At 37.1% G+C, this 142,454-nt stretch overlaps 11 protein-coding genes and 2 long non-coding RNA genes across 28 annotated transcripts in view; 6 read left to right on the top strand and 7 right to left on the bottom strand.

The window, feature by feature from the left end:
- Positions 1-21,654, bottom strand: part of LOC131774850 (gamma-aminobutyric acid receptor subunit beta-4-like) — a 28,707-nt gene extending 7,053 nt beyond the window's left edge. The window contains exons 1-5 of one of the 10 annotated variants that reach the window (XM_066173098.1): positions 21,549-21,654; positions 5,178-5,311; positions 3,579-3,685; positions 2,405-2,484; positions 710-777 (exon numbers count right to left, since the gene is read on the bottom strand). In XM_066173098.1, the coding sequence (XP_066029195.1) occupies positions 710-777; positions 2,405-2,484; positions 3,579-3,664 (234 nt within the window). In that variant the 5' untranslated portion in view covers positions 3,665-3,685; positions 5,178-5,311; positions 21,549-21,654. Of the gene's footprint in view, positions 1-709; positions 778-2,404; positions 2,485-3,578; positions 3,686-5,177; positions 5,614-10,201; positions 10,311-13,527; positions 13,652-14,228; positions 14,261-15,571; positions 15,629-20,095; positions 20,191-21,548 lie in introns of those variants that run through there. The other 9 variants (XM_066173095.1, XM_066173097.1, XM_066173099.1 and 6 more) reach the window with 9 other exon arrangements.
- A 3,343-nt stretch (positions 21,655-24,997) lies between these two features.
- On the bottom strand, positions 24,998-32,360 carry LOC131774788 (T-complex protein 1 subunit epsilon). The gene is made up of 10 exons (XM_059090871.2): positions 32,130-32,360; positions 31,976-32,036; positions 30,912-31,076; positions 30,276-30,474; positions 29,730-29,922; positions 28,742-29,011; positions 27,557-27,742; positions 27,071-27,208; positions 26,089-26,269; positions 24,998-25,393 (listed from the first exon to the last, which is right to left on the bottom strand). The coding sequence occupies exons 1-10, from the start codon at positions 32,250-32,252 to the stop codon at positions 25,272-25,274; spliced, it is 1,638 nt and encodes a 545-aa protein (XP_058946854.1). The 5' UTR covers positions 32,253-32,360; the 3' UTR covers positions 24,998-25,271.
- Positions 32,361-33,178: 818 nt separating this feature from the next.
- Positions 33,179-41,702, bottom strand: LOC131774790 (spartin). Its single transcript, XM_059090873.2, has 15 exons — positions 41,529-41,702; positions 40,798-40,868; positions 40,073-40,166; positions 38,933-39,126; positions 38,651-38,746; positions 37,334-37,752; positions 37,004-37,033; positions 36,793-36,870; positions 36,402-36,501; positions 36,128-36,231; positions 35,763-35,853; positions 35,135-35,225; positions 34,558-34,621; positions 34,166-34,197; positions 33,179-33,613 (listed from the first exon to the last, which is right to left on the bottom strand). Exons 1-15 carry the CDS (start codon positions 41,579-41,581, stop codon positions 33,520-33,522), a joined length of 1,611 nt encoding a protein of 536 aa, XP_058946856.2. The 5' UTR covers positions 41,582-41,702; the 3' UTR covers positions 33,179-33,519.
- A 111-nt stretch (positions 41,703-41,813) lies between these two features.
- Positions 41,814-46,494, top strand: LOC131774842 (uncharacterized). Its single transcript, XR_009339426.2, has 2 exons — positions 41,814-41,992; positions 45,965-46,494. It is a non-coding gene; the product is annotated as an uncharacterized lncRNA (long non-coding RNA).
- Positions 42,626-50,581, bottom strand: LOC131774841 (transmembrane protein 198-like). Its single transcript, XM_059090922.2, has 5 exons — positions 50,408-50,581; positions 47,006-47,312; positions 45,930-46,493; positions 44,920-45,005; positions 42,626-43,858 (listed from the first exon to the last, which is right to left on the bottom strand). The coding sequence occupies exons 2-5, from the start codon at positions 47,310-47,312 to the stop codon at positions 43,811-43,813; spliced, it is 1,005 nt and encodes a 334-aa protein (XP_058946905.2). The 5' UTR covers positions 50,408-50,581; the 3' UTR covers positions 42,626-43,810.
- A 781-nt stretch (positions 50,582-51,362) lies between these two features.
- Positions 51,363-56,424, bottom strand: LOC131774843 (pyridoxal phosphate phosphatase PHOSPHO2). 2 transcript variants are annotated; one of them, XM_059090924.2, is made up of 2 exons: positions 56,192-56,305; positions 51,363-53,914 (listed from the first exon to the last, which is right to left on the bottom strand). In XM_059090924.2, exons 1-2 carry the CDS (start codon positions 56,222-56,224, stop codon positions 53,201-53,203), a joined length of 747 nt encoding a protein of 248 aa, XP_058946907.1. In that variant the 5' UTR covers positions 56,225-56,305; the 3' UTR covers positions 51,363-53,200. The 2 variants fall into 2 exon arrangements, with proteins under 2 accessions (XP_058946907.1, XP_058946906.2); XM_059090923.2 differs by lacking the exon at positions 56,192-56,305 and adding an exon at positions 56,360-56,424 and having other exon boundaries at positions 51,366-53,914.
- Positions 56,425-62,769: 6,345 nt separating this feature from the next.
- Positions 62,770-64,839, bottom strand: LOC131774800 (uncharacterized). Its single transcript, XM_059090881.2, has one exon. The coding sequence runs from the start codon at positions 64,755-64,757 to the stop codon at positions 63,789-63,791; it is 969 nt and encodes a 322-aa protein (XP_058946864.1). The 5' UTR covers positions 64,758-64,839; the 3' UTR covers positions 62,770-63,788.
- Positions 64,840-65,648: 809 nt separating this feature from the next.
- On the top strand, positions 65,649-70,132 carry LOC131774796 (uncharacterized). Of its 2 annotated transcripts, none has more exons than XR_009339424.2 (3): positions 65,649-66,121; positions 67,448-67,768; positions 68,336-70,132. It is a non-coding gene; the product is annotated as an uncharacterized lncRNA (long non-coding RNA). The 2 variants fall into 2 exon arrangements; XR_009339423.2 differs by having other exon boundaries at positions 65,656-66,121; positions 67,448-67,641; positions 68,336-70,131.
- Positions 70,133-73,687: 3,555 nt separating this feature from the next.
- LOC131774836 (uncharacterized) lies at positions 73,688-76,474 on the top strand. Its single transcript, XM_059090915.2, has 4 exons — positions 73,688-73,890; positions 73,979-74,202; positions 74,580-74,670; positions 75,734-76,474. Exons 1-4 carry the CDS (start codon positions 73,770-73,772, stop codon positions 76,135-76,137), a joined length of 840 nt encoding a protein of 279 aa, XP_058946898.2. The 5' UTR covers positions 73,688-73,769; the 3' UTR covers positions 76,138-76,474.
- A 1,931-nt stretch (positions 76,475-78,405) lies between these two features.
- LOC131774808 (leucine-rich repeat flightless-interacting protein 2-like) lies at positions 78,406-92,174 on the bottom strand. Of its 2 annotated transcripts, none has more exons than XM_066173365.1 (14): positions 91,814-92,174; positions 86,647-86,742; positions 86,370-86,429; positions 85,641-85,757; positions 85,067-85,176; positions 84,882-84,942; positions 84,243-84,335; positions 83,673-83,790; positions 83,219-83,310; positions 82,482-82,572; positions 81,028-81,107; positions 79,587-79,640; positions 79,413-79,463; positions 78,406-79,075 (listed from the first exon to the last, which is right to left on the bottom strand). In XM_066173365.1, exons 1-14 carry the CDS (start codon positions 91,901-91,903, stop codon positions 78,974-78,976), a joined length of 1,215 nt encoding a protein of 404 aa, XP_066029462.1. In that variant the 5' UTR covers positions 91,904-92,174; the 3' UTR covers positions 78,406-78,973. The 2 variants fall into 2 exon arrangements, with proteins under 2 accessions (XP_066029462.1, XP_058946875.1); XM_059090892.2 differs by having other exon boundaries at positions 83,219-83,307.
- A 2,920-nt stretch (positions 92,175-95,094) lies between these two features.
- Positions 95,095-103,605, top strand: LOC131774805 (E3 ubiquitin-protein ligase MARCHF8). Of its 3 annotated transcripts, none has more exons than XM_059090887.2 (4): positions 95,095-95,234; positions 95,680-95,830; positions 98,803-99,567; positions 100,217-103,605. In XM_059090887.2, exons 2-4 carry the CDS (start codon positions 95,798-95,800, stop codon positions 100,664-100,666), a joined length of 1,248 nt encoding a protein of 415 aa, XP_058946870.2. In that variant the 5' UTR covers positions 95,095-95,234; positions 95,680-95,797; the 3' UTR covers positions 100,667-103,605. The 3 variants fall into 3 exon arrangements, with proteins under 3 accessions (XP_058946870.2, XP_058946872.2, XP_058946869.2); XM_059090889.2 differs by having other exon boundaries at positions 95,154-95,239; XM_059090886.2 differs by lacking the exon at positions 95,095-95,234 and adding an exon at positions 95,266-95,447.
- Positions 103,606-104,305: 700 nt separating this feature from the next.
- Positions 104,306-135,477, top strand: LOC131774802 (telomere-associated protein RIF1-like). 2 transcript variants are annotated; one of them, XM_059090883.2, is made up of 40 exons: positions 104,306-104,424; positions 104,598-104,754; positions 105,138-105,213; positions 105,537-105,622; positions 106,607-106,644; positions 107,030-107,133; positions 107,251-107,342; positions 107,848-107,941; positions 108,480-108,578; positions 108,926-109,018; positions 109,459-109,512; positions 109,647-109,731; positions 115,412-115,461; positions 116,368-116,475; positions 117,386-117,716; positions 118,310-118,423; positions 119,190-119,252; positions 119,569-119,663; positions 120,125-120,282; positions 120,678-120,782; positions 121,193-121,268; positions 121,865-121,969; positions 122,075-122,224; positions 122,452-122,682; positions 123,650-123,810; positions 124,305-124,365; positions 124,565-124,660; positions 125,134-125,240; positions 125,776-125,839; positions 126,017-126,049; positions 126,615-126,791; positions 127,571-127,669; positions 127,840-127,919; positions 128,906-128,995; positions 129,081-129,109; positions 129,705-130,753; positions 131,176-131,310; positions 131,480-131,683; positions 132,416-132,569; positions 133,144-135,477. In XM_059090883.2, exons 2-40 carry the CDS (start codon positions 104,645-104,647, stop codon positions 133,971-133,973), a joined length of 5,886 nt encoding a protein of 1,961 aa, XP_058946866.2. In that variant the 5' UTR covers positions 104,306-104,424; positions 104,598-104,644; the 3' UTR covers positions 133,974-135,477. The 2 variants fall into 2 exon arrangements, with proteins under 2 accessions (XP_058946866.2, XP_066029482.1); XM_066173385.1 differs by having other exon boundaries at positions 104,331-104,450.
- A 5,641-nt stretch (positions 135,478-141,118) lies between these two features.
- Positions 141,119-142,454, top strand: part of LOC131774815 (ATP-dependent translocase ABCB1-like) — an 8,203-nt gene continuing 6,867 nt past the window's right edge. The window contains exon 1 of the mRNA XM_066172958.1: positions 141,119-141,132. Coding sequence (XP_066029055.1) covers positions 141,119-141,132 — 14 coding nt within the window. The remainder of the gene's footprint in view (positions 141,133-142,454) is intronic.

The following is a 142,454-nucleotide window of genomic DNA, read 5'->3' as shown; positions in this document are numbered from 1 at the left end:
GTTATTTCTTAATAATCACATAAGGAATAAAATTATTTCTGTTACTATTTTTGTATTCTTCGATGTTCATAGTCATATTCTATTTAAATCTTTCTCTCGTTACTTTTTCAATAATCATCTTATTTCGACTTTCAATTATTTTAAGGGACATGAGTTCATCAGTTTTATTACTGTAAAATGTAACCCTCAATAAATTAAGTCTACGACTACTATTGCTTCTATTACGGTAGCTCTCTCCACACAGGTGTATAAATGAGTACCTGGAAACAATTATCATTCATAAATATGCCGAGGAAGTCTGAAGTGCATGGAATACGTAACCCTGTTCGTTGGAAGGTAATTACGAAACATTATGCTAAGTTTTCACGTGCAATATCTCTGGATGACCCTGCTGCTTCGATTTTGGGCATTTCAAAAAAAAAATACCAAGTCAGTAACTTTCCAGGAATTTTCGACCCTCCCGCCTACCCTTTGCATTTGCAGCTAACGCTTTCCCACCAAGCTGCTCGTTACCTCAGCCACAATCTTTTCCCATAACTTGACCACGCCAGACAATGAGCGGCATAAGTAATTAATGAAGATGGTTTAAAACCCGATAAATTTGAAGGTCGTAGCGTATATCCTATAAGGGGTAACAAAGATTGCAAAATAACTTTGAAACCGAGATATTGCTCTTACAATAAAATTTATACAATGAGATCCATCCTACCATGTCAACAACGTTGATGGAGTCGATGGATAATACCCACAATCCAACGGTGATTACAACTGGTTCACCTGACAATGATATGATACATAAAATAATGTTTGACAAAAAGCATATAGCTCTCACTAAAAATCTTTTGTGACTGAATAGTTTAATGGAAAGTCTCTTTTGGTTGGTGAGTTTAAAATTAACGGTGCCATTAGCTAAAGCAATTTTCAGTTGAAAGTTAAAAGTAAGCAGGGATTGCTTTGTTTTGCTCTACTTCGCACTGTGATTGGTGCAGAAAATTCGCACCACTCTCTCAACCAATTAGATGGAAAACTGAAACCAATTAGGACTTTTTCCCGCGTATTAGGCAGTTCTCATTGGCTTTAACCTCCTGATTGGCCGTTGTGATTAATTTGTTGATATTTTTCCAACACTCAATCAAAAAGCACCCTAAACTCTCAGAATTACTAGCATCTAATTACTGTTCACAGCAATACCACTAAATAAAACATTAAGGTCAGGAGAATAACGGAAATGATTTGCAACTTAAAGAGTCACCACGACTCTACCTAATACATTTCACTTTAAAGCTTTTTTAAAGTAGAAAAGAAATTATTTAGACTCATGGCTAATATTTAACCATAGAGGAGTTTTCTGTGTTAACATAACCTCATCTCAACACGAGGGCGTTGAGAGAACTCGAAAACGTTCTGCAAACCCTCCGTAACGAAGTTGAGGGTTTCTATGAAAACTTTGAGATTTTGCCAAAGCCTCTGGTTGTCTAGACGTGGCTATGTAAACACGGAAAAAGTTCCACCATGCTATTGTAACATATTTCTCAAAAGTAACGAGGCTTGACGCCACAGCCTTGTTTATATACTCTAATGTAAACACGCCTATGAGAGCGCGCATACTATCTTAAATATTTTATTAAGTGTCATGGTTATGAAGCTAAATCATTTTTTACTAACTAGACAGTGAAAAAGTTTCAACAAAATTTCAGTCACGTGGAACGAAATAACAAAAATAGAAATATCCCGTTTATTTATACAGTCACTATGCAAATGAGAAATTTAGATGAAAAATAAGATTAAAAAAACCGCGTTCGGTTAGGGAGCTACTAATCTAATCTGCAGCGTGGCTGCTTCCAGCTTTTATTTCGTCCGGCTTTCATAACTGCCACAACAAATTTGAATACACCTTCTTACCTTCTTGTAATTGATGAAGAAGGTCAGGGCAGAAAGTAAAAATAAAAGAAAGTCCATTTAATAAAAATGAATTAACTATCGGCGAATTATGCATTTAAGTTCCATTCTTTAATTGCAAATAATTGTCTGGTTTTGTATTTCTTTTTTCAATCCACAAGATGACCGAGTGTGCTCTTATCAGAAAAGAAGGCTTAAAAAAATCAACTTATTTAATGTGAGCATTCAAGCAAACCTGTGTTTCAGTAATTAATGACTCGAAGTAATATCTAGCGAGCTCGTTAGACCTCTCTTGTTTCCTTGAAACGTTAATGCAAGTGGTTAAAATAAGAACTTCTCAGAACTTTAAAATGAATATCTAAAACAATTGAAAGTTACAGTAAGATCACAATTGAGCCATGAAATAAAAATGAGGTCGTGTTAACGGCATAGTCAGATATATAGCCGATGAATTAAGAGCTGTCTGCTAATTCATCAGAACATAATTCAAAGCTGCCTTGCTTACCTCCAAAGTTTGGCCGAAGTCTTTTGTCATAGCCTTTTATGAGTTTGTTTAGAAGGGCTGTCATATCATCTGCCGTGCGTCTAAAAATATTTACATTTTAAAATAATGAGTTCAGGTGTTTTTCACTTAAATTTTCAATCTGTTTAGAATTATTGTGTCAACAACCTGGGGTTGATTTATTCTAAGAGACACCAACTTTAATAGAAACTGAAAACCTAATGATAATTTGTACATCTTTGAAAAACGGTAGCACGAGAGTTGAGAAGGCTACCGCTAAGCTGGGCTATTACAACTTCATCGCTCCGAGATTGAGAATTCTAGAACGACATAACGACAAAGTAAAAGAAGAGCTTATAAAACATTAATCATAACTTATAAACTAAATCTTAATCTACTGAGGAACGATACAACTAACGTGGCCAGAAAACTTGATAAAACATAAAATTTTCTAGAAGCTGACCGTAATACCAACACTTATCAACACACTCCATACGATTTTGAAGTAAAATTACGTCTAAAGATAAACTTACATGGCGGGAAAAATGGTAAAATGCAAATTTTGACGGGGCAAATGTACTCGACATGTTTTTAGTATGTGCATCATTAAAACTTATTTGAAACGCTGCCATTGTTCCCCGCTTAACTAACTAAAAAATCGAAACAAAATGGTAGAAACCGAAAATTAATGGTAACATCTGAATAAAGAGGTAATAAGTCAAACTCTGTGGAAAAAGCCACAAACAATTTAAAGTAGACTGATAGTGCAGTATTATAGTATTACATTGTAAAAATCGTTTCAATTTACGCGATATATTAGATATATATGCGTTCAAATGTTACTTTCTGTTTAAAATGACTTCTTTATTTCAGTAGCACCAACTTTATTTTGCTGTAGCATGTCAAAAACGTGGAATTCGTTTTCAAGACAGATAAGTAGATAAAGGAAAAAACAAATAAGTTTGCTTCTAATAAGTTTGTGGTTGTTTTTACCTATTTATTTACTATTGAAATACGTTTTCTGGCGACAGAAAGGGTTATAGCGCACTAGATCATATCCACATGTATTTTGCGCTATATAAGTACTAAATTATTATTATTATTATTATTATTATTTCATGAGGCTGAATGCTTGGAAACATAGACATATGAAAAAATATATTGAGTCTTTTCTCACCTTGCATTCGAGTGGGCGACACTTAAACACAATCCCGCGACCAAGCATGAAATGAACCTCTTCCAGCTTGATTTTAAAACAGCCATGTTTGATATTACACTAAGATTCTTCAAGATAATGGGAAAGGTGAAGAAAAAGTTAGATGATATTTATCCACAGTTGGGAGGGATGTGTATGACTTGTTTAGAAGTAACATGTAGATCTTATCTAATCGGCAAAAAAAAACCTTTGGACCGAATGCTGATGATTGTGATCACGTGGTGCGTGGGTGTTATTGTCTGGGTCGTCACGGCAACATAGTCTGGCGTACGTTAACGAGGGATAATGCAATTATTTTCTCACGAGTGTTCAATAGGCCTAAGGGGATGAACTTTTAGGTTTAGTTAGATAAAGTGCATTTGTAAAAATCATTTTTAAAATGGAAAATCTGAGGGAGGTTTTTCATAAGCTGTACCATTGAGATAAGTTAAGTTGTTGGATCCTTCATAACCAGGCTAAATTCATTCCAGAAATTTTCTCATAACAACAGTTTCAAAAACGTTTTAGTTTGAATTTATTTAAGATTCTTAAATAAAATAAATTTTTAGGAGAATCGTATATAGTTATGAACACGAAGGTAACCTGTGTCTCACTTCTTAACTTTATATCTCCTTTCTCCCTAACATGGCCTGTCATATTATCTCGGTGTAAAAATAATTTTTTAGGAGAATCGTATATATTGATTTAAACGAAAGGTAAACTGTGTCTCAGTTCTTATTTGTTCATCTCCTCTCTCTTTAATTTGGCTCGTCAGTTTACTTCGGTGTAAACTATAGCAAACCATCGAGAACGTTCCTCAGTAACTAGATGTAGACTAAACAATGTCACAGTCAGACAAATTAATGACTCGCCTTAAAGGGGCTTAAAATGATGTTTGTGAATTTTTATTTGCAAACTCATTTGCAAGGTTTCTAAAACAACTAGGATATTAGAATACAACGCCTTCCAAAAAATATATTTTTTGGTGAAATAATTTCAACAGGTTGTTGCACAATATTTCAAATCTGTTCAAGCTCACCTATTACCATCGGAAATTACAATCTTTCGCGTGATCCTTAGTCATCTATTGCTAAGCAACAAATACTTTTAAGTGAACGGCAGATCTTGAATTTTGAAAGTCTTCTAAAATGAATAGTACGACCGAGATGAAAGACGTCAAGCGAAGAACAGCTGATTGTATAAACTTTATGGCACTGTGCAAGTTGACTCTATTCGAAAACGAGGTAGAAGTTTCGTTTCGTTTATCGAATCTGTATACGACGGGGCAGATACAGCAGGATACGACAAAACTGATTTTGTCTTAAAGATTAACATCAATGAGATGTCTCTGAGAATACTACGCGAGGGCCCAAAAATCCCACAGTATTTGAATTGACTTGTTTTTCATATTGATACTAGTAGTTGGCCACAGTCAAATTAAATGATATTGCCACAGTGGAGTGATGGAGGGTGCATGGTGCCTCTAGTGGCAGCAAGGAGTTGCTGAAAATTATTGAGTAGAGCATGCCGCTCTGTTAGTATCACATAAAAACTATAATTCGCGCAGACTGGCGAACTCACCTTCAAAGAAACTAATCTTCCCAGTCACTTATGCCTCGGTCGAGGGGGACTTTTCACAAATGCTTACAGTCAGTGAAATATTGTAGCAGTCGATCTCTTTGCCTTTTAGCCGGTTTCCGTTTTCTCTTCAGAACCTCAATAAAAACAGATTTCTTGAAATCATTCGTCTCCTAACGCGTCTAGTTGTTATCAACACGATTAAGCCTTTTCATCACACTGTTATCCAGTGCATAATCTACAAATACAAAATTAATGAACAAACGTCTATTATTCAACGATTCTTTGGTTGGTGGAGGACATATTAGCGCAAAGCATTTGCTAATGAGTAATTTAAATTGCGTTCTCTTGTTAACAAGCACTTAAGAGAAGTCTTTAACGCCTACTTTGGCGACATAATGAAGGAAACAGCTGAAGACGTTTGCTACTTTTCTCTATTTACGATGTTCATACGTTCTAGAAGGAGGCTTTTGATACAGATTTTAATAATGAACGAGTTTCTATGCCTGTTTTTCAAGGCCTAATCGGCTATTCTAATGAACTGACTAAGGCTATTTTTAAAAATCGAAGGCGATGTCGTGATGCATATTTCATCATATTCATAACATCCTTATTTTTTGCAATGTACAAAGAAAACAACACAGGTAATGGTGTCATTTACACTCGCAAAATATGCAGCTTACACCAGTCCTCTACATGCATAAAACAAATTATTTTATGTATCCAGAAAATTCCGCGAAACACCAAACATGCACTTAAAGCTCTTGACGATGCCCTGAAACAACAGTAAACCCTCACTTACAGAAAATACTTCGGTCAGTCTTTGATACTCTAGAGGCGTTTAAAATCTTATGTCTTTCCTATCATGTTTGTTAGACCTCTTCGCATTGAAATCTTAAAAAAAAAGGATGATGTTTGAGACTTAAAAATATCAGAGGGTATGAATTAAAACCTAGACAAACAAATTAAAATTCTCCTATAAATAATATTGGCCTCTTTTAAAATGTTGTCATTGGCAAAGTTCTTCTTACACTTTAGGGGCTCATTCATTAAACGTCCCACAACTTACCAGTGCCGTAAAGTTTTTTTTTTGTTTGATTTGTTTGCAATAAAGATCGAAACAACATGCGTTTTGGTATTCAAAAAGTATATATCAGGACATAAAGCCTGATAAAAAATTTTTTGAGGCATAGTTCGATATACTGTTCCTTAGATAGAGATCTCAAAATATGGTTTCAGGCCCGTATAATATCCGGGACTTTCAGAAGAAAATGATCCCGGAGCATAGGCGCTCAAATCCTAGACACAACCAGCAATTAGCTGTCTGTGGCCACATGGGGATGTATTATGAGGGAAAAAAAAAGACAAAGAAATCGTAGAATCTCGGCATTTCCATTCGAATTCTTTTATCTCCAACTTGAAAAAAATATTATGTTGTTTTTTGAATTTGTAATACATGCTTCGATCTGATAAACATTTACGTCTAGAAAAAAAGGAATGTATGGAAAAACCGCTTAAACTTACAACAACGAATTCGAAAGGAGTATGCATAATTAACTATGATTACCTTCAAAAATTAATAATGAAGAAGGAGCAGTAAACAATAACAAATGAATAAAGGGGGTAAGTTTCTAAAGAAACTGTGTTGCTGCGTCGGTGGGAGAGTATAACAGGTAATTAAGTGTTAACAATTGAGTTGAAAACGTAAATTGACCACCGTAAAGAGTTTAAAGGCTGACGTTTCAAAAGTTAGCCCTTCTTCAGAGCGAATGACGAAGGGCTAACGCTTGTAACGTCAGCCTATTAGCATACTCTTTACGGTGGTCAATTTACGTTTTCAACTTAGCTATTAACACTAAATTACCGTAAACAATAACAACGACCAAAGCATACAAGACCTCTTAATTAGGATGAAGATATTTTTTGTTGATGTATCCAGTCTTAGTGGTGGTTCTAGAAGGAGTTTTGTGGAGGCGAAATCGAGGATTTCAAAACAATTTGTGAAGCAAGATTTTTCAAAGTTTCCCGAGCTTTGTAGAATTTCGAAGATGTGAGGGTTCTTTAATCTGAAAAATTTATAGTCTTCGTGGTGGCTCTAGAAGGAGTTTTGTGGAGGCGAAATCGAGGATTTCAAAACAATTTGTAAAGCAAGACTTTTTAAATTTTCCCGAGCTTTGTAGAATTTCGAAGATGTGAGAGTTCTATAATCTGAAAAATTCATAGATGCTTTTGGACAAATCTTGATGAATTCCATGTATGAAAAAAACCGTTTGAAATGAAACAAGGAAAGAAGCATGCATAATTAACTATTATTACCTTCAAATATTAAAAAGAAAGAAGAAAGATGCAAATATCAACGATGACTAAGGCATACGTTTAGGTGCGAACAAAGACCTCTTTTAAAAAAAATATATCACTTCACAATTTTTCTCTATATGTAAACAGCAAACACTAGTGTGGTGGTAAGACCTTTATGAAGTGATTGACAGGACATGAGCTTTCCTTGGTTTTTTTTTCATAACCTTAGCTTGGTTAGGCGTCAGCTGATCTGTCTCCATTTTTCAGCTGTGTTGGTTCTAATGCTTTTGTATTTCACGTGATTACGTTGATAGGAGTTTTAACAATGGAGTATCATTTTTTTTCCAATTGAAAAATAATTGTGCCCAGATATTATCATAAGATCTTTCACTGGCAGCCTAAACCGGCATTTGGTTTTCATCTAGGTATCTAAGTCATTTGGATCACCAAACGGATAAACAATGAACTCTGAGACGAATAATAACTCAGGAATAAACTTTTATCCCTTAGAATACTGCAGGCAAATAAAAAAGGGTCTCTAAATGTTATTGATTAACTCTGTATTGCTGTGACCTGGAAATTAAGATCGTACATTGATAATAAAAAAAAAACAAAAAAACATTTTAAAATACCATAAACAGCTTTTGACAGCCTAGCATTCTTTTGAAGTATTTCAAATTTATAGCAAAATGATTCACTAAAGAAAAAAGATAGAATCAAACGACCAAAATAAATGAATCTCATTTCACAATACAAGCAAATGACGTCACCCTTCATTTCTTTTTTTAAACTTGTTATTTCGCTGATAAATAATTGTCTACTGACTGAGATATTATTTCTCTCGGAAAAACCGGAAGAGAAATTCCCCCGGACATATTTTAGTAGATAGTGCTTGCTTCATGAGGGCAGCCCTGGTAAATAATTTGCCTCTTTTGCAGTAACGCACAACATTACGATCCTCTAAGAATCGCTATCATTTTGGGATAAATATATCTCACTCAAAATTATCTAATCATTAATAAGTTATGCAACTTTCAGAAGGCGTGCATTCAAAGATCCAGGATTAAAGAAGTAAGCTTTGTTATCAAAAATTATTGTTAACCTGTGACCATGTTTTGGGAACAGACCAAACAAAAAGAATAAAATGTAACGTTGCTTTTTCGTAGAACAAAAATTAACAAAATTATAGAATATCTTCAAGTCAGTTAAAAATGCATTTAACAGCCCGGCGAGAGTAAACAACTTTTTTTAGAGTCATTTTATGGGTTATAATTTCCACTACTGTCATCTGTCGTCTTCGGATTTTAATTTTTATTTACTATGATTATTATTCAAAAGTTCCAATGGGATTGCAAGTCGGGTCCTTGATCTTTATTGTTGATATTTTCATTCATGATTAAATTCATTTATTCCTCATGACTAGACTCTAATAGTCGGATTGAATGGATCCATGGTAGTGTCGATCAAAAGAAAGTTAAAATCTCTCTGCAGTCGCTCAATTAAGTTAAAAATAATTTTTTATGTCTCTTTTTTGAATACAATTTATGCAAATGTGGGCTCATTCATATGTGACCCCTTATCTTCGTTTTCGTGAGATATGTCAAAAATGCAAGGATTCCAATTTTATTCACTCTTTTTTTTTTGCTCGAAAAAGTTAATAGACCAATGTAAAGAGAGTGATGTGCAGAGACCTCGCCACTACCAATAGAAATAATTTATGTTTTGATAACATCTTAGTTTAATCAAACGTTGCCTACTCCCAGTATGGGGTATTGAATCCTCACAAAGGTATACAAAGCCTTAAGAAGAGCTTATTTGGAACTCTCCTTGCATTTTCTTCATCTCATATTTATCAATTTTTTTTATTTTTCTAACCTTGAAAAAACCTACAGATGAAAAAAAATAAAAACCAAACATTTGGTTTTCGCCAAATGGTGACTGAGTTGGCAAACATCTTATCGCCTTACTGTTTTCACTATTAACATGCTGTCATATTCACCACCAAATGCGAGCATTTTCAAAACACCATGCGAGTCCCACTTACCTTCAAAAATTATTATTGGTGTTTCTATTTATTTTAAACTCATAGCAATCCGAATGAAAAAGACCCCGTGCAGTAAACTTTTAAAATCACAGTTTGAGAGAAAGTGATTATGTTTTTCTAGGATCATGTTTTGCTTGATTATATAGCAAATAATATTAAAAAAATTGAAGTTGACTCCTTATTTATAGCTTTGGAAAAAGGCAAACGCGGAAGCAAGTTGTTGGCGCTAATGCTTTTGAATTTATACGATGTACGCAAAAACATGCAGAGGCAGAATCCCGATGACTCCAATCCTTTAAGAGAAAAAATTTCCCATCGAAACGAATTTATAGTTATACGACTGTTTTCATAAACATAACCTTTGAAATATAGCTATGAAAGTAGTAGTAGTAGTAGTAGTAGTAGTAAAGAATATCTCTCAACCCAAGTGAATTATATTAAGTTAAGAAAACTCAGCTTACGCTTGCCTTTTGGGGGAGATCTGTAGCTTTGAAAAATGTGGTAAACATGGTTTTGCCTTCATAGTTTTAGTTTCTTATTTTGGTTTTGGCTATAGTCGACATGACTTATATTTATTGAAATTGGAAACTTCCATTTAGTCAATTTCAAACTTATTCTCTAAGAAGGAAATATCAAATTGTACTCCAATCATTAACCACCTTGAATTTAAGTGTTACTGACTTACCTGCTATTCACGTTTTATTTTTTACTCTTCTCCTCCAAATGCCGAATGAAAAGAAAATGGATTTTACTGAACGCATCAGGATGCCATTGTTATTTCTGTACTTTTTTTTAATTTCTTTCCCCGATCAAATGAAACAAATTAGTTTTACCTATAAACATAAACGATCCTCAGCTGTTGTTAAAAATATTGATTTGCATTTTAAATCAACCCCGCCAGCCACAATGTAATATCTTTTAAAACTGTATCTGACATCGGCTGTCTACGGTGATATCTTAAAAATAGCTGTAAAATAAAATGGTCAGCTATGTTAATCTAGCTCAATCATTTGAATATTTTGATATGAGAGAAAGGGAAAAAGGGAAACAATTTGCGATGTCGCCTTTATTGGCAAAAAAAAATTATACTATACTTAATACTTTCTAGGAAATATTTCACTGATATTGGACACAGTCATTTTCTTAAAATCTAGACGAACTATTCCTGAGGATATCTTTGTTTATCTACCTAAATTAATCAGGGAAAATTTTTCCTTTGAAAATAAATAGTTATTAATTTTCTCTTGTTTGCACAGAAACGTAAAATGGTGAACATATGTACGCAAGCTCTATGAAAATCTCACTGGAAATTTCATGTTATGTTCTCGGAGTGTCTTATATGAGAATTTATTAAGAGTTTATTGCATTTCATTTTTAATAATGCCTTGAACGCCCAAAAATTTTATTCACAATATGTTCCCAGGGTTCTAATAAACCCAAAAATCTTACATTTTCCATCGCTATTCAAAATTTAAAGGGCAAAGTATTTCATAAGCTGTTAAAACCGGAACACAGCGGATCACCATTGTAAAATTTGAAGTGCGATAAAGGAAATCTAAAAAACTAAAACACAAAAAAATTTCTCCCATCTCCCATCTTGCAAAAGCTCTTTTTTCTTTTCACATCAGCCTCACACGATAAAACAGTTTAGAATATTGATTACACCAATAGCCGGGTATCTCGTTGCCTGTGTTCATATTTATCTACATAATGAAAGTTTTGCGACCTTATCACGTGAAAAAACCCCTCTTTTCTTTCATTAAGAAAAGTAACAAAAGCTTCTTCCTAAATTATAAACCTTTATTAATGATGATACATCTATCCATATCAGAGCCTCTGTTGTAGTGCTTAGAACGATCTCAACATTTTAATAGTCCATGACGCAGCTATTAGCAAATTATGTACCTAAATTAATCTTTCTTTGAAAATGGAAGTTTGTTCCTTTCAAATTCAAGTTTTCTTTTCCAAAAATAAAAACATTATGTCAAACAATTTATATGATGATCAGTCAAAGCAAAAATATTAGCAATTCAAACAACCAGCTTAACGCGCTAAATATTCAGCCAGTCGCACAAATGTCAGAATGTACCGCTGTTCAGTATTGCATAGTGCGTGCGCTAACTCTCTCACAGTACTACTGTAGGTAGCGTTGGATTCACAACTTCTGTTGCGGTGAATTTTGAAATAATAGTAAAAGCAAATCCAAATCCCTATTTATTAGAGCGTTTAGCTAAACACTTCGACCATTTTAGTTCTTTTGGAGACTACAAATTTCAGACGAACTTTAATCAAGTCCATTACTAAGAAGACCGCACAGGTAATACTTGCAACTCGAGAAAATTCTGAACATCAGAACCACCCTATAGAAACCGTAATTAAGTTTAAAACCAGTAGGTTTTGACCGAGCAAACCCAAACAATGATAATCATATCGTGACTTGTTTTCATGTTATTCACGACGAAAAATAAAATTAGTTTAAAACACATCTCCGACCACAAAAATTCAAACTTCTTAATTTGCATAGCACCAGGTTGAATGAACCCAATTGCGAAAAACGCCATTTCCCTTTTGCATTGTTGTTTTCATTTTTTCCGTAATTTTAGGACGACCTCTTGGTACTTCGAAAATGATAGCAGAAATTCGGCCTAATGCGCTTGGCGGGCAAGGCAAAATAAGAAAAAAAAATTAAAACATATCTATATATTTGCATATGTTTTGGTATACTTTTGTCGGTTGTAAATTATTGATCACCAAGACAAGTTGCTTCGCTACCGTAGGCGATCTAGAAAAAGCTGCCAATTGAAAACAATGCTGATTGAACGCTGAATTATTCCGGTTCATAGTTTTTGAACGATGTTTACAGAAGTAAATTACTGAGGTTCAACAAAACTATACAATTATTTTTGAGGAAGCAAACTTATATAAGAAAATATTTATATTTTAATTGACAAAAAGAAATCTTATTTTAGTTCAGAATTATTCTTATTCAGCTAGGCATCCTGCCAAAAGATGTTTGAAAATGATTCCCGTTAGTAATTGAGCTAGGTCACTCTCGTTGTTTACTAATGCCCAAGCTGATTTTAATATTATACAGGCACGCTTTAGAAATGACAGAATTATTTATGGATAACACTTCGTCCAAACTGTTAACTTATCTTTTAACGGTTCCTGTCGGAATATTTTAAATTAGCAGACTTAAAAGCTAAGATATGCGTTACCCTAAACGTGCTACAATTCATCGAGAAAGTATTACTAGGTCGTACTAGCTGCGCCCAAAATCATTAATGTAAAGGATTGACACTGCATTTCTATTCTTTTGCCCTTTATTTTGTTTGCACACGCTGAACTATTGGGCCTCAAACAGAATTACCACACTCTCGAGCATCACTGAGGTTCGTCAATGATTTGAAATTGTTTTGCACCGATTATGTAATTAAACTTTGTTTGGTCGTTTATTTAAAAGTGGGAACACTGAAGTTACTCGAAATTTTCCAAACCTAGAGATGTAAAGATCTTTCAGCTTCAAAGCGAAGTTATTAAAAAGGAAAACAAAAGATATTATACATGTTACGTTTTTGCTGCACCCATTGTAATGTACTTACAAAAGATGTCTGCCGTTATGACAAATTACATGGAGTTCATACAGATTAACTTTTTCTTTAATAAAAATAACTTCAAAAAAAAAGGAAAAAAAAGGCAAAAACCTTAATGTGGTAATGTGTGTTAAATGCCTCGAAAAAACTATTAGCCGAGACTAAAACTAGTATTTTAAAATGATTGAGTCAACGTTTTTGACTGACTAGCGAATTATCGTGAACTGTTACAGTTCAGAAATGAATAAGAAACGATTTTTGAACTTCAATTAACCCAACCAAAGTACTGCGTGAAAACAAAAACGGACAATGCTGGCAAAAAAAGAGGAAAATCGAAGTTGCGTAGGAATTTTGAAAAATTGTTGCGACTTTTTCTTGTTCGGATTCTGAGACCACTTCTAGGAATGATAAATCTTACCTCTAGCAATTTTCACTGACACGATTTGTTTTCCTTCAGCGATGCCAACGCAGAGAGTCAACATGGGTAACACGTAGAAACGAAGCTTAGTAAAGCGAATGGATGCGAATCAATTATGTTTTTTTTTTCTTCCGTTACCTTCAGAACATTCTATGTGTTTACACGGGTCTCTACTCCTGTCATCTCATCATTTATTCATTCATCCATTCATATATACCAAAATTGTGGCTTAACTTAACCCATATTTCACTTTCTAATTTGCCACAGCTTCTGTCATATCCTTGTTATTAAATCCTACCACTGTATTGTATTTCAAATTTCAGCTCGTCTGACATTTAGGCAAACTACCAAAGTTTTAATAAATCCCTGCTTCCAAGAGAGATTATTGAACCGCGTAAAGCACCGTCATCTCAGAAGCTTCAAACTATTGAGAAAGCTATCTTTTCACATATCACAGTGGGATACGAAATGATAAACGCCTCTTATGTCGGAAAAAATGCAGAGTTTTTCTTTTTGCGTTGAAAAATTGGTAATGATTCAATGATTTTATAACTCCCGGAAAGAATAATGCGTGAATTTTCTTTTCATCCACGTAAGGGAGCTGTGTAAAGGCGGAAATGATATGACGTCTAATCGAGTGTTTTACCTTAATTCTAGCTTACAAAAAAAATTTTAAAAAGTATATACAAACAATACCCTACCGCTATTCTCTTCAGAGTACAGCAGATAATCCTCGCTTCAGGCTTTCGTTTCGCAATATATTCAATTGTCTTAATTTCAGCGAGCTATGTAAACAGGTCTACGTGTTGTTTTTTTTTTATTATTTTTCGGTGGGAGGTACATACCGTGAGAACTATTCTTAACATATGCAAATTAGAGTCAAGGCAGTGAGAGGGGAGGGGCGGGAGGGGGTGAGTATTAAAGAAAAAAGAAGATAAAAGAAAGAAAGGAAGATAAATTTATATTTCGGCTGATGAGCGACAAAGACAAATCAAAATAAATAAAATCATTATTGATACCATTTCAAATCATCATTATTAAGAACTGATGATAATCCAACTTTCAACCTTTCCACCCTCACACTAGCATGCATCAATTCTCTTTTCAATTCCTGTGCTACTATCAAGAAGAATTTGCTTAACAATAAAATATTCCATAGTTGGTAATAATTTTATTCGTTCTCGTGACCATAATGTTTGATTCAGCGGTGAAACTGTAAGGAGATATTAGGTGTTAGTTACTCTTAGGGGTTAACGAGTCGACTGAATATAGCACAACAACAACGTTTCTGAAAACTGATTCTGGTATCGACTGACAATCCCACAATTCTTTTAGCTCTATGCCAAATCTCATCACAACTAGTTTCGTGCAGTATTATTTGGTTATTTGTTTCAAACACACTCCCGGAAGGCACAATGCCTTTGGGTATAAACCTTTGGCAAGTTTGCGGCATGATTGGGTTTTTCGAATTGGTTCTAGAATGCTCACTATGATTATATTTGACCTGCATATTTTAAACAATTCTTTAACGAAAAGCTTATAACCATCTGCTGCTTTGCGAATACAAATGAATTTACAGTCTTTGAACGCAGTAACATGAGAAGACATATTTACAGGGCACTTTACAAAGTATCTAATTTCCGAATGAACGGTAAATATGCATTTAAATACGCGAGCCTCTTTTAAAATCCCGAAAATTGAAACAGTGTTGAGCGTCACAGAATACGTTCAACTACCAAGAAAAAAACACAGCTTGCTTCGATTTGTATCCACTAAAAGAAAAAAGAAATTTGAGCCTCTATTCACACTTGAGTTGATTCAGAACCCAAGAACCGGCAATCCACTTGAAGAATTTGCGACATATCTTCCCTACTAATATACTGCCATCCAAAGTATTTTACACATACAATAAGCGGTTCTAAAAGTTAGCAGTTCCTTTTTAGCCTCATCTATTTTAGGGGCTAAGTGGCACACGAATAGTTCATGAATACAAAAATTTAAAAAAAAAAAAAAATCATCGCGGGTTATGCACCTTTAAACTTACCAGAATATTTCGTGCGAAAATCACCCGAACCGCTTCGTTTTTTATGCCCGAGATAGCATGCTGTAAAACGATGTTTATCATTGGGGGGAAACACCATGAACCAGGTTATAAATCTTTACAATTCCATTAAATTATTAAAAATTAAAGCTTTTAAGATCACTAATTCATAAGGCTGGTTTTGACAAAATTAAACCTGGCGCCTCTAGCATAAGAGATAATAAAAGAACGAACATTGGCTGCCAACAAGTCAACAGAAAATAAGGCACTTGAATCGATTCTGAATCTACTCCAGCTATCAACTGAAGACTGAAAGATTTAAAGTTAGTTAGTGCATGTTTCCCTCTAAAACTCCTCCCAAACGTGGTGGTGTCTTCGCGGTCATAATTAATAAACAATTACCCACATGTGGCGAGTCATTTGCAAAAATTGAAAGCGTTTTATTTCCTCGTCAAAAGTGAGAGTAGATCGTTGATTTTTTCCTAATGATTTAAAGGAGAGGCTGAAGATTCTCGCTACTAAACACAAATCGTAGGATCTTCGTGATATCACCTGCTCAAATTATTTAATATATTATTGAATGTTTTCCTGAGAGTCATTACAAAGCGCCAGTCTGACTGTAAGTAAGGAGTTTTTTTTTAAATATAAAAGGCGAAAAGTGGGTTTGCTTGAAAGGTAAGAATTACCCTTATTTTTCTGGAGTTTTTTCATTAATAGCCTTCAGTTGCTGAAACAGTTGCTGCTAGATTATTCTTCAGAAACTTCAGAAATTTTCTTCTACCTTTGCCGCATAATTTGCCTTTTTGGTTTTGTGGTAGATAACATTTCATCAAGGTTATCTAAAATGCACTAAAGCCTATGAAGCTGATCTGCACCACAGCGTACAGATAGCACATTAACTGCATATTTCCAGCATTTTCCGCGGTCTTCCCTTTCGCAAATTATCAGGTCTATTTATTGAAGCTAGAATAGGTGCAAATTAGATGCTAAAACAAAGCAGTTGTAGACGTGAATTTCATTTAAATAAATTTCATAAAATCTTTTTCGTGAATACATGGAGGGAAAAATTAGATAGCAACCACAAAGCAGATGGCTGTTTCAAACACAAACAAGATCTATCCTGAGGAAAGTAACTTGTGTTAAGAGCAGGTATATAAATTAATCTTGCTATTTACCCTTTTCTGTGTTCATCTAAGTAGGAAACAGCTTCATATAAACATGCTTTCAAATAAGGGTGCAGAATATTTATTAGCTTTTCAGCTAAGTGAAATTTGACTCGAGGCATTTGACCTGTTCCACCTGTTCTGTTTCTAGACCGTTACAAGTCGTTTCCACGTGATTGCCGACGTAATTTAGTAATCAATCTAAGATTTAAAACCCGCACCAAGTTGCAACGCGTTGTGGAAATTCAAGTCTTAAAAATTAAAGAAAATAGCGACCTATATTTTTATCATTACAATATTGGAATCCTTTAATAATTATTTAACAATTGGTTCATACGTCAGCGTGCGTTCATCGAGATATGAAGCACGCGGGAAGTTTGGAGAGCACGAAAGATGCGTAAGAGTTGCTCGGGGCGTAGCCGAGAGCAACTCTAGCTTCTTGAGTGCTCTCCAAACTTGCCAAGTGCTTCATATCTCGATGAACACACAGCTGACGTATGAACCAATTGTTTTATAACATTTTCAACCCAATGGAAAATTTTTTTCTGGAGGGATTTGTTTGCTGACGTCGAAGCACGCTCGCGCAATTGAATTTGATTAGACAAATTTACGAGCTATGTTACAAATAAAATTGAAAACCAAATTGATTATGTGTTTCAGTATTTTGTTTGCGAGGCTATGACCCTAAAAACCGTGTACACTTTTGTGATTAGTTTGCTTCAGGATGTGAATTCAGCCCGTAATTTCTTAAAGGTTATTTATTTTCATAACAAAAGGATTTCCCTCAATTATATATGTACAGCCATCGATTACATACCTTATTTCGCTACGTTACTATTTCTTAAGTCTCCAATTGCCAGTTAAATGTTCAATACACGCAGGCACCAATTCAACAGCCGGATTTGATATCATTTGGCATGTGAAACGTGGTTACATATGAAACAAATGTAGACATTATTTGGAATCATACTAGGTAATAAGCAATTTTTTTCCTTTTGATCCAAATTTATCTTTAAACAAGCGGCAAACTTAAAAGGTTCATGCCATAATGTTTTCATCTATCTTCTTTAAACTTTGGAATAATTCAACTGGTTTCCCACTGGTTGCGGACCAATCAAAGAAAGGCAAATGTGGCACGTTTAAGTCACCGCGGGCCGGGACGAAGCGCTCGCCGACTTATAACAATTGGGGCTTCTTGACTGGTTGATACATTAAGAGATGTTTATAATCACTTTCCAAATAAAGGAGGCAAGGAGGTTATTTTCGGCTGCAGATCACAGAGCTTCACCTAATGTAACATTTTAAACCCTAATATCACCATAAAGAAAAGACAAAAATGACTAAATCTTTCATACGTAAATGGTTTTCTTTTTTTTCGTTTAAAGCTATTACGTGGGCATTTATCTTGTCTCCTGTTAACTTATTAACTTTGATATTTATCGCCAACAGAGAAAGAAACGACCCGAAATGAAAATAAACACTAGTGATATTTAATAATGAAGCACTGACATCCAATTACTAAACCCGCAGTACTGCGTAGAGGTCGCTGGTTAATTCGTTTAGCTCGATTGACCAAACAGAAAAAAATCATAAATAATTGTCATCAATAAGATGTATTTGTCTTGTCGTACCCATGATCATAGTCTATACCATACAAGAAACCCCTGTATTTGATATAACTCTCTTGTCTCTCTAGCGAATACGTTATCAATACAATAAAAAATTCTTAAGTTTAAATTTCAGTCATACACGAGCAAAGACGCTCACAGAATTTGCCAGCAATACTGAATATTCCCTTCCGTTCGTCCATAATATTTCTCTAATTCTTGGACAGTTCTCAGTTATCAGCAACATGAAACGCTGTATTGCTACCTTATTTCATAACCAAAACTCAGAAATACCATCGTTTGTCGTCGAGGTTTAGTAAATAAATATAACTGACTTAGGATTGCAGAATGTCGAAGGAATCGTCAGCAATTTTACTGGATCATTGCTATTTGATAAACTAGACGATCGATGCGTGATGTCGCTCTCAAATTAAAAAATAATGCGACGTATAAATTTTGACTAAATTGAATCGTTTAATTTATGGATTTTGACAACCTTCGTATTTCATGGTAAGATTTTACATGGTTGTTTAATAGTGATTGTGGGACGAACACGAGTGCTTTCCGTGATTCATGGGCACGGAGGATTCTTTTCTGTAAAACCCTTACTTGAACTGCTTAAGCTGTGGGCCAGAGCAGGTTCAGAACTTTTTAAGACAAATTTCAAGAATCCATGCGTAATCTTATAATTCACAATCACTTCATACATTCTTAAAAAATATATTTTTGAGAAGAGTTTCTTGAGACTAAACTTGGTGTAATATCTGCACAGGATAAAACACTTTAAAAGGTTTAAAAAAAACCCACCCACTTTTACAGAAATTCTTAACTGAGTGTCGATAGCAACTTGGGATTCAATTCAGTTAGTTCTTTCTTACCTGTTTTGTGATTGGCCACTTTCTCAGCCAATCGGATGGGAAACCATTAACAATCGCGACTTGGTCTGTGTTATATTTCTTGCTTCATATAAGTTCTTTGTTTTGAGTCTTTAGTTGCTCATTTTTGTCCGTATTTTCGGTTCGGATGAGATCTTGGTTTTACAACATTCAATCAGATTGCCGTCTAGTTGTATGAGTTAAATAAAATCATGGAGTAAAGCCGGGCGGTGTTCAAAGTACTCCAGCGAGCTATACTTTTCGATAAAGCTTTCTAACTCATGGGATTTTCTTTTTCACACAACTTCAGCTAAGGCTCGGTGCCTTAATCTTACAAGTTGACACCAACTTCAATTAACATTTAAGAGTGGGATTTTACCCTCTAATCATTAATTCATATCCCAAAGCGTATCAAATGAAGTCTTAGAGAAGTCTTCGAAATAACTTAAAATAGATTGAGGAGATGGCCTCTTAAATTCCTCGCAGATTCAAAGCCTATTGAGGCAAAAGGAATGTGTGGATCAAAATTGTGTTTGTATAATATTCCCAGCCTAGAACCACACGATACGACACGATACCATGTTCACCAAGAAAAGCTTTCAGTACCAGTCTAACTTAGCTTTGCGGAAAAACTCGAAAAACTAGCTCTGTACTCAAAAAAAATCTTTATCAAAAATAAAAACCTAGAATACCATGAGCTAGGACTAGCATGAATCGAGCCTTGTACCTTCAGTGCATCTTTAAGCCTTCGTGCTCCCTAGGACCCTACGCGCTTGAAGTCGCAATTAACAAAAAGTAGGTAAACACATATATTCTGAAAAAGAGAAATTTAAAACGTGAACAATTACAAATGAACCTACATTTAGCAATGATCTAACCCACCATTACTAGAGTCTCTGTGGCTTAGTAGTAGAGCAGAACGCGAAATTTGCCGTAGGTCTAATGCTCGACTCCTCAAGAAGATTCAGAATTTTTTTTCTCAGTCGTACGCTCTTGATAAAACGAAAAACATCTTGCTTTATGATGACAGTTTCGTTAATTTATTGCTGACGGCGATGTTGCACGCCAGAAAAACAAAATAAGAGCATAAAATTCGCCCACGGAAACTCATTTTCTTTAAAGACATTTTTTGTTAGACAAATTGATCTGTTTTTCTTATAAAAGTTTCATCACGAAGAACCTTAAATTCAAATTATCAACTGATTTTAGTTTACTTTTCTTCAAAAGCCCTTTGAGAACTTACCGTCGCAGCTGCAAAATGATTTGTGCTGGCTAAACCAAATTATTCACAAAGTTACGTAGCAATTTTTGCAAAATTTGAGGCAAAAAAAGTTACAGTATCATAAGGTTAATCTCTAAAAAACAATCTGGCAGAGGAAGGTTTATTCCACGATATGCAGTATAATGGTTTACTGAAATTGTGCCCACCGTCGGCGCCAGTGGAGGTTTCACATAATAACAAACCAAATAACAACACAATGAATCTCGCCTGAAAACCTGACAAGTGATACTTAACTGATCTTAGAAGACATTAAAGAGACACGAAAAAGCAAATTTATTTTGCAGGGAATGACATGTGTCACCTCCAATGAAAACTTTTCCTTGAAGCACTTTCGTGTTCCCTGAGGGGACCAAAAAAAAGTTAAATGGAGATCCTAGACATACACCCGCCATTCAACCAATAATTTTAAGGATCTTGCGGGAAGCTAGGCTGTAATCGGCAAAATTGATGTCTTCCGTGAGACAATTTAAACAAAGAACCTACTTCCTGGCGCGGTTAAAAGGCTTAAACTCGTTTTCTCGCTTTTCTCTTAAGTCAACATCGTATATCCATCATTGGACCCTATTAAAAACATCTGCGGTAGTTTTCCATACCCATTTCGATACCTTAAACCGTGATATCTCTCTTCAGAAGAAAAGGTCTCCCCTCCCCCCTCTGCATCATTCTAGAACACTGACTTCGTGATCGAAAAGGAAAAAAATAATAAACTAGTTAACCTATGAGAAATTGGGTTTCTAGGTTCCATTTTTACGAAGTTTTCTGAGTTTTTCTCACTGTCTTTCTCTCTATCTTCGCCCCACTCCCCCCTCCCCCCTCCCCCCCTCCATTCCACGGTCGCATCGTTACGTAAATTTTTCAAGTAAATTTTCATATGAAATGATTAACCGATTAACGGACTTTACTGTAAAAAAAAACTCTTTAGATTGTGGTTAAAAGCTGAATCTAGTTTAAAATTCTTAGATCCATAGCTTTGTTCCTACAACTAAAACAATTCTGCGGATCGTAAGCTTCACCTTTCCGCTAGTGTTTCCTTTAACCCTACGAAAACTTTACCTGTTGTTGCGGTGGTCTGACTATCCAAAGGTAAAGGGCATGTTCTGGCGTATTAAAGAGATAAAATCATCTGTCTTAACTAGAAAAGTAGGATGTAGCTGATTTCAATCAATACATTCAGTCTGCTTCGGTTAAATTGCAATGTGGGTGGTTTCTTAAAAATAACAATCTTGTCAGCTTCACCGTCCACCTTTGATTGGATCATATTGACTGTTGCTAAGAGTGGGCACGTAGCTGGCAAGCAGTTCAAATGTAACTTAACTCTGTAGGATATATCATAAGCGAGGAAAATTCCACTCATTGTCGTGAATTGGATAAACAATTTTTAGCTGACAAAGTAATGCTTAGAAATGGCATTTAGTTTTTGATGTATTTTGAAATTTTTCACCACTGCGTGATGCGCTTTTCACCTGTACATCTTCCCTTTGTAATAAACACTTTTCTGATTTTATTATCCGCATGGTGAATGAAAAATTTCATCTCTTCAACATTATATTAACATTTTTCACCACTACGGAATACGTTATTTGCCTTTATTAAACTCAAATAACTTCACCTATCCATGGTGCTAATAATTCGTAATGACCCATCAGTCGTAAATTTAATCAATTTTTTTTTCGACGATTCATTTGTTTCAGGTTGTTAAACAGATAAAATGTTACAGAAACTCTAGTCCAAATTTCAAAAATGTGTTTTAATCTGTTTCCTTGAGTTCAGCCGGCTTACGCTTCTCTTGCGTTTCAGTTGCCTCATTAACCACTGAACTCCTAACATTTTCGCTATCTACTGCTATAATTTTTCATTGTAAATTAGACAAGAGAATTTGGTCTCATTCCAAAATAACACCCTCTGGCTGATAAGCTTGTCTATTCTCAAAACTTTTTTTTACAAGATGACTTAATGAAATTGCAAGAAGATAAATTTTGATCAATTCTGGAAGTAAAGGTTTAAGAGTACAGCTAAGTTACGAATAACTTCTTTTCTCTCTCTATTCTTCTTAATCTTCCTCTTCTTCTTCTCCTTCTTCTTCTTTTTCTTCCTATGATTATTATTATTATTATTCATATTATTATTATCATCATCATCATCATCATCATCATTTTTTTTGTTTACTGAAAAGAAGCATTATCATATATATTAATCCATCAAATATTTTTGCTCACACACGATTGGTCCTAACGCATCGTGTGACAGAATTTTCCCCAGCTAAGACTGTCTATCTCCCGGGTGATATTCCCCAAATTTCAAACCTTATATCCATTTCGATAAGTTTCTGTTTCAAATTTATTTCAAGTTGAGAGAGTCTCATAATTGTTACAGAACAAGGGAAGCATTTGCTTGTTCATAGAGCCGTACCAGAGAACACTCCAAATAAAACTTCCCCCGCCGTGAAAAAAAAGCTGTTCGTCCGTTCACCCACGATGCAAAATATTTGAAAGATAATACACACAATATTCTCTATCATCATCATCATCATAATCATCATTTTTTTTGTTTACTGAAAAGAAGCATTATCATATATATTAATCCATCAAATATTTTTGCTCGCACACGATTGGTCTTAACGCATCTTGTGACAGAATTTTCCCCAGCTAAAACTGGGGGATATTCGAAAATATCTCCCGGGTGATATTCCCCAAATTTCAAACCTTATATCCATTACGATAAGTTTCTGTTTCAAATTTATTTCAAGTTGAGAGAGTCTCATAATTGTTACAGAACAAGGGAAGCATTTGCTTGTTCATAGAGCCGTACCAGAGAACACTCCAAATAAAACTTCCCCCGTCGTGAAAAGAAAGCTGTTCGTCCGTTCACCCACGTTGCAAAATATTTGAAAGATAATGCACACAATATTCTCTATTTTGCACGAAAATATTCTTATACATTTGTCCTTGGATATTACTTGTTCTTCGAAGAGCACAGTTTCCGAGAGCGAAGCTCTAGGAAAACTGCTCGCATCTTAGAACAGACAATGTCCGCGGACAATACCCGTGCATATTTCGGCTCAAAATAGAGGCTATTGTTTTCATATTGTAGCACTTATTTGTTTTACAATACAATTTTGCTGGCCATATTCTGCAGTGCTTAAACTGATTTTTATGAGTCATCTCTGGTTATTTATCACCAGTTTTTCTTTCAACTCTCGTGGGGAAACGAATGTGTGAATCTTTTGCTTTCCTTAGATTGTTTTTTGCTGTAATTTAGAATTATCATAAATAGCGTTTTCCACGTGTCAAATGATCACTATAAATTAATTACGGATCTAAAAATCAGTCCGTAGAAGTATGTGCAACTCAGCATTGCATCTGGAGCAGCTTTTCCTGATGTGGCAAGCCACTTCAGAGTAATTAGAGAGCACAATCATTATTTTCTTTCAATTTTAAGAAAGGAGACAACATTTTTTTTCAAAGACAAGTTTCGCCTGTTCCGCTGTCATCTTCGGTTTAAATTAGCGATCAGGTCAGATCAGATCCGATCATTGACTAGGTGTTGATGCACGCGAGTGGAAAAAACACCGAATAGTTTCTCTTAAATAACTTTCAGACCTCTTTCATACTATAACATTTACAAAATTCCCAGCAACCTCAGACGCTCTTCTCACGATTTTTCAGAATCTTTGATTACGCTACCAGTAGTTCCCAATTGAAGATCAAAGAATCTCTACCTGTCAAATGGTAGCAACCCACATTAACTCATTAGTTGCATCATAACCAACTTCCTGTTTGTTCTTATGTTGTCGCGTTTCCTTTTGTGATAATACTAATTCTTATCCTATGCAATTTTACATATCAACTTAGCACTTTCGCACATCGATGATAAAATAGAACTGTCAAATTGAATGTCCTCAATAATGAAATAGTTGTCTTCCCATAAAATGATAACATGTCTGCTGCTTTCTAGAACTTCCGCTTCTTTACTTAACACCTATGAATGACACAGAAGCTCACGCGGTTTTCTATGCCTTCCTTTCCATAGAGAAACTTTTTCCTTCTTTGAAAAAAAATCAGCATTAACTTTATCTTCTAAGAATAACGCGCACAGCCGAAGCCGTTAATTAATTAAGCGGGAACCTCGTGCGCTTTCAAAGACATCTTCATCAGGATCTACATGACAGTAGGAAACGCAATAGCCTGGTGACTAACGCGCCAGACTCCGGGGAGACGGTCTGAATTCGAGGACTGCTCAGCTCACTGTCCATTGATCTCGAGCAAAACACTTCAGTTTTCTCTAACTGAACCTCTCTCTAGCCTAGGTTTATTGAGGTAGCAGAATCTCATTCAAGAGGGAGGAGATACTCCTGTGACACCTGGATATGCTCCCGCGATAGGTAGCCGAGAGCTCGTTACGTTAATACCAAAAATAATAGCTCATTCGGCTGTTACAGTAACCTCATATTTCTGGTTAGTACCAACTATATATAAACTGCAATAACAACACCATTTGTGCGCTCTGTTTACAATTTTATTCACCAATGTGATACATTTCTCTCGATCTTCGTCGAATTAAGACTGTTCTTTGGTTCTTTCGCCGGCTCAAAAGACGATTTCTTGAACATTTAATTAACTAGAATGTTCAACACTATCTGTAAAGAAACTTCGCCTGACAACTTTTGTTCAAACATAGAGTCCATGAATAACTGGCGTAGGCAACACACCAGTGTGATTCTTGTACACCAATCGTATGTCACACTCAGATGTCATGCAGGCTAGCCAAGTCAGGGTGTCACGATTCACCTTGCGTCCTGATATCGTCGATTTTAAGGATCATCTTTACAAGTTGGGTGGCTAGACTTATTTGCTGTTTCTTTCCAATTAGCGTTTCAATGACGTGTTGTTCTTTCATATCTACGGAAAGAGTTTAAGACCGGGAATGTGTCAGCATAATTGTGAGTTAATTGCATTAGTCAAACCAGTCTAATTATCAATAGTATAGTTACTCAGGTAATTAAAGAAATGCGTGCGCTCTGATTGGTCGAGGATTGCCTCATATCTCGCTATAATCACCTTGCGCGAGGTGATTATAGCAGGGACACTAAATTTCAAAACAGCGTTAATCACTATAAAAGAACATTCAATTACGAAGAGAACATTGAGTTTGGCGAGACACTTCAAAAGAAAGATAGGAATTTTTAACTGATTGAATTTAATTAACTTGTTGAGACTCCTTGTTTATATTGATATGGGTAATCACCACAATTGTAACAAAGTATGCAAAATGCTTTCTTTATTTGTAGAATTTACAAAAGAATATGAGTCATGCACCTGAGCAATTATAATATTGAACATTGCTGAATAATCCCTCGACTTCGTGCCAGGGATGATTTAGCAATGTTTGCTTCACCTTCGGCGAATAATTGATAAATACACTTGCTTTTCTCTTCCTTTCTATAGATTTGGTTTGAAACAAAATTCGTTGTTGAGACAATCGCATGATTGTTATTACATGTATACGTAATTACTTTCCCTGCACAGACCCTTTACAGTAGGGGAGAGGAAAGGCCATTTTGCAACGACAGTGGCGAATCTAAAAAGCTACCTACCATTAATTCCGGCATCCATGCAGTCAACACCAAGTCTAGGATTGCCTTCAGCGACTTGTCTGGATTTAATACTGGCTACAGTTTGAATTGGGTTCAGGCCTGAATTCTCTGCCAGTGCAAGAGGTATGGCTTCTAAGGCATCGCTGAATGCTCTCATGGCATACTGCTCAAGCGTGGATATCTAAGGAAACAACAGTTTAACATTATTCCTTTGACCACTGGGAGTGCCCAGGATCTAATCGCTCTAGACAATACCACCCCCGAAGCAAACAAACTAAGGTCAGGAGAATAAAGGAAATGATCACCAAGTTCAGAAGCTCTTGATAATGTTCAATGAACTGGTCATTTTAACAGTTGTGTACTCAGTTGTCACACCTTTGATTTGGAGTGAAGGTGACCTTGTTGTGATAGAGAACAGTATCTAGATAGCATTCTAACAAAGTAATTTGCATTTGAAAAGCAGCAGCGTTTGCATCATAACAAGGTCATCCTTAGCCTCACTCCTGTTCAAAGGCTTGGCAACCAAGCACACAACTGTAAAATGGACTATTCTCCATGTCAGCACCATAGGAAATGTATGCAGAACAGTAAGGAGAGTGAGTGTGCTGATGTTTAATAAAGTGTTAAGGGTTAACAATTGTGCAATAAGCTTGACAGTACAATAGTTGTGTAACCACAGGGCAGGTGCCATAGCTGTGGTTCAAAGGCTACTGTTTGTCTTAATTGTGTTTTTATACCTAAAAATTGCACGAACTTGACCTATTTATCATAAAAGATAGAGCCGTTCTAGCTTCATGGATGCATTCAATTTGTCAGTAGACTACATCTGCAAATCATACAAAAAATAAGGGCTATGAGCAAAGCCTGATTCATCAATGATCCTTTAAAATTTTAGTAAAACTCCAACCTACAGCCATGATTTCACTCTGAAGTTTGCCACCTCATTCTAACCCATCTATTAAAGCTTCTTTAAGCCCCTTACTTTATCTGCCTCTTTGGTGACAGCTAAGGAGCATGCAAGCTCAGTTGCACCTCCACCATACACGACACGGTTATCTCGCACAAGATTCCTGACAACACACAATGCATCATGCATGCTTCTTTTAGCCTCAGCGATGATCTGTAAGAAGAAAACAAATTCAGTCCATTCCCATTAACTTGTTAGTGAGCATAACATGCACATTGTTTACTGTTATTTATTACACGTCAAACGAGCTGACAAAATAAAAAAATTGACTTCACAGTAACAAAGAGGGATACATTTACAAGTACAGGCTACATGATCTGTAAGAAGAAAACAAATTCAGTCCATTCCCATTAACTTGTTAGTGAGCATAACATGCACATTGTTTACTGTTATTTATTACACGTCAAACGAGCTGACAAAATAAAAAAATTGACTTCACAGTAACAAAGAGGGATACATTTACAAGTACAGGCATTCCAATAATATAAAACACTACTGTACCATTTTGTTTCCTCCACGGATGAAGATTGTAACAGCTCGTGAGTTGAGGCATTCTTCAATAACTAACATCCTATCTTTGGTTGTTCCAAAACTGAGCTCTTTCACCAGGCCAGCTTTGCCAAGTTTATCTGCTGTCAGTTCAGAAAATCTGGGAACTATTCTTCCACCAGTTGCAATTGCAATAAGCTGAGGAGAGAAATCAGAATAGTTTGTAGCAATCATTGTTGACCTACAAATATGTTTTCATGCTCTATCCACTGAGACACAAGTAAGCTAAGTCCTGGACATGATGCAAGTTAACCTTCAAGGAGGTGTAACTGAGGGAAAATCTAACTTGCAACTTGGAAGGAGATATTGAATATCGCAACAAAATGGTGAGGCTATGTGCATCAGATAAACAGGTGATGCATTGCCTTATTCTGCTGTACACCACCTGAAGAGTGTGTTAACCCTTTCACTCCTAAGAGTGACTGGTTTCTAATTTCCTCTTACAATATCACAGTAAACATAGAAGTCCTCAGAATTAAGGAAATTATCATCAACTTAGAAAGCTCTTGATTGTTAAACAAATTCTCATTGTCAGTACCACAAAAAATGTATCAAGAACAGTATGGAGAATATGTATACTGATTAAAGGGTGTAAAGGGTTCACAATTGCAAGGAAAGGCAAATGACGATGATCTATTCAATCAGATGTAATTTAAATGCAACAGTGAATTGTGGTGTTGTGATAAGTGATGGGTATCTATGACACAAGCTTTGTGTTCGTTTCCAACAGGCTAAGGCAGCAAGTTTGTGGCTTATGAATAACGTAGGTTAGTTTCTAAAGAAACTGTGGTGCTGTGTTGATGGGAGAGTATAACAAGGTAATTTGGTATTAATTTAACTGATTTAATAATGTAAATTGGCCAACAGTTAGAGTTTAAAAAGCTGACATCTCAAGTGTTAGCCCCTCATCAGCCCCTCATTAACCATTCATTCACTCTGATGAAGGGCTAACACTCATTTGATAATACCAAATTATCCTTTTAAGTTTGTGGCTTAGTTGGTCATAATATGCTCTGATATTTTGTCTGACTTCCCCTCCACTCCCTGTATGTGGACAGCCACATTGTTGGAAATTTCCAGCTCCCCACAGAAGCTTTAACTAGGATCAAGCAGCACTGCACAGAACAAAATAATTACCTCTATTTCAGGTCCTCCAACCCATCTGACAGCAGGCAGCTCATTTTGCAGTAAAAGATGGTTAGCTTCATCATCAAAACCCCACTGACATATGGCCAGGTTGGCACCTGTATCCTTTACTTGTTTAACCATTTCTTCAAATTTCTCCTTCTCATACTCCCGCAGTTTTTGATAATCTTCTACAGAAGTCACATCCAACTTATGCTTTGTTTTTGGCTTGGGTGGCTCAAACGGGCAGGTCAAAATAGCAAGTTTAGCATCTTTGATGACCTGTAAGACATAAGAGCAGTTCCAGAACTGCACAATTTCTTCTCCCAAGATCTAACTAGTAACTCTCCCCTCCAGCTGCTACATACTTGTAAATAAGTTAACCCTTTAACTCCCAAGATGTGATTGTTGATTCTCCCTTCGAGCTTTTATGCATTTCCTTGCAATTTGGTTAAGAAGAATTTGGTGTTACATCAAGAAAGCAACTTCTACCTGATCATTTTGAGTATTCTCATTACCTGTTTGAATATCAATAAGGGGATTATAAGTTCATCCAATAAGAAATTCTCCAAACTAACAACAGTGAGGATAATTACTAATGAGATCTCAGAGATCTTACAGGATTACACCCCTTGGTGCTGGGAAGCGTTTTGATATTGTAAAGAGAGTTTAAATGTCACTTCAAGGAGTAAAAAAGCACAGGGTGAGGGTCATTGGGTTAAGTGTAAATTCCAGTTGTAGTGGAAGAAATATAGCAATTTATCTGGAGATAACAACTTGTGATTGGAGTTATTCACTTGTTGCAATCAGTTCAATCTTTTCACTCATTCTGGAAAGTTTTCAAGCTTCCCCTACCACAGTAAAGCAAGTTCAGCTACAAAATGTTTACACACACAGTTCAGATTGACACAAAGTACCCAAGTGTTCTATTATATAGAGTATGTAACCGACTTTGATGAAGGAGATCATGTTTTTCTGGGTTTGTAGCAACACAATGTACCTTTGGCATTTGAGGATGGCTCATATCTTTGTCCACAACAACTCCTTTAACCAACATTGTGTCCTCCAGCTTTCCACCTTCCTTCCCTTCCATCTTAATTAATTCAAAGTCTACATCTTTTCTTTCCAAGTCTGCCACAGACAGAACAGCTTCCACTGCAATTTCTGCCATCTTCCTCTGACATCTGCTTACACTAAAAACAAACAAAGAAAAGAGCTATCATGATCAGACAGTCACGTAAACAGGCAGATCCTGAGCTCACCAAATTAATCACTTGGCCACCAAACAATTGCATCTCCCATACAGTTTATACAGACTACAGGGTGACCCTGCATGCATGTCACATATATCTAAAAATGTCTATAAACTACCGAGGGTTACATTTCTTACCCCTTGAAAATACTTACTAAATGCTAAGTCTGTTTATTATTATAGGAGAAAACAAATACTATTGTAGGCAGTTAAAAAATAAAATACATGTTCTGTGTCTACAATATTATTTTGCTTTGCTGCAAATGACCCTGACATATGCACTATCATGCTTACATTTTAGATCCCAATGTTGTCATGGCAGTCTGAATAAGAGATTCTGGATTGCTTTTGTCAATAGGAAAGCTGTCACAAATCTTGTCAAGATGTTCATTTGCTATTCTAGCAGCCAGCTCATAACCATCAGCAATCCTTATAGGGTGAATTCCCCAGTCCAACAGCTGTTCAGCTTGTTCAAGAAGAGCTCCAGCAAGAACTATCAAGACAGATGTAAAGCAAAATAACAAATCAACCACACTTTTCTGTGATTAAAACACTCTGACCATGGCGCTGAGGTAAAGCTGCACTTGAAAGCTTCCAAGCAAATTTTTCAGCATTTTGGACTCCTAAGAGTGACTTACACCTTTTTTCTCCTTACAATATCAGCCCCAATTCACACATTAAGGTCATGAGAATAAAGGATATGACACCTACAAAAACTCTGGATTGTTAAACAAATTCTCCTTGTCAGCACCTTAGGAAATACATAGAGAACAGTATGGAGAATATGCATAATGATATTAGGGTGAGGGGGTTAATTTTAATGAATGAACCTTCAAGTCCTGCCATTTGTGACAGTCCTATTGTTGTATTTCAGGCTAGACAAGATTAACAACAAATGAAGCCTTCACTTTGAAATTCTGGTATTCTTACCTACAACTCCCGTTGTTCCATCACCAATTTCATCATCCTGTGATTTTGACAAGTCAACCATCAGTTTAGCTATTTGATGTTCCACCTGCATCATGTCCAAAATGGTGGCACCATCATTGGTTACTGTAACATCTCCATCTGGGCTCACCATCATTTTGTCCATGCCTATGAAATCACATAACTCATTGAGAGAAATTATATGAGAAAAGTTGATATCGGTCTAAAAGATGCACAGTGTTTTAGGGCTTGTTGCCTCTTCAGCAACCATGGCTATGATTCAAGAGCACTTCAGCAGTGAAATATGGAAAGGGGTCTGACAGTAGGGTGGGGGAAGATATCTAACACTTTGTGTGCCCCACTATGTAAATTAGTGAGTCACCCTTCTGCCTGTGATACAATCCTTTGTAAATTTAAGTCAAGAAAAGTTGCTGTCATATAAACACAACACCCAGTTGCAAATAAGTTGTATACTGACTTGTTTACAGGGGTGTTGTTTTTGTGCTGCATTTTTACCAATATTTTGTAAAAATACCTTTAGAATCTAGCTGAGTGAGGAGGCCACCCAAAATATGCATTTCACAAGAATCAGCAGTGGGTAATTTAAAAAGCTAGGCTATCTTTTAAAAAAGTGTTCTTGTATTAAAGTAGTAGTAGTAAAGCTTGACTGATTGCAACTGCTTCATGCATCTGTGTGGTTTGATGCTCTCATAAAGCACAGGAGTGGTATTGCTGTGTTAAATCACTGTCTGGTGTTCGCGAGAAATGTAACAAGTTCGAAGATTGTCAAAGAAATGATTTTCAAAGCGCATACATCAGAACTACAAGGGTAAGTCAAGTACATATGTACTGTACACGAGTTTACTACTAGCGTGACTACCAGGCATTCATCGTAGAACACTGTTCAATTTACAGCTGAGTTAGGGGACTTCCCATTTCTCTAAAGAGACGATGGCGAAGAGGAGTTCGTCTGATTCTTTGACGGAGTTTGACAAAATGTAAAAATCAGCCCAGTCGAATCGAATGACAGCTGCAAGTGATGTTCGTGTAGCTTAAACGTTACATACCTTTCGGCCCCAGAGAAGTGCGTAGAATATTAGCTACAGCTTTTGCCGCCAAAATGTGAGACTAGAGATTAAAAAAAAGAAAAAAATCAATGGGATGAACGATGTGGAAATCAAATCAATTTCACGCATGCGGCTGTCATTATTCGAGAATCACCTTCTGTGCATCGAGCCCTGTCAACCTCGTTTGCCTATCTTGTTCTTTCAAAATTATAAATGGTCTGCCATATTCATCGAAGGTAATACCCTGTGGACGAGCTTGAAGAGGCATTGCAGCCATCTTTGAGAGTATAAAGAAGCAAGGATCCCTTACGGTTTTTACGATTAATTTGGATTTTCTTGGATAGTTCTCGCTCAAACACCAGAACACTTCGAGCACCGGTGTAAACCAAACCTCCTAAATGCCATATCGCTCACGGTCCATTACACACGTTCGTCACCAGGCTACGCTAAGAGGGACTGAGATAACGGAGTAGGAACGACTTTTTTTGAGATTGATTTTACACTTCTCTTCTAGTGTGACTTCAGATAATAATAAGAAAAAGGCCAGCAAAAAGCAACTTAGTGGAGGGGTTTTCTGATAGCTCTATTTCAAAAGGTCGCTTTGCATTTGTATCGAGAAGAATAGATCAGAAGCCTTCGTAAAAGAGCGACATCAGGTAAAACACCTAGGTCTAATGGAGAACGATTTTTGCCTCTGACAAAAAGCCATGATACGCTCCATTTCCACCATCTCTCTGGTCTCTTTAGTCCTTCCGAAGGGAAATACGGGCTCATTTCGCGAACAGCAACTACTAATCAAATGGTACAAAGCTTTTCAGGTGAAGAACGCTCCCTCTTGTCAAAAACTATCTATTTAAAAAAGTGTCTTCTTCTATAAATTAATATCTCCTCAAAAATGATGGAATTTCCGCATGTATGGTTCTGACGACTCAATGGCATATTACGAAAGGTTGTTTCACTCCCCTCCCCCCCCAGTAGACTACGTGGCGTCCCTCCTCTCAGCGAAAAAAAAGTTGATGTTGGCGCGCACCGCGTCTTACTCACAAAGTTCCGAGAGGTGCACTACATCAATTTCATTTCTCGCTAATTTTTTGACCCGCGCAACGGGCGGGCAGTGAAGGAGAGACTGCTTGAAGTCTCCTCTTAGAGAGTGAGGATTCATTCATTATTATCTGTAGTGAAACTTATTACCATGCCATGTAGTCACCAAAGAAATCCGCGTTTATTCAAATTAAACAAAATGTTACAAAATTGGCGGACGTTAGGGTTATAATTATTTTGCTATATACAAAAGATTTTATATTTTCTTTGTCAGTCTTTATCTGGTGCAAAAATACGTACACAGTATCTATAATGAAAACCAGCCTATCTCAGGTTTAAGGATTGAAAATTCAAACTGGATTTTTTTCATTCCCTTCATCAGTGTATATTGCTCTTCGGTATAATTTCTTTTTTCAATTTGACGGATATTCGTTTTTTTGACAAAATGCTAATTCAAAGGCAATTGTAATTTAATGATAATATCTATTTTTTTTCACTGTGTTCTATTCCTGTTTCTTTCCATCTGTGAGGTATTTCTTCTCAGCTTCTTTAACCATCTCTTTCCCGGTATCTTTGGCAGTTCTCTTGGCAATAGCCCTGAAAAATAATTACAGAGGGAATAATTAGTCCTTTTTCATCTGTTTGTCGCTTGTTCCAGTTGATCGTCCTCATTCAATGACATTCGTTTTCTTCGGAGGATTCAAGAAACACCACCAGCGCTCTTAACTCCACCATGGGTTGGCATTTAAACAAAGAAGAGCAACAACTACGAAAGAGTCAAGTCACGGGTCAGCGCCTCTTGTTTGGGAAGCCGCGTTCAATCTCGGGTTGATAAGGATAAAACAGCTGAGAACAGCCATGTAAAAAATTCATTTTAATCACACAAATACTAGATTACGTGCAGCTTCTCCTTTTGGGTAAATTCTGTCGCGCGAGTAAAAACAAATTCATTCGTGAAAAAAAAAAAATGATGTTCGCGCGCCGTGCGGAACTGTGAGCGTGAGACGCACGAAAAGTAGGCTTCCGTGCGCCTCGTTCCCGATTTCCGCACGGCGCTCCAAAATCAATTTGTTTTTCACTAATTTAATTGAACTAGCGCAGCGGATTAGCTGAAAAAGAAGGACTGTTCGTTGTCTAATAAATACTCACTTGATTCCCAAATTTTCCACATTCCAGCAAGTCTACGTGAGAAAACAGAAAAAAGCAAACAAGTGTAAGTAAATGAACGAAATACAAATATAAGGACATAATGATACAACGACTTCTCCTTCGTAGCTGTTCTTTGGGATGTCATGCAAAGCTCCTACAAACAAAATAAGAGCGTTGCGTGACACACCAGAGAACCGCTGGGATGGGGACTGTGATACACTGAACTATCTCAACTAGACTCAGTTTGTCATTTTTACTTAAATGACAAATGAGAGATCCTATCAAGTGGGAGAGGTAAACAGTTATGAAAAAAAAACTTAACATGAGTGAAAATAACCATCTTATATAGTTTACTTGGTAAAATTGCTGTTTAGGGCGTCGTTTAAGGTTACCTGTAAAGCAAACCCTGCAGCGCCCATAGCATTATTTGTAGCTTCACCAACTGCTCGACCATATCTGGAGATTTAATGGAAAAATATAAACGGGCGAAGAGACAAGTGAATACACGAACACACCTAATAATACACCAAGCAACAGACAAACAAATAAACAAAACAAATAAACATTAAAAACAACATTAAGAAACTACGTGAATATTAATTTTTTTTCAGGCCTTATTTTCACTACTGCTCAAGTAGTGTTCATTACTGCGAAGATCACTTTCATATTCACGTCTTTATCGGCAGTTCAAATATATAACTTTCATATATTCACAGTCGTTTATTTAGAAACTAGAGGCAAAGAGATAAAGCGAGACAGCGAACCAACCATCCAACCATCCAACCATCCAACCAATAAAATAACCAACAAAAAGTAAGATCAAATTCACGAACAAACGACGACGAACGCGCACGGGAAGGAGGATAACTAGGAAAAAAAAGAAAAAAAAGAAAACAAGGAGAAAAAGAACCAAACGGGAATAACATTAGGTGTTCTCAAACTTGATAGCCATAACATGCACCAGCTCACTTGTAATCTACTGTCTTGACAGTAGCATGCTGCAGATTTGTGTACAAAATTTTCCATGAAGTCTCAAGACCTTGGTACACCGTAGCAGCACCTTTGAGAATAAGAATCAAAACAAAATTTCAAAAAACAACTGACTCTGTTGGAAATTTTAAGTTATAAACATCAGATCGTTTACAATCAACCTGGTGTATCAAGCTGGTTTCCTTCTTTCTTTCTATTTATTTGTTTTCATTATTACCATTATTATATCTAAAAACTCCATGAAGGAACTCTTCCTTAAGTTGGAAAAGAAATTATTCGCACACTTAAAATAAATCCCCGGCCTTTCGCACAAAAAGTTCAGTTTAAAATGAGACATTTTTGTTCAACCGAATTTAACATAAAATCATACGTGTAAATCAATTGAGGCCAGGTATGCTATAATAATTTAGTTTTCCGAGCTTTCGCCGATCTACAGCATCATCAGAGAATGATTCTCTGATGATGCCGAAGATGCCGTTGATCAGCGAAAGCTCGGAAAACTAAATTATCGTAGCATATCTGGCCTCACTTGATTTACACGTCTGACGTTATAACACTATGCTACTCAAGGAAAACATCCAACGCTTGATGAATTGAGCATGTATACCTCTAGCGCCGCTTACTGCAACTTTAACGATTTCGTCCATTGTCGATGCACCATCAACATTATCCTTCTTTTTCAAAGAGTCTGGTAAAGCCTAACACGAAAAATATCAGATGTTCAACCGTGGTCAATTATACATTAAACGCAGAATATTCCCGTTCTCGCAAATGTTAGACGCTAAATTGCAAAGAGCCATTTTCAACACTCTCGAGACAAATTCAAATTCATTTGTTTCTCTTCGGTTTCTTAGCCCTTTGACCCCAACGAGTGACTAGCATCCTTATTCTCCTTACAACATCAACCCTGAATCACTCTTTAAGGTCACGAGAATAGAGAAAATGATCAACAATAAAAGAAATTTAACAAACCTTTTCTCCTTTATCCACAATAACTGGCGCAAGTCGTCGTCCGAGCTCGAGCGTCATGGCTGACACTGCGGAGACCACTGCACCGCTCACCTGACAGGCCATGCCTGAACAACAAAAACACATACATCACTATCTTGCCTGATTTTTAATTCGTTTTGCTGTCATGTGTATGGCCAAACCAAACGCATTCTTTCATCATAACGGGAAAGTCCAACTGTAAGATGATTGAGCCGTTGCAGAGCGGGAAGCTTAAAAGCTTAAAATGATGTCTTACCTGCAACAGTCTTCACCTGACGAATGTTCTCCTGCACACTTTCATCAACTTCCACTGGCTTCTCGTTTGGTTTGAGATTTTCTCTGAGTTTGGCAGAACCCTGACGTAATTGAAGATATAACTCAGTAAATTTGGCTGTTGATAACAGCTTTCATGAAATGTGATTCATGAATTTATAGTTGATATGATATTCAAAATCCGAGCTGGGCACCAGGAAAACAAAGGTAATGCTGAGCTACGACAATCTCCGGTGCAGCTGTTTTTTAATTAATAGTGCGTGACGTCTGACAACACCAAAGAACTTCTCCGAAGCAAAATGCAGCTGAGCCTGCTCTCTGGCCTTGTATACAGCGGCATGAGTAAAGAAATGTGATGAGACACACAGCACTACCTTGTGCATCAGATGACTTCCGACTTCAGCCCCTTTTGTCAATCCCCAAGCTACTAGCTCTGTGCCAATCTCGATTCCCTGAAATAACAAAAAAAAAAACCATGACATCTGAAGGAAACATGACCGCATTGATAATGCTCTCGTCGTTTAAACCAGATGATGCTAAAAGTTGATTAGTAGTGGAATATGCCTTAACAGAATTTCGTCTTACCTTAGAAACCTTCCTTCCCCATGACTTGTCCTGAAAAAGCAAATAACACACACACACACACAAAAAAAGAAAATACGTTAAGCCTCAAGTGTACAGCATCACATAAGGGACCTTAAGCAAGCCGCAACGACAATGGCGACGATGCCATAGCAAAATGGAAGATCTGATGGGTGGAATAACAGCTCAGTACATGCATGTTGAAACCTTGTACATTTCTAAGCCGTCCTCTGCAAAACAACAATGTGAAATCACCACAACTAGCGTGGTATGAGAACGGAAAATCCTACAGCAAATTATTTGTGAACAGAGTTAGTAATGCATAGTAAACACCTGTGAATCAGCTGGTACAACCTCAGTGCTCGGTCTTACTGCCACAGCAACATCCTCATCCATAGCTTCTGCCTCGGCAGCCGGCACTGAAGAGGCACCTTCATCCGTTCTTTGTTGCTCGACCTGGCTTCCCTCTTCAGAATACTTTGGCGGAGTGTAGTGATGGAAATCTGCGTAACACTTCAAAATCCTCTCAAACCTCTTTAGTTCCATAGAGGAAATATTAGGGTTCAGAATCAAACCCACTGACGCAAATGCCCGCTGGGGACGAGGCTGCGAGGATTGGGGAGAAGAAGGGTCGATATTGATGTCGGGAAACATATACGTGTGAGGTTCCGTGTTCAGAACAGGAGATCTACCAGGAATCATGGGAAACATCCAGGCTCCGCAATGAAGGAATGCGGGAGCATCCTTTGATTCTGCAATAACGATATAAACGAGAAAGAATAGTGCAAGTCATTATAAGCTATAAAATTTACCGGAAAAATTCAATGAAGGGGGTAAGTTTCTAAAGAAACTGTGATGCTGCGTCGGTGGGAGAGTACAACAGGGTAATTTGGTATTATCAACTTTAAGTTGATAACTTAAATTTGCCACCCAAAAAAGTTTAAAAGCTGGCGTTTCGAGCGTTAGACCTTCGTCAGAGCAAATTGCGAAGGGCTAACCCTCGAAACGTCAGCTTACAAACTCTTAACGGTGGCCAATTTACATTATCAACTCAGTTGATAACACAAACTTACCAGGTAAATTTCTAGTATCTGATGAATGCAAAGAAGGTAATTATACATCACAAATGGTATCGACAGTGAGGCAGTGAAAGGATTTAAAGCATGCACCATAAACAAAAAAATTTAAGTCAACAAATGTCTTATGAGGTGAAATGAAACTTGGGCAAAGATAAAATTCAGGCAATGGAAGCCATTTGTATCTCCAGATTGTTGGGGAAGTGGGGGTGGAGAGGTTGGTTCTTAAGCCATGCTTCAAGACAGTTCTGTTTTCTTCATGAACTGTTTATTTACTGTAGAACCTCTGCTTGTTGGATATCATGGAGTTCACTTCTAGGTTAAATTAACTTGACCTGGCTACTATGATAAGGATGCCTCAGCCATTAAAATTTTAACAAAACCCTGGAGGACCACAGGATCACTCCTTGTGAGATTTCCATCCATTAACCTGTTCTGAAAAAGGACATGACTGTGATAAGTGTGAAACTACATTGCTGAAGTATGTAGCGTTATATCTCTGCTCAGTGACACTGAAAGCATTTGTCATACTATGATGACATGTATTATGCATTACGTTTAAACTTAGATTTACCTGGTTTATGATTGACAAACTGAAAGGCACGTAGAGTTTGAGGTTGAGAGAGTGTTGTGACTCCTCCTTGTTCACTGACGAAAAACATTTTAACACCTGTGTTGAAAAGAAAAATTTTCAGTGGATGAGACACATCTGATCACTTTTACACTAAACAATTGAATCTAGATTGAGATCAATTTCTGCCTTTTTCTCTCAAGTCTGCACAGTCATGACAGTTAAAAAATCATCTTGGAAAGCACTTTCAATTTACAGTGTCACATACTACTAACATGTACTTACTGTCTTCCAGAACCAATAATTCCTTGACATCTTCCCATGGATTTCCATCATCATGTGATAATATCTCAAGTTGGTCTTCAGTTGTAAGATGTCCATTTTGATTTACAGTATCCACCACATCTTCACCGGGGGCCGATGGTGCATTAATGCTGGCAGATAGTGTATCTATTCTCTCTTTTACTTGGTCTTTGGCCCTGAAAAAATATAAAATAAATGCTTTTGGTATAGGTAATGCAAAGATTTTCTGTGGAATCTAGTATAAGTAAGTAAGCACAAGTCAATTTTCGAGACTGATAGAAAAAACATGGCAGAAACTTTTCAAAACCAAGCATTTGCAATCATTTGCTAACTGGCACGTTTTATTTTCAATTGTTCAACATTCTGCACTGTGTAGGATTAGTTGATGTGCTCCCAGCGAAAGAACATGTTGAAATGTTTGCGTGCTTACTGTGATAAAGGTCAGTCTCTCTTATATTGGCATTATTGACTAAACATGAGGTCAACATGGCTGAATATTTGCCAAGTTCTATCAAGGACAAAGTCAAGGTCCATAAAATTGCAAAAAAAGGAACAAGGCTAATTTCAAGCCATCTTGACTGGACAAGATTGGTCAATGAGGGATTTATTAATGACTGTGAATATATGAAAATCATATATATGAACTGCAGACAAAGACATAAATATGAAAGCAATCTTCACAGTAATGAACACTACTTGAGCAGTAGTGAAAATAAGGCCTGAAAAAAAAAATCAGCCCTGTATGGGATTTGAACCCATAAACCCATGAACAACTGAGCTATCAAGCCAATTGGGAGCTGGTCACTATGTTGGTCCCAAATAAACCTGTGAAGTGATGAATAAATGACAGTGAATATGTGAAAATCATATGTGTGAACTGCCAATGAAAATTCATTATTTGGAACCAACATAGTGACCAACATATTCACTTCAAAAAGAATCAAGAATGAACTGTTTATTTCAAGAGCTGAAAAAGAAAGCCAATTGTGTATGTAGCACAATAAAGCTAAAGGAGTCATTTAATATCATTACATGTTTTCTTTGTTTTTACTGTCTTCTATCCAATAAAGCTACGAGAGCTGTAAATTTTTTCTTTGAATTTACTTTAATTAAAGAACTTACGACTTCATCTTCTTCTTTAGTTCTTTTGTCCTTTCCCTTCCTGGTTCTGAACTACTACAATGGACACTTAAACCCACAGTAAGACTCCGCAGTCCTGAAATAAAAGACATGCAAGTCATGTGTTCCATTTACTGGATAGATGAGCTCACAATTCTTCGTTGTTGTCATTCTTAGTGTGCATCAATGTTGAGTTGGTTCTACTGCAACACTTTGCGACACCCTAATTCCATGACCTCATTGACATGAAGGACAACACCGTGACATTTGATTGGTGCAAACATCCCTCAATGCTTTAATGTGATTGGTGTGAGATATATATCCTATTGCGGCCATCTGATTGGTGCGTGAAAAATACCCCACTGCATAGATCTGATTGGTGCAAGATACATAACCAAATGCAGTGATCTGATTGTAACATACCACTCCATACCTTAATATAGGGTTTTATTTTTTAATAAAACAAAAACTCAATCTATCTATACTATCAAGCAAATACAGTACAGAACAAGAACAAACCACTATGGTTAGAGTGATAGGCATGAGTTGCTTGGGTTTACAGGACAGCAAGGTTATAATCATCCCTCCTCTTACTCCTCTTCTCAGGTTCATTGTCTATAGAATCGTTAAGTACATGTACTTCCCAAAAACAAAACCTTAAATAATGACACAAAAAAACCTGAAATTGTGTCAAACATGTTTGCCACAATGAAACATGCAGTGCTTACCTTTATGATAATACTGGAGAGCTTTCTGCTTGTTTCCTTGTTCATCAAATTTGAGCCCCTCATTGATGTAACTATTTTCACAAAAGATTCATAAGTGATAAATATGTAAGTGTTGAGTTTTCTGAAGCTAAATCCCACAAGATACAAGAGATAAGCCTTTGCTATCTGAATGAACCCAACTCGCTCACTACCTAGATTTTATTTTTATATATATTTTCCATGTTTGCTTTGAAATGATTCTTTTCTAATGTATTTTGTGTAAACTGAGCTGAGTTAAAGGAGTCTGAAGTCTGAAGTCCGAAAAATGATGTGGGTAAATGAAACGCACTGGTGGATCTTAAAATCGATACATTCAGGAATAAAATTTGATAATTATTAAGATATCTAAATATTGGACATTTTTTTCGTAAATGATAAAAAAACAACAAAAAAACTTGTCACCTGTTTGTAGGTTAGATGAACATATATCTTTCTGGGAATATTAATACATGCTCTAAGTAATTATACCAGCGTTCATAAATATTTGCTTAACTTGATGTGTCCATTCATATCTTCGACCTGCAGTGGTTGAAGAAAGCTTCATGACAACACTTGACACAAATTTTTTCAACCTAATCAACTAAACGTCGCCGATAAATCAGTTTCCTTGTTTCGACAACGGTGATTCAAGCTATGTAATTTTGGAGTATGTCAAAATACGTCTGAAGCATTTACAGCCTTAAGGATCTTACCGAAAAGCCTCATCGTGATAGGATTTCACTTTAGCAGCTCCCTCTACCTCCATTTTCTCTCCGTCTCTTATAAAAGCACCACTGATCTTTGTTGCAGAAGTCAGCGACACTGTATTCCCAAGATTACGAACACTGCTATAATTAGAATCTGAATTCACCTGACCGCCATGTTGATATAAATGTTTTAGTTACATGTTATATGAGGTACTATCCCAACTCAGAGTAATCCGCTTATCCGTATCCCAGCCATTAATATTGCCACTTCTCTGGGATCATCTCCCATTCCCATCTCCTTCCTCTTCCCATCCGCAAAATTACGCATTCTTAAAACGACCCAACAAAGTTTTATGATGAGCAGTTGACATCCTTTACGTACATGCAGAGAAGCGAAAATATTATCAAAGTTGCAAGTTCCTGCAACTTCATATCCCTCTGGTCCGCGCAAGATGACTGTCATCCGACCTGTAAGTGTTCTAATTCCAGAGACCTCAATTCTATTTTCCCAGAGCAAAAAAATAGCCAATCCTAATTTCCGTTTTTACCCTTGAAGATCCCTCCTTAAACGTCAATATATTACAGTAACATCTTGCCTCCTTGTGGCTATGCTCGCCTTTGGGAAAATGACAGAGAATATTTTGCAAAAAAACAGCTAGGCGATCAAATATAAAATAACCATATTTGTCAGAGTCTCACAGATCAAAGATTTGCCTCAGCCTTCACCTTGCACCAATAATTTGTCTGCTATTCCCACACATAATTCATGCAAATAGCATCCAATAATTATTCTACGTTGTTGGATGACTATATATTTGTTGGAAGGTAATTATTCACGATTTTTATGTATTGTGCGAAGTCAACAGCCCAAATATTAACCCTTCAACTGCTAAGATCTTAATGGTAATTCTCCCTTCTGTCTGCCGTGTATTTCTCGTCAGTCTAGATTTGAGGATTTGGTATTAGATCAACTTAATACCCAAATTGATGTTTCTCTTTATTCCCATTACTTGTCTGCTCGATATTGTATTGATTGTAAGGAGAAATTCTGTCTTGGTCACAGATGGGAGTTAAAGGGTTAAAAAACACAACACCACAGACTCTTTGATGGAATGTATCTACAGTTTAATGAATCTAACTCTATACATAATGCTACGAAAAAATATATCAATAGCCACACTCCTTGTACATACTCACTCATAGTTAGCTGTTCCTTTGTTTGTTTGTTGAACAAATAAATTACATAAAATTCATTCCTGGCTGCAATAAAACTAAAAAATTCCTTCATGAATGTCAACCATCTCAGATAAAAGTTATAGAGGTTGAAAATCAAAAGAAACCTGTCTACCAAGGTTGACAAAATAATATAATGTTTAAAGATTTCGTTATAGGAAAAAAACTTGTAAGATTCAAACATACATCCTTTTCAAACAACCTTGTCTCATAGTTTCAGATTTAACTTTAGACTGTAAACAAAATTTGAAGCTGTACATGAACTGTTAGAAGTATCCTATTTTTTTCATGTCTATCAGCATCAAAATTTCCTCATCATCTCTATATGATCACACATTTACATTTATCAATCATAAAATTACTTTGGAACCCCCTGGCACCTTTTTCATGATAATGCACATGCTTCATCCTGCAAACTATGGATTTCTTATGTGCCAATCAATTTGAAACTTTAACATTTTGAGTTACAATGCCATAATGCCAGAGCGCTGCTGGAGAGAGGGGGGGGAGGGGTTTTTGAAGCTTTAAGTTGATTGACGCATCATGTTAACATATTGTAGAATGAACATGGTCATTTCTAAATTACATAATAGGAAGGTCGTAGGTTTAGCTCTTATAGGGGGCACTCAGAGCTTTTTTTCCTGAGAATGCCTGTGTCATTCACTGAATTATATCATCTTTTACTTATGTTCACATAGATTATGGTGACTAATCCACAGCTTTATAGTGAACGGAGGAAATGCAAAACAATTCTTAAATTGCTCCAAGACAAGGGGCTTGATGAAATGTTGATGAGCTGTCGGTTAAGTCTCATAATCGTAGTCACCTATGCATGTACAAAAAAAGTTATGGTTGAAAAGACTTTAAGGCTTTGAAAGACTCAGTCTACAGGTTATTTAAGGTAATACCAAAATCATTGAACCTAAAACTAAAAATGCATGATCAGCAGAGAGACTTTCCAGATTCAGCACAGAGAACTCAATGGTCAACTTGGAGGACTGCAAATTTCTTGTCTTAGTTCAGCTGCACAAGTGAGTTTTTGGGAAGTTAAAATATTATACTTCAGTGGGACGTCTTTCATCTTCATCTTTTGTATAATAGGACTGCAACAAAAAAAGGAGAACAAATTTTATTGATGCATCTCATAGTAATGTTGAGAAAACTTCTGTTTGCTATAATTCAGTCATTTTTTATCCTTGGATCAATTAACATATTTTCCAACAAAAAAATTTGGGTTAAGTTGGTAAAATATTTGAAGTAAGGAAAGAACAAATTTATCTACAAAATTTACAGCTTGGATATAACACAATTGTATGAACATGTATGGTCAGCATCTCTGAAAAAAGGTAGAGAGCTTCTAAACCCGCAATTTTTCTACAACCTAACAAGCTATGTGTTTCATAGTTGTCGAAGCTGTGCTCTTACAAGAATTAGTGGGTGCCTTAAGGCACTATCTTAAGTTCATATTTTCTTGTAAAAGACAGTGCACCTGTTGTATAATTCTTTAGTTAATTTCCTGCAGTAGTGGTCAAGCAGGAATTTTCAATCATTTTCAATCATTACAAAAGAAGTCAAAGCACTGTTTGTGTGGTTGTTATTCTCACACCCCCATCCAATTAGCTGTAAACCCCTCAATTTATTTTTGAATATTATTTTGTTGATTTCATGATAAATTTAACTATCAAATTGCGATTGTGAAAAAGCAAATTAAGACTGAAGATAGCAACATGAAAGCCCATGAGACACTACAAGGCTTTTACATAATAGGCTACCTCTAGAGAATATCAAAATTGCAGTTTGAAGATAGAATTGTGGTGAATCAACAGCAGAGTTGAAATTGAGTGGAGCTAAAACATTATTTTAACTGTCTGTTGTGATTACACATGTCTTAACCCTTCAACTCCCAAGATCTGATTGTTAATTCTCCCCTGTAGCTGCTACACATTTCCTTGTAAATTAGTTATGAGAAATTGGTGCTAGATCAAGATAGCAGCTTCTACCTGATAAGTTTGAATATTCTCATTACCTGTTTGCTGAAGAATGTATGGATATTGTAGGGAGAAGTTTTATGTTAATCACTTCTGGGAGTTAAAGGGTTAAGCAATGTTATAAGAATATCTAATGTATAACTGGTATTTCAAAGAGATAACTATTGTTCACTAACCTTAGCAACAACATCGCCATTCATGTTGAGGCTGCGGTATCTCTTCATGGCTTTATCTTCACCTTGGAGAGAGACAGAGTCTGATCCTACAAAATGAATAACAAAAACTTCTTATTAAAAAATCAAAAAATTTTGACAAAGATATTTCTATTGATACATTGAAAGGAAAAAGACATGTCAATTAGTTCAAGTCAACAGATCACAAGCTGATGAATAATGATAGTAGATATATGAAAATCATATATGTGCACTGCGGCGAAGAAACGAATATAAGAGATCCTTGCAGCTATGAACACTACTGAACTAGTAGTTGAAATAAGACCTGAAAAAAAATTTCAGGCAAATATGGAATTTGAACCCATGACCTCTGTGATACCAGTGCAGTGCTCTACCAACTGAGCTTTTGAGCCAACTGGGAACTGGTCATTATGTTAGATCCAAATAAACCATCCAAGTGATGAATAATGATTGTGGATATATGAAAATCATATATGTGCACTGCGGTGAAGAAACGAATATAAGAGATCCTCACAGCTATGAACACTACTGAACAAGTAGTTGAAATAAGACCTGAAAAAAATTCAGGCCCCTACGGGATTTGAACCCATGACTTCTGCGATACCAGTGCAGCACTCTACCAACTGAGCTAACAAGCCAACTGGGAGCTGGCTATCACAAGCTATTATTGCCTAAGTGTAACCTCCCGTAAATCATGTGCTCAAGGTATTCCTGAACACATCTCTTGGCTCATTCTTGGTTTAGAAGACACAGCACATGTCACAATAAAACACCAGCTTGTAAAATTATTGTTCTCTCAATTGGTATTTTTGTCCTCTATTGTTTTACGTCAACTGTGTCTTCAATACCGACTAAGAGCCCAACTTTTGAGCCACTTTTGATTAATTTGCCTTCCAAATGCATGTGATCACGGGTAACTGAGGGATTTTTGCTAAACAAATCCTTATTTGTTTCCATCAAAAAGTAATTTCTTGTAATGACTTTAAACTCACTTTTCTTGTGACTGAAACTTCTTCCTGTTTTACAGAACTGCACCACATTTCCAAGGATGAACATGACAGGCCATATTGCTAGGATGATCCATGTCACCCAACACTCCACCTGGACATCACCTGCCATGATGTGGTGTCGGGTGTAATTGAGAAGCACAAACTCTTCAGTGAAATAGTCCACACCACCTGTTATCAGTGCAGCACCAATGAGAGACGTTGCCACAATGAAGAATCCTTTCTGCCATCTTAATGTCAATAAACTGAAGATCAAACTTAAGCCAAGGAGAACCCCAAATGGTATCCACACAAGAGTCACATGGTAAAATGTTGAGATGACAAAAAATATGGCTACACCAATGAAAAATCCAAGACCTAATCCTGCCAGGAATAGACCACAGTATGAGCAGAACATTGTCAAAAGACCACAGAATACTCCAACAGCTGCACTGACGGCAACAATACCCCACATAGGCAGGTCAGCATGGTTTATAGAGATGACGTAAGTGACAAAGGTGGCATGTAGGAATCCCAAGAGGAAAAGGCTGCACTTGAAGAATCTGTAACCTGCGATAGAAGAAAATGCGAAATTACAAATAGTCCAACTGACCTTAAATAATATTTTATCATGTAATGTAAGTTCACTGTATTTTGTTTAACTGAAATGCTGGGTAGGGTAAACTCCCTCTTTCTTACTCACCAATTTTCTCAGTGATTATATAAAATACTATTTATATTACATTCTTTAACCTTTAACTCCCAAATATGATTGTTTATTCTCCAAGTCACATTTTTGTTGATAGTTCCTCTGTATAGCTTAGATTTTCATAGTTAAATTTCTTGCATCATTTTTCCTCTGCATATTCCTCATTAAGTGGAACATTGGAAATATGCGATTGTTATCATCTTTATCCATCTCAAAATTTTCTATATCCGGACTTCCATGATGGTGAAAATCATTCCATTAAATGCAAAACTTTAGTACAATTATCTTTGTACCTAAAATCATTCATCAACTGTAGATCATTATTCCTATCATTACAATACTAACATAATATAAGGTTTGAAGAATATCTCACCAAATAAAATCAGATAAAATCCACAGAGGACAGCAATACAGCAAGTGACAGTGTAAGGTATGTTGAGTTGGTTATTCAGGACAAACACATCAAAGTCATAGCATTTTCCCTTCTTTATCCCTGGAGTAGTATCAGTAGCATTGACTGGCAGATCTGTAGAGACCTGTGTTATCGGCATAACCGTGGTGCTAAGGTTGGTTTGTAAGCTACTGTTTCCTACACCTTGGCTTACTGTGCTGTTTATTCCTCTTACACCAGACACTGCTGCCATAAGAAACAGCAGCACTGCATATGTTGCAGGACTCATCTGTAAAATTGAGAATATGATGTAAACTTTAAGCATCTTTCTTAGTATCTTCTTATGACCTTTGAGTTAAATGATTATGAAAATGATGATAATGATAATAATAATAATGTTTACTTTATAATTAAGGATTCCTACTACACTCCAAATGCAAATATTGATTTCATAGTCAATTTAAAAATATTTACACATTCTGGAATGACATCTATTTCCTTTCCAAACCAAATCTATGCATTACATACTGCAATTTAAATTTTCAGAGGATCTATCTGATGAAACACTTTCAAACAAAAGCTATCTTCGGAGTTGAATTGTAATATCTTTATTTGCAGAAATATCAAGCTATCATTGGCAAGTGGTGTTTGAAATTTCTCTTCTTCAATAACTGCAGCCCCTTGTCAAAAGGTTATAAAAGTTGCAAGCCACTGTACTGCTTAAGTGACAACAAAGTTTAGAAGCATGATGCCAGTTAAACACTTTAACAAACTCATATGAATTACAAACTGCACATTGAACAAGTATTCTATGATTCACTGCCTTTTCATTGTGTAAAAAATATATTAATTACGCATAAAAACACCTTCCATAAATACTGTGATGAAAAGAAAAAATTTTGAGGTTGCTAAAGATAAAAATGTAACTTACATTTACTGAGAAAATCTATTATTATTCCATGGAGGATTTTTTGCCAAGAATACAAAATACAGCTTTTCTGATGCCAATAGGGACTCCGTAAAAACAAGACAACTCGAGAGATGGCAGGATTCATATTTAATTAACAACACTCTTCTTCTCAGACATGCCGTCTACTTCAAAACAGATTGCTATCTAAAAGGCTCTTTAATAATCATAAGTATAAGCTTGATAGGCCATGCATGTAAAAACATGGCCTCTCTATAATAAAGTACTACTCTTACTATCCTTTGCTTAATTAATTAAATTTTAGTTCTCCCAAAGCAATACATTTGTGTTCTTTATCATACCACTTGACTAGAAATGAATCTGACTGGCTCACTGGCCCACTAATTTTCACCTCAAAAATTAATTTAAAACTCAATAATGTTTAATGACACTGATATCCCCCTCATATCACTGAATCTGTTATTTCAGTCCTCGTCAAAACATTACAGAACAGAGAAAAAAATGTCTGAATATAGATAATTATCTGAAGACTTGTATTTAGTAATGTAAATTTATGTCTTAAAATAATAATCTTGTTCACCTTTTACCATCACCTTCGGAATGTGTGATATTTTTTAAAAAATATGGCTTTCCTGTTGTGTTCAAGAATAACTTCTATAGATCATTCAACAATCATATAGGCTACCAAACTTAAAATTCCATTTGAAGATAACTTTCTATAATTTAATGCAATGAAAACTTATGAAACCTTCAACTTTACTAACAGGTACTTATTTTTTATAAATGTCATTTAGTTTATTCAAAAAAAATTTTAATATTCTTGCATATCAAGCATAATAAGTATGCATGTAATTATAAGCTTCTGTATCTGTTTGATCTTACATTTCAAATCATTTTCATTAAATCATCATGCCTAGGCGAGTCTCAACTACCTTACTCAATTTTCATCAGCATTCTCAGGTGTTTAAATATTGCCTGCATTACTAGGGACATGCTATGCTACAGTATGACAGGCAAAAGGAAATAGAATCCAAAATAGCAAATTGTTCTCTACATCAGGATAGAAAGTTCAAATAACCTGTTTTTATCAGACAAGGAGTGGAATGGATATTTCTAGAACTTAAGTATGTGCTTCCAATTAATTTTAATCTTAGCAGACAAAATAAAGCTGCAAAATATAAGTAACAATTTATTTCGCGGGAACGTCATCTAGGGCCACTAAATAAAAGGTTTGCTGAATAATTGTATTTAACAAATAATTTTAGACAATGGTGAGAAAGCTTCTGACCAAAAAAAGTTGCTCATTTTTTAAAATTTTATCTCCACGTTATTCAAGAAAATTCTAGCATGGTAGATTTTAAGTACAAACATATGTATTATGAAATATAAAAACAAACAGTAACATCAGAAAATATGCCGCCCAAATATTGGAGATGAAAAAAAAATAACGAGTCACAATAATAAGGCGATTAATTCCGAACGCAAACGAAGAAAATTCTACGACTGAAGTATCAATCAGCGGAAATCGCAAGAAATAACTTTCCTCTGAACAAACAACTAAAATGGTTTTCCGCAAAAAAACAAGCTGGATTTTCTTGGCTTCTTGCCGAACGAGAAATGTTTCAGCGAGACCGCCATGGAAAATAAACCATCAAACTTCTAGGTGCAAACATTTGATCGATTCAATTGAAAGAAAGAAACTCAGCGTGGCGACAATAAACGGAGAAGCATGTTTCATGCCATTGCCAGCCAATATCACAACCACTAAAAGGGCAACAAATGCACTTTACAACATAAACAACCTCTCTGCGATTCAGCGATCGGTCTCACTTAGTATTAAACGCGACGGGTCGCCATGAATATCCCTCAGATTTGAGAAAAGTAATGTAATTACAACTCAGGCAACATTTCGGCTGTCCCTGAACAACGTGAGCGCGGAATATCTAATCATATTCAGAGTTTGAACGATTCAGTGTAAACTATCTCCACGCGCCGACAGGAAGCACGTAATATATTCATCGGTATGGGTTTCCACACATTAAGAGAAGTTTAAGTTCTTATCTTCGTTAATAGCATTTTCTCTATCATCAAAATGAACAGAATTGAAGAAAACCATTTCAATAATTATTCATATCACGTTGTCTACGAATCCGCACAAAGAAACCTCAAGCCGATGGAAGAAGGTTCGCACCACCCTGACGTTAGAACTGAACTTGGCGACATTAGCTTATAGACGAAACGCTATTAATCCACTCATTAGCACGAGCTTGCAACAAATTCTTCACACATTTCCAGCAGACAAGAGGACTGTCATTGCATTACTTGTACCATTGAAATTTGAACGCTAGCTTGCAAAATAACACGTCGCGGGCGCTTGGAGATGAAAGAAATTAAGCAATGCGAACGTTATCAGTCCACCACAAACGATCCTAGAATCGATATATACAACTTCTTACCTTCGAAGGGACATGAAACGTATGGCAGGAAACTCTTCGTGATTTACAAACAGCGCTGTACGAAATTTAACGAGTCGACGATGCCACGGATTTCACCCACACCGAACAACAACCGTTTACTCTTTTAAACTGAGAGCAATTTTTGTCAGTACTCAGATGATCTTTTGACTTGTCTGAGGGCAGGAGAAACTTTTGTTTGATCAGCACTTGTTGCACCAGCTCATTACGAAAGCAGAAATTACCGTTCATCAAAAGAAATACATGTATTCAAAATCTAGACTAAATGAAAATTTAAACTTAAAATCCGTATTGGTAGTTTCTAAAGTTTCAAAGGAATAATTTACACGATGTAACGGAATAATCTCGTATTGATCAAGCTTAAAAATTCTCCGCACCCTGGCAAGCTTTTCACACTCCCTCTGAAAAGAGGACAAATTTTAATTCTTCCGCAATCATGAACATCTCTAATCCGACCAACGGTCAAGTATAACAGCTAAATTTGGAGTTTTATCGATGAAATCGCCCTTTTTACACTAATATAGAATTTGAAATTAACCGTTGTGAAGCGATCTGCATCATAAGCAGTAACTTTTTAATTGTTCGACTTTCATTATTTGGCTTGCAGCCTTAAATTTCCATATCAAAGGCTTTAATGTATTATGCCATTAGCCGCACAATAAGGCAACGGGCGTTAAATAACGGATTGAAGTTCAAAGTCCCGAAGTGAGATCTCATTTGTCCGTCTTTTTTTTTTCTTTAACACAAAACAACCAAAACAAAACAATACAATTCAAAGAACAACTGCATATTTTTCATAAGCCGCTGGTCACTGTTGTCATTTTGTTCAAATATTTAATAGATGTTCATGTAAGAAAGATAACCCACTGCCAAATGAAAGACAAAATGTGAAGTATTTTTGGCATATGGAATGATCTCTGCTGTCAAAATCACAGCTGCACATTAATTGGTATTAGCATTATAAACTTATACTAGGAAGATGACAGTCTTACATCCTTCCAGAGTAAATACCAATCCTGCTAAAGCAAACCACCTAAGTGACAACTGACGAAATGTTATTATATTTATTACAGAGTGCGTGTTTTGCTAGCATAGAGACACACAATTTCCCTTCACAGGTATCCCAGGAGCTTTGCAAACATTCAAACAATACTGCTCTGTTTTCCCACAGTAGTAAAATCCGCTTCACTGTTTTCTTTCAAAGATTATCATTATTCAAGACACAACAGAACAAATGAACACTGATCTAATTAAAAACCACAGTTTAACACCACCCAATAGCATTTTCTTTCACTGATCCCGATAGACATGACAACAATGTCCTGATGTTTTGCCCCTAATTATTCAGCAATTTCCTTCTCAATTTCTTTACTTAAGGAAAGTTCTAGAAGAAAAAAATTTTGTTCTCCTGCAAATATTGGTTGTACTTAAAAGCCCTTTCAATGTCAATATGAATTTGGTCTCCCTTTTTCTCTCTAATTCTTGAATAACTAAAAATAGAATATTATTAAATAGATATACAAACTTCTCAGCAGGACCTCTCAGTACTTATAGGAGCAGGGAGATTAAGTCAGATTGCTTTTAAACAAAGTTGACATTAAGAAAAATTACCCTGAGGTTATCAACTGGATTTGGATTTAACCTTTAACTCATAATATCTCATTAGTAGTTCTCTTTATTGTTTGCCATACAATTTTCATGATGTAAGTTCTAAGAATTTGGTATAAATTTGAATCAACAGATGATCCCCAAATTTATATTTTTCTTTATTGTCATCCGTTGTCAGCTTGATTTCAGAGAGAAATTGTCTCAGTCACTTATGGTTAAGAAACAGATTAAAAACATCAAATAATTACTGACTCAGTAATTATTTGATGTTTTTGGGAGACATCAGTGGTCGCTCAAAAAAGAAGATAAAGATAATTCTTCTTGTAGAATTGTTCCATAGTAACTGAATAAAAATTCACAATTTTCAGTGGTAATTAAAAATAGAACCCTTTAATTGTAAGGTTCAAGAAAATGGAATAATGTTAACTAATGTTAATGTTAAATCCCAAATAGCAGCTCTCCATTTGGACACACAATAGCATGTCACATGATTAAAAATAAGAAATAAAATCAGATCCATCTTAATATAAATAATAATTAACTCAGAATTAATCCAGGGCAAATATTCATGAGGCCTAGGGTAGATGATGGGTAATTTGTGTTCAATTTTGTTTTTTTATGAATTAGATGTATATGTTGTGGTTCAATTTCATCCTTGGTTCAAATTTTATTTTCCTTTGTTTCAAACTCATTATCATACATTACAATACCCAAAAACAAAAGAAAAGAAATTTTGAACCAAGGATAAAATTGAAGCAAAACATGTACAATAAGCTATATAGTGCCTTAAAATATTAAAATGAATATTTGATTAAACAAAGTTATATTGATCACATTGGTGCTTCCTTAGGTATTAGGAACACCTATAAATAAGTCAGAAGAGTTGTTTTTAGCTGGTAGCACAAAAGCTGACATTAAGATTCTCAAAGTTTTGAGCTCAATCAACTTGCCAAAAAGATAAGATTTACACATACATAATTTGAACACAATTAAATACAACTCAGGAATTCCCTACCTTATCTATTATTCTATGAGACTTGCATATTAATTCATGAATGAAAAACATTTGGCCTATCAAAAGTGGAGAGGCTTATTATAAAAAGTACAAGGGTAGAAAATGGGACAAAGTGATTAAGTTTTAAAAAATTGAAATTGCAAAAATAACATTTAAGTTTCACATAACTTTTGAAACATTTTCAAAACATCAAAGCCATTTTCCCATGGAACAACTTCTGCTTTAGCTTCTGACTGGTTTTCACCTTGCAAACATTTTAAAAGTTTATATCCTTTTCTTGCCAGAATGTAATCTCCTTTCTTCAATGCCAGACAGGGACAGAGATCTCCGTGCCCATCTCCAATATAAACAATATGCTCATAACTTAGATTTTGCTCAGCCAGATGCTTGTTAACAACCTTCCGTTTGCAGAGATTCTGTGGACATTGGTTACAGTCATGTTCATGATGATGCTTGACATTTAAACGTCCATTGCTGCACCACACTGCTGGATTTGTATAAGTGCCACAGAAAGCATTTTGCAGAGAGTCACGCTCCAGTAAGTGATCAATAAAGTAACTGTTTGAGTCAGATATAATTATTGTTGGTATTTTTTGGCTCTGCAGAAAGTGACAAACATCCTTCATTCCTTCTGTGAATTGTAGAGATTCAAAACACCTCACATAGTCATCCTTGCTTATATTTCCTTCATGGAGAATTCCAAAGACCTTGTCCATGATATTAGTCCAACACCAACCATTCTGTTGATGTTCTCGGATAATCTGCATGGTTGAAGGAAGCATTTTTGTTATCCATGTGTCTGTGTTGCCATCCACAAGGGTATGATCAAAGTCAAAAATGGCCAAAAGTTTACACTGTTCACCAACCTACAAGAGGAGGAAGTTTTATTAAAAAAATCACAGACAAAAAAATAACACTTTGAGACAGTATCCGGTAACCTCATTCCAATAATAGTTCATTCTGAGTCAGCTTACTCCAGAAAAAGAAGTCAAAGCATCAAGTTCTTGCACAAGGTCAAATTGTTGGGTAAAATATAAGCAATATGAGAAGAATGCGAGATCCAGGTACAACAATATGCTAAACTCTCAAATGGTTTTTCTTTACATTTCCATGCACAGGGTTTTCACCATCAATTTCATAATTTAAAAGACATAAATCTTTTGCAAAATGAAGTGATATCAATAAGGGGTATATTGACTCAGAGGGCAATTAAGGGTTTGTAACAGAAACATGATTAAGACCAAAAATAATATCTGATGCATGAGATGAGGTAAAGTGATGTGTGAAGTGACATGTGAAGTGATGTGTGAAGTGGAGTGTGAAGTGATGTTTGAAGTGACATGTGAGGTGATGTGTGAAATACTGTTTAAGGTAAACATTTCACATAACTTCCTCTTAAAAATTGTATAGGAAATGGATCATGATTCCTCTATGCTACCTCAGACAAATTTGTGGATTAAACTGACCATAGTGCACAAAAATTGACTTTTACTTAACAGGCTAGGGTATGTATTGGCAGTTAACCTTTGAGGCAAAACCATTTCAGAAAAAAAAAGGTTCATTCATGCAATTTTTGTTGCAGGTGCTAACAGATGAGGTTTCAGGCTAGACAACTCCACTATATATCAATATGTGATAGTGTAGTTTGATCGTTCGGGTGAGTGTAGTCCTGAGAAAGACTGTTGTCGGTAGTGGTGACTGATGTTTCAACAACCTGAGCAGAAGTCATCATCAGAGTCAAGTGAAAGGTTGTTGACAGTCAAATGTACTTAGTCCGGTTTGTGTACACTGATTGGTCAGTTTTGCCGTGATGTTATTGGCTGTAAGACTCAAGTGGTGAAGGTCAGTCGTGATTGGTCGGTTTGGATCCGTTAGTGAAGTTAGGTTGTTCTGTTCGGTTCGTTTGTAATGTTAATGTCATGGATGAGTCATTTGTACGGTGCCGGTAGTGGCTGACACCTGTTGAGGGGAGTCTGTTCCAAGTTAGTAAACCAGCTTTCCAGGGTCAGTCATTGAAAGTAGTTGGTGCTGTAGGTTAGGCATTGCGCAGAGTCCCAGTCAATAGTGTGGTTCGTAAGTCAGTGATGTTCAGCAATGTGATTTTTGACATCCCCTTTCCTCGTCACTCGTTTGTGTTCAGTCAGTCTAGTTGCGAGGTTTCTGCCAGTCTCACCGATGTAGGACGCGTGGCAGTCGGAGCAACCGACAACAGTCCTTCTCAGGACTACACTCACCTGGACAATCAAACTACACTATCACTTTACCACCAGGTTCAAACCATTTACTGTATATCAATTTGTGTTTATTGGGAAAATCAGTTGAGTAATTACTAAGTTAGAAGCCATGACTGTTTCAATTTAAATTAATGACTGAGCCAATTTTACTTAAAACCCTTCCTCAGAACACTGAATTCAACTGTAAAACTTTATAATTTATGAATCATCTTGTTGTTCATTAATTTTGGTATTTTTCAGTCACTGATTAGATATGAGTCAGCAACTTCCAGTAATTATGGGTGTTTGGAATTGCTCTTTTATTTTTTTTTTGCTGCAATTTAAAGATGTACAGATGTATAGACAAAACCAGGGCACACCTCTTTCCTCCCCACCTACAGCAGACCCAAGGTTCAAAATTGTTATTTACTGCAATCAATTAGTAAATAGAGGATATAACATGACTGCACAGAGCTACGAGATTTCTCTTCGAGTGTTGAAAAATATTTCACAAGTAAGCAAAGCGCATGAGTAAAGTTCTTCTCAACAGGAGAGGAGGAATTTCGCATCTCCCGGCGGCCATGTAATATACTATTTATTGTGTAACACCAAGGAAATATAAAACAATTATATACATGATATACAATGATAAGCGCGATTTTTGAATGTAACCAAAGCAAAAGTGATCTTTTCACTTGTGAAGTTAACAAGCAGTTCACGTGTGAAGATATCATGCTTTTCGCACGAAAGTTCACTTGGTATTTCATTATTGTTTTTATTACTATATAATAAATATGTAACTCCTAGAGAGTGCTACATTTTCCCACGATGGAAAAGTTTTCATGGAGAGGAGTTTTTTTATAACAGTTTATATTCATGCTTGCTATTTATGATTACCCTAAAACTTCAATTATAAGAAACACCACTTACATAACATACTTTTGACTGATGAACACATTGCATTGCATTGTGCTAGCGCTGAAAACCTCTCGATCAAAAGTTATATTTCAAAATATTGCGGGACCTTCAACCCTTGTGAAAAGAGTAAAAGTACTTGGGATAAATCAATGTGATATATAGTTTTATGAACAAACAAACCTTCTTAGACATCAAAGAAAGAGCTCTCCTCAACATAGATAAGTGCCCTCTCCAACAGTTTTGTGTCACTTTCATCCCCAGTGCCTTCTACAAGGCCCCAGAGCTTGAGGAGACTGGTGCGAGATTACTAAATAACAATCGATTGGTTATTTGTGATATATTTGCATAATTCGGGTCAGGTGTATGTATATAGAGAATGATAATGTATATAAGAGAATGATAATCCCTCGTTGGAATGTATCACGTACTAAAATAAAACAGTGAATGCTCGATGAAAATGCAAACGCGCTTAAACGAGAGGCGTGAATCAGTTCCCACTCCAGAGATTTACGTCCAAAAAAGATCTAGAGTGATACGCCTACCTGCGTTTTCCGCGTCCAGCTCAACTTCAAAAGAACAGAGAGTTTATAACAAAATCATGTGCACAGGCATTTTATTATGATCGAGAATGTCAGATTTCCATCGTTTCATTTTCTTTCACAAGGTGCAAAAGGATCTGTCTGCCACCAAAAGAGAATCGATTTTCTTCTATTGGAGGGTGGGGGGCCGGACACAGGCCATTGATTGATTGATCGATCGACAGATGTCTACTATTTTTTATTCATTGAGTTAATGATCTGACTTCTTAATTTGTTTATTTCGTTCTCATAGAGGTTTCACCCTTTTTTATTATGCATCGATCAAATCTCATCCTCTTAGGTTTTTTGGCATTCTCCAAAGCTTTGTCCACTTTCCAATCCTTATCTATCACATTCTTTCCGGTTTGAATATTCAGACTAATCCCATGCAGTCCACATTTGACGACGTTGTCTGACAAGAGGGGACGTCAAAATGATTTCAAGTGGAAAACAACTGAAATGTGCTGTTTCTGTTGTTTTTGCTTCTTTTATTCTGCTTTTTTTTTATACTTCGCATATTTGTCTTTTCATCTTTCCATGTTTGTTTTCGTCACTTACTATTAGTTGATGATCTGACCCGCTTGAGTCCGATCCCCGTGACACAAGGTTTTGTATTTCATGGCCCCTAATCACAGTTGGTGAGTTTTCTGAATGGACTGATCTCACAAATTGTTTTTGGAATCCGTTCGTCAAAAAAAGTAGAAAACATGCATAAATTTTATAGTTACCTCCCACTGTGAAATAGCAGTTTTGATGTAGTAGTGGGCTTGGATTTTTCGATTCAGGTGAAGCTATTCTTTTCTGGATATGTATTTAATAGAGTGGGGGTGGCCGATCAAAACCAAGAGAAAAAATATATAATAACGCGGTCTCAGAAAAAGAGTTATCAAACAAAAATTAGCAAAAGTAACTAAGACTTTTGAGGAGTGATTTGAGTTACAGTTACGTAACAGTGTTTCTACTTCTTGAGAATATAATTTTATGTAAACAGTTCGAGAAAGACGGTAGAGTAAAAGCCCTGTATTACAATAGAGAAAGACGTACGTTTCTTTCATCTCCACTTGACATCCAATTTAGAGATCATTGTCATTATAAAAATGCCTCTAGCAGCGTAAAGGCAAACATAAAACGGCTAAACTTCAGAATACCCCGCAACTCATTTACATGTGTCGGGAGGCTTTGAAGATCGAGGCATAACACAATAGACGCTATTCTTATTCAATGACATGTAAATGAGTTGCGGGGTATTCTGAAGTTGCTCCCATAAAACAAACCTAGTGGCAAATTTCTGTATAAAGGCGTATTCTCCAATTAAGCGCCGCAACATTTCAGTAGGTGACTGATGAAAGGAGAACTTCTGCCATCTGAACTCGTTTGAGCAAGCTTAGCAAAACTCTGAAAGGTGCACGCCTTAATGGATTATTTCAGGCACCCCGTTACTGGGCAGTTCATCTTTGCACTGATCTTCGTTATTCATACCTCGAGCAGTCAGTGTACTAACGGAATATGTGAAAAGGTGTCTTTTTCCCTGGCCACCGACTTAAGATACAACTCGTCTCTTGATGGTTATGTCTTTGAAAGATTGAGCATCGCGAGCTGGCAGCAATGTTTACACATTTGCGCGGCGAATTGTCAGTGTCTCTCGTTTAACTTCAAGTGGGTGAACACAACACAAAATTGTGAGCTGAACGATGCTAACAGTAAACTGGCAGCAGAAGCACCTAATGAAAAGGAAGGGATCAATTATTACGAGCCAGTGAGAAATTATTACGACAAAAATGTGAGGAAATTTCTTTGTTCTAATAACATCAACATAACATCATGCTTTTTTACACTAAGTCATAAAAGGATTTACTAAAAAAAAGAAATAGCGTTACCACGTAGGAATGAGAATGTTTTTTTTCTCATAATTGCCCTAGGCTAGTCTCATCTTTGAAGTATCGCCGACGGTTACGACTGTGTTTTTACTCAAGCACTTTTATATCAAATATCAGAAAAGAGGGAAAGCAATGTTATTTTAAAGAATGGCTTTTCTCGAAAACCGCGGCCGAACTTAGGTTATCTAAGTTAGCTGATTTGCTAATCAATTTTTGATGGTTATTTTAAAAGCCTCCCATGAGAGGAAAGTGAAAACATCATGAATTATTGAGTAACAGTAATACAAACTAGAGACCGAGAGAATGAGGCGTTGCTAGCAACGGACGAATATAATTAGGAAAATGTCACGAGCGTGCCTAATCCATGGAAAACGGGGTCTTAAAAGAAACAGCAATGGTGCTTTCAACATCGTAGAAGAATGTTGCAAGATTACAAATTTGCAATTCTCAAAGTAACTATTTGCCCTAATATCGCAACTTTACACTGGAGACGAACTAAGTGTTATGTGGAAATACCGAGTCTACTCCTTTTATCCTTACAGCGAGTTTTATGTCTTTAGCTATCTATAGGCAACTATATCGAATTTCAGCTACCTTTCTAGTTCGAGCCGGTAAAATGAAACACGTAATTCAACGTCAATTTATTTTGTAGGGAGTTCCCCAACAAGCTTGCTCTGATCCAACTTGCCAAAGTCATTGCTGTGACTCCACCCCCTGCCAAAATGGAGGCACGTGTCGTAACATATGTCACGTGAACAAAAGAAGATTTGAGTGCGATTGTCCCCGAGTCTTCACAGGACACAGATGTCAATACCCTCTACCTCCGCGATCATGCCAAGAAATCATGATTCTTAACAAAACATCTTCAAATGGAATTTTCAACATCGTGGACCAATTCAACAACTCCCTCCCAGTTTATTGCGACTTTCATTCAGAGCCAGGTTTTGCATGGACTCTGATCCAGTCCCACTCTTTGCAAAACAAGAACCTCTTCAATGGAAAAGCATTCTATCTGCACAACGTTCCAACCAACGAAGACACGCCTGAATGGAACAGTTACCGCCTTTCAAAGTCCTGTATGCAGTCCATCCGGGATGTTTCCTCTCACTGGCGTGCCACATGTAATTTCTTGACCGATAAAATCAACTTTCGTGATTACATTCGCGCGTCATTCGCTGAAAACGACTTTTTCGCTGTGCCTGATATAAATGCTCGTTGTGCGTTGTACGAGTTTGTTAACATCCGTGGAAACATGTGCAGAAATTGTACGGCTTACTCTCCTTACGGTCCAAGTTTTGGTTACCATATCGACAGTTGGTGGCAGCCAGCAGAGTGTGATTTTGACGGGAGGCCAGGGGGAATAGTGGATGAAGACAACTTTGGTGAATATGGTCATGTTAACTCAGCTTTCCGTTGCTCGTCCTCGCTTACCTCTACAACGGAATTCTGGATCGGCGGCTCTAAATAATCGACACTGATCCGAACGAGTTTGATTTTTGCTCCCGAGAAGGAGGTCAACAGCAAATTCTGCACTAGAAATAGGATAACGCAAGGACTTGAGTGCCCCACCCACCCCTCTCCCATCACTTTTGCCAATACTGAAAATGGGAGATATTATTAAAACATCCAGAGCCATCAAGTAACCAAAGTAAAAGAAAACAGAAGAAACAGATTAGTTGTTCATTTTTATTTGATTTAAATGGGCGAAAATTGCAGCATGTTAGCAGTGACAATATTAGTATCATTTAGAACTCAAGGATCGACCAAAATAACCTAGTATAACGGTGGAAATTTGCACTGAATTTATGGCTACATAGTAAGTATGTAAAGTAGGTAATTAATTACAGGTTAACGCACTCAGCGAGTGAATTATGGGGATTTACCTGCACGAGTTCATTAACAATGAACGAGAAATTTCAATACAAGCTTTGCCGAGTGCTGTACTGAAAATTTCGAGTTCATTGTGTGTGAACGAGAACAGATAAATCCCCAAAATTCACAAGCAATGAGTGCGTTAACATTTTTATTACTTAAATTGTAACTGCACAAAGAAACACTGGATTGAAACCACAATACAACACGCAAAAACACCTTCAAAACAGATATTCCCTAAGCAGTTGCTTTCTTGGTATTTATAAATGGTGTAATGACAGTGGGGTGGTGAATTTACACCACGGCTATTTCATCACGATAACGACCTCAAGGAGGTTCTTTCGTCACAACCCAGTATCACGTGGTACAAAGCAACCGATCAGAAAATCGGAATTCTTTCAGTGTATGATAGTTGAATTATAGGTAACTTAATTTCAACTCGGGTTGATGAAGCTAATTAGTCCCCTAGCAGTAAATGCTGATATGCCAAGAAAAGTGAAAGAAGATAACAAAAAAATAAATTAGTTCACGATATCAAAAATGATCAGTAAATGACTAACTTTCAACTACTTTAATTAAGTAAACAATCCTAACTCTTAAAAATTATAACAATGGGAAAATCTTAGAAGACTGTGCATTACAAATGCATTACAGATTTTTTCAGCACTTTTAGGTGCGCAGCTTAACTTTTTGGTGTCGGAACTGAAGTACCATCAATTCTTTTAGGGCTGGTAGCATATATTTGCGTCGATAGAACTGTATTATTGATAGTGCAGAAAAAAAGTAAAGTCGAACATATATTAAGTGGTCACCTTTTATAGCGGTAGGTTTTCAAAGTCCCAAAATGTTGTTCCTTTGATTACTGTAACGGCCTGTTTGGATTGTTTTCACCTGTAAAGAACGATCACTAAAAGCGGAACCACTCAAATAAAGCTAAGAATTATCTTTCAAGTAAAATTTAATCCATGTTTATTTCCCGAAATTAATATTAGTAGTGGTCAATTATAGCATAAAATGGCGTTTACCTCTATTCAGCGAAGCCTGTGTGAAAAGGTCAACCTGTGTTAAGTAATCATCCGCTGCTCAATACAGGTGAGACTGTAGTACAGCTGTAGGTGCTTTTTGATGGCAACTTTTTTTTTGTTTTTGTTTTTGTTTTGTTTTTTTTGTTATTTTACTAGTTTCTTCGCTTTTAAAAAAAATTACGTTTCCGAGTGGAAAGAGTGAATGATTCATAATACCGTTAGTGAGGTTGTGTCAGTATTGTGAACTATAAATAAATTCTTAACTAAAATGAGCAGCGCGCGTAAATTTTTAATCTTGTAAATATATAATCGTTAGAATTGTAGTTGTGAAATAAATGTCAGTATCGCAAAAGTAATTTAACCAATGTAAAAGTTGTAAAATGCATGAGGAATTTAATAAAGAAGAAAAAAGTTAAGAGCTGCAGAGATGTTTCAACGCTTCCTAGCATAAACATTTGTTCCCACAGTGTTTGATACAGCACGATATTAGAAGATCTTGATTTTGTGTTAATTGGTGTGATGAACTGCTGCCATCTCATGATTATGTTATTACACCCCACTTGTAACAACATAACCTACTTTTTCAGAATATGCAAATAAATGTTTTGAGGGGGAGAACATATTTTTGTCCCAGGGGAGATCATAACAGGGGCAGATGAAGAAAACAGAGACAGTGGCAGTGACGAGAGATATTGAGGTATGTAATTTCATTTTAACCCAACAAGTTGGACCGTTTGCCACTTCTTAGTACAGAGGACAAGCCTAACTTACCAGCCTGTGTCAATACCATGCAATGGGATCACTCAACTTGGCTCTTGACAGTAGTGGGCAGCAAAGGCAAAAAAAAAATCTGATTTCATCAAAAATGGCATTTCAGTGCATTTTCTATTCTAGCCCCATTATAATTCTTTTTAATTGCCTCAAATATTCAAGTTCCTGTCATGAAAGGAATTTTCTCTGGTCTGTTGCCAACAAGCCATGCCTTATCACTATTTCAACACATGAGATTTAATCACACACTCGTGCAACAATAAAATCAAAACCAAGTTGTAATTTTCAGCTAGTCTTTTAAGTATTGTATCCCTCTTTGCCCTTAGCTTTAGCTAATAGCACAGATTTAAAAGTGACCCACAATATGCTTTAAGACAAATTATATTTCTTCTTCAGACAATAATTCTCCATCAACCATTGTGTGTACCCACTCCTTCAAAATTGAACAATCAGAAAAGGATGCACTCAAGAAATAATTTATTCTTTCAATAATACAAATAACTTATACAACTCTTCTTACAATATGATCTACAGTTTAAATTAATTTAATTACCACAAGAAAATAGAAATTCTTCTCATTGTTATATTTCTCATCAGTGGCTTTGAGGGAATATTCCAAGTTTAGGAGAAGGTAACTCTAATATCCTTAACTTAAGAAAAAAAAGCTTTTACTGGGAGCTTAAAGACTTCATGGGTATTGGAAGTTTCTATGAGACCACAATGCCCACAAAATGTGGTATAAAAAACTAACATCAGCCACCATAGGAAAATCTTGCAAATAAATAGAATTTACAAAATAATTTGTTTAAAATGGCTATTTCATTTTTAAAAGTGGATTCAGTCTTAAATAACCACAATACTTCCTTAGATATTAAATAGTTAAATATAACGAACTCTGCTTTTTGATGACATATTCAAAGAAAAATACTGTCCCCTTGCTATGCAAAACAATGAAATATATAACTAAATGTAAGCCAAAAATAATATGCATGAATACCATGCTTGATTTCCTACCACTCTTAAACTTAGAATTCTAAGTCAAAATTATTCATAACCATGCCAATGATTTGGAAATTGGTGACAATCAGGATTAAATACTGTACAAATATGTACTCTGTGCAAACAGATAAAACTTTCAGTTACAGTAACCATGGTTACTTCTTCAAAACTTTTGTTTAGCTACTAATTGTTTTTTTTGAGAGGTATAGCTTGGATTACATAAATGGTTCCCAGTGACAAACCGTTCAAGACACTGAGGGGCAATAATTTTTTGAAACTGGTAGTTTTGCTAAATTCTACCTTGCTGCTCAAATAAGTTTAACCTCGTTGCAAATCTTTGATATCACTAACCATTTTTTGGCGGGAACTTCGCTTAACTAATGCATAAACTATGCGAATATGGTTTACTGAGTAGATATTATGTAATCACTCGTCGCGGTTTCTAACCAGATATTCGCTCTTGCGAATCAAAATATCCTTAAAATATTTAAGCGGAAGAACGAAAGCAACAAGACCCCAAATCAGGAATGTGCACATTTCTAATTTCCACCGTTTTTGCTTTCCAGCCGGACAAGGTTTTCTGGCTTAAGGCGCGTCCAGAGGTTAGTAGATCGACCACTTGACCACGGAGATGTTCCGGCACATGGTCAAGCGATGCAAATTTGAGAGAACATTTCATTTTCACCGAAATGAACATGTTAATCTCGCGTTTTCGAAGCGAAACTTCCTTGATTTCTTGTTTATCACCAACGGTGATCAACTGAGTTTCTGCCACTCTTCGGCGGTGGCAATCCAAAACGTCGAATTTATCACCTTCAAAAATTACCTGGATTGAGAAGGCAAAGCCTTCATCTGGGTTACTGTCCGACCAGAAGAAATTATCGTTTTCAACAGCATCACTGTGAAAGGTCAGCCTTTTACCATAACCTTTTCCGATGGTTCGTAACACTAGTGCCTCGCCGTCGAACAAGTAATCGCTTGTTCCGTTTCGGCGAACTCTATAAGCGAATCCAGGAATGATGTCCTTATGAACGTATGTTCCTACCACAGGAATTTCATGAGGTCTTAACGCTGAAATAGTATATTCCGTCGGAAAATCGCCAATATCTTTGCCTCGTATATCAATGATGTCCTCGCCCTTCGGGATTTCTTTCAAAATAGCGTGGAAGGGAGCACGAGTTTGACGCCACCAATCTCTCCATAAAGCATTCTGTATTCTTCTTTCATTGTGATATTCACTTGATAAATATCGACCGTTCCTGATGCCTTTATTAAATTCAGACAAACTTGGACTCAAGATAGTTTTACTTTCACGCACGCGACGCGCCTTAGGGTGGCTAAAGTATTCCTCGATAAGCGGTATGTTCGGTCGGTTTGTTAAATCCAAAAAATTGGAGAAATCGTTGTGGATCTTGTAGGTATCCTCCTGTACCACATCGTCCAACAGATTATCCATTACAAATTGATTTTCACTCCAAATGGCGCTCACGTACAAATTCTCAGCCCGCTCACTAAGATACCAAAGTCCGAACACGCGACTACTATGTATTTACTCCACGTTTGTTTTGATCCCTAGGGGTGACGTATTCAATGAAAAGCTATTTTCACGTTTCTGATTGGTCAATTTAATCTGTTCACGTGCGAAGAATGAATGAGGCATCGATTGACATGTGAGGCGATTATGTACTTTGGACTAAGGATGTACAAGAGGACGCTTGATGTTTCACGAGTTTGGACACCTGTGTTGGAGTAAGGGTATTACGTAACCTCGAGATTTATGGGATTTATTAGATATTTGAAGTTTCTGAGGAAATTTCTCAAATCAAGTGCTTTTACATTGGTTATGTATTCTCCTTTTCACTGTATGGGAAGATAAGTTTTTGGAACGATAGGATCACAAAAGTAACCCAAATTACCAGAAAACATAATCAGAGAAGTTTACTTCTCTCTTTAGTAAATCCAAGTCGTTATCATATGAATAAACTTTTAACATTTTTGAAATTCCGATTTAAAATCCACCAGTCGTTACGTTTTTATGTATATATACACATGCACAAGAGAATGGGCTCCTGACATACACTTGCATATTGTGAATTAATTTGGGTTACCTGTGATAGTCTAGCCTGCAGTGCAGGCATCTTGTTAGTGCGAGCTAACGCTAAAAGCTCGCGATCGTTTATTCAACCGGTCATTTCTGATTTGCAGTTAGAGTGAACAGTGGGGGTGGGGGGCGGGGGAGGGGAGAAAAGTAATCTTCACTCCCCTACCCCCACCCTTCTCCTTATTTTTGACCGTCGACAGCCCTCTTGGTAGAGATTTTTTCTCTCCCCAGCCTTAAAGGCCTCACAGAACAGCGTATGCACGTGAGTTAAGGAAAATTTCAGACAGGCGCAGAATAGGCCCTCTCCTGTGTTTACTTCTCTCCTTAAATCTGTTGAAACTTTATCGTTGAATATCTTGTCAAAACACGAAGTCTCAGGTAGTTTAACACATATACCGGGAAGACTGCGACGAAGTTGAAGATTCTACCGTTTTATTTTTTTCCTTTTCATCGACTAAGTGGTAGAAATTCTAATTTTTCGTACTGTTTTGTCGTTCATTGCGCGTGGTGTTTATTATTTGGAATTTCAAAACGGACAAGTTTTGGAGTGGGCATCGTGTTTTCAAGGGAAACTGAGTTTTGGAGTCCATCGTTGTTCGTTTGAAAGTTATTCACATTTTTTTGACGCGCGCTCAAGATACCATGGAGGAGTGAAATATATCGACTGATGAAATGTACTCAGAGCAGCTCGAAAGTACAGCAAGCGCACAATGAACGAGGTAAGAATATAAATTAAGTTATCTTGACCCCTATCTTGGGTGTGTTGGTGATAAAGGGTCAATTAGCCTACTTTCAATATCGCCCACTCGAGATCGAGAGTGAACTCCGGTTTAATCGTCAACAGGAACCAAGAAAAATATATCAATCACTTCTCGGGTACTCGTTGGTACTTACTACGGATTACGGAGATGATGTTTGACTGGTGTCGATTGTCAAATTAATGCTCATTTCTTTTGGGCACTTTGAATGTAGAGGATTGACCGATACACTGATTCTTTTTCGACCACACTGCATATTCAATAATTAGTATAGGTCCAGGTAAAGTTTGGTTGTTGAACTGGTCATTACAAGTTGCCTGACAGGCAACTTGTAATGACCAGTTCAGGTATATGTGAGAAAAATTCCATTGATGTAGATATATTTAATAGTAGAAGAAAAACGTTTAAAGGGGAGAGAGGATTAATTAAGGGTCAGAATGGTATTACTTATCTTTTACACAGAATAAGGAAAGACAGGATAATAAACTTGGCACATTTTTAACAGATCCAGTGTTCCACTCTAATTTATTACTGTTAATTATTGTACACTAACTATGTGCAACATAACATTGGCTGCATCACTTTGATTTGCCCTTCCTGTGCAAAACGTTATGCTTATTGTACAAGAACACTCATACATAAGTCATGTTCTGATCACATTCAAAGTTACATACTGCTAGTGTCATATGTTAAGTTATACATGTGCAACAGTATAGTGATATAATCTACATGTACTTAAATATTACAGTTATTATGTTCTTAAACTGCTGAAATTTAGTGACAGCAATTCAGTGTTTGTTCAATATTCTACAAAGCTTAGTAACAGTCGTACATAACAATTTAAAATCAGATACATTACAGCTTCGTATACCTACTGTTCATTTTTAATGTAATATTTGATTCATTTAATTCAAGATCCAATACAACATGATTGTACATGCATGTCTCAACTTTGGCACCACGCACTTCACTTTTACCCTGTAAAACCAGTTGCAATATTGTAAACCAAAAAGCTAACATGCTACATGTACATATACTAAGATATTAAGCTATGTTCACTTTACTAACATGGCATATACAACGTGCTTTTACCAGGTTAATTCTAACATGTTGTGTTGAAACATTAATCAATTATTAGATGCGTCTCTGTGTGTAAAAATGCATACATGCTGAGATATATTTATTTCATGCAGTGTAGTCAGTGAAATCAATTCTTATATGTACAAATCTAAAACATTTAAAAATTACTGAGCCACCCCTCATGACTAATCTATTCTTCATGTGCAGGCAACGGCATAACATGTTCAGACATGTGGGATGTGGAAAGATGAGTAGTTGGAGGCTGGAAGACATTTGGAAGATTTTGTAGACACAACTGGCATTCTCTTGGTAGATCATAAATTGGTAGCTCCTCCCCATAGTTCCACACCTTTAGTGCCACTAGCTGCATGAGTCTTGGAACTTGTCCGTCAGGTGTACAGGTAACTCCCTCAATTACTGTTGGGTTGAATGACCTCTGTCCCTCCAGTGCAGATGTTCCCTCGGCAGAAGCCTTCCATTGAAGTTTAAGTTTGTGACCATCTGCTTTTAGTGACTGAATTGTTTCTGGTAAGTTATTGTTTACTTTCTTCTCTACCCAAGCTCTAGGGTAAACATCCTTTGCAGTAAGTGGCCCATGTGTGCAGTTTTCTCTAATCTTGTTTAGGTTCTTTCTTGCCTCTTGCAAAACATCTGTGGTGAGCATTTGGGTATAATCTTTCATTCTTTCTTCGTGAACTTCACGCGCTGCTTCTGTGGTCCTGGTGTTGGTTTTTCCACTATGCAGAATATTTTCAACAAGTGTGATTGAGGCCTGTTTTGACAACTCTGACATGTTATCATTAAGATACAGTTGAGAAAGATTGAACTGTCTTTCAGCAAGAACATTGTTAATTGGAAGACTGAAAATGTGCTTGGCATAGAACTCAAACAGGTTTGGAGTGGCTTCTTTACTTATGAGTGAGCTGTGTGGTGATGAAGCAATTTCTTTGATCTCACTGAGCAATTGTGGTTCCACCAATTTCCAAAGAGTGGCCCATTTAATCAATCCAACTCTATCCTTAGACAGCAATGTTAGAATGTTCTGTCCATGTACATGAAAGAGATTGTTCACTGACTTTTCTTGTTGATTCTCAGATCTGACTGGAATTTCAAGAAGCTTTAAAACTGAATACCAGAAAGGACTTTGGTATCTCTGATCAGCTCCCATTCCAAACAACTTGGGAAAAGTTAACCACTCTGCTCCATGATCTTTGATTACTTTGATTGCTTCTTGTAACATTGGCCTCTGCACTTGTTTGTGAAAGTGGTTGATAGCTGCTGGGTCCTTCAATGACATCTTCACCTGTTGTGATGTTAAAGGAAAATATTCTGCAGGAGACATCAACATTTTACTTAAAGTTTCATGGTGCTTCAGAACAGTTGCTGGCCATAACCTTGCTAGGTAACCACTGGAGAATCCAAGTTCTGCATCACTAGCATGGGATGTATTCAGAGATGGGATGATAAACTTATAGAGGAATTCAAACAAAGACTTGATTTCAACTTGAATCATAAGACTGGAGCTCAGCTTAATGACATCTTGCCAAGGCAAATAGTCTGGTGGCAATCTGATTTTGGCAATCTTTCAAGGAGACACTCAGCAAGCTGTAAACAAGCTTTTCCATACTTAAGATACCACTGGAGAGTTTCATGATAATATGTCCACCTTGTGTCTATGAATGTCTGGGGAAGGGGTGGCTCTTTACCTAGAATACCAAGAGAAACATACATAACTTTGTATTGGCTTGGACGCTCATCATGGAGCCAAGATATTTTATAGAGTAATTGTAAAACATGGGGGTTGCTCATGTCACCCTTGGCCCCAAACCCAGCCTGGCACATTCTTCTCAGCATAATGTTTAGTACATGTGGGTAGCATCCTACAAAAAACATCTCTTTTCCAAAAATTCAGGCATTGTTAGCTAAAAGACCATTTACTTTTCCCTTTTGGGTAGAGGCATCGTCCCCAACCAACCCTGAAACATTGGTAATATCATATTCATTTTTTACAACATGGTAATCTACATCAGACTGGTGTTTTCCAGACCCGCTTGCTGTTAGGCTGTTTGCAAGGACATAAGCTCGTGACTTGCTCTCTAGGGGACACCAGGTGTGAACACCCACTACGTGCCTCTCCTCTCCTCTTCCTCTCCTCCTTTTTGGGAGTCATCACTCCAGAGATGAAAATCATACTTGGAATTTGAAAAGCGCTTGCGTAAAATTAGTTTGTCAGCTTCACCCAAAAGAACATTCCAGTCAGAAAGTGTAGTTGGAGAGACAATGAAGTTTGTTGGGGGGCTACAATTGAACAAAATATTGAAAATCAGATGTAATGCTACAGGTGTCTTTTGATAACATGATATGATAACAAAGATGCATGTTGCATGTATCTGACACAAGCCATAAACATCAAGGTCCTTTGGTTGTGTCCATTGTGACCATGAGCAAATGTTGCCCTGTAATTTCTGTTTTAGCTTTGAAGAAGCAGATCTTGTCCCCCTTAGCTTGTGTCTGACTTGTTTTTCCTTTTTTTCAGTAGACGTCAGATTTTTTTGACACTTTTTAAGTTGAGTTTGAAGCCTCAACACGTCCTCTTTCAATTGGATGTTCCTTCCTTTTACAAATGCTGAAATTATGAAAAGGTGACACAATAAAAATTAGTTAAATGTAACTGATTTCACATGATAGAGTATTGAAACAGAATACAAAGTTAAAATGTCCTACCAGAAATCTTATCGACCAGGTATATTTAGAATGTGTAGTTTAAATTTGGCAAAAACATTGTTATCACAATTGCAAGGTTGAATAATTGAAACTATTGTGTTTCCACGGTGGTCCGTACGCAGATAATTTTGTTCACGTTGATAAAAACTTCTAACACAAGCCTCAAAACTTCACCCGTAAAACTCTCGATACTGTGTGACACTCGAAGATACGCGTTCTCATGATCTGCTGACCGAAAAAATTAACTTGCCTGTGCATTTATTTTCTTAGGTACGAACCTTTAGAGGGAATCTAGTCCGCAGTTTTATTTTTTCGCTTTTGAGTGCGCGTACTACCTCCCTTGCGTTAATCGCCGCTCCAAACAGTTAAGCAAGAAAAAGCCTGAAAATACTGACCATGAAGCCATATCGTCTACTTTGTCTTTATTTTCGAGAAGTTTTTTTTTTTTCGGCTTCTGTTCGGTGGGAGTATTGTCGGTTTATGATTAAAATCCTCTTAAAGTAGTGTTATTAGCGATCGCGTAAGTTGCAACCGCCGAAAATTCAGAATGGGAATGAAAATCATTCACCGTAGTTCGTGGCTCAGGCAATCTGCAGTATTATTCTTAGACATTTGCAAGTCCTTACATTTCCATTCCCTCCTGAAATAATATCACTTACCTATACTGCGTCGTAAGGTTTTGACTCTTCCTTTTAGACTGGCTTTTTCAGACCTCAAACTCTTGCACTCTCTCTTGAGTCGATCGAATTTTTCTTCACTTAAAAAGTTGCAAACTTGCACCGCAACGCTTTTTTTTTTAAACTTTTTCAAAATAATCTTCTTGTTTTCTCTGCTTCTTTTTGGCTGGTGGCTGATTTTTACTAGAAAACTGGCTGCCGTGAGGTCTTTTACGAGCCATCAGGAGTTCTCGTCAGCGAGTCGGCCGGCAATTAATTAACACAAATCTGCAACTTTGATGTAAACAACCCTCGGCATGAGCCCGCGTTCCTTTTATCAGGCAGTGTTACAAAGTAATGTAATCTACGCATGTCTGAGATTTCAGGGGGTTACGGTTTCCATAGGTGGGGTATCTTTCCGGGCGGGCGGCGGCCGGGCGGGCGGGTGGCTGCCATTAAAATCAAAGATGGCGACCATAATATTCGCTATGAAATTACTTAGCACTCGCTGGCCAAAATTACGCCTGCTCTGCTCTGCAGGCTAGGATAATCTCGAAGTCATGACCGAAGGACCGCGAAAAGATAACAGAGCCGTGGGAGGGGTAGGACCGGACATGTTTCCTTACTTGGAACTGGTTAGATCAAATGACCACCACAAACCGTATAATATTAAGCCAAGCTTTAATAATTATTCGATCTAAAAGAAATACATTTATAATTCGCAATTAGAACAAACGCAAATCAAGTCTTTATCTTGTAACTAAATTAAAAAACTTCAATATAAACTTACTTCTGCGGCGGTTCGTTACAACAGTCTCACTTTACGGGTTAGCAGATTCTCCAGGTAAGCGGATTTAGAGACAGAAAAACGATAACAAAATAACTTCTTTCTCACTTCGATTATGCTGAAAAACTGACTTAAAACATAATAATCTCACGCTTTTTAATCAATCTATTGAATTAACGTCAATCACGATTCTTGTCATCGAATAAATCTGTCAACGAGAGGCAACACCTATTTATTAAACAAAACAGACAGCTCCTTTTTTTTTTTCCACTGGGCCGGCTCCCGTCCACCCTTCCGGGCATAGTCGGTTATAATAACGCGGTGGGACCTGGGTACGAGACTAATCTGGTCCTTCACTGTCCTTCACTACACACGTCAGCTATATGGCGATGCTGACTTAACATTTCTAGGCGTTTCTGACTTTGCATAGCACATCACGATTACGGAACTCGTCGTGTCAGGGCAAAGTTTGGAGTAACTGCAGAGTACCTTGCCACTTTGGTCCAAAAAAAAAACTTCTCTCCTTGCGTAAGGTCCATTGTAATATCGTCATCGCGTAATGGTCTCGAAATATTACAAAATTAGCCAGGAACCACTAGGAAATAACTCATTTCAGTCTTTTCAGTTGTATTTATACAAGTACTGCCTGCTTTCATGCTTGTTAACGTATTCAACAAACAAATTACGACGTTTGAAAATATACCTCCTTTAAGGAGAGAAGCCGTTGTCAACGGAGATGGAAATTATTTTTACCGAGCTGTTGCACTCTGAAAGGGTTAAATACGCGGTAAAAACATGAGGAAATCCCTCGTTCAAGTGATAGTTTGTTTGAAAAAATTCAAAAGTCTTTGAGCTGCAACTTTTCTTCTCGAACTCCTGGAAGGATCTTGTCAGGAAAGGCAAGATCAAGCGAACTCCGGCAGAAACTGTAGACATATCATCGGTTGTGCGTCGCTCCTTAAGGGAACAATTTGTATCACTCAACGTCACAGAAGAAAGGGTTCAGTTTTGAGCCGATTATCAACGCTGATTCGTTCGCAATCATCACTTTAATGTACCGCAATAATATTAAATGTCCAAGCACGCCATTTCAATCTCCTGCTGCCTCAAGGTAGCTCTTCTAGCGTTCTTTTGTATTATCAAGCCACGAAAAACGCTAGAAGTAGATCTAACACACGTACAAAAAACTGGAATGGCTTAGTTGAGTTATGCCTTGGCGATTTATAGTTATTACAAAAACTTCCGTTTCCCTTGTATCAGCATTACCCAAATCCATTTCTGATTAAAGGGCTGCGAAAAAGCGAAAATCTCTTATTAAAATCGGATTTTTAGACGTCGGATTAACCGTTTACCATACATTTCCCTATGGGCGGCCGTCACCACCCATAGTCCATTTCACAATTTCATGTTCTAACTCGACATGGGCAACTAGACCGTTTATCATTTGGCTAAACTAGTCATGTTTAGGGTGTTCTGTTTCATGAAGAAAAACTAAACCGTCTATAATTTGGCCATGCCATTCCTTTATTAGCTATTCTATCCTGCAGCTGATCCTTAAACCATCTTTGTATTTGCTGATCTATTTGACATCCTTGTATTTTTGGTGGTGACGGCCGCCAAGGCTATCTCGCCGAAACCACCAAAAATACAAACTGCAAATGGAACAGCGAACTGCTGGGGGTATGACGTCATCGAATGTGAAGACTGCCGCGAAGCCATCACATGGCGTAGTCGCTGTATTCTATGGTAATTTTCATTAAGCTTAGCGGAAGCGACAACCAGAGCCAAATGCAAAGACAATAATTCGGAACCGCCAATATCATGTCATTTACGTTTCCTATAAAGCACATCATTTCAATTTTTAATTACGCCTCTTATGTATACAACAGGTTAGTCTGAGGAATTATGTGTGCTAAACTGGATAAATTATTTAAGAAAGCGTGGGCATTTTCATCAGTCGAGAAATGTATTAATTTACACTGGAGTGCGTAAACTCAAAACGTTTTAGATTTGCGCTTATTTTTAAGAAATATCTGAAGTTTGCAACACAGGACTTTTTGCGAGTTTAATACATGGCCTCGGCTAAGCACTCTGGAAGTTGGGAAAATCTCAAAAGTTGTACAAACCATCAAATGCGACTTGAATTCAATAACCTGTGATGTATTCCCCAAAACCACTCGAATTAAAAAAAGCTATGTAAACACGGAAAAACCCATTAAATAACCTTTCCCTTTTGAGAATCACCCCCGACCGTTTAAAATTCGCATGAATAAAAAATGAGACGTCATAGCCGTCAGGGCATCTACGACAAGTTCTGGAAATTCGTCTGAAATTCGAAAGAGAAACAAGTGGATATTTTCTAATGGCTGTTTTGTCCCCAAAGAAGTTCCACGGCATCATTGTGATTCTCCAAAGTTTTCTGGTAAATGCATATTCGAAGGCAAACAAAGAATTTTGCGGAAGCATATTTGAAACTCAAGCTGGTAAGCATGATTTAAAACACATCATTTCCAATTTTGTTTCTCTTCTATTATTTTTCAATAATGACGGTTCTTTCTCGTTGCATTTTAGATCGTGTTTTAACTGGACATGTCTTGCGTACCGTTAATGTTTCTCACGACTTTGAATGCCACCTGCAATGCCTCGGAAGTGATAACAAGAACTGCAAGTCATTCAATATCCGACCTGGAAACAAAACGAAAAACCGCGTCTGTGAGATGAACTACAGTTCACGGCAGCTGAAACCAAATGATTTCAAACACGAAAAAGGATCTATATACTATGGTTCCTTACAGGTTGGTTTGCCTGTTTACATTTCGGCCTCAAGTCAGTACAACAAAAGCTTGTTAGAGTCAGTAACTTAGATCTGGAGTGCCCATAGGAATTATGTTAGTCCAGTGCTGACCCCTTACTTCAACTAACGCCAAACGCAAAGTGCATGTGAACTTAAGAATTCCACGATATTAAGAAAACCGAATTCTTGAAGTTTTGAGGTGACTGAAAGATCAACAGAAACAAATAGAAAGTGATAAGAGCGCATCGCATCGAAAAGACTGCAAGGGGCCTGAGATGAATTTTCGGTAAAGAAAAAATACGTGATAAAGCTTATCGAAACATCATTGCATAGTCTACCTATGAAACAGTTTTTTGACTCGTTCATTTATGACTCTAGATCTCGTGCATTGATGTCTCCCTCCGGCGCAGCGGAAAAACAAAGAGAGGTCAATGTCATTCAGGCTACAAGGGGAAACATTGTGAAAAATGTGAGTACAGTTATCAATTTATCCTAAGTTTGGTCTCTTTTCATTTCAATTATTTTATTTAAAAAGGGAGTTTTTTTATTTCCGTTTGAGGAACCTGCTAGCTGTGGGCGCAACTCAAAATGCTATTCAATCAAGAAAAAAAGGTTTTTGCTCAATGTTAGCGCGCGCGCCAGCGTAATGTTTTTTCTAGAATCTGTTTTGTTTTTGCTTTTCAAGGTCATTTAAAGCCATAAAAAAGGCGATGAGCCAGGTTCGCACCATCGTTTGTTTTAGGCGACGCTCATCAACGATACTGTTTGGCTTTGCCTTTGATTTTCTTCAATTTGCTACGGTGAAATCTCTCAAAATTTCCACAATTTGTGAAATTTGTCCTCCCGATCATTTAAAAGCCGAAAAAATAGGGGTTACTGAGGAAGTTTCCTCGCTATTTGTAATTTTTTGTTTACTTCCTCTATCTCAAATTTAGCCTTATGAATTTTTTTATCAACAGGCACTAGGAAGGGCACAAATTTGTTTAACGGTCCAGCAAATCTTAGGAAATTCCACTGAAGGAAACGCGATAAATCTTGCTCGAAAGATCCCTATTTTCAAGTTCGTCGCAAAACATTAAATTATGGAATAGGATTTCACCAAGATCTATACCTGACTGCATGGGTAAACTATCGAGTCCATCGCCTTTTGGCAATCTTTCCCACGATGCTTTCCTTTTGGGCCTATGAATATTACAGGTGCAGTTGCTGGAAACCCTAGATTCCATCACATAAAAACTGCAATGAGTTAAACTGTTTTTAGCACACCCTTTCAGATAACAATCGTGCGTATCGTGCCACCATGTTTGTTTTGCATAGTGCCTTGTAAAGCTTATGCCATGTTTGCACCCAGATCTCGTGCCGTCAAAAAACCGTATGGAGCCTCCTGCCGGTCACGAATTGGTTCTTTGGCCTTCGGGGAGACAGGGAACTATTTATTTTTCATAAATGTTAAGACATTTACAGGTTTTCACGTATAAAAGACGTTCCCTACCAACTTGTTGATTTTTACTAAATGTTCAAATCGTTTTTAGTCTGTCCAACAGGATGGAATTTGTTCAAAAATAACTGTTACTTATTCAATGACTTTGCTATGACTTGGCTCCAAGCTCAAACGTTCTGCCGCGGCCTCAAAGGGGAACTGGTGAAGATTAACAGCGCCGAAGAGAACAAGTTCGTCTGGGACCTCGCAACAAGGCAAGCTCCGTCTGTGAACTATATTCGGATTGGGCTGAAGTGGAACTCAACAGCGAATGATTTCTACTGGTATGACCATTCAGTTCCAGTTTACAAGAATTGGGCTCCAGGTGAGCCGAATGGAAATGCTTCTGAGCCATGTGGTCACATGTACGGTCTTTCCTCGCCATCTAGCGAACAGCGTTGGAACGATATCTCTTGTAACCGAACCATGGGAACTGCTTGCCAAAGAGTTCTCTAGCCCAGTTAACCCAAAAGTGCTAGTTGTAAAGAATAGTTAACAAGTGAACGATTCCATTAAAGTAATATGATCATGTAGTTGGTGAAATTTGTAACCAAAATATGTGAAGAAAAAGATAACCGCTCCTTAAAATAAAACTTCTATAGAAAGAATAAAGTATAAGCCATAAGCCATGAAGGAACGGAGAAATAGGATCAGTTTGTTAATATGCTAAGATTTTAAAACAGAATGTATATAAGTAAAGATGATCATGTCTGGAGAAGTCCTCTTTTGAGGGAGATAAACTCATGCGTTTGATTAATACACGAAAGGCTGTAAAAACCCTGCATTAAAAAAAATGGACAGATCTTGGCACTCGTGCTTTTGTTCTTTATCACATTCTCGGTTTTACTTGACATTCTAAATACTTTGAAATGATGCCTTGAAGGTCAAACATGAATGGCGATGAATAATTAAATAAGTCATCAGTATGGAATATTGGATGAGGACCACTTTTCCGAGGGTACTACCTTCGAACCTGTCTTAAGCGGTCACCCAAAGAGAAACCGCTTAATACAGGTTGATCAGCGAATGATTGGCGTGATGTTCGTGCGTATTTGTCCCAACAGTCCAAAGATAATCTGCAAAGTATTAAGAATGTTAGAACTCAAAGTCCTGAAATTGATTTTCGGAGACAAACATGGGATCTTTTTTACTCGAAAGATTATTCTTAGTTTTATTTGTGTGGTTCCACTGTAAGTGACCGTTCAATACAGGTGGAAGACAATACAAACAGGCCGTTGGGGCTCGGTCAAACATGACCACAACCGCTTAACAGAAGTGAAAATTATTGAACTTAGAGGGTTAAAAATTTCGGGACTTTGAAAATCGATCGCTTAGTTAATATTCAGCAACCGCCCCTAGTCGCTTTGGGGGACTTCGTTGCTGCGTTGCGGCGATGCATAATTTTTGGTTTCTTTCAAACGAGTTTTAAACCGTACAAACAACCCTCGTTAGCGGGATTCGTGGTGGCTGTTGTCGAATTTCAATTGAAGAATAGAAAAACAATTGATAATATATAGATTTAGCCAAGCCTAAAAGTGGAGCTCGCATTTTTTTTTCCCGCACGTCTCAAGGGCACAACGCCTTGCCCCGGCTAGGACTAGAACCCGGGTCGTCCGACTCGGAGCCCAGTGCAGAACAAATTAAAGCCGTGGCGTTAGCGAGCCCGCGGTACAGTTGACCACGCATGTTAAAAGTAGCGCCCTGTACGGTCGTACGGTCGTACATCCAAATTTTTTCGGCTTGATGGGTTACTACTATTTTGTATAATTATGGGGCTACGCTCTGCGAGCTCCGCTATTAATGGTAATTTGTCGCAATGTTGAATGGACAGGTCTGTAAACTGCCTCAAATTGGAGTTGTTGAATGTACCCATGCTTAATACAGGTTCGGCTCCACATGAGTACTACGTGAATGCCTCAGAGTGTGGCGCGACCCCGCGCAAGAAAATCTTCAGTTGGACGCAACCGTTTACCAAAAACATGCTTTTAACGTCGGATAACAATGTTATCAGAATTTTTCCATATATCGTGTCAGAATAAAATGAAACGTTTGCGTCTTGCGAAAAAGTAAACCTAATTATTACTTGTCTCAGTTATAATGACAATTCGAAATGGCACACAAATACAGATAGGCTCAATGGACTCCAACCGTCATCAACTTAATAAAGGGGTAAGTTTCTAAGGAAACTGTGGTGCTGCGTCGGTGGGAGAGTATAGCAGGTAATTTAGTGTTAACAACTGGGTTGAAAACGTAAATTAGCCACCGTAAAGGGTAAAAAAGCTGACGTTTCGAGCGTTAGCCCTTCGTTAGAGCGATTAGATGATGCAATATGCTAATCAGGCTCTTTTTAGCGCCATTCTTGCTGCACTTACGGCTAATAATTACCACTGAAATGAATAACAAGTATTGGAGGGATGAAACCTTCCACTTCCTCTATCATTTGAGCATTACTCCCCGCTAGTCGCGAATCATTTCATTTCAATTAGCTAAGAGAATTTGGTGTCATATCAAGTGCAGTTCCAGCCGATAAGTTTGTGCATTTTCGCCTCCTGTTGCTCAGCAATGAAACAATGTATTGATTCTATCGAAGAAAACTATGTGTTTAAAATTCCTAGAAGCAAAACGATTACACTCAGAAAACCTTTAAATTTCCCTTCATTAACAATTACTAATCACTAAGTAAACAACATTTTTTTTCCTGTAAAAACAATTTCCACTCCGTACTTTGGCTTGAATACCAGGTTTATTGACTACTACGCATTGAAAGCGATCAAAATGCTGTTAAAGCCAGTTCAAAAGGCATTGTGTTCCTATTTAACTGAAAGAAAACTATTTGTGGAAAAAATAGCTTCATATCTACTAATATGGTCTGCAAGTCATAAGTAAGTAAGCCACAAACGGCATTACGTTTTCCACTCCATTCCCTCGAGTTATTAAACATTCCCTTACGAAAATGCGTCTATCTCACGTTGGAAAATATAAAATAACCTCGCGCATATAAAATTATCTTCTATGGTACTTTCAGGTGTCATTTTTCATCAATCACTGTCTCTGCTATTTTGTTAACCTTTTGAGGCACTTTGTTAACTATTTCCAGCCAATCAGACAAACTATAACAATGATAGTGACAGTTAATGACGGCAAAACTCATCGGGAAGTGATAACGACCGATGTTGTTTTATTGCACAAACAGGCCTGTTAGCCTCAGATCAAACTGGATATGTCGGTTCTGTTCATTGAATTCGACATACAAATGTTCCCTGAATTAGTAACAAAACTATATCTACATGCACTACGTGTCATCTTTTCTTTTGCTCTTTAGTTTATCGAATCTCTTCTGAAGGTGATCGTTAACGGTCTGTAATTCGCCTATTTCATCTTGAGCTTTACGAAGCTGCAATAAAAAGGGAGAGAAATAGAATAAGAGCAACGAAAACTTGCCACAACGCAAACAACAACAACAACAACAAAAAGGGCATTACGTGAAGTTTCTACGTCTCTGTAATTCCAAGAATATTTGTCAGGAGCTTGGGACACAAAACACTTTCGCGTCCCTCGTGAAGATTCGACCCCCAGAACTTCTGATTTCAAAGTGGTAATCTTTCAGAATTAGCACTATGGAGTCGGGGGAGGGGGAGGGGAAAGAGAGAGAGGGAGGGGAAGAGGGAAAGGGGGAGCGGAGGGTGAGTAACGAGCTAGTAAACAGTCTAGAAACATGCATTAACACAAACCTCTCTTTGCAACTTTCTTTTTTCAGCTTTAAGAGAATCCTCCGTCGCTTCCTGTGAGAAACAGAAGTTTTGAAATTGTAAACTTGAGGAATCAGATAAAAAAAGAAAATAAGAAACTACAAGAACGGCACTATGGGTAAACTGACATCTTAGAACTTAAGATAGAGTTCTCACCGCGGCCTCCGCCTGAGTCTTGTAACGCTTCACTTGACTTTCCAGTCTCGCCACCTAGAGCAGATTTCACATTCGAGTCAATAATGGACGGTAAAGAAGAACACAGAAGAAACTCACGCAATGTCTGTCACGCAACACTTCTCTGCGACAGAAAGCGAAATGACCACTTATTGCCGTTTTGCCTTGGGCCTGCAGAAATCATTGTAAAATCACTGAGATAGTGAAAGAAATTACGTACCAAGGGAGAAGCGTTGTTTTGGACAATTGCATGAGTTAAATTTCTCGTAGTTTTAGTGACTTAAGTTCCGCTTTTGGCTGATTAACAATTTGTAACAGTTAGCACTAAACTCCTTCGGTCAGAAATCTTCAAGTTCTCTTGCAAAGAAGGAAGGTATTTGTTCCCCCTACGCATCCAGTAAGCAGGTATGTTAGGGTACGTTCGGGGGTTTAACTTCATCACTTAACATGTACTAGGTACATTCAACAACTCCAATTTAAGGCAGTTTACAGACCTGTCCATTCAACATTACGACAAATTACCATTAATATCACTTGCTTTTCTATTCTTCAGTTGAAATTCGACAACAGCCTCCAAGAATCCCGCTAACGAGGGTTGTTTGCTCGGTTTAAAACTCATTTAAAAGAAACCAAAAATTATGCATCGCCGCAACGAAGTTCCTAAAGCGGCTAGGGGCGGTTGCTGAATATCAACTTTATACGAACGTTTGAATGTAACCCCAGGGTTGTAGATAAGAGCCGGCAGCCGGCGAAGTACGCCGGCTTCTCTGCAAGGTTTCGCCGGCTACTTTCATTGCTTCGAGAGCCCGTACAGTGATGATGTTTATCAGGTCTAAACTTGGGCTCAATAAAAACATAAATTTGCACTGCCTATCTTTTCTGAAAACATAAAAAGACCTCTGACCCAAGGTTAGTTTAAAAACGTTCTGATGGGGACTGTCTTTTTGACAAATCTTGCTGCGGTGGCAGGAAAGTACGAACGATATGACGTTTTGTCCGCCATATTGGATTTCGAGATATGAATACATAATTATGCGAGCAGGAAACTGGGAAAGAGCAGTTTCGAGACCACTCCGGACCCACAGCCGGTTACCTTTAAAAAAGCTCCGGCTACTTAAAACCTTAAAAAAAACCCCCTGAACCCTCTCTTATATTTTCACAGGCACTACTTAAACTAGAAAGTTTATCCCTTAGAGAACTTCTTGCACTCGTCACACAACCCTTCTTCTCTCCTTCTGGCGTATTCCTATGTAAGAGTTTGAAATAGGCTCAGTGTCACTTGTGAGGATAAGACAAGAATTTCGATAAATGAATTCGATTTAGTAAGCGTTTTGTCCAATACTCTCTTCTTTCAAATGACTGACTGATTGACAAGTGGCATGGAGATGAGTTTAAGCTATTTCAGCCATTCAGTTTTACTTACAAGTCCTTCAAGCCGCGCATTGTCCTGCTCTGCTTTTTGCAGCTTTATTTTGAAATCATTTATTTGCCTACTAAATTCTCCTGGAAGGAAAGGGAAAGATAGCATAATAATTTGTAAAATACTGACACTTTGTACCTAAATACAAGTTGGAATACGTTCAAAATTTCACAAGGCAAAGCGGGCCTTTCCGGTCAGCAGTCATTGTCACAGGTGCAAGCTTACGTGGAACGCTGCAAGTGTGTTACCGCTGACATCGTTGAGCCGTCGAGAAATTTGGCAAAGGCCGCTCTTCCAGCGATCCCGGGCACTTTCGTAACTTTTTTACAATCGCTACCCCACCCAACCCCCTTTACTTATTCCCTTCATTGATCTAAGCAGGGTTGACAGGCGTTGGGGAAGCTTACTCATAGCTGGGTTGCAGAGATTTGCCAACCATGAGGGTGATATTCAATCTGAGGGCTGGCTCGCTGCAGTGGAGCGCCCTGATACCACCGGGCAAGCACCTTCAACTTCAGCGAGACAGCGTCTGTTTTGAATGAATCTAATTTACCTTAAGTCATTTAACGCAACGCATGTTTTAATAACGTGTTAATTCAAGTGGTAAGTAAGACGAGGAAATGAGATTAGTGATGAAACTGTTACAAATTTTACTCAGCAATTAGTAGACGTTACAATCACATGATTAGGACGCCGTCACTTTTATCGTTCGTTAACTTACGTTAGTTTGCATCCATAAATGCATTCGTTATGTATTACTGCGTTACGCGTTAATTCACCTGTGCATGTAAGTGAAATGAGTTTTAACTTAACCATGAAGCTATCATTTATGGCAACACAAGAACACAACAAGAAGAGGTAGGAGATTATTTCGGTGTCACTGTCACAGAATTTGTTCGACAAGACATAACATTGCAGTTTGGTTTATGCAGATGGGAAAAGCTAAGCCTTTCCCCAACACGAGAAAACCTTGTTTTTGCAACACGTACATAAGAAACTGACTATCTAACCCTGAGGAAACGTATGAATTTTCTTTCCCTTATAAGCGTACTGATACACAGGTGGAACCCACAATCCAAGCAAATCTTGAAAAACAACCATATGAAAAAGAAAGGCGGGAGAGAGATGTCCTAAGAGAAGGACATGCCCTTCTTGTTACACGAGTCCCCAGGACAGGATAATTTTTTTTGGCAAGGATCAAATTTTCACAGATCTCCAGCAAAATTACTTTACAGGTGCCTATGCACTACCAATTTTTCAAGCTACAGCCGAAAGCTGCTATGAGAAGAGCTAAACCCTGCTGGCCTGGTTCAAATGTTATCAAAACAACAGAACAATGGAAACTGGAAATATAACCCTGTCAAAAATGCAATGAAGACTACTTGCAGTCTAAAAAATTGTGTTTCCACAATTGCAATTAACTTGTTGATGGTAAATCTCAACAAAACAACACATACTTCTAAGTTCTTCTAAATCAGCCGTGATTGCTTTGGGCGTCTCAATATCTTCTCTCTTCAGAGATGCTACTTCTGTTTGAAGATTCTTTATCTGGTAATGAAGAGAAAAGAGTCAAATACAATGAATCATCAGTATCAGATACATGTGTCATAAATTCCTCTTGCTTGTCACAACTTGAAATCCCCTTTTCAACCTACTCACTCCCAAGATCTCATCAGTCTTTTTTCTTACTGTCTGCCATACCATTCTTATATTAGTTTGGAGAATTTAGTATCGGATCAACTAATAATCCCAACTCCTTACTAATATTTTTCTTTATTCCCATCACTTGTCTGCTTGATATTGTTTAGATAATGTAAGGAGAAATCAAGTCTGGATCAGGTGGGGAGTTAAAGAGGTAAGTCTCCCTGATTTCTGTTGACTTTTGAAGGCCATACTGTATAATTGTGGACTAGTGACTAGTACCCAGCTCAACCTGTCGCATCCACATCTGGGAATGGAGTGATAGTGGAATCAAACCTCAGATGTACTCAAAGAAAAGAAACACACCAAGTGTAATTCACATAATGTTGCCATTTCTAAGTACAAAAGTTTGATTTTTATCTATTGCATCCACAGCCAAAATCTCATTTTCTTTCAATATCAAACAAAGCAGGACAGAAAAACTTGAACCAGAGAAAAATTTCAACTAACTAACCTAGAGATAAAAACAAACTGAAAAAAAACCTTTCAGCACCTGTAAAACTAAAACATCCTTTTCATCTGACAAAGATGGCCGCCGACTGTTTGAACGACTCTTTAGTGGTTCAGATACACTGCTTCGATCTTCTGAATAAATGATAGAAAAATAAAAACAATGACAGCAAGTGAATCCTTAGTTCTTATAAATGTTTGAATTACATGTATATATTCAGAAACTCTGTTTCGTGAGATTTCATCATTGTATAACTCAGCAGCAATGATCTCACTGCATTCATACCATTCTGCATTAGTACCAGTATGAATGGAAAATTGGTCTTGTGCAGTACTGTCCAACATTTTTCAATTAACTTTCTAAACAGGGGAACACCTAATTTTTCTTTAAAAACAAGAAAAACTGAGAAGGATGGAGGCAAAAGTCTGTCTGGCAAAGTCATGCAGGAACCACTCAATACTATCTTAAGGTCTAGCACTAGTCTAACAATTCATACCTGAAGATGTTTCATCAGGCACAGCCAAACTGAGAGCATCCCTTAAACTAACTGTGCTAGTTTCATCATCCTCACCATCCTTCAGAACCTGATCTTCGTACAAGGAAAGACCTCGCTCCTGAAAGGACAACAACAAATCATTAGTTTACCCTACAAAGATTCAGGCACATGTGCCACAGCATTGTGGCAAAGGGTGCAAGAGAAAATAATTTGAAATTGGAATGCAAGTGTAATATAAATAATTTTTTTAAAAAAGGGTATCATTTGGCTAATTATTGGATTTAAGGTGTCAAATGGATTAAGGTAATGCCTACTAGGAAAATTATAATTAAAACAGAGAGAACAGCAAACTTAAGGCAACTAAATAACATCCAATTTAACATCTATCTGGGATATTTCTTAGTTCATGGAGAAGTTGACAATGCAACACAGTTCATATGTTTTTGCAGAAACAAAATTTGTTTCAAATCCTGGTTTTTTTTTCTGCTAAAGCCATGTTTTGTCGTGAGAGAAAGCACACTGTCTTAAAATCTTATAAACAATCTTATACATGTATTAATGACTTCTTACCGCCAAGAAATTATCTCTAAACTCAATGGCTTCCTTGAGTTGTTGAATTTCTTCTTCCTTGCTTTTTATGGTCTTTTCAAATCTACTGCATTCCTGAAAAGGAAACAAAGAATTCATAACCATCAGATAGCTTTACCTGAAAAAAGAATAATTTAAAAAGTTTGATAAGAAGAAATATAAAGCCTACATCAAACCAAAGAACAAAGTTAACTTTTTTAGCAGGAGGCCAAAGGGCTATCAAAACATTTTGGTTCAGTCGCTAGATGGAACAAATTTGATTGTGAAATATTTTAGCTCACAAGGAAGTACAAAAACTTCAACTTTTAGATACATTTCTTTATGTAGAGCATTCTTGCTCTTCAACAAACACCAGCTGGGTGTATACGCACCTGAAGAGTTTCCTTCTAAAGAGCTAATTTACATAGAGAACACTAAAAGACATCGAGTTGGTTGCCTGCTGACAACCAGAAATCAAATGCTGATTGCCAACATCAAATTCTAAGTTGCATTGATGAACAGCTGGTCACAATATTGAACCCTGCATATGAGCCTTTTTTCCGCAAACTTTTACTGAATATATACTTGGTGAAAACGACCTCTAAAAGTCTAAATTGCCTTTTAATTTGTCTCTGCAATTACCTTTGCTTTTTCTTTGAATTCAGCTTTTACTTCACCTGAAATCTCTTCCTCTTCAACAAGTCTAAAATGTGATATCAAATAAAACTATTGTTAAGTAGATCAAAAAAGAACTTTTTTGATCCTGTTTACACAATCACTGACTTTATTCCTGGATGTGCACAACAATCTCTACCATACATAAGTACCTGTCTTTCAGACAGTCCACTTGATACAGTAGTGCTTGCTTCTCATTGTCCAGCTGAGCATTGGAAACCATTGCCTTTCTGTACTTATCTTCAATTTCTTTCAGGTTTTCCTGAATATCAACACAACAAATGAAGTGATGAAATACATTCCCCTTGTTACAACTAATTGTGACTTTTGAGCCCTTAATTTCCAAAATCTGGTTATCTTGGGTTAAATAAAACAAGGTAATTCAGTATTATCAACTGGGTTGATAACCTAAATTGGCCACCATAAAGAGTTCCAAAGGGGAGATTTCAAGAGTTAGCCCTTTACCAAAGCAGAATCATTTAAATAAAAACATGTGTGTTTCAAAAAATACAAGGCTTGCTCTCATGTTCATTGTTGAGATGATTTACCAGAAGGTCAAATGTTTTCATGGTGTTTACCAGAAAGTTTTTAGAGGTGATGAAAAGGGAAAGCTACATTGTAGTTACTGAAATTGGAAATTCTGATCTATAAAACATCAACTCGACATCATCAGCTCTGATGTCCACTCTTCTATTAAAAAAAAGAAAAAAAACTATGATCACAAACCTGAAGACTTTTTAAAACTTTCTCTGGCACCAATGGCCCATTCATGTCTATACTCTGGTCTCTTTGAATAGTACTAAGGCTTGAAGATCCTGTAGAAATTGATCTTGCCACTGGATTCTTTTGCAAAGATGGAAACAATTGTGGAAATTAAAGCTAAAAACTATGACTAAGTAAAGCACAATAGTACAGTGACAACAAAAGGGTGAATTATGCTTTTTTCAACAATCCAGTTACATTGTATCACAGAGATCTAGCTTACAGCATGTTCAATTTGCTTCTTCATAAATCTTCCTCCTCCTGTGATTCATTAAAAAAATTTGATTTGGAAACCTTGTTGCCAATTTGCAATTACGTTTTAAGGACATTGTCAGACAAGGTAACTATGCTGCTTAGCTTATAAAATAAGAGGTATGTGTGGTCTTTCACCAACATCCACGTATGCATGAACATGTGGCAAAGCCAGTTTTAATTTATGAGAAAAGACTTGTCAAGAGTCCTGGAGGTCTTCTGAAGTTATGTTGGCTGATAAACTGCCATTTGAAAATTTCATAGATGAGGTTAAAATAAAGAATGGCTGTGAATTTGTATCAGCAACTCTTGGGAAGATTCACTTTTGTAAAAAGAAAAAAGAAAAATAACTTGGCTGCTCTTTGGAGCACTGATGTTGTTCTACTTGTTACTACGGCTGATAATCTTCACTTTCTCACAAATAGTGTATCTACAGTGTACCTTCTTTCTTGCAGGTGGAATGGGTGGCTCCTCATTTAAAGCCTGTTCATCATCATCAACCTGTAAATTTAGAAACAGAGGGAATCTTTTATCTAATTTCCTATCATTCCCATAGCTACATGTCTATAACTTCAAGTCAACTGAATGTGTTTTTGTTGGGTTTTCATCTACCTCCAGCAATCTTTATTCTAATTGAAATTTATCACCTTTGGTTAGAGTTTTATTATGTTTAGTTGCAAAGTACTTAAATAATAAGTAAATTTCAATCAAGACTAACATTTCCTCCTTCTTCTTGTTGCCTTTCAAGCTCCTTCAGACGAATACTCCTTGCCTCTGCTCTGGCTGCTCTTTTTGCTGCAAGACGTGCCTCTGCCTGTAACACACACACACACACAACCAAATTCAATACTCAATATATGAGTCAAATTCAAAACATGAATGGTCTACAATCTATAAATAATGATGATTTCTACAAACATATACTCAGCAAAATAATTAAACCAAGAAAAAAAAAAACATCCAAAAATGCAATCAGACAAACATGACCAGAGCTGTCATGAAGAGCTGTTAGACAGATAGGTCTGCCATCCTTAACCTATAATTCCTGAGAGTGATAAGCATCTTATTTCTCCTTACAATATCAGACCTAAATTAACCATTAAGGTCATGAAAATGAGGGAAATGATCATGAACTCAAGAAGTTATTGACTGTTAAACTCTCCTTGTGAGTGCCACAGGAAATGCATACAGAAAAATTTGGAAAACATGCATACTGATGTTAGGGTTTTTAAGGACTAACCTGCTACTTAAGCATCAATATCATAATAGAATGGCAATAATAATCATTTACATAGTGCTTTTTCCATAAATTTCCAAAAGTGCTTTACAGAGCGAGCATGGTAAACTAAAATTTAGGATGCTCCATAGGGATTTTGCTCAATGTTGGCACGTGCACCAGTGAAATGTTTTTCTAGATAATTTTTATTTTTTTGCTTCTCAAGATAACTAAAAGCCATCAAAAGGCAATGAGCAAGGTTCAGACTATTGTTTGCTGTAGTCAATATTATCAAAATGATTTTTGTTATTAAGCTAAGGCTACACAAAGGGAGGTGCTTGCCAGTGATAATTTAGTTCTGCCTTTGATTTTCTTCAATTTGCATTGGTGAAATCTCTCAAAATTTTCACAATTTGTGAAAATTGTTCAGCTGATCATTTAAAAGCCAAGAAAAATAAGATTTACCAAGCCATTTTCCTTGCCATTTGCTATTTCCTTCCTCTATGAATTGTATTTATCAACAGGCACTAGAAAGGGCACAAATATGTTTGATGGTTCAGCAAATCTTAGGAAATTTCATTGAAGGAAATCCTATAAATCTTTCTCAAAAGATCCCTATTTTCTTTGTTGCAAAACATTATGTAATGGAAAAGAACTTTGCCAAGATCGGTATCTGATCATGCGTAGACTTTCAAATCTGCCACCTTTTGATAATCTTTTCCTATAAACCTATGATTTTTATAGGTGCAGTTGCTGGAAACCCTAGATTCCATCACAGAAAAACTGTTTTGTGTTAAACTGTTTTTAACACACCTTTTCAGATAACAGTCATAAAATCATATCAAGCCACCATGTTTGTTTTGCATGTTGACACTTTTAAAGCTCATGCTATGTTTGCAACCAGATCTCACACAGTCTGTAACCCTAAGGAGCTCCCTTAAAAGACCTAATACAGAATTTACAAGCTCAACACTAGCACAAAATATTGAAATACTATTAATCACTATAAAGAGAGTGGCATGCACCTGTTGAGAAACATACATCTTCAACTGTTTTTTTTAAAAAATCTTAAGTCTGGCATAATCGTATATACTTTGGTAAAGAATTCCAAAGAGATGAAACCAATACTTATAACCATAATAACCTAAATTATAATGTGACATTTCCAATTTCTCATGGGTTGACAATCTAATATTATGGTGAGGTATATAAATGTCTCAAAGGTCAATAATATATGGTGGCGTCAATTCATTCAGTGCTTTGTATGTTAACAACAGTATCACAAAAAAAATCAAATAACATCAAAGAAATTTGTGCACTGGCCAATAAACCAATTTTGAGTGGAATTGAATATATAGTTTACCAGCAAAAGGTTTTAGCATGTGCATCAATATTAGGTTCAAAATTTTCTCAAAGAGTTAAGGAAACTTTAAGGAACAAGTGACACATTTGTGACCGTGAAAAGTAAAATGGACACTAACAGTTATCCGTTTGAATGGGTAAACTGTTCTTTATCTATTCGTTTTCTGTTCGAATGCCTAAAAAAAATCTGTTCAAAGCGTTCGACAAACCATTCAAACAGTTTGCATATCCGTTTGAAATACATTAGCATCCATTCAAATAGTTTTTGCAACCGTTCACCACTTAGAGGTGTCCGTTCAGAGAACTGCAGCATCCGTTCAACAGTTTGATGTCCCTTCTGTTCATCTGCACAAAAGGAGAATATTGCATTCATTTCTCTACAGATACTCAGCATAGTGGTTGAAATTTCGCGATCCACATCTTTGTGACTAAATTGTGAGACAAACGATTAACTCAGCTATCATTTTAAACCATGACGACAAACAGTTTCAGACAATAACTAAAAATGTTAGGTACTAAATTATAAAATAGGCAAGCACTTGCAAAAGAGTCATTTCTAAGTCATGAAAATTTTCACTGAATAAGGAAATTGCTCTAATTGGCAGAGAAAAACGGTGAGGACTATTCACCAAGTAAAGTGAAGGAAGTAGAGCAATGTTGAAAGTGGAGGAACAAAGGCACCTTTGCATCCTCAAACTTCTGCAGTTCTTTTCCACAAAACAAGAGCTGGGTGCCAGTAACACAGATGGAACCCATGGAAAACAGTGATTGGATAGGAACAAACTGAAACGTTTAAAAGCATTAGTATTTGCAAAGTTTTCAGTGGAGTCGTCAGAAGAAAAGAGAAAATTTGGCGTGCTATTAAAGGCAAGATTAATATCTAACAGGTTAGCAAATTATTGACTGTCCAGGCAAATTAACTTCATTACTATTTTTTTTTTATTGTGAGGTCAATATCATGCAACATCAAAAGCGGTTCTAGCCATGACTTATACCCTATTCACACCACCAAAACATGTTTTGTTAAATTTGTTTTTACTTGAATGAAAATCATAAATGGAGAACTGAAAAACTTAATTTTCCAAAGGATTCAAGTACTTGCTAACTTGCATTTCCGATGCCCTAAATATAAGTAAAAAATATAAGGTTAAGAAGTTTCTGCAAAGAAAAAAAATACACTTTGTTTAACAAAACAACTTTAAAACATGTTCAAGTTTTGGTTTTACTTTCCTCATTTGTATGGCATTCATATCTCAGTAATTTCAGTTAATGAAATCAAGTACAAAGTGGCCCACAGTTTATGGTCTATCAGCAGAGCATTGATTTTTTTTGATAACATGTTTTTGATAACATTTTTTTGATGAGAAATTGAAAATCTCCATTTTTGATTGTGAGAATAAAGGCCTTGAAATTGACAACAACGACAAATTAAATGAGAACAATATACAGCAGCGTTGCCCAACGTTCCTGTAAGCAATTTATTCATCCATATGATTGGCAAACCAATTATACAACCAATCGTACAGATTAATAATATTTTCATCTGTTTGAATGGCTTGCCAGTCCATTCGACATTATAAGTTTTACTCATCCATTCAAATGGCAAAGCAAACCATTCTATGGCTAATCAAACTGTTCAAATAATTCATTCATCCATTCCAATGGTTTGTCTGTCTGTTCAAAACTTTTACTCATCAATTCAAATGGCTGACCAAACCATTCAAATCCTTTATTCAACCATTCAAATGGTTTGCCCGTCCGTTCGAAATTTTTACTCATCCATTTGAATGGCTGACCAAACTGTTCAAATAATTTATTCACCCATTTGAATGGTTAGGCAAACTGTTCAAACACTTCAAGGACTGTTAGTAAACCGTTTGTCATCTGACGGTTTTGCCTTTCATGGTCACATTTAAACTGACATTTCAACTTCTGCGTAATCTCACAAAACAGCCTAGTGTTCATGATAACCTGGCCACCAACTATTACTTATTTGCCTTCTACCCTTAAGAAAATCCTGCATGACAGTGGGTTATTGAACCAAACCTGGGCCAAACTGCTGGGAAGTGAACCCTCTCATCACTGCACTAATAATGTCAACTTTCAGGAGAACAACATCAGCTTAAACATTCAACCCCTAAGAGTGACAGGAATCTAATCTCTCTTTACAATATCAATGCTTAAGTCATCAGAATGTAGGAAATGATCAGAATAGAGAAGTTCTCAATTGCAAGGCAAATTCTCTGTCAGTACCAAAGGAAATGTTTCAAGAATGCTATTGAGAACAAGCAAAGTGACTAAACTAAGGGTTTAAAAGGACTTCTATCTCATTTTTTCTTTAATCACTGCCATTTATCTTTTGTCATGAAGAAAAATATATTTAAAAGCATTGTGTTTACATGAGATAAACATTCACACACATGTTATTCTGGTTTCAAAAGGATGCATTCGTCTACATGTCTATTAACAATTCTGTGTGCTGCAAATTGAAAGTGTAACTTGCTAAACCTACAAATTCATCACCAAATACAAGCAATTTGAAGAGTTAACTGCTCAATCGACAGAATGGTTTTAATTCCAATATCAGTGACTTTGATTGTCATTTCAAAACAGGAGTAAACTGAAGTGCGACGATTTTTATCACTTGTAGAACGGTTAAAATTCGAATGAAAGACTAACGGTAAATGAACACCTTTAGCGATTAAAAAGTTACTTGGTTCAAAAAGCAGCTGAACATAAACCATGAATAGTTGGAACGTACTGAATCTACACAGGAAATGGTTTAGGCGGCCGCCCACCGTAAAAAGTCAAAGTGGTAGCAATCGTAAATAATAAACAACACCAACACGCCCCGGCGCCACAGGCAAGAGATAAATGCTATGTTATCGAAAGCTATGAAACTCGGGAACTACCCGACGCTAGCGAAGACAAAGAAGCAAAACTGAAATGAAAGGAACAAACTTTCGACTCGAAACTATTTTTAGGATGTGTTCAACAGTGAGTGCCACAGCCACCGGAAAATCGTGACTTGCTCCACTAATGTAAAACTGTCACTAGAAATTTACATCATTCATGTACACGAATTGTACGTCGAGTGAACTGAAACGCCAAGAAATTCAGGAAAGACTGAATCTTGAAAACTTATCCGTAACGAACCAAAAAACCATAACAAAAGCGTTCAATTACTCGGCAGTATGCGAAAAATCATAAGTTCTTCGTCAGCATTAAAATTTCTGGTCCAGTAAGTGAATCTCCCGACACGAATCAAAATTCACGTTGAAAAGATTAAGAACAAATTATCTCTTACCTCACGAGCAATTTGATTTAAGGCCTGGTCTTCTGAAGAAGACGTTGTCCTAGTAAGCGGTCTCCTTCTGCCACCGTGTGCTGAGCTCATTTTGAACGATGAAGTCACACAAACACACACCTTCCTCGGCAACTTTTAAGCAATCAGCTAGTCTGGATTGAATACTAGAACTTACATCTGTTTCCACAAATTGTACACATTAAGTCCGCTCGTTTTGTAGTTTTTCTACGAAGGAGTCCGGCAGGGAAAGCCTAATTATCTGCTTTGCTTAGTTCAACACTCCTAAAATAAATTCACAAGGCAAGGCAAATATTATTCGCTTCGTAGCACCACTTTTCCGCCATAGTCGCCTGTTGGTGGAATCTCCCGGATCAAAAGTAACAGAATACATGCGCCGGCATTTTCAAATGGTGCTATCCGCTGACCGTACTCCTTGGCTACTTGGGGGCGAGGCAGGCTCTGTTGGCTGTTGCCTGTAAGCCCTATCATGTCACCAGCTATGCTTGATTTTTTTTCAAATCATGCTCAAAATTATGCTCGTTTTGGAAATAATGCTATTTTTCTCCTATGGTTTGCTTTTCAAAAAAAAAAAAAATCAGTCTGAGTTAGATATTTACTGTTAATTAATAGAGTATGACACTCTTCTTCTTTATTTTGAGTGAGATACTTGTTATGATAAACATAACCAGCTACTGCCATTTTTTTTCTTGTGAAAGCGGGAACTGGAACCGACGCATTCTGTACTTACAGTGTTTCCAGTCCTCTATACGACGAATGACACAACCTTCTTCTTTTCCCAAGACAATGCTGAATTGAAAATAGACTGAACTGATGACCGAACTTGAAAATTTTTTAACTTTGCTAAAGTTTCCAACAAAAACACTTGATATATGCTGATTATGCTAGTAGTGCAACTTTCATTAAAAAAGAGTGCAAAAATTGTAATGCTCGTTTTTTCCCAGTTATCAAAAAAGTATGCAGGCCTAGTGGAGAGAGCGTCGATAATCAGCTTTCTTTTGAATAGTTATTGAGTATGTAGAAGTACTAGAGACTGCATTGAAAAGACAACGAGTTTCAATGTGACGTCTGTAATTGAACGTACGTGCTGGTGTTCAGGCTGAAAGAGATACTGACCTAATAGCGTGCAATCGAACTGAAACCAATCAAGAAGTTGTAAAGTTCTCGGAAATTCGAGTGATTCTGTGAGGGATGCTCATAACACCCTTGCCCATTTTTCAGATTTCTATACCTTTTTTTTTTTTAGAAGTAAACCACTTTTACATGAAACAAAACAACCTAAAACTACTCGTGCTAAAACCTCATTGAACTGCGTTCATTCTTGTCACCTCAGTGTTAACATTTTTTCTCCCAAGATTTCTTTAGCCGTGATTCTCTTTACTGTCTATCATACAACTCTTACGATGTTAGTTCAGAGAATTTGGTGTTGGATCAGCTGATTAACTCCCAAATGATATTTTCCCTTTATTCTCATCACTCGTCTGCTTGATATCGTATTGATATTGTAAGGAGAAATTCTGTCTCGGTCACTCCATGGAGTTAGGGTATTGAATATTTCGATGAGGACAGTCAGATAACGTTTTCTGGAATCCTATTACACATTAAGGGAATGTATCCTCTGCAATACTCCAATCGTTGCGGTTTTTATCAGTACCGTTCCCCGTAATCTTCTGAGATAAAATAATATAAACTGTTCATATTCGCTTGTCTGAGCCTATTGTCACCTCTCTATTTTATTGGTTCCACGACGAAAATAGCCAGCCACATAAAACACGGCCCCATAGACTCGCTCCTTGGCGTTTTAAACCTTCCATCGTCGGTAATTAAAGGTTTTACAAACAAAAGTAATACTGAGTGTCCATGATATACCGAATATCGAAAAACTAACTATGTGACTTTTGTGAGCAGCTTCTTTGATGGCGAGAAAAGCCAGAATGAACTAACAGGCGCCTAGGTCAGCATTTGTATTTTGGCGATTGTGGTGGGAAATCGGCGATTAAAATTCACCTGGTTTATAGATAACTGATGACCCAACTGGTTCAAATGACGCAACTGGCCCAAGTGACCCAACTGGTCCAAGTGATCCAACTAGCCCAAGTGACCCAACTGACCCAAATGACCCAACTGGCCCGAATGACCCAACTGATTCAAAAGATCCAAACGGCTCAAATAACCTAAGTAACCCAACAATGAACCAATGCCGGCATTTTATTGCATTTTATTTTCAAAGCATTCATTACTTATCAAATTATCTAGCTGTCACGCTATCATTCGATTGACCGATGTCACGCAAGTATCGTTAACCGGCACACCAGGACATATTTTGGTTAACCGGTACACCAGGATATAGCTTAAAGTTAACTATTTTAATTTTAACTGTCATCTGAAATTTGACCTGTTTAAGTTGTTTCGATCTCCCTACCTTTATGAAATAATCAACTGCCCAATGATGTCGCGTTTTCCAACTTCCCGTCTACACGGCTTTTAAAAATATAATGAGCTGTTTGGGCGTTTTAATGCCACATTAAAAAATAATCGCAAATAGAATACGTAAAATTATACGGATGTTTCCTGGATTTAGAGTTAATGGCAAAAATGACAGCAGGTGCTTTTAAAACATGGAAAACACGCAAACGAAAGGTACGCTCTCCCAAGTTGAAATAAGAAAATAATCCGCAAGTTTTTTTTTAATTTTTTCCAGATCGATATTCGAAAGTGAAGACGTGAGATAACAAACACTTGTTTTTCGACCCGCATTTAAATAGTACTGTCACCTGATAGGTTAGATCTGTCACTTACGACATTTATTTTGTAAAAATTCACTATGAGTGCTCTAAGGAAATGACAGTCGCGGTGAAATACACGAATAACACACTTCAAAGAAATTTGCCACTATGTTTAATACAATCAAACTATCTGAGACAGCGTCACATAAAATCACGCAAGTCTTGCATAATTCATCACTAAAGTAGCCAATCCTTTTCCTTCAAAGTCGATGATAGGCTTTTGCTCCTGCTCTTTACTGAGTGTTTACTTCTTCAGTCCGACGAATATTTCTTAAAACGCAAACAGATGTGAAGGGGCTATCCTTTTATGTTTTGTGGCGCGGTTGTGGTACTGAATGTCAGTGCTGGGCCTTTATTTACCCTGTTGTGTTATGAAGCGCTCTTCGTCCTCTCCGCCTGAGTTAGCAGTTCACAATTATTGCGTGACATGTAAGTTGACAAATATATGAATTAGTGGGGGAGGGGGGGGGGAGCCTGCAGCGACTGAGCGGGCGAGATTGTTTTTTTCTTCTCGAAAATACGTACTCAGTTTCGGTCCATTATCGAATGCGTGATCACATTACAGCCGAGAATGTGAGATTCGCTCGAGATTTTGAGACTGACCGAAGTAAAGAAGGGTAAGGTACAACTTAATTTTCGTTTTTCGATTAAAAGAACAAAATCCACGGGGATTTCATGTGATATCTGTGAACGCTTTCACATGAGAACCCCGTGAAAGGCGATTGCTTTTCAAAATATTTGACCGCCATGTTTAGCCTTTGTGCTTAAATGTGCGGCTTTGGCCGCCGTAATTACTCGCTATGCTTTCGCCCTCAAGTCTAACACAAATGGTGAGTAGCAGGGGTTTAAATATGCGTATTACAACTAGACTCATTTCTTTAGAATGGTGTTTAAGTGAGTTTACTCACTGAACTTAACGACCATTGTGTTGGGTTTGTAATGAAATATGCTCTTAAATGTACATACGAATGGTTGGCAGCTGCGTGTGAGCGCTCATAAATTTCGAACTTTCTCCATAATTCATAATTTGACTCTTGAAATTTCCTTTCTGTTCATTTGAAGGAATACTAAAGACCATTTGAAGTAAGTTTCACTACAATAGCACAGGACTTGCTTGCTGTGTACAAATCGCCTTTGTGTGGAAATTGACAGCAACAGGGTACAAGCTTGTTCACATTTTATGCTGACATCGGTAACAATGGATTCAAAGTCTGTAAGTTTGAAACGATTATTTTATCTAAGACGGCGGAAATGCCAGAGACGTTTGCCTGAGCACATCGCTAGAGATTCTTTCAAACCAGTGCGCTGCAATTTGCTGTTTCTCTTTTGTTTTATGCTTAATCATGCGAACACAATATATAGTCATGTTTATATTTCATGTATCATTTATTTTGCTGTATTTATCATGCTCATAAGTTTCCAGTGCGCCTTCCTTATTCATTAAGATTTTAAGGAAATATTTTGTGGTAAAGAATCTAGAAACTTTGACTCGCTTCATAATAATTAGTTTCGCTTCTTGTAAAGGGAAAAGTCCCTTGCTGAATCCAATCAGGTGTAGGGGATGTTTATCAAACTTCTGTTTTCGAATGAGGTCGGAATTAAATCGTTCAAGCATGGTGGGAAAAAAGGAACCATCTGAAATAATGTTTTGACAGTAAACTCAAAGTTGTCGAAAGCTGCAGACTTTTTCCTTTTAAGTCGGAACACCAAGCAGTTAAAATGGTAGGTGACGTTTATTTAAAAGGAGTGTCTCAAATGGCTATAGGGTCTAATCTGTGCATTTTTACCCACTTAAGTCACTTGAAATTTATTCATCTAGGGTACAAAACCATGCTTTTATTTGTGGAGAAACACAAAGGAAAATGTTAAATACACACATTGTGACTGTGACATAAATTTTCTTCTTGGTTCTAATTTCATTGATTTTAAACCACATTCAATTTGTATTTTTGGTATTCCTTTCGCTATGAATTTTATTTTAGTACAGATTATGTAGTTTCTACATTAAGATCATTATCGTTGACCTTTTGGAGGAAAATCTTTTGTTTTTGAGTTGCTTACTCTTGTGTAACCAAATTGAATTTGCAGATCACATTTCGAAAGTGAAAATAATAAAATTGGGTAAACTAATGTACTGCACTTTCATTCAGAGACCAGCAGGATATTGAAGAATTGCTTTGGGTCATTGATTTCCATCCAAATTGTCAATAAACACTTTTAGACAAAAATAACAATCATAGCCTGATTTAGACTCATCTCAGATGTCATATCAACAATATATCTCACATGATGCATATCTTATTCTAACTGTGTCATATCTAGCTCTTGATGACTGACCCCAAAGGAATCAGTGAATTTTGTTTCCTCCAGATCCTCAATTTTCCTCTAGGTTTGCCTTGGGGGACACTTAGTGTCTCAGGGAAACAAGAACTCACTGTTTCCCATAGACTCCTTCCTGAGGTGTGTTGATATCCCTCCCAACTAAAAAATGGCCGCTCCTTCTAAAATATTATTTCCTTAATGCCATTTAGCACACAATGCAATGTTGTTTTAGGTAGACAAGCTGATCACATGCAAGTCAAAAGTTCATGAGTTGTGACTCATGGCATGTGACATGTTTCCCCAATTGGAAATCATATTTGAGTTGGTAAAACATACTAGTATAAATTGAGTCACTGAAGTTTATTCAAAAGTGACAAAGAGTGTATTTATGACATGTGATCTGGGCCAAAATTGTGTTGTGAAGTATTAATTTTACTGAAAGGCAAATATGATTTTTTAATTTACATGTACGAGCAAGCGTGAAATGTGATTTGCCTCGTGCATTACTCATAACCTGTGAATTGTTTTTCTTTTAATGAATCTTCAAGATTTCTCTGAAACTTTTAACACACAAGAAGAGAGATTTGAACTTTTCCCTTCTATATACATAACACAGTAATTATTTTTAAAATAAGTGTGTGAAACAGTATCAGGATCCCCCTTTGCTACCTTGTCATTCACCAAAGTATATTCAACTCAGGTCCAGTAAACCAAATGGAGACACAGTTGCCCAATAACTTGACTGAGCAATATGCATTCTTATCCTTACTAACGATGGATGAGTCCCATACTTGAAAACAAGTTCCAGATGGGAGACATAATTTTGTTGCATAATGGTTTGGATAGTGGAATCAAGCTCAAAAGATGTGGATGTTGGTTTTACATGGGTCACTGTTTTGTGCTCTTGGGAAAGATGCACTTTCAGTTACTATATATATATATATACTGTATTTGCTCATGTATAAGTTGCACTCGTGTATAAGTTGACCCACTATTTTCAAGGTCAAAAATTGGATTTTTCATCATTTCTAGTTAAAGACTGAGGTATAATTCAGACCAATAGAAATTCCCCAAAAAGTTAATCTCTTATTTCTGAGAATGTATTGAAAACATGGGGAATTAAAAAATAAAAAAACTGCAGAGCAAACTGTAACTGTGTGCTGCAAATTTATTAGCACTTGTATTTATATCACCACAATTTAAGCATATACGAGCACTTCGATTTGCTGAAAGAAGTATTTAACCAAATTTTGTAAATTTCATTGAAAATGATATATTCTTACATTTAACTAACCTTTATCTTAGTGTTGAGTTTGAAAGGAGATTGAGTAGATCAAAGGAACACTTCAAAAGGATCGCACATAACAAATAAGACCACACGAGAGCTTAGCATTTGCCGGGTCACTTAGCTACTGAAATCCTTTGATGAAAATGAAAGTTCAGCACTGTAAATAGCATTGAAGCTGTAAGAAAAAATGTTTGCTCTACAGATCAGAACACACAATTGAAATCAGCTCCAGTAGCTTTGCATTTAAGCCACTTAAAATGTATTATTTAAAACTTTTTTAGTTGATGAAGAATGCACTGAAAACTGACCATACTTGAACATAGTTGAAACTGGTTTTGTAACCTCAGTTTTCCAAATGGACTTGATGCAATTTTTATGCTAATTTCTTGAATTACTTGGGTCAGGTCTAATTGTGTATGGCTCATGTATAAGTCAAGGGTGTTTTTTTGGGCTGAGTTTTTGGTCATAAAAGGTTGACTTATACACAAGTAAATATTGTGTATATATATTTATCTGGTTGTTTGAAAATTCTGTGTAGTCTCTTATGAATAATTTTGTTTAAATTGTATTTTTAGCTGTTCTCCAAAAGTTTGCCAAGTTTGAACAAGAAGGACAACACTAGTGGCAGTAAAGTTAGTCAGCCAAATTCCTTTTCCAGCAAAAAGCTTGGTATGGCAAGTGAGCCACTTTTGCTGTCAGCAGACTCAGAGTGTGATGTATCAGAAGTACCAGAAGTAAAGGAATTGGATGCTTCTTACAATGGTTGTGAGCAAACTCCAAGTTATACCTGCCAGCCACACTATTTGGTGGACAAAGGAAATGGTCCAGGTTCAACAGATTTCTACTTTTTCTGCTCACAACAGGGGCCAGTGATTCAGGAGAACAGCTTTGATGATCGAATGGGTGAAATGAAATTCAAGTCACAAAGCTTGCAACTGTTGACCTCAATCTGTTCAAACAGTGTAAATGAGGAATCTCAGTTGTTGCCAAGGGATAAAAACCAGAACTTCAAAATAGTGCGAAAGTGTAGTTCTGTGTCAGTGTTGGAAAGTGTTGGAGTTACAATTAAGCCTTTTAAGAAAAGTGTTGGGGATCCTAGCATTTCTTCGTCACTCAGCAAACTTACAGATTTACGGGAGAGCTGTGGTTTAATGTGCCGCATTTGTCATGGTGGCAGTGAGGATGAAGAGCTCATACAACCATGCAAATGCACTGGAACTGTAAAGTATGCTCATCAGAGTTGTATACTGAACTGGGTTTCAAAATCTGGACATCAGAGTTGTGAGCTATGCAAGTTTAAATTCAAGACTAGGAAGGAAAGTGTGAAGTGCTTTTGGAGGGTACAGTAAACTTTTCTTTGTTTATTACTCTTAAACTTTTGAATGGAATTACCATTTGATCCACCACCAAATTCTCAGAATGAACTTGTGAGGAATGTTTAGCTTATAGTAAGAATAACTTTCATGGATGTATTGGGAGGCTTTTTGAAATGTTAGTCATTATGAACTGTCATTTTTAGCACTACTATCACCCCAGATGAACAGACTGAATGAATCATTGTTAGTATCAGAATGAAACCAAGTGTCCTAATATCCCCTATGATAATCTTAGTTTTGTCAGGGGGAGGGGTAGGCCAAGGACATACTGTATCTTTTGACACTTACTAAGGCATGGCATGGTTGGATAACACCCCAACATGTTTTTGAGGTGCACAACAAGTAGAATAACAGAGTAACAATTAACAAGTAAAACTTAAATTTATTTAGTGAAGATCCTATTAACATAATGGCATGATCCTTGCAGGCCAGTTTGTCAATGACTTAAGTTGTAATCTACAAGTTGTTGTAAAGAGTTTTATAGATTATGGCTACCATCATTCATGAATCGTCAGGGAATTTAAAATTATGATGGTTCTAGCAGCCTTAGAATTATTTAAAAATCTAAAAGTTTTGTTCATATATTCAATTTTTTCCACTCCTCTTTCTGCAGTGGTCTTTTCCTGAAGTAAGTACAAAGGGATGGCTACACATAGGACTTTTCATTGCATTTGCAACAATGCTTTTGACTTCTGTCACATGGATCATCTGGTCTCGTGTCAGCACTACTCCATCTGCAATTGCTGAACGTACAACAGAAGAAGTAAAGTTTGCTTATATGGTGAATGGCTTATTCATTGCTCTAGCTGTTGGTGGCTTGTACTTTGATAGTTTGAAGCATTTTAAACAATATTCCAAACGATGGGCAGCACTGAATCAAAATGTGGTAGTTGAATGCTACACAACTGAAAACAACAATGTTGTCCGAGGAGTCGATGTGGCTTTATTGCAGAGAGCACGTCCACAGCAGTCTTCAAACAGCTCAGCTGTGGAAGACACTGAGAGAGGTCAGACATCATCAAGTGACGGTGCTTCTAGAAATAATTCTGAAGCATGGGTGTGATGGCTTTACAGACTGAAGTTCAAAGAGCTGTTACCAACAAATGATATCCAGGTTACAGCTTGTATGCCGTTTCTTTAATTTTACTTACACCTGACTGCCACGTGGACAAATATACAACTTCTTCTACAAAAAATTTTGTGCATAGTTCAATGTTTATTTGCAAACTCTTTTGTCTCAAGTGTGAATCTCGGGCTTGTAGACCAGAAATGTAATCTCATGCTACCTTAAGTCTGCTGACCAATTGCTCACACCTGATGAAAACCAGAAAACTTGCATTTTTCACAGCCTTGACTAATTCATTCGTAAATATGAATGAAGTTTATCATAAAGGCTGTAGCCAGTCAAAGAGGAGAGAAGTCCTTGTTAATTGATGTTGCTCTTCCTAGAAAATGTCATATTAGAAGGGAGACTTCTGAAGGTAAGGTTGTGTCACAACTCTTCCAAACATTTTTGTAAATTTTTGGAATGACCTCAAACAGCTTCAGATATGACTGGTACCTCTGTGAAAAAGGTAAACTGATGCCCAAAATACATGAAGTTGGTCTTCTGACAATACATTTGTTGCAGTCAGAACCAAAGTGACAAGAAAGTATAGCTATTAAATGGCAAAGATAAGACAAAAACTTCCTTTTTTTAACCCAGCTGAAAAAAATGATCATAAAATGAGTTTAAAAAAAGTGGAGGGTGGTGGGAGCATGGTATATCTCTAGCAATTATCTGGAACTGTAAACCTGTTTGTGTAAAATACAGTGTGTACTATCCCAGTGAAAAACACATTTATAGTAGTTATCCATCAAAAGTTTTCATTGAAATGTTAGGCAAGGAGGAGAGGGGCCTTTCTTAACACAAGTTGGGGAAATAAAGCCAATTTCATTGTTTTTTTGTTTTTAATATTAGTTTTTTTTTTCAACCACAAAACTTGTTATTTTAGCACCTCAACATATCAAACCAAACTTCATTGATACACTTTTTTATACCACAGCTGTCTCATTTACTGATTGGTGTATTTACCACTTAATTATCAGGAGCAAAGCAGAAAGCGTTGTGTTGCTCTTTGGTTGCTCTTTAGTATTTGGCTAATCACCTCTGAAAGGCACTATTCACTTGATATTATAGTGAATTACCGCAGAGCTCTTTCAATCTCAAAAAGGACAGCAAACAGATAATGAGAATATTCAAACTTATCAGGTTGAAATTATCTTGATCTAAAAGGAAATTCTTGTAACTCGTTTGCAAGGAAATGTGGGACAGCTTGAAGGGAGAAAACCAAATTCTCATGACTTGTTTGCAAGGAAATGTGTAACAGCTAGAAGGAAGAATTATCAATCGGATCTTTGGAGTTAAAGGGTAATTTCTTGACAAAGAGTGAAGGCACATGTACCTTATTTTTCTCCTCTGATATTCCCCTGTTTTGAAGTGCCCCCCTCCTCCACTGCACACTGCATGGGCCTATACATTACAATTCCATGATGGGAAGTAAATGTACATGTTTCTTGAAGCACTAGAATTTGTGCTTGACAGTATTACATATTGAAATATTGCTTGCATTGTATGCTGTACATAAAAAAAGGGCACAAATACACACACAGTTAGGCAACTATTGATTCTACAGCCTTAAAGGATAAATGCAACTAGTTTAAGCTTGTGAATTGCAGATTTACCCAATTTTTTTTAGAGGAATGCACCTTCGTTGCTATCCACTGTCTTAGTATATACTAATCCGAGCTTTAATTACTACAAGCTACGATAACATAGGTTACCAAAATTTCACTTCAAAAATATAAAATATTGAGCATGGAAACGAAAAAAATTGAAAGAGTTTGGTTATTTTAGCAATCAGTCATCATCAGTGTCTATTTTTCGAAAGACATGTTATTACTTAAAAGTTAAAATTAATTGGTAGAAAAACGTCTCTTCGGAGAAGTAGAGATACGAAACTGTGCAGTAGTGCAAAGTGAAAGCTTAACTTGCTTGGTTCTTTTGTTATTATAGATGAACTTAATCCCTATAATCTCTGAAGTGTCAAAATAAGCAGGTTTCTGTAGAAGGTGTTAACTTTATATATGTTCAAATTCTTTAATTATTCAAGAGAGAAATTGCAAAATACTTAGTGGGTCCTAGAAGTTGAAGTGCTGAGTTATCCAGAAGAAATACAAACGAAGATGACAGTTAAGGGTTTTACTCAGGAATTTTGAATGCTGGCACAACAATGAAATGTCTTTTTTAAGCTATTATATGTAAATCATTATACTTTCTCGGTTGTTTGCTTTCGTTCTAAGCAATGTTTTGAACGGTCAAAGAAGAGACATCAGCTGACGACTTTTAGCCGTTCATTTTAATAACTTGGACATATTTATTGCATCCTAGACATCTACAGTTGGAAGAAAGTTTAACTGGTTCCTCCTATATAATCTTTGTCCGCCCTGTGAAGATCATACGCAAGTTTTCAATTGAGTGTCGAAAAGTGAAGACCAAAGTAGTTACAACAACCAATCAGAACAGAGGTTAACATTATCATTAACCATTGAGAACTGAAAGTAAAAACAAATGACCTGCTCGAAGCACGGAAGACGCGGGTAACCCAAAGTTGGGATCCGTTTCAGTTTTGCATTTGATTGCTTGAGACAATAGCACGCATTTTTTAGACCAATCACTTACCGGGGTAAAGCAGAACCGAAGCAATCCCCCAGTCCAGGATCACTATTGATTATCAATTGAAAACTGCTCTAAAATCTTTACTTTCCTTGTCTCGTCTCAGTGATTACTATCTTTTCCAATATGCAGTCTGATTTGCGTGATCGCAAACTATTAATCTAGTATTGCCTTCGATTTTTTCGAAGATTTTATGTTAAGCAAAAGTAACTCAACCTTGGATTTGTTAAGTTAATTCAGGAGTTGAAATAAATCACATATTATCTATGTTAAGGTTATGACATGACTTACTGTTGACTGATTATTAGTGTAGAGTGGGGCTGCAATATTAATTAGCCTTTTGGCTTACATCTATTTTCCCCAATCATTTGGGGAATGTATAATGTATGTGCATGCATGTGTGTAGGGAAACCTTCGTTACTCTTACCGCAAAACTCGGAAAACGGTGAACACGAGATATATTCACGAGTTTAATCGCGTGTCACGATCAAAATGCACTGAGGTATCAATTTTGGCTGGCTGCGTGCCGATTCCCGCGCAAAGCCAATTACAAGAAACGGACACTTTCCCACAGAATGTGTGGAAAAAAAATTCTTAGAAAGTTTTAAAAGGAAGCAAAAGTAGAGAAGAGGTAATCGTGGTACTTTTCCAAGACAAGACGCACTTACAACGGTAGCCTGTTTATTTACCATTTTGCTTTGAGCTACACTAAGAAAGCTATGGGTTTTTTTAAAACCAGTGAATAACTGGCTTCTGTGATTTGTCTAACTCCTTTTAAGTCAACCTACTCTTTAAAAAGGCACACCAGAACACCATTCCGCTGCGTGCACATGCGCAGAACGTTCAATTGACCGAGGAGAAGCCGCGTGATCATTTAATATTTTAATATGGGGTCCAGGACTCTTTGTAATGGTTCTTGCTGAGAAGCTCTGGTTGAGAACTAGGAGCCAATCAGAGGGGTGAATCATAACTTTGGCGCGATTTGCAGAGAAACCTTCGCGGCAGAATCGATCTGATACTTCTGAGCGATAAAGACTACGAGTTATTAGAAGCCTTTGATGATTTTTTCTCCGAGTGAAATCTTATTAATGAAACTTATTGATACGGTACGAAGATTTGCATGAGACCGCAAGTAAGCAATTTGCGATTGCAAATAAGCTGAGGTCGTTGCAGTACACGCGTCGAACATGGACGCTTGCAATTTCACTGATGATCTCAACTTAGGTACGTTTGCGATCAAGCCTGGCTTTTTGTGACCCTGCTATTGCTTTTGCTGCAGAATCTATAGATCTGATATTTCAAGGAACATCTCTAGAGGGAAAAAAGATGGTAACTATACCGGAATGCGAAGGGCTTTTCGAACCTCTTCTTCGCATTCTCGAAGACAACATGGCGGCGAGTGATGATCAAGTCGATGCTTATCTGAGAATGACAGAGTAAGTCACGAACGAAAACTAGTTTAAAGTATGTTTACGTATTAAATTCAAACTGTTAGTATTAGCTGTTGGAAATATATTTCCGATTGGCGATCATCTTCACTTTGCCATCAAAATCAAATAGGATCGAAATAAAGAGTGTGTTAACGTTTGAAGCTTAACACTTTAGACCCATATTTATTACAAATAGTCAGTCTCAAGGGTGTTTCTTTATTTTGGCTTTTTAAGAAATTCCTTGTTCACAGGTCAATAATCTACATACAAGTTATATGAGGAAATGAAAGTGATGTTTAGAATGAGTCATGTAAGAACTCGGTTCTCTTCGTCTACATTCACAAAGGCAACAAGATTTAAACAGTAATTGTAATGAAATTTCCTTCCAGGCGCTTAAGAGAGGAGGAAGATGTATTTGTCAAAGAGCTACTTAATCTAATTAAAAGAGTTGTCATGATCTTTCGGGTAAGTAGACCTTGTCTTTTGCTGTTCTCTTCATACAAGGTTTCTTCTCTTGACAACAGAAAAGGGTGTCAAGGAAGAAGCATACACACATAACTTGGGTAATACCATATGCTGTTTATACACAACATATGAATTGTTGCATTGCCAGTTTCTGCATGAGCATTTAATTTTAACCTATTTTGATAACTCAGGTAGCAGCTTCGACATTAAAGATTTTAAACAAACATTAGAAATGAAAAAGTCATTATGTATGTCAGGATGATTATTATGAGTTCAGATTTCAAGCATTATTGCAACAGTTTCTGGTGTGTCATTTTCTACAGAGAGATATTCAGTCTGATAAGTCAGATCTATGCCAAGCATCACTTCAAGCACTTGGTCACTGTCTCTACCAAGAGGAAATAGCCAGGTATGAGTACAGCCATCTTGCATATTACTAGAGGGTCCCCTATACTCCTTTGTGAAACTAAGTCTCTTAAAAATATTTGGCCTTTTCACCCATCACAAATAATATCCAGAATTCTTTCATGTTTGTGTAAAATTTGAGATGACCATGTTACATAAAAATTAGAAAGACAAATTCATGAATTAATTTTTCCTTTTCTGGCCTTGACTAGTCCTATGTGATGAAAGATAACTTACTGACTTACCTTATTTGTTAAAGAACCATTTGTAGTCTTTTCTATGACTTTTATTGATCCATATAAAGTCCATGTATAGCCAAAACATAAAAATGGTGGAAAATTCATCACACAAAACAAAATGGTCCACAAATCAGGTATAATCCAGCTCTTTATTCATGGGTCACATTTAAATTAAAAAAAAAAAAACATTTGTTCTCATGGAGATGAAAAGATATTGTCATCTTTAATTACAATTAAAGAATTAAGGAAAAAGTTAAATCATGATTCTTGAGAAAAGAAATTGCCCGATCATGCTTCAGATCAAAAGTACAGGGGACCCTCTTACCAGTTTTACATTTAGGAATGTGCTTGAACTTCTGTTTATAGTGCAGTCCTAATACTTACATAGGGTTGTACATGTATCTAAGAAAACGAAAGCTGGCAAACTTAAGGAGTTACTTTCCAGGGTTTCTTTGTATACTTTGTACCCTTGTCATCCACCCAAGATATGGCTGGGCATGTTCAAGGTGGTAAATGGTACATTGAAACATCATGGGTCTTACAATCTGAATTTACATCTGATGTTAACATCCCTCCAGTCTTTGTGATGAGTCCAAAGTCTTATTCATCGTGCATATTAATTGGAACTAGCATTCACAAATGTTATTGATCCATAGCTTGTCATGTCCAATTTTTGTTTACTCAGTCAGTTGAAGTAATGTTTCTGATAATCGTAATGAATCAAAATTATCTTCATTGTCTTTTTGCAGTTCAATTTGCTTGTCAGATGGTCAAGTTCTCATTCAAGGTAGGTTATTATATGCATAATTGCTTCCATGATCAATTGTGCCAATGATGCTAAAAAACAGGTTTAAAGGAAAGCACTTGACATAAAAGTGCCTGACAGTGTCCTCTGACTAAATCCTCTTTAATAACATTCATTTGATGAAACAACTGTATTTACTTTGTAATAGCCTTGCTAAAATTGTATTAAGCCTCGTTTGTCTTGATTAAATTTTTTGTTATTAGAATCTCGGCATTAATTGTAAACAACCTCTTGCAAAAATTTTGTCAAGTGAAATAGCTTTAAACTCTTGTTTTAAACATTTTCTTAAATTGCATAAGCCTCAACTGCCTTGACTGAATTAAGTGTTATCAGAATCTCAGCATTAACCCAAGAAATCCTCTGGCAGGTCTTTTGACAAGAATACAGGAATCTGAGGATAAAGGAGTTTGCACTCGAGCATTGTGGTGTCTTGCTAAACAGAATTTACACAGTGGGATTGTAAATACTAAGGTATTGACTGAATTCTAATTCTTTTAGATTAGATATTAACCCTTTAAGATTTCTTACATAGTTGTGGTACTGATTAGAAAGATTATTCATTAGGTGTATTGTTTGTTTTCAATTTAGTTGGAATCCATTCTTATTACTTTGGAATCAGTTGTCACAAAGGATCTCCAGTCTGTAACTGTGGATCATGAAGCTCTTTGTGTGATAGAGAGGTACAATATATTACATATACTCTCTGTAAGCTGACAATTAAATGCTGTAAATTTAATAGTTACAGATCAGAATTAGTGACATTTAAACTATCTAGATAATAGTTGCTTATCACCTTTGTGTTTTTTATCAGCAAAGTTCTTCCTTATTAACCCTTTCACTCCCAAGATCTCATTAGTAATCCTTATTACTGTTTGCCATATAATTCTTATGATGTTGTTTCAGAGAATTTGGTATTGGATCAACTTGTAATTCCCTAGGTGATATTTTTCTTTATTGTCATCATTTGTCTTCTTGTTATTGTATTGATGATGTAAGGAGAAATTCTGGCTTCATCACCTATGGGAGTGAAAGGATTAATGATATTCCACTGATCTTAGGGCTTAATTAAGATCATGGTGGAAACCCTAGCCAGGTCATTGTATGGAATAAATTGAGGAGAGTTGTACCTTAAAGGCAAGATTTCCAATAATTAATACAGTAACTCTAAATTTTTATTTAATGTAGGCTTCTACAACAGCTTCCAAAGAGCGAAATGATCAAGACAGTAGACTCTTGGGCAAAGCTGGTGTTTCCTCTGCTGGTTAGCTCAGCCATCAAGGTACAGAGTTCAATTTACATAGTTTGCTGTTCACTGCAATAACTTTTTTGGATTCAATGATCTGTATGTAGCTGTGGTTGATTGTAGCTGATAGTTGGTCAATATATTGGTTTATCCATCTCTCAGTGATTGGTCAAGATTCGGTTAACTATTGGTAAACTAAATGTAATGTTCTCCCTTATTTTAAGGAGGGCAGGTGCAATAAATTTTCAAACTGGTACAACAACCCCATTACCTGTTAAATTTTTAAGAATTCCCAGCAATTTTAGGTGGTAGTAAGAGGCACTACATGATCAGTTTTGGTCTGAAAAGGTAGAACTTTTTAGTTGAATTTTAGTAGACTGTTGGTCATCTGAACATTGGCCAACCATCACTTGATACATCAATTGACCTCAGACTGATATAGTCACCCATTTATTATCACAATTGATTGGTGAAGACCTCCTTAATTGCACATGATCCCAGCTTTTTTAGTTTGGCTGGCAGAACAATACTCATTGTAAAGTTTTAAGCCTAGCTGGTTTTCATCTATTTTCAGGTGTGTGAGAGGGCATTAATGGTGATGTATGCTGGATTGGAACACTTGATGTCCTCCCAAGAAATCGTTATAAAAATTCTTCTTCCTCTACTGAAAGGAGTAAGTTGATATTTTTTAACTCCTTCCTTAGAAAATTAGAAATAATTCAATCCATAATTCCTTTAAATCCACATGCTTTCCCTTCCTTTGTTTGAAGTATATAGCAATGCAATATAAGAGTTACTGTGTCTCTAATGGTAATAGATATATGCCACCTGTAGGAGGTAGCCTCTCTTAGGTAGATTCTAGCTAGGATCCCATGGATGTCATTACTCAGTATATCCTGGATTTCAGCAAAATCTTCAGTCCTAATAATAAAAAATAATACTGTATAAGATATTCAACTTTCATTTGACATATGAAGAGCCAGATTTACAGCTGTCTTGTTAATTTTTCTTCATTTCCAGTGCTTGTTGAAAGAGTTTCCCAAAATGTGTTCAGAAAAAAAAGGATTATATGTGCTCAAGTGTTGGTGTTGCATCGTTCAAATTCTTGGAGAGGTGATTAAAATGTTCTGTCTTACTGAATATGGCCCAAGCACACATACAGTAAGGCTCTCAATCCTCAATTCTTAATCCCTGATTCTGAATCCTTGTTTCTTGATCCTCAATTCTCTATCCTCTAATTTGTATCCTTGATTGTCGAAAGTTTTTTTTTTTTTTCTTATGAGAATAGAGTTTCAAATCAAGACGATAAACATACTTTTGAGATGTACTGCAAGGCAGGGCACAATCGTGTATACGTATATCTTTAAATCATGTGAATTATAGTTGTGTTTGTTGAGTTCAATACACACTTCTTATTAATACAAAAAAATTAACAAATTCATTGCCAAGAATGATCTAGGTTTGGTAGGCAGGTTGGGTGAGTTGAGAAAATTATCAAGATATCAGCGCTAATCAACAATTTTTTTGTTTAAAATCTTATTTGTTCTCTGCAGACCTTGCACAGAGGAGGCGGTTTGATTAATGACTTACTAAAGCTTGTTGAGCAGGTAATAGTAATTTTGTTTTGTTTCCTGTTGGGGTTTAACTCCAATGAGAACTTTATTTTTTTCTTTTGTTGCACTGAGCAATATTTGTCAAGTCTTAAGACAGCTAATTATTTACATTGTCATATTACTTTTAGGGATTTCGAGATCCATCAACTGAAATTCAGGTTATGTCCTTCTCTGCTTGGAATATCCTTATTGACAACTTTGCCCTCTCATCAGGTAAATTTAACCCTTTAACTCCCAAGATCTGATTGTCAATTCCCTCCTCTGGCTGCCACATATTTTCTTGTAAATAAGTTACAAAAATTTGGTGTTAGATCAAGATAACAACTTCTACCTGATAAGTTTGAGTATTCTCATGACCTGTTTGCCAGATAATGTTTAGATATTACAGGGAGAAGTTACATGTTAATCACTCTTGGGAGTTAAAGGGTTAACTCTTTGACTCCTAAGAGTGATGGTGCTCTTGGAAGTTTCATATGTTCAGAGACTTTTCAGCAATATCTTGGGAACTTCTCAACCAAATCTTTTATTTTCTGGCAGAGGTGGGGGGTGGAGGGTGGGGGGTGGAGGGTGGAGGGTGGGGTGGGGGAGGAGCAGTTATTTTTCAGTTGGTTAATGTGGGATAATTGTGCATAGTTTAACTGTGACCAATTGGCAATGGCTGATAAGGAAACCAAGATAAATGTGGTTTTTGTGAAATATATTTGAAAATGCCATTTAAATTATTTCTTATCGATTTGCTGTATAAGAGAACATTCATAATTGTTTTGGATCAGTTGTTGTTTTGTTGCTATTTGCAGTTGAAAAGAATAAACGGCAGATGTTCTTAGTCCAAGTATGACTTCCAAAAATTCTCAAGTCCATCTTGTTCATTGGATTTGAGATAAAGCTGTTCCCTTTTTTGGGTACTGGTGGGACTGAAGTTAATTTTTTCACTTCACAGCTAGTGGACAACCCTCTTCTGACTTCGTCACCATATTTGTCAGCCTATACTAGATTGATTGATGGCAAATCATACATCAGCTCATTGACTACCCAGTTGACCAAACAAATCCTTGCAATCAGGAGCTTTTTAACTTTGATTTACCAACAAACTTCTTGTAGTCAGGAGCTCTTATCAGAGCTTATTGATTCCTCAATTGCGTAACAGCCTCCCTGTAATTGAAAGCTCTTTTCAGAGCTCATTGATTCCCTGATTGACCAACAAACTTAATGCAATCAGAAGCTTTTATCAGAGCTAATTGACTCCTCAATCAACCCACAAACTTCTTGCAATAGGGAATTCTGATGAGCTCAGACTCCCCGATTGACCAACAAACTTCTTACATTCAGTAGCTCTTTTCAGAGCTGATTGACTTTGCAACCTTGCAATCAGGAGCTCTTATCAGAACTGATTGACTCTGCAATTGTCCAACAATCTCCTTGCTGCAATCAGGAGCTTTGATGCAAGCTGATTAACTAGCCAATTGACCAATAAAATTCATGCAATTGGGAACTCTTATCAGAGTTCATTGACGCCACAGTCGACCAAAAATTCCCTGTTATCAGTAGTTCTTATCAGAGCTGATTGACTCCCTAATCCAAAAATAAAAGTTATTGCAATCAGGAGCTCTCTTCAGAGAACATTGACTCCCTGATTGACCAACAAACTACTGGCCATCAGGAGCTCTTGTCAGAGCTGATTGACTCCCCAATTAACTAAAAAACTCCTTGTGATCAGGAGCACTTATCAGAGCTGATTGACTCCCTAATCAAACAAAACACTTCCTGCAATGTGGAGCTCTTATAGGAGCTCATTGACTTCCCAATTGACTGATAAACCTCATTTCATTGGTAGCTCTTATCAGAGCTAATTGACTCCCTAATCAAACAACAAACTTCTTGCAGTCAGAAGCTCTTATCAGAGCTCATTGCCCTCCTGATTGACCACCAAACTCCATGCCATCAGGAGCTCTTATCAGATTTGATTGACTCCCCAACCAACCAACAAATTCCTTGTGATCAGGAGCTCTTATCAGAGCTGACTGACTCCCTGATCAAACAAAACACTTCCTGCAATCTGGAGCTCTTATAGAAGCTCATTGACTCCCCAATTGACTGATAAACCTCATATCATTGGTAGCTGTTATCAGAGCTGATTGCCTCCCTGATCAAACAAAAAACCTCTTGCAGTCAGGAGCTCTTATCAGAGCTCATTACCTTCCTGATTGACCAACAAACTCCTTGCCATCAGGAGCTCTTGTTAGATATGATTGACTCCTCAATCAACAAACAAACTCCTTGTGATCAAGAGCTCTTATCAGAGCTGATTGACTCCCTGATCAAACAGTAAATTTCTTGCAATCAGTAGCTCTTACCCAAGCTCATTGCCTTCCTGGTTGACTAACAAACTCCTTGCCATCTGATGCTCTTATCAGATTTGATTTACTGACCAACAAACCACATGCAATTGGGAGTTCTTATCAGAGCCCATTGATGCCACAGTTGCCAAACAAACTCCTTGTAATCTTGAGCTCTTATCAGATTTGATTGACTCCTTAATGAACCCACAAATGCATTTTGATCAGGAGCTCTTATCAGAGCTGGTTGCCTCCCTGATCAAACAATAATTAAGGTTCTTGCAACCAGGAGCTCTTATTAGAGCTCATTGCCTTCCTGATTGACCAACAAACTCCTTGCCATCAGGAGCTCTTGTCAGATTTGATTGACCGACCAACAAACCTCGTGCAATTGGGAGTTCTTATCAGAGCCCATTGATGCCACAGTTGCCCAACAAACTCCTTGCAATCTTGAGCTCTTATCAGATTTGATTGACTCCCTAATCAACCGACAAACTCATTGTGATCAGGAGCTCTTATCAGAGCTGGTTGCCCCTCTGATCAAACATTAAAGTTCTTGCAGTCAGGAGCTCTTATGAGAGCTCTTTGACTCCCTGATTGACCACCACACTCCTTGCCATCAGGAGCTCTTATCAGATTTGATTGACTCCTCAACCAACAAACAAACTGCTTGTGATCAGGAGCTCTTATCAGAGCTGATTGACTCCCTGATCAAACAACAAACTTCTTGCAGTGACAGGAGCTCTTATCAGAGCTCATTGCCTTCCTGATTGACCAACAAACTCCTTGCCATCAGGAGCTCTTATCAAATTTGATCGACTCCTCAACCAACAAACAAACTCCTTGTGATCAGGAGCTCTTATCAGAGCTGATTGACTCCCTGATCAAACAACAACCTTCTTGCCATCAGGAGCTCTTATCAGTTTTGATTGACTTCCCAACTGACCAACAAACCTCATGCAATTGGGAGCTTTTATCAGATCAAACAATAAAGTTCTTGCAATCAGTAGCTCTTATCAGAGCTGGTTGCCTCCCTGATCAAACAATAAAGTTCCTGCAATCAGGGGCTCTTATCAGAGCTGGTTGCCTTCCTGGTCAAAAAATAAATTTCTTGCAATCAGGAGCTCTTTTCAGAGCTGGTTGACTCCCTGATAAAACAAACCTTTTGCAATCAGGCTCTCATCAGAGCTCATTGACTCCCTGACTGACCAACAAACTCCTTGCCATTGGGAGCTCTTGTCAGAACTGATTAACTTCCCAATTGACCAACAAACTTCATTCATTTGGGTGTTCTCATCAGAGCTCATTGATGCCACAGTCGCCCAACAAACTCCTTGCAATCAGGAGCTCTTCTCAGATTTGATTGACTCCCCAACCAGCCAACAAATTCCTTGTGATCAGGAGCTCTTATCAGAGCTGAGTGACTCCCTGATCAAACAACAAATGTTTTCTTCTCATCAACTCCTTGATTGACCAACAAACTTACAGCAATCAGGAGCTCTTATCAGATTTTATTGATGCCTCAATTGACCAACAAACCTAATGTAATTTGGGGCTCTTATTAGAGCACATTTACACCACAATCGCCTAACAAACTCCTTGCAATCTGAAGCTCTTAACCAACCTACCAACCAACCAACCTACCAACCAACCCTGATGCCTCAATTGACCAACAAACCTAATGTAATTTGGGGCTCTTATTAGAGCACATTTACACCACAATCGCCTAACAAACTCCTTGCAATCTGAAGCTCTTAACTAACCTACAAACTTCTTGTGATCAGAAGCTGTTATCAGAGCAGATTGACTCTCTTATCAAAGAACAAACTTGTTGCAATCAGGAGCCCTTATTAGAGTTGGTTGACTCCCCAATTGACCAACAAACTCCTTGTGGTCAGGAGCTTTCATCAGAGCTGATTGACTCCCTGATCAAACCACAAACTTCTTGCAGTCATGAGCTCTTATCAGAGCTCAGGACTCCCCAAAAAAATAAACTTCTTGTGATCAGGAGCTCTCTTGACTATCTGATCCACCAACAAAATCCTTACAATGGGAGCTATCATCAGATCTTACTGACTCTCAGATCGACACACAAAGTAATGATGGTGACCTTTTCACTGGATGATTGACACTCATTAACTTTCAGTGGGTAATGACATAAACTGGGAGTCAACAGTACTAATTTTCTGTATCCACAGAGTAAATGTTAGGATAATCTCAGTTGTTGCCTTGTATTTTCAGTGTGTATCATGCTCTTCTGATGAACTTTAGAAGAAGCAGCATAATGTTTTTGTAGCCATCCTCAAAACTTGAATTGTGCCAACAAACTCTGTTCCTTAAATTTGCTTAACAGGAGACATATCACAGGAGATGTATCACATAGCAGGAGATATGTACCTTTCCCTTTTTCAGTGATAGATGCCATCTTGTATGTGCAGATATTCTTGTTCATTACATCAGAACTTCTCTGAAGTACAGGATCAGAATGCTTTCCACAGCAACCTCAGCAAAGCTTCCATTAAAAGCTTGTGCCTCAACTCCATAGTTTAATGAATTTCCTTCAAGAAGCATTATTGTTGAAAAAAAGCCTTAAGGACTAGTTTCTGTGAATATAATATCACTTCTTGAAATTTCTTGGCTATTATTGCTAGAAAAATTAATGCAATATGGATCTAGTTAAACAGCTTTGTCTGAACCCAGTCTCCTACAGCTCACTGGTAGAACATCCAAAGTACTAATAAGAAGGTGGAAGGTTCCTCTCCAATTGGGTGCACTCAGGTTTCTTTTTTCTCCTAGTATACCTATCATTCACTGAATAATATCTTCTCTCAACATGACATTCTCCCAAAAAAAAACTTAATGTCCTCAAAGCCTTCAAGTTATTTCCACTGATTTCTTTTGCCTTTGTAAATGAAGCAAGATCCATGGTAAGGTATTTTTTTGAGTGAATAATATTTGCCATTTGTTCTTTTCAGCTTTTTGTCTATATTCACAAAATCAGGTTTTTTTCTAGGTTTCCTCAGCTAGTGTTGCCATGGTAACCCATACCAATGGTTATTCCACATTAACTAACTGCCAAGTTACATCACCCTTCTAAATGTTATTTTATTTGGTTGGGTATTTCTGGGTGTATTGCTGAAAGTTCCTGAACACATAATTATTGGTACTTCCAACACTGACCCCACAATTTGTGGTTATGACTAATGTAGTGATTATCTCTGGGTGTCAACTTATCGTAATCTGATATCAAACCTCAAATGTAGTGGGGGGTGCTATTAGGTCGACTCTTTCTGTCATCTTCTCCTTGACTATTACATTAGACTGTTCTGAATAATAAGCATCAAATTTCACTCAACAGTATCACCACTGAATCAAACAGTAAGTCGAAATGATTGTAACTTCAAGAAGCTTTTGATTGTAGGGCAAATTCTCTCTCAAAGTAGTATAGGAAATATAGAGGGAATAGTACAGAGAACTTGCATACTGATTTCAGGGTGCAAAGGGTGAAGCAAAACCTGAGATAATTATTACTTTCTTTTACATGTGATTATTTCTAGATGTCATCGGCAGTCCAAAGAGGGTCAAGCTTATTCTGACTCCTTTAAGGGTGAGAAAAGATATATACATATATACAAAATTTGATTCTTGGTTGTTTGCAATCTGCAAACCACAGCAGCCAAGCAGTAACAAGTGACCCTGGACAGAACAGTTGAAATGTTACATTCTAAAATTGATAGTGACTATATTGCCCAAAAAAAAAAATCACTCTCTTCATCAAATTCTTTATCATGCATGTACAGCAGTAGATGTATGTTGTGTGTGTGTTTCCTTTTTTTACCCGATGTCATTTGTAAGGCTGCCTTGGACATGATTAATGTGTAAAATGGATATATTGCCATATACAGCTGTCTCAAGGAAGGTTACTTGAATAAAAGCATAGAAATGCATTCAGCAATCTGGAAAAGAATAATTGTGGGTAGTTTTCATGTCATGTTTCCTTGACCTCAAGATTTTGGGAAATCTGAGAAATCATCACTGTAAGGCAAAGCATAGGGGATTGGGTTATTTATTGGTTATCTATTTCTGTCACTTATTAAAATAATTTGATTACAGGATACCCAGATTACCTTTCAAAAACATTGCACTTTTGTCGTTTCCAACAACCTTTCTTGAAACAACTGTTTTTTTATCCATGTGGCCTTGTTTTGCCAATTTTTTCAAATGGTGCTGCAAAATTCTCACTTAATTTATAGCCTCTTGCTCTTGTGATCTTGTTTTATACTATGTAACTAAATATAACCATAAAAGTGTGACACAATAATAATAAAATAATAATAATAATAATAATAATAATAACAACAATAACAATAATAATAATGGTAATAATAATGGTTTAATTGACAGATCCACTGGGTGGCTCTTTGTTCAGTTACATTATTTCCAATTTAAAATAAATGACAATATTTACAATTTAAAAAAAAAATCGTCAACTGTCCATATATGTTGTTTCCAGAATCTTGCTGTGAAGGAGAGAAATGAAGCAGTTGAAGCTGCCAGACTCTCCACTTGGTGGCACTTTGTCTGTTCATTGGGTCCAAAAGTTCAAGAATTGTTTGATCAGGTATAATTTTAACCCTTTCACTCCCAAGATCTCATGAGTAATTCTCGTCACTGTTGGCCATACCCTTCTCATAATGTTAGTTCAGGGAATTTAGTCTTAGATCAACCAATAATCCCCTAACTGATGTTTTTCTTTATTCTCATCACTAGTCTGCTTGATATTGTGTCAATACCTTAAGGAGAAATTCTGTCTTGATCACTTATGGGAGTGAAAGGGTTAATCATCACACTATGCCTTCCAAAATACTGCCAATCAGATGATAGGGAAGTGTAGCTCTCTCCCATTGAGCTCTCTGATCTTATTTCTTCTAAAATTTGGTGAACAGTGCCTTAACCCTTTAACTACCATAAAATTAAATGACCAAGCTAGAATTTCTTGTTACATTATCAATAACATATCAAGCAAACAAGTGATGAGAATACAGAAAAATATCAATCACAGGATTATAAGTTGATCCAATTCGAAATTTACCAAGCTAACATCATAAAAATTGTATGGCAGACAATAACTTAGGAGAATTGCCAATGTGATGTTTGAAATGAAAGGGTCAAACGTTTGGCCACTGATGATGACTTTTTTGGAACGCCAACATTAAAAGATAGTTGTCAGGATGGTGGATGTTGTAAAGTCATGAGTCTGCATTCGTCAAATTTATTCTGTTGGCCACTGTTTTATCAGGTATGAGGTAGTCATGAAACACTCTCTTAAGTGGTAAAAGTATATTTGCATGGGGTATCCCTTTGGTCACAAGGAAATAGGGATTTTTTCTTTACCACAATTTTATTCTATAGAATTGTACTTGTAGATATCATTAGATCAAGGGTTGTTTTTTGACTTTAAAAATGATATGTAGTCTTGAACATAAATTAAACATGTACAAAAATTTACATTGTACTCTATTTTATCCTAGGTTTGCACTCCACTTCTTCAGTTTGTCTTTGGCACAGCCATTGATCAAGTTAGCTCATTGAAGACCAAGGAATGGCTCAGTGACCTCAAATGCCCTCCAACACCAACAAACAACAAACTCTTGTCAGACATGATGGCAGAAACACCCAAGTCAAGTATCCGCAGATCCCTCAAAGACATGGGAACTCCAAGAACACCAACTGTGTTAAATGCAAGCTTTGCCAAACCAGTGAAACAAAAGCTTCTTGTACAAGGGTGCGAGATATTGATGGAATTGTTGAAGACAGAAGACACTGAATTTAGTTCAAATTCTGATTTTATTGTTTCACTGGGTAAGAAATTTCTGGTATTGATAATGTTACCATAGTTTTCTTGATTGATTGAGATCCTTAAAAAACAAAAACAAAATTTACTTTAAGCGGCCAATAGCCTGTCAGAATGCAGGGTTTTCATTGGTATATGTCTTAAAAGGACAAGAATATAGTGTGAAGCACTTAGAAAATTCTCTCCACTTCTGCTTTACATTAAGCCTACTTTAATTAGGACAACAAAATTTACAACAGAATATATACTACATTGTAGCTGTAGAATTTCTGTGATTTTCTAAAGTAAATTAACAACCTGGAATGAAGGGATTAATTATCTTATGGAACCATTGAGAACTTATGATATGGTATGAAAGAAAGAAAACATCAGTTATTACATCATGATTGGTTTTATTCTTGTGTCAGATTGGTTGAATTGCTGTTGGTGGGACAATTTTTTCTACCATTCGTGGAGAAAAATGAAGCAAAGCCATGCATTCCCCCACTACTTGAGACACTTAACATTTAATTGAAACTTGCTTTTGTTGCAATTATTTTCAACTGGATTCTGAAGTTTTGAATTTAGACTATAATACTGTAATTTAATTTTTTAATCTTAGGTGAGAGATTGCAGATGGTAACTTTCAAAAAACCAGAGGAGTTTAAGAAACATGCTTCTTTATTAACAAGTGCTGTGAGGGAAGTCTTCAAAGCTCTTGGTAAAGATCTTGCAGGTAAATGTAACTGATGACGTGACCAAAAAGTGTTTATTCATGGGATAGAATTGTGTTTACAAGAATCACTGATAATTAAATTTAGGAAAACATTTCAAACCCATATTTGATAATTCAATGCACAACTAAAGGCACTAAATGGATAGGTCAATTGAGTATGTACTGAAACAGTGGATAGCATTGAAGGCACATTCTGATTGGTTACCCAGACTTTGAAATATCCTTAGCTATTCACTTCCAAGCAACTGGTGTGGGATTTGCACCTAAAAATACTGTAATCATAGTAGGAATAAATAAGTTAAAGACATCTTTTTGTGCTGTACTATCTCACTGTCTTAGTATATACCAAAACAAATATTTACCTTGGTGTAAGTGGCTAGCAGTGGATATTTATCTCACTGCTTTATGGCTCTGTAAATATCCACCACTGGCCACCTCTATTTCAGTGAATTGTTGCTATAGATGAAATAAAATAGATTGAGAGATGAGAAGTGTACTGTATGCTTTGCCATTGGTTGAACTCTTTCTCTCTAAAGATTCAGATATCAAACCTCATTACTTTTTTCCCTACATTCCTTATAATTTTAAATGAGAGAATCTAATCTTCAGTCAAAGAGTATCCTTTAGTTGAAAGTTTTCTTACCTCTCCTTACTCTTCTGCTTGAAAATTTATTAACATTGAAAGGATAAATTCATTTTTGTTCACTTGTTGGAGTGAGTGGGTCGATTTTTTCTAATATATTATTTTGTAATTTCTGTTTTGTAGAACCTTTGGGTATCAGAGTGTGGAACCTGCTTGTTAAAAGAATTGAGGAAGTCCTGGAAAAAGGTACTCCTTTAAGTTAATACCACTACTCCGCTGGTTCATGTCTCTACTCAAACTCCTATGTAATCTATTGACAATTTGTGGTGATCTCTTGTTGTCTGCAACACACAGATTTATTGATAGAAAACACAGCTGCAATAATTGCTTGATAGGGGCTCCACTTAAATGAACACGATTACATCATATCCTATTTGTAAATCAACATGCACTACTATGCTCATTAGTTAAGCATAACAGGGTAAACAACAGAAAATTCCAAAAGGTTTGTGTACTAGAACATTCCTCTACAAAAAACACAAATTCAATTTTTCATTTTAAGGTCCATTGTCAGAGTGTGGAGAATTTTTCCTTCCACTTCTTGCTGTTACACAGGAGTTGGTGGACAGTTCATTCATGTCATCGTCTTTAGTGCTTGTGAGTTTCACTGAAATCATTGATAATTTTTATTAACAATCAATTATACACACCCCTTCACCCCTTGGTACTCTAGTTGCCTTCCATTCTTTGCTTGTTCTGTAGCTTGTGCCATAAATATTTACTTTCCTGTTGGCTGTAGGAAATATAAGGAAATTTTCATAAATGAAGACAATGGAGAATTGGATATTTCATGAAAATGCTTATTTGATAGTTTAGATCATTTAAAGGATAGCCAATCCCAGGTTGTCACGTAAGGTGAAAATTAAGATGCCAAATCTTTTATCACTCCTCCATGACATATGGAGATTTGACTGCTTCTTTGTTCTGTTTCATTGGTGGTTGCCTCCCATTGGTTTTGATTTTGCAATACTCCTTTAAGAAGCACTCTTGATTAATACTAAGAGGGAAAACGGTTATACTGTAGATTAATTTTGTCATCATTAATTTTTCCACAACAGAAAATGCTTGAAGCTTTGTCTAGGCTGCCTGCTGAAATTTTAAGTCATCACACGGCATCACTTCATTCTAGAGAAAATCCGCAAGGATCACCAACTCTTCTCCTTATTCAACTTTTATTCACTCCACATTTACTGGAAAATACCTGGCAGGATGAGAGGTTTGAGAATAATTCTCAAATCGATTGTAATACCACTTGGACTTTGAGTGAATAGTACCTCATTAGAAAGGGCGCTGTGTCATGGCAATTACACTTAAGTTTAGCTTTCTTCTCTTTTATCAAACAGAGCAATTACATGCTTAGGATACTTTGTAGTGAGAACACAGGGAGGGGGAGCTTACTTGCATGTAATTCATAGATCTGTTAGAAACTTTCAAATCCCTCCCTCCCTTCCCCAGCTAGGTTCAATCGCCACTCCCTTGTGGGTTGCTCAGAGGGGGGTGGGTGGGGAGTGGGGGAATGATGACGTTTGCGCATGAGCTTACCGGGGTATATACGTTTTTTAAGTAGGTTGTATAAGCATTTAGTACAATAACGTCATGCTTTATTTACAGATTTCATTTGGCATTTGAGCATCTTGTTGATTGTGGAATGATAGCAGCCTCTGGACAGTTGTTCTTTTTGCAGACTGTTTTAAATCTCCTCAAAAAGGGAACAAGGTACTGTGCAATGTTAGAACTGAATGAAAGGTGTATGAGAACCTTTTTGATAATTATTTGCCTTATGAATTTTATACGCAAAATATATTGTGTAGGGTTTGTGAAAACTGCATTTGTGGAATGAATAATCTTAAGAATTAATTATTACAACTAGGATTAAAACTTGTCCCGAGATACCTGCTAAAAAGTACAGCGTCCCAAAAGAGATAGGACATCAACATGATTTTTACATGTTATCTTACGATCCTTGTGTAAAGTTCTGACCAACTGAGATTGAAGTCCTTGAGATTTGTTCATTAACATGATTCGAACTGATACGTAATTTATTGCAAAGATCTTTTCATTTTTTATTTTGCTCTTGCTGAGATGAAAATGCTTAAAATATTTTAAATTGTTTTAAATTTTCATAGTTCTGTTAATGGTAAAGACACTCTTTGGAGGCTGTGGAGCTGCGTTGTTAACCACCTAAGTGCACACATTCAAAAGGTTTGGCAATGAAAATATTTGCTCTTGATTTCTATGGGGAATATGGATCGATCAGTTAGAAGCTTTATCCCTTCCTTTCCCGCGCATTTAAACTGTTGAAGATCGGTGTTTTCAATTTCTCCCTCCCCAGAAAAAATTATATTCCAATGCCCCACTCACGCACAATTTTTTATTGCTTCATTCTTTGTGTGGTAAACGGTGTTGTAGAATTTAGCGAAGTCATATGAGCTTTCGGTGCCGCCGTTGGTTTTTTTCGCTGATGAGAGTCATTATACGATGTGAAAATTTATATCGAGGCCATTTCCTCGTTAAAATGGACTCTTGACCTTTAAACTCCTCCATACTTGAAATTAAAACACGTGCATTCCATGCGTCAAATTCCCCACCCCATCCAGGCAAGGTTCAAATTTCCCACCCCCTGGGCATGGACGACGGTGAAAGATCCGTGGGTTACCCGGGGGGGGGGGGGGGTTGTTGGGGACGATAAATTTTCGAATTGATCAGTGCATTAGTTGATTTTGGCCACGCACCCATTGACTATCACGTGATAGAAATCTCAAGCTCATAGTCCGATTGTTTAAATCTTTTTATCCTAGACGAATGATGTCAACCAAGGAGATGCCCTAGAGCATGACTTCAGCACTCTGTACTTGGCACTAATATTTCCGGTAAAATATCTTTTGGATACAGATTTACCACAGGTATGCTTGTCAGCTGTGCTAGTTAGTATTTTGAAAACTTGGAGACCCGTTTCCGTAGAATCACTTTTCCTTATTCCTTTGCCTTGATGCTTCTCTCATGTGCAGACTCTCGGCAAAGAGGTGGGCAAGACTCTGGTACAGCTGTACCGTTCCTTTTCTCGCGCTGCTGCTCTTGTTCCCACGGCTGAAACTAACATTTGCTGTGAAGAATTGTGCGCAAAGATCCTTACAATAGAGGGTGACTGGAAATCTAAGGTATGGTAAGCTCTTCAGTAGAACAATTGTACGGTAAAATTTAACTTAACTTAGTATTAATAATGGCAATTCTCTATTTTCCCGCTGTATTTTTGTAGAAAACTGACAATTTTTACCTAATTTCAGGTACAGTTTTGCTCCCCTACATGTTGATCAGTCAAAATTGGACGTTTTGATGATCGCATGTTTGTACTTTCTTCATAGAAGTTGTTTTCGTTAAATTTCAGGGCGTCGCTTTTGTTGACACGCTTGTCAGTCTCACTGTGGTGGCTATAGAATGCCTTGATTTCTCAACTCCAAGTTTGTTTGACATGGCAACCACAGCATCAGGAAAGTCACCCAACACTACCCCTACTAAGTGGAATAAACGATTCCAACGGCCCATGGGCAATATGACGAGCATGGTTAGCGTGGTAGCCAAGTTACTGTCTGCATGTGAGAGAACGAGGAACAGTAAGGTAATAATGTGAAATATCGTTCTCATCGCCTTACTCTTAACAATCATTTGATGAGGTTTTTGTAATATCCAGGATAATCAAGGTCAAGGTAGGGGTTATCAGCCGAAGCTGATTTTTGTTACCGAGAAAACGAATCTAATAGTTGTTTTATTATAAATTGAAAGAAAAAAAATTGGTTACCAAAGTGAGTGGAACTGATAATTTATTTTCAAACTTGTAAAAATATACTAATCAGCAAGCAATACAAAGCGTGCGAACTTGACATGAATACCCTTAGAAAACATTCACCGCGGTCAAACATGGCATGATTACTCGTGACCTTGAGTGTCCTTGACATGATTGTTGTATAATCTAGAGCTAGATGACGTCTGAGGCGCTTATTTCGAAAATTCACCGTACGCTTTTGGCCAATCAGAATAAAATTAATAATTGGAAGCCTTTATTTCTGGCGACAGTTAAGTTGCCTGCATGGGAGACGCAGTAGCTCTATGGGTAACCCTTTACACCCTAACATCAGTATGCATATTCTCCATACTGTTTTTATATATTTCCTGAGGTGCTGACAAGGAGAATTTGTTTTCCAATCAAAAGATTCCTTCCCTGCTGACCATTTCCTTTATTCTCATTACTTAAATGTGTGATTCAGGAGTGATAGTGTGGTGAGAAATTAGGTTTTAAAAGGTTAATGAACTGCGCTCCGGGCCGAAAGATACGCCTTTATTCATATCTCTCTCTGAGGGCTGATTACCTCAGAAAATGTCTCTCAAATTTTTTTAATTACAGATTACTGGAACGTCCCATTACTCCAGGTTTTAATTTTATTGAGATAATTAGTTGATGATGAAAGAAGACGTAAAAAGTACAACTGTTGCACCTAACTCGCCTTAAAATTACGCATACTAAATTTTAAAAAAGCCAATCATATACTAAAAATTTTAGTAACGCACTGATTATATTATCGTCTTAGGATTCAAACCAAGCCCTTGGTATTCTAGCAGCTGCTCTTACGAACTTAATTGACAAGCTGTCTTACCTGTTTGTTCACATCAATGGAACTGCGACCATAACTGCTGTTCTGAAGACTCTGAGCTCTGCTCTGGTGCATTACATAGAGAATGCGCACACAAGGTAAAACAGTGTATGATGCTATTTTTATAATCGCAGAGCGGTTCCGTTTCTGCGTGTTACCAAAGACATCATCGATCTTGGCGCAAGTGTAAGGAGGCTTTGAAACTGTTGCCTGTTTAGTAAAACTGGTAGAGTGTTGGACTGCTATGCACGATGTTGGAGGTTTGAGCTAGTGTCAAGACCAGCACTCATTTGAACCAAATTGATTCCTTTGTGTTCAAGATTACTTTACCAATGGTTAGACGTTTTAATCTTTATGAATAAGAGCTGTGATGCCATAGGCCCAATTGCCACGTATCGTCATAGTTATGCCTGGTATGTGACGACTTAAAACGCACAGTGTATTTCTTGCACAGAAAACCCTTAATGAGGAAACGAGATCAAATGGGACCTAAGGAAGTTACAAATTTGAAATTGCGAAGAAAGAACCGTGTGGAAATAAGTAAATTTATTAATTTGCATGTACAAAAGGTGGTGATTTTTTTCTCACGCAGCACGAAAATCACTGAAAGCTCTTTGGACAAGAGGCTGTTTTCTGCAAGACTTATTCAAAAGGTAGGGTAGAACTTCAGATATTTTCATGTTTAATTCTTTACTTTTTTGCACCGATGTATGTACCCTATGCGCTGCCTCCTCATTTTTACCCATCATGGTTAGAGGTGAATCATTAAAAGTTCTTATTCAAGTCAAGATTATGAGAGATGATTGGCTTTTTCTTGGTCTGGCGTGTTAAGCACAATATCATTTTTTCCAGATTGAGAAGCTGTGGTCTGATATTCTCACCTGCATACAGAGCCGCCATGGTGGGCCGTACAACTCTGACCTGTTATCTGTCCTGTCTCCTCTCCTGGTGTGTTATGAAGCGCTTTTATTCTGTCCTTCTGAACCTTTAACTCTCGGAAGTGATTAACATGTAACTTCTCCCTTATGTATCCATACATTATCCAGCAAACAGGTAGTGAGAATACTCGAACTTATCAGGTGCAAGATATTATCTTGAACGAACAGCAAATTCTCGTAACCAATCTACAAGGAAATGTGTTGTAGCTAGAGGGGAGAATTAACAATCAGATCTTGGAAGTTAGAGGGTTGGAGTTTGTCAGGAAAACTCCACACTATCGGCGATTTCACCATTTCCCCACCGTCTCAGAAAATTTTTTTCGAAAAATTAAAACTCGAAATCTTGAAATCCCCGACTGTCTCGGATAGTGGGCGACAATTTGGGAAATAGTGAGCGTGAAAGTGTAAATAAGCTTCTATTTAATAGTGAAGCCTTCATCCAGGGGTTTAATAACGTAATTTTTTATTAATTTTTCTTAACAGGAAGTGACGTTAGTTCATCCCAAAAGGAGTATCAAGAACCACGCTGTCATGTTTTGGAATGCTACTTTTGCTCATTCGCGAACGTTGGAGTATCCTGAAACCTTAAGGTATATAAAACAAAAATTACCTCTGGAAATGACATCAAAATAGACAGTGTGGTTACTTTTTTAATAGCTGATAACCATCCATCAACAATCCATCTGTTGTGAGAGTTTGTTTTCTGGGACCTTAAACTTGAATGGTCCAGGAGATCCGTTTTAAGAAAGTAGGGAAAGGTCTGACTTGTAATGGAGTTCTAGCTGTGTTTTCGAAAGGATGTGACCCTTTACACCCCAACATCAGCGTATATATTCTCCGTACTGTTCACTATATGTTTCTAAGGCATCGAGAAGGAGAATTTATTTAACAATCAAGAGTTGCTTCAGTTGGTAATCATTTCCTTATTCTCGTGACGTTAATGAGTGATTCAGGGGGTGGTACGGTAAGAGGAAATTAGATGCTGGTCAAAACTGTAAGGGTTAAGTTCGACAATCGGCTACAGAGAAGCTTTTACAATTTAGGGTCTTTAATCAACTTGCTGATACTTTTTCTTTATCTCCCCAAGTATCACCTGTTGATAATGTTCATGATTTTTTTTCCCAGACCAGTTCTTCAGATTGCCAAAGATAAAATGTCACTTACTTTGCCAGGCTGGGAAAATATTAAGGTACGATTGCCGACTTGGTTATTTTTTCGTAGCAGAATATTTAGGGTACATTTTAATGTGCTTTGTGGCTATGAAACGAACATGAAGTAAACGAAAGAAAAAAAAAACGTGTTTATTCTGATCAACTTTCTTTTGTTTTGTTATATATTTTCTTAAAATTTTTATTATTATATTCAGATTTCAGACAAAGACGCACATTTGGATCTCGAAGTAAGTAGTTCATTTTCTGTTTCCCCTTAATAACCCTTATTTCACCGTTGTGCTTGTTCTCTTTTTAGTTTGCAATCATTATTTAGATTATCATCTAACAGTGATACCTGAAGGACTCCGGCATGCTACAGTTCAAGTTTTTGCATCTTGAAAAATCCACGCTAAATTTTTTTCTAGGTTTATTTTGTTGGTCTGTTTTTACTTCAACTATTGACTCTCTATCTTGGTTTAGTACTTTGACATCTTTCCATATTTTGTTTATTTCGTTAATTAAACGACCGTTCCGTTTGGCGGAAAGAAAAAACGTAGTTCCTTTACCCCTGTTATTCTAAGATTCGATGATACGTTCTCTACGGTTGTCTGGCATTAATTTCGTGTGATTTTAGCTTAAACTTTAGTGCAAGATCAAGCAATATTCCCTTTCGCCTGGGGATGTATTGTTATCGTTTGGAGAAATTCCCTTTTGGTCGTTCCTGGGAGTGACTAGCTTCAACTTAGATTTAATGAGCATCTCTAGTCCCTTGATCTGTCGTTAACTATTTTCCTTCTCTCAACATCATAATAGTCTGAAGAACTTACCCAGCACGCAAACCTTGTGAAACCGCTGCCATATGGTATCTTAGGCTCTCCTCAGCGCCGTAAGCATACGTCAGTTTCAGGAGGGTCCCCACAGTTGAAGGGCAGTTTCTTACACAAGGCCTTGAGTGTCGAGAAAGTGGTGGAAAATGCTTCACCTAAAAGAGTAAGAATTCGTTTACATTTTGACTGTATGAACGCTTTTAGAGGGAATATCGACATTTGCAGTAAAATTTGCAAATACATCTCCAGTTGAAATAGTAACAAATAGAAAATTACTCATGATGTGGTGGCTTTAAGGTTCAATCGTCGAATAAAGAGGCGTGTGACATTTGTCCCTATCGTCGGGACATTTCGATTTTCTGGTCGGATGCTCTACCGATCAAGACGGAGCCGACAAGTTAAAGAGCAAAGCTATATACTTCATGCTGGTACGATCACGGATGTTGGAAGCGTCCCATATATTCAATTGACAACTATTTACCAAAGTGACTAGTGGTAGATATTTACTGAGTTGTGATGTGGCGAGGTAGATATCTGCAACTAGCCACCGACACTGCAGTGAATAGTTGTTTTTATATACACTAAAAGAGTGAGATAATATAGCACAAAATATAATGTTCACTCATTTATTCCGCAACGATCACAATATCTTCGGGCGCGAGTTGCTTGGAAGTGAATAGCACAGGATATTCGGAGTTGAGGATCCAATCAGAGTGCGCCTTCAACGCTATCCATTGTTTCAGTATATACCAAGCGAGAATACATCTCCACACAACAGTCTTTCGACATTCTTGGTGGTGCTAATGCCTCAATGCCAATATTTTCAGAGAGTTAGAACTAACAGTCTACTCAAAGGAAGTGATAAAATCAGGATGAATACAGTATTTGGTGTTACTGCTTCCAGTTTGTCTTTAGTTTTCTGTAATTTCTTCATACATTCAGATAAGTCGCTCACCAAAAGTTGGACGCCCTAGAAATTCCCCGGCCAATACGCATGTGAGGAGAAAATTGCCGCTGTCCAAGTTCGACGACGATGACCAGGTTGGTCGATATCTGTAGGGGAATGCTGACCATTTCAGTGACACGTGACCACTATGCTCGTGACCAGTGTGCACATAACCAGTATGATTGTGATTGACTCTGTAACCATCTCTCCGCTGAAAAGTAATGACATAATAATATAATTTGAAGTGAGTATTTCTTGTCTATAGGAATACGTCAGGATTGCCCCTTCTCCGAAAAAGAAGCGCGTGCTTACTGAACATCAGAAAGAAATCATGCGGAGTAGAAGGTAAAAAAATTAGAACGTGGATTATTCTTTGCAAAATTTTTTGCGCACTGTTTTTAAAAAGTGAAACGTAAAAAGTGGTTGTAAGGCCGTGAAACTTGAATAATATAAATCTGTTATATAAAACCCCGCTAATCCTTTGAAAAACGTCAACAAACAAACAAGCAAACTCTAGATGTGGGAAGGGATAGGGGTATTTTCTTTTTCGTTTCATGTCGTTTTAATGTCAGTTGTGGGTAGTGATGTATTATTCTTGAGGATTTTAAGGAATCCAGTGCAACATCTCTGCTGTAAACCAGAGAAAATGGTTGAAAAAATGACTCTATATTTCCTGCTTATTAATGTTTAGCTTCTGGAACTTTCGTTTTAAAAAAATCGATCCGATCAGAAATTTTGGTCAGAAATTAGTCGTTGCATAACATGATAAATCATTGATCCGTAAAATTAAACTCGGGCAAAATATTCATGGTACACATTATTTATAAAGAACAGGGATGGTCAAGGGATGGGGAGTTGGGTTGGCAAAATGATGAGAGCTCGTGCCTCCCGATGAAGCGGGTTTTATTTCCAAAACTGACATCACATGAGGGTGGAGTCTTTTGTTGAATCTCGTCCTTGCTCTGAGGGTTTTTCTCCACTGCTTCGTCCTCGAAACCTAGCACCCAAAGTTCAAATTCGACTCTGAAACAATGGACGAAGAAACACTTTGTGGATGTAATTCAATTTACACCCTGTACTATTATGATTATTTTTGTTATTGTTATTATTATTCAGTACTGTATAATTTTGTTACCTTGGTAGTAAACCCTTAATTTTACAAGGTAATAATCAGAGTATCAATCGGACTCTTCGATGATGAAGTTTTTATCGAAAAAATTGAAAAAAGTCAGACTTAACAGACGTGAGCCTTCACCACATATGAAATATACCACGTATTTTTAGCACATTGGACCCTTGATAATTTGTATCCTTTTTATTCCTCACTACAGTGATGTTCCTGCACTCTACAATGCGCTTGACCACTCACAAGACTGCTCACAATTTTCACAGTTCACTCTTACGTCACATGGAGATGTCACGTGAGTATCCATTCCTTCATTCATGTAGGCCAGTGTGAGGTGTCACAATAACCAAGAATCTCTTTTTTTCATTTCTCCCATATAGTGGTGACACGACTCCAAACAGTTCACCAGGTGAGCTTCTCTTTTATGGATGATTTTAAAGGGTTTCCGTGAGAGCTGGCAACCGGTGGAATTCTCCTTGGATGTCAAACGAAATCGCCGCCTACTTACTCTGAAATTAATGACGTTATGTTAAAAAACGAACTTCCATTAGCCTTCTGCACTGCCTTTTTTGCCATTTACTTTAAAACTTAATGAAACTCCAGCATTTTTGTTGAATCCTCTCCTTATCAGCCAATCAAACTTAGTGTTTCATTACTGTTTAGTGTGGCGCGGAGATTTAGTGGTCAGCGGACTGGAAACCAAATTGGAAGGTCTGGATTCCAACCCCGGCCGTGTCATATCGTTGTACTTTTGGACAAGATGTTTAATTCTTACATTTCCCTTCTCTGCCCAAGAGTATCAGTCGGAATCAGGAAACTGTTAAGGAATTTTGATGAATTTGTGGACCTAGCGGAATTCCATTCAGAGGATTAGTAATACTCTTAGCTGCTTTGGGCAGAATAATGGAAGCAAAATTAGTTCCGGTAGCAAGGGGCGACTAATAGCCTGAGACTACAATCGACTGAAAAATTGTTTAATGTGTTTTCTCTCTTCCCCTTTGTAGAAGAAGAAAAACCTCAGTCGCCTGGTAGCAAGAAACAATTGGTCTGTCAGAACGAGGAAGAGCTCCAGGTTGGCTCAAATGTGCGAGGAACAGGAAAAAGCGAGAGCGAAAACGAAAACAAAGCGGAGGCCATTGAAAGGGCAACAACGGAAAATAAAGTTGGGAGAAATATGGATAATGGCGAAGACTCTAAAGAAAATGGGGTAGAAATGGAAGACAAGATCAGTGAAGGAGCCGATAGAGAGGTCGAAGGAATAGAATGTGAAATTGTCGAATTAGTGGAATCTTCCCAAAATGAAGATGGAAACCTGCGCGACGAAACAGAGCAAACTGATAAAGATGAGGTGGACAGTGATGACGAAGTGATGTCACCTGACGTCATACCGTCGTCACAAACGCCAAGCTTTGAGTCCCCTTTTCAGTCCCTTAGACAAATCACGATCCCGCCCGACTCCATTCTACCGGGTTTAATTCAAACAAGGGCAAGTATTCAGAGAAACTCGAAAATAGAGCAGAATAATTTAGGGAATTCTGATGGTAAAAACGTTGATACGGCATTGGAAACGCAACTTGAGAGTGATGTTCTGAAAGAAGATAAAGTTTTCGACTCTGATTCGCCTATGAAAGTTGAAGAACAGCCAATAACTAAGACGAAAGTTTCGCCAGTTGCCGGGCGAACGAGAAGAAAACTTCAACAGAAGATCGAGATGACGCCAACGCTCGAAAAACCACAAGAAGAGCCCACAGAGCAAGAGATCAGCAGAATTATGCTCAGTGGTCAGCAACTGGCAGAGACTGAAAAGCTGGATGACCAAACACCCATGGAGAAACCCGCTGAGCCATTTGTCGCTGGCGTAACGAGGGATGAAACCTCGTCTCCAGTCTTAAACGCTAAGAGCAAGTTCCTTCGTCCATTTGCAGCAGGGGGTAGTCCGTGTCGATTGAATCTCCGCGGAAGAAATTCCCCGGGAGTTTCTCCCACAACTGGTATTTTGAAAAGATACCATGCGATCAAGCAAGGAGTTGACTCACCCTCCCCTCCCGGAAAGGTAGTAATAATTACTGTAGTTATTTATCTTATTGCACATCTAGTATTTTCAGGTGTTGTCAATTGGTAAAGGAGAGCGTTTTCCTCAACGGCCTAATTTCTAAAGAGTGAAATTCCACCATTTCTTCTTGAGTCGATATTTTTCTCGTTTTTTTATTTTTTCAAGGACGACTTCGTCGGAATTTTAAAATATTTCTGATAATCGTTAGAACTTATTTCGATTCTAGGTAGTTGTCAACCCATCTGACAAGAACTGTTTTATTCAAAACTTAGGTTTTGTTTTGTAACGAACGAAAAAAGCAAGGTTTAAGCGATCTTTCTGTTTTTGCGAGTGAATATTAATCAGCAAATGATGTTGCTGTGTTGTGTGTCTCATGCGCTAACCAAATTGTGCTTTTTCTGTTTGTTATTTTGATTATCAAGGTCAGAAGAGTTTCGTTTGCTCTACCTGTTAAAGATGACAGTTCTGAAGACTTGCAAGAAAAAACCGCTGAACTAACTACCATTGCTTCACACCTTAAAACATCGGGCTCTTCTCCATTCACGGCTGTTAAGCAAGTACGTAACTCCCTTTAACTCCCAGAAATTATTTAGAAGTAGCTTCTCCTTCTTCTATCTATACATTATCCAGCAAACAGGTTATTACCTTGATCTAACACCAAATTTTGAAATTCTCATAACTAAATCACTAAATTACTTTCTTTTTTTTTTTTTTAATTCATTTCAGCGGAGACCTTTGCCATCGAGCAACGCCCATAGTGCCCAGGACTCCACCGACTGCATGTTCCCAGATCTTGTGTCTTGCACAGTGCCAGTTGAACAGATTCTTCCCTCCATTCTCACCATGTCTTGGTCACGTGGTATGGGTCACTTGGTGCGTGCGCAGAATATTCACACCATTGGAAACTTGTCAGCTTTGAAAGAGGAGCAGGTAATGCAAACAGAACCACCAGAAATGCATTGTGTTTTAGTTACTTGCTTCAGAAAAGTCGTACATCGGGGCTTTCAATCAATGTGCTACCAGTAGTGAGAACAAAAAAAGTTTTTCGTGATGCACAGCCAAGTGTGTCACTGAAGTTTTTACCACATTTTGAGGTCTTCTGTGATCTGTTGGCGTAAAGACCCACAGCAATATGGAAGCTGTTTGTTTTATGTGACAGAAAAAGTAAAATGTTGTTAATGTCCTACAATAGATCATAAGAAAGAACCGATCAAAATGCGTGTACATGTATAAGTCAGCTTATCGTAAAAACTCTTAGGGCCGGTCGTTTAAACGAGGTCTAACCCAAACCGCGTTTTCACACAAGCAGTGGGCCTCAGGGATTCTCTATGAGAGGGTTGATCTGATTCAATAAATTTCATTCCATTGTTAGTTTTCGCCCCTCATGACACTCTTCACTAAATTAAATGTTCAGATAAAAGGTTCAGCGGAACTGAAGATAGTTTAGAACGCAGTTTTGTTAAACAACGGGTAAACTTTGTTTAAATAACCGGCCGTAAAAGTTACATGCTCCTTTCACAACGTAGAGAGTGGTGCTTCTTTAAAAAAGGGCTCCGTAGCTTTCGCCGAAATTGTCACACAAGGTTTTTACAAACCTTATATAAATAAGGACAACTGAGTTTCACGAGATGACAAGACAAGCTAAAAGAGGTAATTTTTCAGGTAAAAAACCTACCCATCAAATCACCCAAAGTACCAACACTGAAGACAGCTTTAAGGAGATTCCATCAAATTCAAAGAGGGAGGAATTCCAAATCTACTGTGGCAAAGTTAACGGCAGAAGTTGTTCAGAAGGAAGAGAATGAAAACAAAGAAGGTGAGAGTAGTCCCATGATCCAGTTAGGTAATCTAAAGATTCTACAGTAAAATGGATTACCGGAAATGAGAGCTGCAAGTCTGTACAAATAATTTATGATAGCTTTAGCCCTAATAAATCATAAAGGATTGGGAAGAAATTTCAAATGTCATCATTTGTAAATGCTGTTGGGTTTATCCGACTGAGAAAAATCTAATCTTTTGTTTTATTTTTAGTTTTATCTCAAAAGAAGCGTTGTGTGTGAAAGGTTTTCTGGGTAATACTCAACTTAACTCTAAAGTAGACCTTCGTTCTTTAGTATGTCTGGTGTTGTTACCACATTCTCACAGCGTTTGTAAATACAAATTGTCTCATTGTATTTTTAGGAAGCCAAGAAAACTGAAGGTCTCAGTTTCTCTTTGTTGCTTCCAAAAATTTCGTTTTTAACTTTTTCAATGCCTTCACCTGCCCAATCCCTTCTAGTCTCAGATAGAACAAAGGCAAAAACTAATTACAGTATGCGAAGCCTACAATTCTAGGTGTAATTTATATTTTGACCAGCGTAGTAACGTGTTTTCTTAATTCTTCGCAACAGAAGATGTAGCCACCTCTGAACATGCGCATCTCCCAGGAGAGGCTGGTATTGTAATGAAGCCAATAATAGTTGAGGACCCTCTGAGTTCCGGCGGCACAGAAAGTACGCAAACGGCTGTGGAGTCTAAGATGGAAGGGATTAAACCCAGTGAAGATTGCTCGTCGAATAAAACCGATCTAGCATTGGTTGTTGAAACCGAAGAAATGGCGTCCGATGTGAGGCCAGAGGGAAGCGAGGCGGAAATTGTCTTCGTCGATGATGAAAAAGTGATTGATCTACTTACTGTTGACGCACGAGCAAATAAGACGGGGATGGAGGCGAGCACCACGGGGTCATGGCGTTCTGCGCATGACTCTGACGTTATCGAAGCGACCGCTGACATTTCTCGCCCTCAAGTTGAAACTCGTTGTGAACTAATGGAGCCATTTCCACGTGAAGAATCGCGCGATGAGCGTAAAGGAACCGACGTAATGCTGTCATATCCAGAAGAAAATGTGGAAATTGATGAGAAAGATTCGGGAGATGCAGGGGATATAAACATTAAGGGAATCAAACCTAAAGAAACGGCTGTGGTGGCTCAGGAGAGTACTGATCATTCCTCTGCTTCCACGACATCTATCGGAGGAGACAGTGATAAAGAGAGGTTTTGTAACTGTTTACGTTCCCTTAAAGATCTTGCATCACCTGATGTTTTACAAGCATTGTCAAGTGAGGAGATTTTTGAGGCGCACCACAGCCTGACGGATGTCACGTCGGTCGTAGTGCAGGCTCTGAGGGGGCGTTGGCAATCACCGAGATCTAAGAAACGGGCTGTTCAAGACATTCAATAAGTGTGACAAACTTGAATCTTTCGGTAGCCGGTCTCATATGGCTATGTAAGAGAAAGCGAACTGTGCGTAGAGTTGGAAATTAGAAGCGGGTGGTGTTTTACTAAGGGTATTCTGAAAGATAGAGGATTGTGTTGACCTTGAAGGATTTCAAATCCTCCTTTATTAAGAACTTTCTTGGAAAGAATTGTTACTTGTTTATCAGAAGTTATTATTTCTAACATCAATACATAAGCACATGAAAATAACTATATATTCGGAAAACTTCTCAAAATTGTTAATTTCGATTTTAAGTTCATGTTTCGATAAAATTTGCAGTTGTCCAAAGGTTATGAAGAAGTGGTTTCCTTTTTACATTTGACCCATGAAACTCCCAGAACGGTCGATTGTTAATTTCCGACAACCACATCTGGCGAGATCTCATGGATTTACCCACCTCGAGTCCACAATCTAGGCCAAGGTCTCTTAAAAATACTTTGTAATAAAGTAAGGGAAAATACAATCGTAACTCCTAATTCCCCGTCAATTGACATCAGCCTCTGCCAGTAGACATCATTCTTCTTAACCCTAGGGAAGATTAACTGAAAGAGATCTACTTTTCTCTTCAAAGGTAGTGTTCAAAGTTTCAATGACCAGAAAAAAGTAAGATAATTGTACGAATTGAGAACTTCAAGTCTGGTCTTCAAGTCTGTGGAGAAGTTACTTTTTCATGTTGGCTTTGTAGTGTAACCCAAAAACAGTTTCCTACACAAGAAACTGAATGAAATTGATTCGAGTCTGCTTAACCTCCAACTTAATCATATCGGTTCAGGGGATAGAAATTACTACTTCTGTAGGTTGCGCATCAGTTAACAACAGCATCAACTGTTGGCCTTGCTAAATAGCCCAAAGTCAGATCGATGTTTTAAAAATAACCTGCTTGTATTGCTTTTGCCTTTTTTCGAGACCTCGAGGTCCTTAAAATTCAAGATCCCGGTGAAGAAGGGTCAGAACCGTACATATGTTAAGCAAAAGACCACTTTCTATCGGCGTAATGACCCACGCGGGGTTAAAGATCACGTCCGAGAAAAATCTTTCAGTGCGCGAGCTGAAGGCAGGTGTATCTGAAGCTTTTGGAGTGCTCTCTAAACATTTTCACAGAGGTATCAATGAATAGATGAAAACCCTCAGAAAATCACTTTGTCTGTTGGTCTAGTAAGATAACTTATGATGGCACAATTTTCTGTTAGTTATATGGCGATAAAATTAACAATTATTTACCGACGCGGAGGTTGCTTATGGTGGACAGTTACCGAGCTGCGAGGCGGCGAGGTAAATATCAACAGCTAGCCACCGACACTGAGGTGAATAGTTGTTTTAGCTTATTCTGAAACGGTGAGTTACACACTTGTTTTCATATAAGAGCCTTTTCCATGAGAACGTTCAGGCTGAGATTAACAAAACATTTTAAGAGCGTCTTTAAAATTCTCTTTTTTTTCTGAGAAATAAGTAAAAGTGAAAGAAATCTAAAACTGATCTAACAGGACAATAAACTCAATTGCTTGGTGAAATTTTTTTAACATTAACAATGTGGTGTCTCACCATTACTCTCTCCATATTTTTGACCGACGACAGCCCCCTTGGTACAAATTTCTTTCTCTCCTCACCCTTCCGCGTCCATTTACATCAAAGAGGGCGGCCATAATTTTCGTCAAGAAGGTACTGAGCACTCACTCGCCAAAATTACGCCTGCTATGCAGGCTAACGCAATTTACTGTTTCAGTATACAAGGTGTATCGCACCTAATATCTGGCAGCTGCCATGTTTTACTTTGAACAAAGAGCTGGTGCTGGATTAATCACGCTGTGAATTGAAATATTCCCTACAGGGGGCAAGATGAAGTTAATTAATTTAGAGTTCGTCAATGAATGCAGTTGAGGCACTATAAAAAAACGTTGGTTATGTCCTCAAGATTATTGGCGATGTTTCCTTTTGGTGCACTCTTTGAGTCATTACTAGGGCATTGTTTGGGAGACGAAAAGCCAGGCCAAGTTGCGTTGAAAGCCTCGCAACCTTTTACCCGAATGTAAATATTCGAACTTCCATTTATTTTTGCTTACAACGGGCCAATAGTAGTAAAAACAAAAATCTCTTTTACTTACAACGCACATATAGCGAGTTGAAGTCATGACTTTAAAATACTCGATTGTTCTTTGAGATAAAATTCATTTCTTAGCTTTCAGCGAATTTTCGTGATATTTTCCACCAAAGAGAGATTACTGGTAGGGCGAAAAATCTTAGTGGGGCACCTAATCGAGCAGCGGGGATCTAGATAAACAATTCCATTGAAAGTATCTGAACAACACCGAGTCCGTCAAATATAGCATTTTTAGTACCTGAATCGAATCAGATTTTAAGCAAAGAGAGAACATTTCAAATCTTCGTAAAGGGATTTGGCAGCTTCTGAGACGTAACGTTACACTGGAGTAAATTTTTGATTTCAAACAGAAAAACTGAGTAAAGTTAAGTTTGGTTTTTCTGAGAATTTTTATCATAATAGTACGTTCTCCTTCACATGTCTGATTTAAGGCACGTTTCCGAGGACATTGAATGGTTGGCTCGGGTAAGTACAAAGACGCTGTCGTTACAAATTACTAGATAATTTGTCAACGTACAAACGTAGGTCTATTTGTTATTAGTTTGAAGTTTTCGCACCCGCGCAATCAATGAATTATGACCTGCTGGATGAAAAATTATTGCTTTTGTTTACTTATTATGTTTTGGTTACAGTCCAAGGTGTTAAAACCTGTCAAAAATTTGAACAACAAATTGTAGTAAAACTTAGATCGCTTGGAATTCCCTGATTCAGAATAGTCAGAGTTTAAGGGAGCTGGCCTTTGAGGAGATCTCGGTGGGTTCCTTGAACCCAAGGTTAAGGAGATCAAAATATGACGAGGTTTAGTCGCGGGTTCGAAGAAAATGTTATTTAGATGACAATGGTTGAGGGTGAGGAAAACAAACCGGGGAAGGTAAGAGCTTTAATTCTCTTCAGTTTGCCAATTCAAAGCTCAAGTTTTTCTGTTACTGGAAGCTTCCTAGATGTAACCTACGGGTAATGAACCTGTCAAGTGGGTTTTATGACAGTCCATTTGGTTCCTTGGTTAAATGATCATACAATTTGGGTTATAATAACAACTAATTATTGCCTGCTGTCAAACAAATTGATAAGTCAAGTTTGGCGGCTGGATCCATTTTGCGTTTTAAACGAGTTAATCGGGCTAGTTCAGAATCTTGTTGGCGTGGGTTCGATCAAATGCATTTCCAAATTGTCAAATGTTTTCTTTGTTATTAAGAGAAGTGTGCTCTAAACTGATAACATAATACTGCTGGGCTCGATAGCTCGACAGAAAAGAATTTTAATCGGCCAAACCTCGAGTCAATTATTATAAAGATTACTCTTATAGAGAAACCTGGATCACTGACGCATGGGTGGAGCGATTTTAATTCGAACATCGGGATTGCTGTGGGTTTTTTTTACCTTACGGGATGAGATTGGTCAAGAGAAAACACGCTTCGTTCTCGACCTCATCACATGCCAACGAAAACCAATCACTCCTGATTTCCATCGTTTGACGAAGCAGTTGAGTGGCTTTCTATGGGATGTAATTATCTCCTTTTTAAATTTACCTTTGTTCTGGTATGTTTGGCCGTTATAACTACTTTGGTTTCTCGTTACGACGCCCTCTCCATGAAAAATCGGTCTAGCACCTCTTCACTTGACCTGTTTAATTTGATAAATCACGGTGGACCTGTCGTATTTTGATGATACATTGACCTTGTGGCGATCCATATTCATTACTCCTATGCAAGTGGCGCTCGATCAGTAAGGCTTGTTCATATTCAAAAAACTCACTGACTGCAAGAATCGGTTATTATCTCATTTTGGAGCAGAGCCTTTGGCTTTGATTAGAAATGCTCAAAGGAGCTAGTGAGAAATCAGTGTAGAAACAGGTGAATAATCACATATGCAGTGAAAAGCGAGAGACCAAGTTGTGATTGTTCCAAGTTTCCATCAGTTAGTTGAGATGGCTCAAGTTCTACAGACCAATTACACAGTATAGTGATGTAAGGCCAATGCTAATCGGAGCGTGAACTTTTGACGCTCAATTGAAAACGATAATTAATAATGAAAAAGGAAAAAAAACTGAAGTATGATTCATTGCCCTGCACAATCGTTAGTTTGTTTCAGATCTTGTCTCTCAAGTTCTTATGATATGTGGGTCCCTCATGGCGGTTGCAAACGGCTTGATACCTTCTCTGGGAGCCATGATTTATGGAAAACTTACTGACGAGCTTGTCATCCGCGAAAACTGGAATTGTACTCTAAACGAAAGCGTTACAAATTTACTGCTAAGGAATGTGGTGACCTTGGAAATGGTTCAGCCCCGTGGGTTAACAGCTATAAATGCCACAAAAACAAAGTCTGTTCAAGTGATAGTAAACGAGACTGGAATTAGAGTGAAGGTTGTTGGTTTAAATGGAAGACTGCAGCATAAATCGGCTCTTGATGAAAATAATGCAACATCTCCTTCAGTAGTTCTAAACGGCACTGCTTTGAACGGAACAAAGTTGATGGGAATTATTGTCATGGGAACGCGTGTTGAAATGGTTAAGTTGAAAGAGAAAGCGTTTTTAAACGAAATAACGAAAGAAGAAGAAACAAGAAAAGCAAAAGGAGAGGAAATCATCGGTCATTTTAATGAAGGAAAATATGAAATGAAAAGTCCTCTTAAAAAAAATGGGAAAGAAAGTCATGTAAGTTTCTTTTATTTCAAACGTGAGGCTGACATTTTCAGTAACCAATTAGATTACGCAAGTTCGAAAAAGCAATTAATGGAAGAGGGCTTTGGAAATTCAAGGAAAACTAAACGAGAACTTGAATCTTATGGAAAGAAAGTTTTCATCGAAGGTAAAACTTCTAAACCTGTCGTTGATTCTCAATTGGATTTCGAGAAACATTTTGTCGGCAAGCATGAAGAAACAAGGAAAACATACAAGCCTTTTTCAATGGAAGCATATCGTAGAGAGAAAAGTGAGTCTAAAGTGAAGATGAATTCCGATAACACAAGAAAAAAAACCGAGAGGAACGTAATTGACAAGAAATCAACAGTACAGCCGTCAAATAGAACAAACATAGAGACCAATCAAAAGTTTTCCGATGACGGCATTAATGTTGGTCAAGTCCAGAGTATTAAGAAATTACCTGCGGCTCCCACACCCACAATCCTACCTGAAACAAATAACGTAAACTACACGCTAAGAAACATCACGAGATCTTGCCGCTTGATACAGGACAGAATTGAGGAGAACATGAGCAAATATGCTCTGTATTATGTTTACGCCGCCATTGGAACCTTGGTTTTTGCATACGGACAGATGGTGATGTGGAACATAGCTTCCGAGCGAGGGGTTAGAAACTTGAGCGAGAATTTAACCGATTCAATGATGGACAAGGACCCAGGATTTTATGATACCAAGATACACGAAGGCGTGGTCAACCTACAAGGCCTCACGTAAGTAAAAGACATCTTGCAACAGACCCTTTTATAATGAAAATATTGCTCAAGCACTAAAAAATCTCATATTTATACATCTCATGATGCATTTAGACTGGAAGTCACGATTCACTCCAAAGAGGGAGACGGGGGGTGGGGAGGGATTAGAAACTCGAGAGTCTCTGGGAGGAGGGGTGTTAATCAAAGCGTAACATTAAGGGTTAAGCACTAAGGTTTAAGGTATAATGTATTTATATTAGAATAACTTCTGACTATTTTTGTTTCACAGAGATCCACAGGAAGCTATAAGTCAAAGCGACTTGAACGCGCTCAGCGGGGGACTAGGAGGAGAAATCGCTTACATGATTCAGAGTTTGTCGAGTATGTTGTCGGGATTTCTGGTCAGCTTCGTAGAAAACTGGAAAATCACGTTAGTGATGATGGCTGCTGGACCTGTGCTAGTAGCAGTTCAGGGAATAACCAACAAGGTAAGGTAGAGTGTTGATCCACCTGATGTCGACCTATTTCCAATTTCACAAATGGACTTTGTGTAGATAGGACGGAGGGTCTTAATACGGTGATGAAATTTACGGATAAACGTTATTCCATGGAAAACGCGCACGAACGATTTACTCACGAGTTGCAATGCATCAACTGAAAAAACGAACGAGTGGGGTAAGTGGGTAAGTTTTTTGATGCTTCAGATCGAGTGAATAAAAATCGTTCAAGCAAATATTTTTATTTCATACATACTTAGATTTGCACTGTGAAGTACAAAGCGAAAGACTGTGAAATTACATCGTTCGTCCAATCAGAGACACGAACGATAGCAATTCACAGTGTAAATCTTAGTATGTATAAAATAAAAAGATTTTTGACATTGAGATCCTCTTATCATGGTAGGTAAATGAAGATCTTCGTTTTCGCTGGTGCGATGCTGATTTTATTTATCCGCCATTTTTTAACAGGTTCAAACATTTGTCATGCAGCAGAAGGAAGAGTTGATGAAACGCGCCAGTGGACTGGCCAGGAAGAGCATGGGGTCGATAAAAGCGGTGGCGTCATATGCCGGGGAGAAGTTAGAGAAGGCTAGGCAAGTAAATAACAACACATGATCAAATGAACTGAGCCCCTGATATTTCAATTCAAGGAAGATAATTTCGCTGCCAATCGTTTGTATCGAGCCAATAACCTTTTTCAGTCAATCAGGCTGTCAAAACGGTCATTCAATCAGTCAGACAATCAGGAATTGAAAAACCCAGGTAATCAGGCGGTCTGTCAATCGTCATTAAACCACTTAATCGTCTGTCAGTCAGTCACACAGTCAATCGGTCAGTCAGTCACTCAGTCATACAGTCAGTCAGTTAGTTGGTCAGTCAGTAAGTCATTCGTCAGTAATACAGTTAGTCAGTCAGTCGTCAGTAATAAAGTCAGTCAGTCAGTCATTCTGTCTGTCATTCATCAGTAATTCAGTCGTCAGTAATAAAGTCAGTCAGTCGTCGGTAGTACAGTCAGTCAGTCAGTCGTCAATCGTCAGTAATAAAGTCAGTCAGTGAGTCAGTCGTCAGTCACAGTCAGTGAGTCAGTCGTCAGTAATACAGTCAGTCGTCAGTAATGGTCAGTCGTCAGTAATATAGTCAGTCACTCAGTCAGTCATTCGTCAGTCATACAGTCAGTCAGTCATTCGTCAGTAATACAGTCAGTCAGTCAGTCGTCAGTCGTCAGTAATACAGTCAGTCACTCAGTCAGTCAGTCGTCAGTAATATAGTCAGTCACCCAGTCAGTCAGTCGTCAATAATACAGTTAGTCGGTGCCTCAGTCAGTTAGTAGGTCAATCGCATAGTCAATCAAAACAATAAGTAAAAATGACATTTCTCTCATATTTTTGCATATCGCGTTTTATTGTTTTTTTAGAGGGCACGGTAACGAATCTTGCAATCTGATTGGTTCTTTACCCGGTCAGTATTTTCCTGTCTCTGCCCACGGGCCACGGTAACGCTTTCGTGAGTCGCCGAGTACATCCCAACTTTCGTTGTCATTTTTCATAAATATACCTCGTTTTCCGGCTGGACACGTCGGTCACTACTTCAAGCCGATAAATAACTTATGAATCCTCCCTTTTCTCTCTATCAAATCACTTTGGTTGACAGAGAAATATTGGTTTCAGAATGAATTTGTATAAACAATAGTGTCATTACGTTGGTTGACAAGCGACCTAAAAACCGTCTGCAATTAATTTTAATCGTTCACAAAAAGTACCCAGAAAGTTGAAACGTGAGGTATTTGGTTACAGTTAAACTGAACGATGGAACTTTCATTCATTTAATATCTGGATTTTCTCGAGCAATTTGTTCATAGTAAAAAAAGCGAGCGAAGTTTTAATTTAAGTTCTACAACAAATATACGCTCCTGGTGAGTCTTTCCAATTCCGTTCAATTTGGACAATTGTACCTTAAATTGCACAACAGAAATTGAAGGAATTGAGAAAAGGCTGCATTAAATTCCCTTGTGTCTCGTTGGAGTGTGCCGTTCGAATTTAGTTTTTGTGAAGGAAAGATCAGAGTTAAACACGCCATTACAGCAAACAAACGAGCAAACTCTCACAACTTCAAAATAAAAAATTGAATTTACTCACAATTACTTTCCTCGCCGTTTACTTAATGAACAGAGGTAAATCTTCGTACATGAATGAATGGTCGATGATAGTAAATAATACTTTCCGTTAGATCATTAACTGATTTCTAAGAAAACATTGTCGTGACAGTCCTTGCCAAACTAGTTCTGTTGGTTTTCAAATGTTCCTACCATTTTTTTTTTTCTGCGCGCTCTCTAATTGACAGGTGCCAGATTGTGACAGATACTTGCAAAAATAATGTTTCAAAGTTTGTTTGGAAGCCTTTTAAATCACCTTTATCGTTACGGAAATGAAAATGTTTCGCTGAGGTATCTC

The sequence above is a fragment of the Pocillopora verrucosa genome, chromosome 10 (genome assembly GCF_036669915.1).
Source record: "Pocillopora verrucosa isolate sample1 chromosome 10, ASM3666991v2, whole genome shotgun sequence".
NCBI lineage: Eukaryota > Metazoa > Cnidaria > Anthozoa > Scleractinia > Pocilloporidae > Pocillopora > Pocillopora verrucosa.
Note: the sequence above shows the minus strand (reverse complement) of the source record. Positions and strands in the feature narration are given on the sequence as shown.

Coding starts and splice junctions, on each gene's coding strand:
- LOC131774788 (XM_059090871.2), bottom strand. CDS start 32,252: ATGGCTGCAATGCCTCTTCAAGCTCGTCCACAGGGTATTACCTTCGAT. Junction 27,743..28,741: donor TTGGAGGACCTGAAATAGAG/GTAATTATTTTG, acceptor TTCTCTCCTCAG/CTTATTGCAATTGCAACTGG. Junction 26,270..27,070: donor TCACCAAAGAGGCAGATAAA/GTAAGGGGCTTA, acceptor TTGTTTCCTTAG/ATATCCACGCTTGAGCAGTA.
- LOC131774790 (XM_059090873.2), bottom strand. CDS start 41,581: ATGGAGGTAGAGGGAGCTGCTAAAGTGAAATCCTATCACGATGAGGCT. Junction 39,127..40,072: donor CTAAAGAAGAAGATGAAGTC/GTAAGTTCTTTA, acceptor ATATTTTTTCAG/GGCCAAAGACCAAGTAAAAG. Junction 33,614..34,165: donor GTGGAAAATTTGGGAATCAA/GTGAGTATTTAT, acceptor ATTATTTTTCAG/GGCTATTGCCAAGAGAACTG.
- LOC131774841 (XM_059090922.2), bottom strand. CDS start 47,312: ATGAGTCCTGCAACATATGCAGTGCTGCTGTTTCTTATGGCAGCAGTG. Junction 46,494..47,005: donor ATTTTATCTGATTTTATTTG/GTGAGATATTCT, acceptor CTTCTATCGCAG/GTTACAGATTCTTCAAGTGC. Junction 45,006..45,929: donor AAGTTTCAGTCACAAGAAAA/GTGAGTTTAAAG, acceptor TTCATTTTGTAG/GATCAGACTCTGTCTCTCTC.
- LOC131774843 (XM_059090923.2), bottom strand. CDS start 56,395: ATGTTGAGGAGAGCTCTTTCTTTGATGTCTAAGAAG. Junction 53,915..56,359: donor TTTCTTTGATGTCTAAGAAG/GTTTGTTTGTTC, acceptor CTCCTCTTGTAG/GTTGGTGAACAGTGTAAACT.
- LOC131774800 (XM_059090881.2), bottom strand. CDS start 64,757: ATGGATAATCTGTTGGACGATGTGGTACAGGAGGATACCTACAAGATC.
- LOC131774836 (XM_059090915.2), top strand. CDS start 73,770: ATGGCTGTTTTGTCCCCAAAGAAGTTCCACGGCATCATTGTGATTCTC. Junction 73,891..73,978: donor CATATTTGAAACTCAAGCTG/GTAAGCATGATT, acceptor GTTGCATTTTAG/ATCGTGTTTTAACTGGACAT. Junction 74,203..74,579: donor TATACTATGGTTCCTTACAG/GTTGGTTTGCCT, acceptor TTATGACTCTAG/ATCTCGTGCATTGATGTCTC.
- LOC131774808 (XM_066173365.1), bottom strand. CDS start 91,903: ATGAGCTCAGCACACGGTGGCAGAAGGAGACCGCTTACTAGGACAACG. Junction 81,108..82,481: donor TGATTTAGAAGAACTTAGAA/GTATGTGTTGTT, acceptor CTTTCCTTCCAG/GAGAATTTAGTAGGCAAATA. Junction 79,076..79,412: donor AAAGAAAGTTGCAAAGAGAG/GTTTGTGTTAAT, acceptor TTTTTATTGCAG/CTTCGTAAAGCTCAAGATGA.
- LOC131774805 (XM_059090887.2), top strand. CDS start 95,798: ATGCTGACATCGGTAACAATGGATTCAAAGTCT. Junction 95,831..98,802: donor TAACAATGGATTCAAAGTCT/GTAAGTTTGAAA, acceptor TTGTATTTTTAG/CTGTTCTCCAAAAGTTTGCC. Junction 99,568..100,216: donor GTGTGAAGTGCTTTTGGAGG/GTACAGTAAACT, acceptor CTCTTTCTGCAG/TGGTCTTTTCCTGAAGTAAG.
- LOC131774802 (XM_059090883.2), top strand. CDS start 104,645: ATGGTAACTATACCGGAATGCGAAGGGCTTTTCGAACCTCTTCTTCGC. Junction 127,670..127,839: donor AGTTCGACGACGATGACCAG/GTTGGTCGATAT, acceptor TCTTGTCTATAG/GAATACGTCAGGATTGCCCC. Junction 127,920..128,905: donor GAAATCATGCGGAGTAGAAG/GTAAAAAAATTA, acceptor TCCTCACTACAG/TGATGTTCCTGCACTCTACA.